Source organism: Lygodium microphyllum, chromosome 29 (assembly GCF_053477565.2).
Source record: "Lygodium microphyllum isolate KBCC chromosome 29, Lygodium_microphyllum_v1.1.10, whole genome shotgun sequence".
Lineage (NCBI taxonomy): Eukaryota > Viridiplantae > Streptophyta > Polypodiopsida > Schizaeales > Lygodiaceae > Lygodium > Lygodium microphyllum.
The window spans coordinates 57826678-57970856 of NC_141163.1; the positions used below are offsets into that span (position 1 = coordinate 57826678).

General features: G+C 40.2%; 2 protein-coding genes across 4 annotated transcripts in view; both read right to left on the reverse strand.

The window, feature by feature from the left end:
• The window catches only part of LOC148010673 (protein neprosin-like), a 19485-nt gene extending 9505 nt beyond the window's left edge, over positions 1-9980 (reverse strand). The window contains exon 1 of the mRNA XM_087671565.1: positions 9657-9980. Within this exon, the coding sequence (XP_087527691.1) occupies positions 9657-9980 (324 nt within the window). The remainder of the gene's footprint in view (positions 1-9656) is intronic.
• Positions 9981-39870: 29890 nt separating this feature from the next.
• Positions 39871-111783, reverse strand: LOC148010674 (GATA transcription factor 28-like). 3 transcript variants are annotated; one of them, XM_087671320.1, is made up of 9 exons: positions 111577-111783; positions 111164-111324; positions 86312-86850; positions 51047-51133; positions 50817-50950; positions 50077-50208; positions 41434-41539; positions 41170-41259; positions 39871-40356 (listed from the first exon to the last, which is right to left on the reverse strand). In XM_087671320.1, exons 3-9 carry the CDS (start codon positions 86750-86752, stop codon positions 40273-40275), a joined length of 1074 nt encoding a protein of 357 aa, XP_087527446.1. In that variant the 5' UTR covers positions 86753-86850; positions 111164-111324; positions 111577-111783; the 3' UTR covers positions 39871-40272. The 3 variants fall into 3 exon arrangements, with proteins under 3 accessions (XP_087527446.1, XP_087527445.1, XP_087527444.1); XM_087671319.1 differs by having other exon boundaries at positions 39876-40365; positions 86312-86871; positions 111577-111781; XM_087671318.1 differs by having other exon boundaries at positions 39877-40365; positions 111577-111780.
• Between the last annotated feature and the right edge of the window lie 32396 nt (positions 111784-144179).

Below are 144179 nucleotides of genomic sequence, written 5' to 3' on the forward strand. Positions count from 1 at the left end.
TTAGATGGTACAAACTACACCTTGTGGAAGTTCAAAATTACAACTATCCTTGATTCTTATGAGCTTCTGGAGACTGTGCTGGGGACTGACGCATAACCACAGCCTACCCCCGACCCATCAAATTCTAGTGTGGTGATTCCTCTGAATGCAGATCTTCTACGAGCTTGGAAACGAAGGAATGCAGATGCATTATGTGCCTTAGTTACAAGCTATTCTGACACTGTTTTGACTTTGATTCAACATACAACCAAAGCGTCAGAGGCTTGGAATATACTAAGGAGTCAGTATGAAACACAAAACCAAACAAGGATTCAAAACTTGGAGAATCAACTAGCAACAGAGAAGTTTGCTGAAGGAGAGACGGTTGAAGCATTCATCACTCAGATTAAGAATCTGCGCGACCAGATGGCTAGAGCTGGGATACAAAAGACTAGCAAAGAGCTAGCTCGGAGGTGTCTTGGATTTTTCCACAAAAGTTTGATGGACTAGTAACTGCCCTTAATACTCATGTGAGACCTCAAGCTTTGAATTTTGAGGAGTTTTCTGTATTATTGGAGGGGAAGTTGAGGCTAAAAGCCCGAGAAGGAAGCAACAATGGAGATGTTGCATTATCTGCCAATGCAAAAGGCGAACAAAAATGATGGTGACAAAAAGAAGAAGGGCGGCAAGAAGAAGTTTCAAGGAGAGTGCTTCTACTGTAAGAAGAAAGGACATGCAATTGTAGATTGTCGTGTCAAGAAGGCAAATGAAAAGAATGGTACCCTTAAAAGTAAAGGGAAAGAGACAGCCAATACGGTTGAAGCCGAGTTGGAATTATTCATGGCGATCATTGAGGAAGTGTGCTCCTCGGCGCAAGAAGAATCTACCACTGACTCATGGGTGTTGGATAGTGGGGCCTCCCGTCACATGACCAACAAGAAAGGTCTATACAGTTCTATGCAGCCTCTACAAGAATCCATCACTGTGATGGTTGGAAATGATGCTAAATGCCTTGCTGCGGGCACAAGTACTATTTCTTTTGTTGCTGCAAATGGTGAAGTCAAAAAGCTTTCAAATGTGTTATATGTTTCCGAAATTAGGAGAAATCTGTTATCAGTTGTTGCTGCCATAACTGATCTTGGTCATGAAGTGAGGTTCAAGAAGACATGTGCAGAAATTCTTGATAGTGCTGGCACAATTGTTGGCAAAGAAGAAAGAAGGAATAACTTGTATGAGCTAAGTGCTCTTACAGCCACCACTGGAGTGGGCACAAGTAAGCTTTGGCATGAAAGTTTTGGACACATCGGATTTGTAGTGTTGAAGGAGATGCAAAAGCAAGGTATGGTTGCTCACCTACCTACAATAGAAGGAACCATGTGAAGCTTATATGATGGGCAAGCAACGGAGAAAGGCATTTCCACAAGAAAGCAAGAATAGAGCACATGCTCCTCTAGAGTTGGTGCATGCTGACTTGTGTGGTAAGATGCCTACACAGGCCTTGGGGGGATCTTCTTATTTTATATTGATTGTCGATGACTACAATAGGAAGATGTGGGTGTACTTCCTTCGTGATAAGGCTCAAGCTTTTGGTAAGTTTAAAGAATGGCTAAAGCTTGTTGAGAATGAAACAGGGAAAAGTGTGAAGAAATTCAGAACAGATGGTGGTGGCGAGTTCAACTCAAAGGAGTTTGAAGACTTTTGCAAGAGCAAAGGGATTAAGTGTCAATTGACGACGCCTCCCACACCTCAGCAAAACGGTGTTGTGGAATGCAGGAATCGCACCATTGTGGAGATGGCAAGATGCATGCTAAAGGGCAAGGGATTGCCTAACCATTTTTGGGGGCTGAAGCTGTTAATACTACAGTCTACATTCTAAATCGGAGCTACACAAAGGCTCTCAAGGGAAAAACACCTCATGAGGCTTACACTGGTAAGAAACCATCTGTCTCACATTTCAAAATTTTTAGATGTGAATGTTATGCACATGTTCTAGATGAGAAGAGAAACAAGTTAAAACCAAAAAGCAGAAAATGTATCTTCTTGGGTTATAGTGATGAGCAAAAGGCTTACAAATTATATGACCAAGAGGCAAAGAAGATCATCGTGAGCCGTGATGTGGTGTTCAAGGAGGAGCCGCATACAGTGGAGGAGGAGAATGCAAGTTCTTCCACTTTATCATCAAGCGAAGAAGTAATCCACTATGAACCTGTCCCAAGAGCTGTCCCTATCCTTAAGGAGGAGGAAGCATCATCTTCAAATGATGAGAAAAAAGTTCACCAACCTGACATCACCCCACCAGAAAAGCCATTGCCGCGCTGGGTGAAGCAGCTCTATGACCACAATAATCCTATGCCTGCATCTGTTGAGGAGAAGGCAGACGGATCAAGGAGGTCTCAGAGAATAGAGGAGCAAAGGAGGGCTTCTGCTCACATAGTCAATATGGCCTTGATGGTTGAGATTATGAGAGAAGTAAAGGAGCCAACTGACTTAGAAGAAGCACTTGCAGATCCATCATGGAAGGCTGCTATGCAAGCGGAGTATGACATCATAATGAAGAATGACACTTGGGAGCTAGTGGATCGACTAGCAAAGCGGAAGGTTATTGGCACCAAGTGGATCTGGAAGGTAAAGTAGAAGGCTGATGGTACCTTAGAAAAGTACAAAGCTAGACTGGTTGCCCAAGGATTTTCACAAGTTGAAGGGTTTGATTTTCAAGATTCATTTGCCCCAACTGCCAGAATGACCACTATTCGCACGGTACTTGTAGTGGCTACCCACAAGAAGTGGCCAGTGTACCAAATGGATGTTAAGTCAATGTTCTTAAATGGTGACCTCAAGGAGGAGGTGTACGTGGCTCAGCCACCAAGGCTTGAGGCCCCCCATTCTGAGAACAAAGTGTGTAAGCTGAAGAAGGCATTATATGGGCTGAAACAAGCCCCCAGAGCATGGTATCAACGGATATATAAGTTCTTTTTAATCCCAAACTTCAAAAGATGTGCCTCAACTGCTAACTTGTATGTTTACAGGGATGGTAAAAAGTCTGTAGTGATTGTCCTATATGTGGACGACCTTCTTATTACAGGTGACTATGAAGATATGATCAACCAAACTTGAAAGGCTTTGAGTTTTGAGTTTGAAATGACAGACTTGGGCTTGCTGCACTATTGTTTGGGGATTGAAGTCTGGCAAGAGCTAGGAAAAATCTTCATCTCTCAGAAGAAGTATGCATGGGAGATCTTGAAGGCATTTGGCATGATTGAGTGCAAAGAGATAGCTACACCTATGGAGGTGAATGCAAAGTTATCCGTCGAGGATACATTAGCACTAGCAGACATTGGGAGGTATAGGAGGTCGGATCTACTTGTGTAACACCAAACCAGATATCAGTTTTGTTGTTGGTGTTTTGAGCAGGTTCTCAAACAAGCCTCATGAGAGTCATTGGAAGGCTGGGATGTGGGTGCTCAGATACTTGAAGGAAACTCTTAACTATGGTATCACATACAGTTTCGAAACTTCTCTTGTGGGGAATTGTGACTCAGATTGGGCAGGAGACAATGATTCCAAGAAGTCAGTTTCTAGTTATTGTTTCTCTTTGGGTTTAGGAATTTTCTCTTGGATTAGTAAGAAGCAGCCAATAGTGGCATTGTCTTCTACCGAAGTAGAGTACAAGGCAGTTTGTTTTGCTACACGTGAAGCAATATGGTTGAGAAGGATTCTATGGCATATAGGAGTGCGGGATGAAGAACCAACTGTGCTGAGATGTGACAATCAGAGTTGCATCGCCATTGCCAAAAATCCAGTGTTTCATGCACGCACCAAACATATAGAGATCCAGTATCACTATGTGCATGATTTGATGGAGGATGGGATAGTGGAACTGGTCTACTGTCCAACAGAGGAGAATGGAGCTGATATCTTCACCAGAGCACTTACGAAGGATCAGCTTCAAGTTCATCTTTAGAGACTCGGCATTGGGCCTAGGAGATAGTTCACCTATGGGTGGACATTTAGGGGGGGTGTTAGATATGATCAATGCCCCACCCTCATTAGGTGTCACCAATGATCCATGGTGCTCAAAGTTGTAAGGCCCTCATTATGAGGAGAAGCCAAATGTGAGCCCGGACATTGGTTGAGTCCCGACTTGTATATCAGATGAGGTCTATGTGACCAGATGGCAAAAAGGTGACCATTGTGGGTCTAATCTTTGGGTTAGATGGAGTGGTTAAGCTGGTAGCAACTTGAGGCACTCGATGGTAAATGGAATATTCCTTGGCCGACTAGTGGAGGCTTATATGGTAGGTCGGTCAGGCCGACCTAACGGCCTTCACGAGCTATAAAAGCTAAACCCCTTCACAGCCATCCATCATTCATCTTTCACCCAGTCAAAGTTGTTGTTCCAACTAGCCTTAATCTCTTCACCTATCTTCTGTCTAGATCGCCATCTAAGCTTCACACAGTGGAAGTGCACGGGTGGATAGAGCCATCTTTGTATCAGTTGTTTGGAGCTAAAGAATTTACCGATTCTCCTCTTGTCTGTTGTGTACTCTCTATCTCTTTCTCAAATTTTGTTCGCTGCACCATGTAATTTTTTACACCCTAGTCACATCACAATCCACCTTGGTACCAAGAGGAGCCATTGGCCGATGGGGGAACAACCATTATAGACCAACTCTAAGTGCATCATATGGGTATGCGAGATTAAATACATCATGGTGGAGACCCCAAGGCTCAACCACATGGATTAGATGTTTCAAGTGTGGGGGACCCCCACTATCAAAATCAATGCCCCGTGGATGACACAACCTCATCAAGAGCGTCTAGAGTAGTAGCCACGATTCGGTTGTTGAGCAAGAGGTCACCAAGAACCCCAAACTCCAAATTGGCAATATAGAAGTGAAAGCAATACCTGAGGAGTTTAAGGATGTGATGCTAGTAGTACTACCCAAGGGCCTACCATCCAAAAGGGATATGGACTACAAGATTGAGCTCATATGAATCACATTGAACTCATGGAGCTAAATAAAAAATTACATGAATTGGAAGAGCAAGGTTTCATCTGACCCAACAAATCCATGTTCGATGTCCCAGTGCTATTTGTGGGGAGTGTCAATGCAAGATGGCCATTCCATAGCTTGTGAATCCAAGAAGTTCATAGATGCCGAAACCAGATGGAGCACACGTGAGAAGGAGATGCTAGCAGTGATTCACTGCCTTAGAAAATGGAAGCATTATATCCAAGACAAACACATAATGGTCTTCACAGACAACATATCCCTTAAATTCTTCTAGTCCCAACCAAAGTTGTTTGCCAAACAAGCCCGATGGCTCGACTTTTTAATAGAATTTGACCAAAGTTGTCCACCAATAAGATAGCAGATGCTCTAAGTCGCAAAGCCGATTTGAAAGTCATTAGTGTGGTCAGAAGTCACTTCCTCGAGTTAGTGAAGGAGACTTTGGAACATGACCAAGACATACACAAGATTATAGAAGAGATGAAAGTTGACAAGACACCATATGACATGTATATCCTAGAGGAGGGAATTCTATTTATAGTAGGAAAGAGATTGTACATCCCCAATAGCATGGAACTGAAGAAGGTCATTTTACATTAAGTGCATGATGGAAAATTAGGTGGGTAGAAGGAACAAAGCTAGACACTTGAAGCACTCAGAAAGTGATTCTTTTGACCAAACATGAAGGAAGAAGTCATAGATTACATCAAGACGTGCCCTACTTGCCAACTTGTGAAGGCACCATGATCCAAGCTAGCAGCATGATTACTTCAACCAATGCTAGTACCTAATTGGTCATTAGCATGGATTTTATTGTGGAGCTCCCAGAATCCCATGGATACACCATCATCTTTGTAGTGGTGGACTGTTTCTCAAAGCAAGCTCACTTCATACCTACTAAGCCGCTGTTGAATGCCAAAGAAATAGCATGCCTCTTCTTCACACATGTTTTCAAGCTATATGACTTACCCTTAGCCATTGTTTCAAATAGAGATGGTAGATTCATGAGCAACATGTGGAAGGAACTCTTTAAGACTTTGGAAACACAATTGAGATTCTCATCCTCCTTCCACCCTGAGACAGATAGGCAAACAAAGAGAGTCAACCAAGGGTATCAAAGACTATCTCAAGAGCTATGCCCGGGTGGACAAAAAGATTGGGCCTTGTACTTGATATGCTTGAATTTGACTACAACATCTCAATCCACTCCGCCACAAGCTACACGCACTTTAAGTTAGCTACGAGAAAAGAAGTCACCACACCCCTTGCCTTAGCCTCAGGAGAGCTGCTAAAGCTAAAGATCAGGGATGCAGAAGAATTCTTGAAGAAATGGAGAGACTGCAATGTAGCAGCTAAGTAGAGTTTGGAACAGACCAAAATCACCATGAAAAGATGGGCCAACAAGAAGCAAAAGGCAGTACTCTTTATCAAGAGAGACATGGTCCTCATCAACTTCAAGCATATGTCCCTTGAGCCCCAAATTCAATCTCTACTTGTTGGGGTAAAAGGCCTTCCGTATGGTTATGGGATGATTTTATGGTTGAAATCCATATGCTCTTATGATAGATGTCTTTTGCTTTATGCTACTATGGTTGGCTATGTCATGTAATTACCTACGAGGTTTGTTCATGTGGGAGCTTATGCATCTTTACTTGATACCTCTATGTTCCCTTTACTTGCAGACGGTTGTCTTGATGAGCAGGTTCCCTCTGTTGGGATAGCCCTACACTCCTTGAGATCTTCAGATGTCTTGGATAGCCCTATTGATGAGGCTTCAGATACTTCGTCTTCTTCTTCTTCTACAGATGTATGCTTCCATTTGGGAAGCTTGGGCATGTTAAAAGAAAATGTTTCATATGGATTAGAGAGCAACAGAGACAGAGACAAACTTGACATGAGCAGAGAGTCAGAGCGGGTGTTACCACTGTTACTAGTGGTGAGGTACATGTTGTTACCCATGATGGTGCAGTTGAGCATGTACTCCTGTCATCTAGTTTCCCTATAACTTTATTGCTTAGTGATATGGTCTATGCCTCAGATTGGCTATTGGATTATATGGCATCTTGTCATGTTACTCCACATAGAGCATGGTTCTCTACTTACAGGGAGTTTGATGGATGCATTTCTTTGGGCCTTGAGTAGACTTATGTTATTCTTGGTATAGGAGACATACACCTAGCTTTGCCTAATGGGACTTCTCTTATGCTTAGGGATATTTTACATGCTCCCATGCTTAGTAAGAGCTTGATGTCTATTCGTCAGTTACATGATGCAGGTTTTAGTATCTCTCTTGCAGATCGATCTTGGAAGATCAGTCGTGGTTGCTTGGTTTTGACTAGAGGTTCTAGAGTTGGTTCTCATTACCCAGTGCTGCATGTCTCTCATGTGGGAGATTCTATGGTTGTAGTTATCTAGATACCACATGCATTGATATGGCATTATCACCTAGGCCATATGCACCACAGAGAGATGGAGATCCTGGTGCTTGCCTCCTATGTCACATGTAGATCTTGATGCTTGCCCCAATTATTCTTATGGTCCTTGTAGAGCCCCTTTGGCTCATGGTGATCATGAGAGGCATGATTCTCTAGATCTTGTCCATTGTGTAGTTTATGGACCTATGCCTACCCAGTCACTTGGTGGAGCTTTGCATTTTGTGACCTTCGTGGACCTATTTTGTAATTATGCTTGACATGTTTATGGATTCTGCTGGTTGCAGGTCTAGGTGCTTGCAAATGGATTATGAGAGTTATGCTATCTCTCCCAGCTTTTAGTCCTATTGTCAGTAGCCTGGCATTGATTTTCTATGCCCACGGTATTATGGGATTGCTCATGGCTACATGTGCTTGACTTTGGGGTAAAAGGCCCTTGGGCTTGCCCATGTACAATGACCGCCCATATTCTTTATTCATATATATGAGATAGTGCAAAATAAGGCTGTCATATCATTTTCGATAGCACCTACATTGTGTGTGCTCTTCTCTCCTGCATCTTCCTCTTCTCCTTTTCCACTGCCATTGCATCCCCTTCACTACTACTATGGACCTTACCGCATCGCTCAAGTGTTGAACGAAGTAACATTCAAGCTCGACTTGCTAGAAAGCATTTGTGTCCATATTGCATTTCATGCCCGGATTTTGTGCAGGTTCTATCCCGCCAATTAATGGGGATGGCATGTTCCAATACTTCACTCCAATGGTCCCTTCGAAGTAGAAGCATTCCTTCAATGTTGGGAATACAAAGGGTACCCTGAGTACCTCACCAAGTGGAAAGGATACCCTCTTAAAGAATCCACTTGGATTTCAAAAGTAGAGGCTCGCAAATGTGGCAATGATACCTTCACCATCTGGATCAAGGAGAATCCCAACAATTCTTCCAATGTCCCTTGAGTCCTCACATGACTTATCGTAGGTCTAGTAATTGTAATTGAGTCGAGGATGGATTCGCATGGTAGCTAGAATAAACCAAAGCACCAAAAACAATTTAGATGGGCAGACACTAACTACCTTAATAGGAAAGTTGTGTTAAGACCCCCAATTTCTAGTGCGATAGATACTAACCAATCTGATAGTAAAGGTCGCTTTAAGACCCCACTAATGTGTCAAGTCCTAGACTAGCAGACAATGACTAGCTTGTTAGAAAAAGCTATGTTAAGACTTCTGATTAGTCAAATAATCTCTATCGAGTACCTCACCAAGTGGAAAGGATACCCTCTTAAAGAATCCACTTGGATTTCAGAAGCAGAGGCTCGGGAATGTGGCAATGACGGCTTCACCATTTGGCTCAAGGAGAATCCCAACAATTCTTCCAATGCCCCTTGAGTCCTCACAGGACTTATCGTAGGTCTAGTAATGCCTCTACTCCTCAAATATAATTGAGTCGAGGATGGATTCACATGGTAGCACCCAAAACAATTTAGATGGGTAGACATTGACTAGCTTGATAGGAAAAGTTGTGTTAAGATCCCCAAGTCCTAGTGCGATAGACACTGACTAGTTTGATAGTAAAGGTTGCTTTAAGACCCCACTAATGTGTCAAGTCATAGACTAGCAGACATTACCCAGCTTGTTAGAAGAAGCTATGTTAAGACTTCGGATCAGTCAAATAACCTCTACCTTTAGATTGCTGAGGACAACAATCTAGTAAGCGGGGGTGAGCGTAAGGGCTTTGTAGCTATACCATGGCGTTGCTACCGAAAACACCTATGTAAGGAGTAGTAGTGATTTTGAGCCTTGCTTGGTTTCCACTCTCTATGTATGATTTCTTATCCTAGTGGTGAACCCTTATATGTATGGCGTCATGAGGGTGTAGACTTGGGATGTGCCTATGTTGTACCACTTCTTTCATTGAATAATACAAGAGTATAGCTTGCTCTCATATATCGTATTACCTTTTTATAAAAGAACCAAAAACACAAGAGAGAACTTTGATAAAGTTTAACACAAGAGAAACGGATGAACTAACATAGTTTTTTTAATAAAAAAATTGTTGTTACATTTTACTGCCTCTTCAATGAGAAAAGGAGAAAACAAAAGGGAGAAAAGGGGATTAAAAATTTAACACAATAGAAAACGAATCATTTTAATTTTTGGAAAAAGAAACGAAAGAGAAGATTATTCATGTTAATTTTTTAAGGAGGAAGGCTCGCGATTTGCAGGAAATCACCTGGATGCTGTGGAGGGCCGGCTTGTTGAGCTTCGTGAGGAGAAGACGGGCGGCTGCGATTTCATCCGCGGAGAATCGACGGAGGAGATCCATCTCGCTCATACCATCGGCGGATTCCACATAACGATAGCTATTATAATTACTGTAATATTCACCGCCACCCGACGAATTATACTGCGCTGCAGCGTCGGCCCTCGCCCCGATCGGATTATCGTTAATCACGCCCGCTAAACATGAGTTAATGCAGACACTGATAATAATCATCATCGCAGTCGGCGCAGCTGATAATCGCGCAGGTGCCCGTGATGACCTCATCGTCGCCATCGTTCGCCGATGGCCTCTTCATCGATTATTGCACCGCATCTTGTTAAGCCTTATTATACTTGCCAACCTCCATAATTTCCTTTTCTTTTTGTTTTTTGCCCCTGTAAAATCGCAGCCGACTATTACTTTTCCTAACAATTAATTATCTGTATTTTCTTTTAATGCCAGCTCCAATTTTTAATGCAAATCTCCTTTTAATGCCAACCCCAATTTATTTATGTCAGCCCCAAAATTTGAAGTGGCTCAAGGATTCTTGTGTGTTGTACCATCCCAGTGTTGATGCAACACATTTTTGGTAGATTAAATACAGAAAAAAAAAAAACCCTCAACTCAAAATTTCGAAGGGATTTCTGAATTCAATTACATGTGTTTGGCATTTTTATAGCTAAATGTTTTGTGAAGCTCAAGGTTTTTCACCACCTCCTTCAAATTTTAAAGGTCTTTTTGAAACATTTGCTATCCATTTTGCATTAAACCTAAGTTTTCTATTGACACTGCCATGTCCTGGTCTCTAGGCAAGCTCTTGATATGAATGTCTACCAATATTGTCACTAATGATCTCCCACAATATCCCCCCCGCCCCGGCCCCCAAGTGAGTCACCAAAAAATTTTCAAATAGTTAAAATGTATACATTACATGATGGCACTCAAATTTGAAAAGTTGGAATGTTTTGATATAATTTATATCAAATAGACTTAGTTATAAATAAAGGGTTTACACAAAAGACTAACAATGAGAGGCCAATAGCGTGGCACTCAAAGAAGCATGTATCAAGGTTTTATAAAATACAAAGTATTTAAAAACTTGCATGGCTCAATTATTGATTCACATCAAGCTTATAAGTAATACATAAGAATTTGTATTATTGATTTAAAAGATTTTGAAATATGCATTTTTTGTGTCATGTAATCACTAAATTGGGGTGGATTGTTTTTTCTTTTGGGAGGTGTCACCTTATTGGGCCTTTTACCCTATTGGGGCAAAATATTGTCCAAAAGTAAATAAGATGATGAAATCCCAAGGGCCTAGTAGAAGATCTAGATATAGAGGGGGGTTAAACATGCTATTCACCATGGTGGAACGAGCTTAGGAACAAGTAGGTCATATTCCCCTATCTTGCATGAAGGAAGTCCTTTCAACTCCTTTCCCTTTCATCATTCAATTGTCATAATCACTTCCATCCTCCACATGGTTGTGCATGGTTCTCTACCTAGGGCTCCTTTCATAAGTATTCAAAGGCTTCTGGCCTTAGGAACTGTCAATGTGAGCATTTTAAAAACCCATAACGTGCAATCCCATGTATCAAGATCAATCCACTCTACCCCTCCCTAGATCAAGTGAGCACTCATTTGTGGTGGTTTAATGACCCTACCTAGTTAAAAGGTGTAGGTAGAAGTTATCTTCTTGAGAATAAATAATAGCTTGGAGATTTGGATGGTAGCAAGCTAAGGGTCTCCATGTTATACAATTCTACATTTTAAGGACTTCTTTGTAGCCCAAAGAGGAATCATAACTATACATAGACCATCCCTCAATCATGGTATGATCAATACCATGATCCTAGTCCAATGTTGCCATATTGGAGAATGATGTGGCCAAAATATCATGATTATGCTAGTGTGGCCATTTTATCTCAACTAACTCAATTAAGGTACATGTGTTGACAAAACTCACATGGTGCGAGAACTTCCTTGAATCTCCTACATCAAATACACATTAATATCCAAGGAGAAGCCAATTTAAGAACACAAACATATATATGGATACCAAAATTTTCTCCTTTTTTTTTAACTTTCTTCTTTCTCATACAATACATTGTACACTAAGTGTAGATATGGTACAACATAAAGAAAAGTGGGGCCTACAAAGTTAAATAATGTATACTTGACTATAGTAATTGGCTGCCTATTGTTGCCAAAGCAATCATAATCTAATAGTTGTCATCCTAGCAATTGAAATGAAGACCTTCTCATAATATATGCCATATATTTGAGTATAACATTTAGTAACAAATCTTGTCTTATATATGACACTAACTTCAACGATCTACATTATGCTTAATCTTGTTGACCCCCTTGCATCAATATATTTCTTGCCCTTAGAAAATACTACTAAATCCTGAGTTTTGTTGGCCTCTAATGTAGCTATCATCTCATCCATCTTTGCATCCCAATATGTATGCCCAACAACTTTCTCAAAATAAGTGGACTTTATATCCTTAACCACCTTCACCATGTAAGTATAGTTGTGAGTTGCAAAACACTCAAAACCAAATCTTTTGACAATATATCTAACTCTTCTAGACCTATGTATCACTAGATCATTCAATGGAGCCTTTACATTGTCATGTGATTTATGTGCACCTCGTGTTCTAACAATAGGAATGCCAAGCTCAACATCCAAACTCTATGATCTATCGGAGTGTGCGTAAAAAAAGGAATGGTTTCCATTACTCAAAAAGATCCTTGTAAGGAGTTGATTGAAAACTCTTAAACTTGGATTAATCCATTTTCCATAATTGCATACCTTTTGTTCTATGGCTCCCCTATATTCTTAAGTTCTACCCCACTTTTTGTGGTGGACCCCACCTATAATGAAGGGGATCTCCCTTTCCTTTCACTTTGCCAACAACCCTTTTCATCCTCCTCTGATGTAGTATCCACCACTCTTCTAAAAGTGCCACATCAATAAGTCATATTTATTTTTGTCCCAAAAATTGACTTATTTTAAATTTTTATAGAAAAAATATTTCTTTATCTTAAAAGGTAACCAATTATAGTTCAAATTGGAATCCCCATTTTTTATTCTCTATTTTGCACTAGAATATCTCTAAAGCAACTTATCCTTTTTCAAACACCTATACGTGGTTCTTGGCAACCTCTAGAAGCAATTATATAACCACTTTACACTCCTTGGGACCCTCCCAAAAGTACCATGTCAATAGGATATGTTTATTTTTACCTCAAGAAATGGCTTTTTTCTATTTTTCACCAAAAAATATTTTCTTTATTTCAAAAGCTACATAGTGATATTCTATGTCAAGATAACTATTTTTCATACTCAATTTCACACTACAAAGTCTCTAAACCAATTTATATTTTTCACAATCTCCATACATATGGTACTTGGGGGTCCACTGGAGAGAGTTCCATGATTGCTTAATGCTCCACTACTTCTCTAAAAAGTGGCATATTAGCAAAAGGGGGGGCTAGTTTTGTCCCCAATTTTGAATTTTTTTCTCTCCCTTTCAAAAATTGATATAAGAAAACCAATCAATAACAGACACACTCTCTTGCATCGTCTATTAATGGAACTACTTGTAAACTGATTGTAAGAGGAAAGTGGATTACATTTATGTCAGTGAGAAGTATGCTTGAAACTATCCTCTCAATAATTATGGGTTAGATACTATAACAACTCCCAAGTATTATTCATTGGAGAGAAGATATATTCATATTTGTATTGATCTTATACGTCCCAAATGATCTATAAGAGTTATCTTGGGAGCATTGATTACTTAAATCAGTATAATACACATAATTCTAGATTTCGACTAGATTTTAAGTACTAAATGGACCAAACCTTGTTATAAGATATGCACAATATAAATTTACACCATTAGTTGGGGCAATTATACTTTGTCCTTCATGAAACAACCAAGTTTTCATTTGAATCTTAGCATTTCAAGGACTATTTGCATGAGAAGTTTCTCAACATTAGTTTCGAACACATGTTGTAACCAAATATATTTTCTTACAATTCAATATGTAAAATATTTATCCTAATATATCTAGAAATAAGTAAACTTTATTTCATGACATCTCAAAGGAGAAAATAGGTACATTTGTGAGGATATCTTACTTGTAGATTGAAGGTCTTGAGTGTATGCGCACGGTTATGTTATTTGAGTGCCTAGAAGAAGTGAGCTGAGAATGAAAAAGGAAGGTTTACAAAGGGACTTAAAATATGAAAAAAAGTGAGTCGTTTTGGCCTCGAAAAGTATGCACCTTTTTGAGAAAGGGATTTTTAAAAAAAATCTAGGGCTATTGACCACTTTTTGAGAGTCCTCTATAAAAGACCTCTCTATTTCAAACAAGCCTTTTAGAGACTTAGTTTATTACATTTCAAAGTTTCAAGAGAAGAAGTTGGTTTTGGCAAGTGCATACCTGTTGGAACATATCAACCACTGGGACAAGCAAATATCTCAAGTTAGTCTAATCTCCATCTCCCAAGCTTTTATGGAACTTTGATATTGGATATTGCTAAATTAATTGCTACCTAAAGTTTCAATCCTTGTAAACCTTACTTTCTTAAAAAATGGGTGTCTTGCTTTTAACTAGTAAAAATAAGTTGTTGCTAGCTTTGATGGTGGAATAAATCTATAGAAGCATGATTTTGGTGAGTTTGACAATCAGAAATTTGTAGATTAGTGAGAGTGATAGTTATCAACTAGTTGTTTTGAGAAATACGATTTTTGGAGATCTGTTGTACTACTTTTCCTTCTTAGTATTACACTTTTCAGAAGACATGCTATAGGACTAAAGCACCTATTTTTGTATCTTTCTTCACTATTTTCTTATAAAATGTGAATATGATGGTTTGTACTACTTTTCCTTCTTTATATTTCACTTTTCACAAGACACACTTTAGGGCTAAAGCATCTAATTTTTTCTTTCACTATTACACAAATACAATGGATTATACTACTTTTCCTTCTCAGTATTTTGTTTTTCATAAGACACAATACAGGATTGAAGAGTCTAGTTTTTAGTTCTTCACCATTATCTTATGAAATATGATTATGATGGCTTATATCATATGAAAAGAACTATATTCATTTTTTCTATAAATGTAATCTTATTAACTAATGCTTATATAATATAATATCCTTTGCAACACACTTACTATGATTTGATCATTTTTGTATGCTCTCTTAAATAATTTCTTTATGTTCATTATTGTGGATGAATGCTAGTATCAATTTATTAAATGAGTTATTTAATACGAGGTTATTTGCCATTGTATTATTATTAATTATTGGCCAATGATTATTGAGCATAGTTATTCTTATGGTGGCTAGGGGCTATGGTGGGAGAAAGAGGGGGCAAAAGGAGCTAGGAGATAGAGGCTATGTGATAGAAATTAATAAGTTATAATTCTTTGTAAAAATTTATTGGTATGGGGCTTGAGATTAGCAAAGAAAGAGGAGGTGCATAGTTATAACGGTAGCAAAAAAGGGTAGAATAGCCCTTACATGGCTTACAACCTATTAATCTCGAAAAAACTTTCTATGTGTCCACTCAAGAATAATTCAATGTTATTTTTGGCCTTTTTCTATTGTAGCATCCCTCTTTCAATGATCAGAGCAAGGGCAATCAATTTAGAAAGGAATTGATAGTACTTTCAATACTTTGATTTGATACAACGGTGTGGAGAAGAACTAGGTACATAACCATGTAGTCTATAGATTTGGTGAAGAACTAGGCAAAATTGATGGTGCCACTCATCTAGAGGGACCCAAAACTCATAGATAAGCTAGAATAACATTAAAAACAAATATTTGAATGTCGTCCTATCCTCTAATCTGACATGATGAGAAAAATTCTTGCACTCCCCCCCAGGTCATAACTTAATATCGTCCTAATCTTTGAAGTGCCAGGGTAGGCAAAAAAATTTCACACCCCTCTAGGGCCATTATTTGACTCTAGATATGTGTTTTCAATGTTTCTTGATCTCCCAATGGGTTTTTAGGTGGCTAAGATGCAATAACACCATCCATTTTGCCTAATTCTTCATTAAAACTATAGATTTTGAAAAAATGTGTTATTATGGATACATGAAATAAGTAGTAATTTGTAATAGATCTTAACTATCATGAGACTAAGGCTGTACTATGTGCTCATTATGGTTCTAGAAGGATGCTTTATGCTCAGGGGACAAGGGGGAAAGTTTACCCCTCCATAGTGCATCAAACATGAAAATGGGGCTCTTATCTACTTGATTTGATGCAACATGGAGGGTTCAATAAATTTCCTCTTCACACAATCTCCCCTCCCCTTTCACCCATCCCCTAGGCCCATAGCCACCATATCCTTTAGAAATTAGTTCCTAGCCACCATAATCATATCATTTGCAACATCTTTTTCTTTATCAATTATTGAACTTAGCCTTTTGGTGGATAGCTTCACAATTTCCTTAAAGATTTAGTGGCTATATTACAGGCCTATCTTAGTCAAATGACCAATCGCCATGCATTATAGGCCATCAAAACAAATGAGTTTATGAACATGAACATGTAAGTCCATTGACATAACCAAATAAAGCATCTTAATACTTAAAATGTTAGGCACAATCAACTTAAAAACTCAAAATTTATATTATGAAAATTATATGCACAATATATATAAAAAGATACAGGTTGTTAATATAAGTGCAAGGCACCAACATAGGTTTATAAAGACCATATGGAATTGAGGAAAAAAATTACTAGTAATATCATTGATTATAGCTTATGATTGAAGTAATTAGCTTGCTTGTGACACAAATAGATATTGCCATTGGTGTACCAAAACATTATAGCTTGAAGTAACTAGCTTTCTTGTGACACATCTTAGATATTGCCATTGGTGCACCAAAACATTATCCATTGCCTTTGTCTCCATTTACTCAAAATCCTTACCCAGTGTGATCAAACCTATAATTCTACTACATAGACATGTTCCAAAAAATGCCTCACTAATTCATTGTCATTAAGGATAATCTTGTAGACATTTGACGTGATAATAGAGATAAACTTACATCCACACCACCTTCAATATAGCTAGCTATGCATGGTCATTGGGGGCAAACTCAAGCACTATTGCAAGATCTTTCCAATGTACTCAACCAAGACAACATCCTTACTCAGGAGGGGGGGAAGGGGGGTTCACTATATGTAAACTTGCCTATCACATGCATTCAAGACAACCCCTTATCTATGAATTTTTCGTGAATAAAACATACTCTTTTTCTATTCAATTAGTTGATACTCCTCTTAAATGACATCATTTTGTATGAAAAATATAAAAAATAAAATTTTAAAACCCCTTTACTTGAATGCACATCATAGACTCACATTTTTTAAGTGACACCCCCCCCCCCTCGACGGCCCCTCAAGCATCCATACCCTTTTTCTATTCAATCGTCGGTGGATATACCCCCCCCCCCCCCCCTTAAATGACACCATTTTTTATGTAAAAAATATGTTAAAAGAGATTTCAAAAACCCTTTTTCTCAAATGCACGTGATAGACTCACATTTTTTTAGTGAACCATCCCCCTAAGCATCCTTACCAGAGGGCCCTTAGATCCCTTGCCAACTAGCAAAATTATCAAACTAAAATGGCTTGCATAAACAATAATTAAGTTGAGTAGTCATTAAAAAATCAACTAAAGAAATATAAATAAACAATACGATTACCTCTTCAATCTCATCACTTTCTCTCTTTGCATGTTTTGTCGAGCCAATTAGACTTGGACTCGTTGAATGTGTGTGTATGGGGCTCTTTTTTTTTGGGGGGGGCGGGCTCCCTCATGGCATTTGGTGGCCTCAAACTCATCGATGGACAAATATATATATATATATATGCTATGAAGTTCTCCACATCATGGAGAAACACAAATTCTGTTGAGTCCATAGAAGCCTTAGCAAGGTTGGAGACTTAGATGGACACCCACATGCTCTCATCCACCACACCCTCTTTACTAGAAGGCTTGACCATTGACACACACTTGCTTCCTATCTATTTCCTTCTCTTCACCTACCTTGCCTCCCTTTTGCACCTTGGGATCATGTGCATCCCTTAAGAAGCAACCAACTAGCCCTTTAACTTTTCATGTAGGCATTCTGGTTGTCCACAAGCTTGTTAAGTAGAAGAATAACGTAGTCTTTAGCATCTTGTTTTCCACCAATTCCATAATCTATTAGTCAAAAATTGGTCATTCAAGAAAGCCAAGGATGTAGGTGAGGAACAAATTATCGAGTGACATATGGATGTATGCATGTATGTAATAGATGTTTGTACTTATAAAAATTTGGAGCTAAAAAGGATTTGTGACATCTTAGCCATCATGATCTCACATGCAACAATATGTAAAGCTTCTAGTATCCTTGTAAGACTTTTCAAGGGCTAATCTATAATTAAAAACACCTATCATTAAAAAACTTACAATAAGTGGTTGAAGTAACAAAACATAAGATAGAATTAGAGTATTACAACATAGACTTAAAATTTGAAGGGAAAACAAACAACATGTTTGTAGAAAAATATTTAAATGCTTTGCATATATAACATAGATGGAATTACATTATATTCAAGAAGAAGATTAGATGAGAAGGCTTGTGAAGGTAAGAGAATGACCAAACTAGAAGCATTTCTTGTTTAAGGACACCAAAAATGCTTCTCTTAACTATATATGATATAAAAAGAAGTTTTGAGGGGAGAATACCCCTTTTCGGAGAGGAAGAAAATTTTGACGAAGCATATATGTTGTGACCCTAAGGGGAAAAGAAAAGTGGAGCTCCTAGGAGAGTCATTAACCCCCTAAGTTAAAGGGCCCTTTTTGAGTCCATATTTCCCCCTAATGATTACCTCTAAAACTTTATTCTTTCCTTTGTTAGTAGTAATTGTCGTTTTTTCATTAACTACAACACTATTAAATGCACTTAAAAGATATGGGCTACTCATTAGTCTCCCAAACCAAGGAATGCATGTATATTTTATGTCTCCAGTGCACTATCGGTACACAATCCTTAATTTTTTATTTACAAATATGAATATCATAATCATCATCATTTTCTAATGCATGAATATCATGATGTTCATAATCGCCCAATGTAGAATCACTAAGGACAATTTATAATAGTGATATCCCTTCTACTCATTGGAGTATCTAATTAAGATGCATTTTTAGCCTTTAAATCAAGTTTCTTTCTTAGTGCACCAAGCACATGAACATAGGTAACGCAACCAAATACTTTTAAGTGCTATACTTCAAGCTTATTGCCTATGAAAAAATCCTCAAGTGTCATGCCATAAATTATATAGTTGTGTGAGGTCTATTCATAATGTGTGCAATAGGATGAATAGTCTCACGTCAAAAATACTTCGGTATATTATCTTCAACAATCCAGGCCCATGAAATTTCTATAATATGTCCATTTTTTCTTTCTATAGCCCCATATTTATGTGGAGTTTACCTACAAGTAAACTTTCATTTTTTACCATGAAATCTCAAAAAGTCATTGAACTCATTAGAAAGATGTTCTCTCCTTTTAGCCAACCTCTAAACATGTTTTTGTTTCAACAATAGTCTTAAATTTTTTAAAGTGCTCAAGAAACTTCACTCTTTTATCACAAAATGTAATAAATTTGACAAAATACTTACTACCATCACAAAACACATTTTGTGCAAAACCCCTGAACATATATATGAGTGATATCAAGTACACTACTCCTTACATTTTTTTTCATGTGGAAAGACTATATTACTTACTTATCAAACTAAGATGCTTCACACGTTTTATGCACTTCTACATTTTTACAATGTAGGCAAAATGAAACCCTTTAAACTACATTGATTTCACTCTTTATTAAATGCATGACCAATATGTTCATGCCAAATTTCAATATATGCAACTTCATCTTTACATTTAGTATAAATAGCACAGTAATGGTAACAAGAAGACCAGAATCTTAGCTAAACATATGACTACAACTCTACTTTTTTTTTTTTGCAATTAATATGTACTTATGATAAAAGTCCTCCATAAAATATCCATTTGCATTGAATTTGACTTGTAACCCTTGCTCTTTTATCTAACCAATGAACACTAAATTCTTTATAATTGATAGCTATGTAATACACTAGACAAATTTGTTTGATCATCATATAATGACAGTGGAACTTTCCCAATATGTGGAGTCACATGGTCTAAATTGTGACCCATATTTATGTAACCTAGACTTTCTAAATCCTATATCTCTCCAAAGCATTCAACATGACTAGTCATATGGTTTGATGCACTAAAGTCCACATACCAAGCAACATCACATGATATGTCCCTTTCCTACAACATTCATCATCTTGCATGATAAATATATACTCCCTTTTTTATCATTTTGCATTGATGATGATGCACAATTTCCTTATTGCAATTTATCACTTATGGTATCATCTTTTTGTCATAATAGTGGGCTATAATATGACATTTCCTTCAATAATAATGATAGACAATGCTAGATTATAAGAATATCTATCCTACCATCCATCTCTTCTTTTACCCTTGGTCTCTAGAGTTACCACAACCTTCCAAAATCAACATATTACTACACTGTTGACATGACTTGTTTTATTAGTTACCAATAATTGAGAAGGCACCCCTTGTATAAGTACACATTGTGTAGTCATTTATAACTACATATTATATAGTCATATATAAGTGTAGATAACAAAGAATAATGACACATTGTAATAATAGAGCGAGAATCCCTTGTATAAGTACACATTGTATATATAAGATAACAAAAAATAAGGATACCATTCATTTTAACCATAAGAACTCTCTTGTGTGCTTCTCTCTCTTAAGTCTTTTGCACTTCATAGCTTATACCTTGGATCCCACCATTGCTTCCCTCTCAATAAATTGAGAGAGACCAACTTATCAAAATTAGAAAATATCTTTCATACATAAATAGAAGTAACAAAAGATCTCTATGTCTTTTGTTAACCCCTTGTATGAAGGCACAACCAAGGAGCATGCATAAGAAGACAAAATAAAAATTGAAAAATTACAAAGGCATAAGAAAAACAAAAAAAAGAGCTTAATGTGCACAATTTTTAAAATTAAATAAATTAACTTGAATTATTTTTATACATGAGCACTAGCCTCGCTCCCATACAAATTGTAACGACTAATCTCGATCAAGCTAGTTGAAAAAGAAGTGAAAGAATGTAAATGGTGTGTGCAAGTGAGAAAAGGCCAATCTAGACAAATGCAAAAGGAGAATACCCAAAAATTAAGGCAATGTACATAAATTGGAAAGTGAATGGATAAGCTCATTCTTGTGGTGTGCAATCTTGAGAGCTCTCTTCTTGTTTCTTACTTGCTTCTTGTGTGTGTGTGTGTGTGGTGAAGTGAGAGACGGATTGGAGAAGCTCTTTCTACTACTACTACTACTAACTACCACCACCACCACTTCTCTTCTTCTTCTTCTTTAGTAGCAGTAGCAGCAGCAGCAACAGCAGTAGCAGTAGTAGTGGCAGTAGTAGTAGTAGTAGTTCTTCTTCTTCTTCTTCTTCTTCTTCTTCTTCTTCTTCTTCTTCTTCTTCTAGTAGTGGTAGTGGTAGTGCCACCACCACCACTTCTTCTTCTAGTAGTGGTAGTGGTAGTGCCACCACCACCACTTCTTCTTCTAGTAGTGGTAGTGGTAGTGCCACCACCACCACTGCAAGTGAGAAAAGGCCAATCTAGACAAATGCAAAAGGAGAATACCCAAAAATTAAGGCAATGTATATAAATTGGAAAGTGAATGGATAAGCTCATTCTTGTGGTGTGCAATCTTGAGAGCTCTCTTCTTATTTCTTACTTTCTTCTTGCATGTGTGTGTGTGGTGAAGTGAGAGACGGATTGGAGAAGCTCTTTCTACTACTACTAACTACCACCACCACCATTTCTCTTCTTCTTCTTCTTTAGTAGCAGCAACAGCAGTAGCAGTAGCAGTAGCAGTATCAGTAGCAGTAGCAGTAGCAGTAGCAGTAGCAGCAGCAGCAGCAGTAGCAGTAGCAGTAGCAGTAGCAGTAGTTCTTCTTCTTCTTCTTCTTCTTCTTCTTCTTCTTCTTCTTCTTCTTCTTCTTCTAGTAGTGGTAGTGGTGCTGCCACCACCACCACCACTTCTTATTCTTATTCTTCTTCTTCTTCTTCTAGTAGTAGTAGCAGTAGTAGTAGTAGCAGCAGCAGTAGCAGCAACAGTAGTAGTAGTAGTAGTAGTAGTTCTTCTTCTTCTTCTTCTTCTTCTTCTTCTTCTTCTTCTTCTTCTTCTTCTTCTTCTTCTAGTAGTGGTAGTGGTAGTGGTAGTGCCACCACCATCACCACTTCTTCTTCTTCTAGTAGTAGTAGTAGTAGTAGCAGCAACAGCAACAGTAGTAGCAGTAGTAGTAGTAGTTCTTCTTCTTCTTCTTCTTCTTCTAGTAGTGGTAGTGGTAGTGGTAGTGGTAGTGGTAGTGGTAGTGGTAGTGGTAGTGGTAGTGGTAGTGGTAGTGGTAGTGGTAGTGGTAGTGCCACCACCACCACCACCACTTCTTCTTCTTCTTGTTATTCACATAGCTTGCATGGTGGCAATGGAGGCAAAAGAGATGGAGCTTGCTTGAGGTGTGTTGCAAATATCATGGAGCCATCATCAAGCCTTTCACAAATACACTATAATGAGAAGGTAAATCAATGAGTTTGTGTTGCTTTACTCTATTAAAGACCATAAATAGAAGATGAAGTTTAGAGACCTTGAGGTGTGGTACAAGGATTGTAGAGCCATCGACAATCCTTTCGCGGATATACCACAATGAGAAGATAAATCAATGAGTTCATGTTGCTTTACTCTATTAAAGACCATAAATAGAATATGAAGTTTAGAGGCATGGGCCCTTTTTGCATACACTCAATTAGCACAACCAATAATTTTGAACTTGAAACACTTGAGGGTGAACACATCAATTTCCTTAATGATAATTGAATCAAAAAGTATTATCCCTTGGTACATCCACTACATATGCCAACAACAATGCCACCATTAATTGTCATATGTGCCATAAATTTCATTGAACTCAGCCTCAAAGATGAAGAACCAACACCCATTGCCACTACAAAAGTAAATCCATGCAAAGGTTCTCCTTACACATTGATAGGAAAGTACCAAGTGATGTTGGCTATCAAGACTAAACTACCATCTTCTACATATTACTAAATACAAAAAAAGGTTGGAAATGAAGCATTGTTGGGTTCACCATTTAAATCAAGAAACAAGTTTATGGTTGATTATGAAATGCAACACATTCATCTAGAACTATCGTCCAATGAGAAAATCATTACAACTTTCAGTAAGGGTACACTTGTTTCTTCAAAGCAAATAATGCCACACATTGACACCCACAAGTTCACCTAGCACAACCTCTAGGGGGTAATACATGCTACATAAGTTGCTCAAGCATAGGCAAATCAAAGTGGATTTGGACATTATAACATCAGGTAGTTGTGATTTTGTCATTATCATAAGTGACAGCTTTGGTAGCCCTATCCATGTGTTGCTAGCATAGTAGCAATGAGCCCTTAGCAAGACTCGAGGGACCCATCTAGATTGGTTATGGACTCGGAGAGATCAATCATAAATATATGCATGTATTACGTGGGTTCAACATAATAGTTTTTTAAAATACAATTTTTACACTTTTTTTACATACAAAAGGATCCCATATAAAGGGGTTACTTACAGATTAAATAGAGAAGGGTTATGTTTTATTAAGAGAAAATTTATAGATAAGGATATTTATAAATAGGTCTTGAATGCATGTGATATAAAGGGTACACATATAGTAAATTACCCAAGATTATAAATGTGTTGGTGTTGTCTTCTTGCTCATTAGGGAGGACACATTCACAGTGGATTATCATGAGGTTGGGCCTCTTTATTTTGGCACTCTACCTTTAAAAACCATTTTTTGCATAAAGAATCACACTTGAACAACAGCTTCACAAAGAATAAACACTTTGAACTGCCTTAAGAGACTACCATGAGAAGCAAGGTGCACTTAAGCTAAATTCAAATTACCTCATTACTACACCAAGTGCCATGGATTATGAGGTGAAGTCATTTATTGTATGCATTGTGTCTAATATCATTTACAAGCCAACCCACAAACAATTGTCACAAAAGATACATCTGAGTCAAGCAAGATCCTCACTAGAGCAACCCAATGACAAAATCCAACAAGCCACTCCTATCAATCAAATCAATCCAACAAAGCCAAATCCACCTATAAGCCTAAAATCCTCTTACAAGTTACTATCCCTCTTAGAATTAATTGCAAGAATGGCTGCAGATATCGATGATGATATTGTCACATGTATTTGAAGGCTCCATAGTAGCTTCATCCTATTTGCTTGCAACTATGAATTACTTGATCTAGGTCTCTTAGATGAGAATACGACAAAGGATCTGAAATCTCTACCCTAGTCATTGGGGGAATTTAAACTCATATTCACAAATGCCTCCTCCATTGTTGATGAACTAATTGCTACTCAAGTCTCATAGGAGAAAGCTTTAAAAGCATGCCTCATACCTACTTCAAATGTAGTTGCATATAGAGAAAACACTCAAGGATCTCGCTGATCTAGAGTGTCTATCAAAATCCGAGTTCATGTTTTTATAGGAATGGCTTACTCCATGTGCACAATGGAAATGAATGGGTTGTCAAGTCATGACCAATGTCATGCCATAAAGGCATTTGAATATGAATCCACTTATGCCATTCCTACATCATTTCAGTTGGAGTTGTGTTACTCCTACATCATTTTGAGTCCTTCCCTTGACTCATCCAGATCATTAGAGGATAACATCATGCTAGCTTCCTAGATGGAGTAGATCCTTAGTGAGAAAGAGCTCTATAATCCCAATAGAATAGGTTCATAGGACCTTCTAACTATTGTCATAGGACCATAAGATATGGATCATTATGTAGAATATGAATATAATCATCACTTTTATAACTATTGTTACAAAGGTAGCTATTAATACCTATGTATATAAATAAAATAAGTGCTCAAGCACAATGCAAAAAAATCAAAAATGCACACCGTGAATCTTCACACCACAACTCTCTCTCAACACAAACAATTGGGGGGGATACAGACTCTTCATTTAGACTCTAAGGGAAAGACAAAAATCAAAATCAAAACCAAAAAATTGAGCAATATGCCTCTAACAACCCATAAAGCAAGGAATTATCATTCAAATAGACATCAATAGCAAAAGTTTTATGCAATGGATTAAGTATTAGAATTGGTGAGAGATGCCTTTTTCTTAATATCTCACCACAATGTGTTATATTAGGAACTTGGACATGCCACGCCAAGGGAAAAAATTCATAAGGAGAAGATTAGTAAATCACTAATGTCATTTATAGCAAAAGAGTAGATTGATTATAAGTTGAAGATGGAGATCAAGAGGTATTTCCACCTATGGTATCGATAGCAAAAGAGTAGATTGATTATAAGTTGAAGATGGAGATCAAGATGTATTGCCACCCATGATATTGATAGATTCATAACTTGAGTGGTGGTGACCAATAATCTAAAGGTTAAATAACTAGGACCAATGTGGATTAAGCATCTATATGGAAACGTTTGAAGTAGAGGTAAATTATGAGGAATGTATTGAGTTTCTCACAACCTATGAGCATGATAGATACAATGTTATAACAATGAAAGAGGGCAATGACCAACAACAAGTGGAAAACCTACTCCTACTTGAGATGGTTAATAAAGACTTAGGCCTACCAAAAAAGAAGAAGTAAAAGTGACTAGTCTATGCAATGTTGGGCATGGATAAATAGGTCTTCACCCATGATGGTGTAAACTTGGTGGATATTCTAGATTTAGTTGTGAGAATCTAGGAAAAACTAATACACATACTATTTTCTCGCAATAAATACAATTCCATATAAGGTCTTATGTAGCTTACACACCTTTTTTTTTCTGCCTTCCACAAAAAACCTTCAAGTTTCCATACATGACCTCGTGCAAATCTCCATGCAAGTAAGTTGTATTTACATCCATCGAAAAGGGTGGTCATCTTGACTACTAGTGAAAAGATCTAGTCAAAGTCAATCCCCTTCTCTTGCACGAGTCCCTTTGCCACAAATCTTTCTTTGTAATTAGCTAGTGTATTAGGTGGATGTACCTTCAACTTGTAGACCCACTTGCATGGCAACATATGTTTTCCTTTTAACAAAGGAACTAACTCTCAAGTAGCACTTTCACCAAAGAATTTGTTTCTAATTGTATAACTTGGGAGAAGATGTTGATGTCTCAAAATTCATTAAAGTAGATTATTTTCCTCATAATCAACCTCCTAGAGCATCCAAATAGGTAGCACATTGCATAGACATCACTATCTCAACAAATCATCGTCTCTCTCTCTCTTTTCTACTCTTTATTATAGAGAATATAGCAAGCTTCCTACTTAAAGTCCCTGCTTAAAACCCATGCTTAAACATTGTTCTTTTCACAAACAAGTCCCCCTTCTTTCTAAATGACAAATTGCCCATCTATCTAAGTAGGCCATGTGCTTACATACATTAAAAGAATGTTAAAACCTCTTCACAAGCATCTGGAATCAACCTATTCTACTTCAATTCTAGCCACTAATGGAAAATGCAACTAAATTAGGCTATGAAAGCCCTCAAATCAAGCCTTGATTAGATGGACCACATGATGAAACACCCATTTGACTTGTAGAACTAGGTAAGGGCAATAGTAGTTTTAACAAGATGAAAACAACAAGCATGAAAGTCGCAAGAAATGCCTATTTGAATCTTGACTCCTCACGCTCGCCACTCCAAGAATGAGCTTCCATGAATGCTACTCTAATACCAAGTGAGAGGGAGAATTAATGATAGGATGCAAGCTCAAAGCTATGGATAAGAGGGTTGAGAGAGAGAGAGAGAGAGAGAGAGAGAGAGAGAGAGAGAGAGAGAGAGAGAGAGAGAGAGAGAGAGGAGAGTGTAGTGGGTACAATTTGACTTCACCATTTGTAGCAACAAAGAAAATAGTACATGTGCCCTCAATAGGGTGTTTTGCATTGATTTGAACCATCAAAATAATAGACTCTTATAGAGGTTGCATAAAATTATATAGATCTTTCTTATTGGTCACCTAATGGGAGTAGGAAAAGAAGCAAGAAAGTAAGAAAAATTAACTTCTTTCAAGCACTTTTTAAATTGGGGAAAAAAGAAGGGCAATGTTCTTGCACAATAGTGCACCATTGTAGAAGTATTGGCCTTTGCCTAATGAATGTTGGAGATCTTGGTCTCAAGCCCTCAATAAGCCATTCCACACATTGGGGAAACAATTTGTATAAATGCCCAACCTACTTATGATATGGTAAAATCTACAATTTTCCTACAACAAGCCTAAAACATCCATAAGCACTCTCCTACATTTGGCCCTATAAAGGCACCCCAAGTCATTCCCTTAACCATTTCATATATTCATATTGGCAATTTCTTTGGTTATGCCCGTTGTGTGTGTGTGTGTGTGTGTGTGTGTGTGTGTGTGTGTGTGTGTGTGTGTGTGTGTGTGTGTGTGTGTGTGTGTGTGTGTGTGTGTGTGTGTGTGTGTGTGTGTGTGTGTGTGTGTGTGTGTGTGTGTGTGTGTGTGTGTGTGTGTGTGTGTGTGTGTGTGTGTGTGTGTGTGTGTGTGTGTGTGTGTGTGTGTGTGTGTGTGTGTGTGTGTGTGTGTGTGTGTGTGTGTGTGTGTGTGTGTGTGTGATCTATATTAGTATCTACAAGAGGCCAAATTAGCCTATGAGTCTAAACCCTAATGACATTTTGAAGTTATTTCATGATTTCCACTTTATTGGCATGCATAAAGCTCCTTCCTACCCATCTACTTTTTGTAAGAAGTTGCCTCTACAACTAGCGATGGCATGCATTTGAAACTTTAGGAAAGCAAAACTAAAGGAGCACATAGCTAGGAATGGTTGACACTTTTTTTTAAAAAGAATTAGAGAATTAGAGATCTAGCATAACACCTAGATATAACAAAGCCAATGATGATAAATATGATAGGGTAGGAATCATAGGACTAATGTCATCTCATCATGTCCAAGATTGGGGTTGGAATGCTTGACGGTGTGCCAATATCTATTATATCCTCTAGTGTTACCTTTAGTAGGGATTGTACATGTGGGCTATGAGTGGCATGCTATGGATCTCTATGGCATTGTCAAGGTGAATATTTGTGGTGGGTTCACATGTCTAAAGTGGATCTTACAGTATTGGGGGTAGCCACAACTCTAAATAAATCTATAAGAGTATGCTAGCCTCCATCTCTAAGGTATCCACCCTCTCAAGGCTACAAAAGGTACTAGGTAGTAACTATTAAAACACTATTTCTATCATGTGCATTCAAGCCCTATAATAAAGAAACCCCTTCCTTGTTTAGTACTCCTTGATGTAGAAAATTGTATTTTAACTAAAGGGCCTCCTTTTTCTTCCTTGTGTTAAACTAGCCAATATAGAATATTGCACATAATACATCCCTTATGTATTTGTAGGTCACATATACTGAAAGTGTCTCACTTATTAATTGGAATTAACTTGCGTGAAGGGATGCCTCTACAAAAAGTAAACACTCCTAGCAAGAGGTGCTCACAATAACTTCAAGTAAATGAGCAATAGTTAAGAAATTCAAATACCTCTAGAAATAGGCAATGAAAATGTCATTTAGTTCATAGTAAAGAGGGCATGTGCATATGTGCTGCTTCTCCATCTTTAGCTAGTGTGTGTGAAAGAGTTTGTGAAGTCTCTTGGAATTCGAAGTGTGCATAGTAGCAGCTCTCAATTTCTCCTAATGAATATAGCATTGGATCAACTGGTCTTTTGTTACTCTTCTTGTTGGAATCCAAACCATAGGATGGAGGGGTTAAATATTATGGGGTTGGTCTTCCCAAGGTTTACAATAAGGTCTTTATCCTCGGAAAAGACATACAATGCATCTAGGTGTCATTGTAGTCCCTTTGTTTGAGATAAGCACAATGTCATTACCATATAGTGGTAAAGATCAATAATCTCCCAATACCAACTTCTTGTCCTCCCAATCCATCATCATTGTACAATATCTCATCAATTCATACAATGAACAAGTGGTTTGTTTTGATTATCTACTCCAACATCCCTCTTGTAGTTTGGGCCTCTTTGACTTATAAACCATGCTAACATTTTGCTTACAATGACTAACTATGATACTGATGTAATTACTAGGAACCATAGGATCTCTAGCTCTCAATATTACTAGACCCTTCATGCCTAGATTCTCCCGACACATCACATTAGTATTCTCTTAGAGCTCTGTATCGATGTTTGAAAGCATGTTTCATGAGGCAAAAGGGTTCACGAAAGGTTCATCTAACGAACATAATCGAAACTTCAAAAGCTTTGGCAACTTGGACTAATACAATGTTGAATGCAAAAAACGCAATATCTAGGGATGTGGCACTCATTGACATATAGGGGATAAAAGACCAACATTAACAAGATCAATGTGATTTCTATTCACATTGAGCCTATTGTTCCATGCATATTATCCTCACACATGGAGCCTATCATTTAATGGTGATTTCTATTCACATTGAGCTTATCATGGAATGCATATTATCCTCACACTGAGCCTACAACATGTTACATCAATTTACAACCCATAAACTATATTGAGATCTTCTCTCTCTCTCTCTCTCTCTCTCTCTCTCTCTCTCTCTCTCTCTCTCTCTCTCTCTCTCTCTCTCTCTCTCTCTCTCTCTCTCTCTCTCTCTCTCTCTCTCTCTCTCTCTCTCTCTCTCTCTCTCTCTCTCTCTCTCTCATTAATTAATAACATATATAAATAATTATATATGTGTACTAACTTAATTAGCATACAATTATACATATTTTGTTAGTAATTGACTGACATATTAACACTTAATAATTAGTACTTAATCAATTATATTATTGTATCATTATACATAGTCATTATTATACATGTAATCAAGTACATTAAAGTATTAATAATCATCATATGTATATTATAATTATCATTAATACAAATAATACATAAAGTTTAATTAAACATAATAATAATTAGTTAAAATAATAATACATTAACTAAGTTTTTAGATTATAGTTGTATATTTGTATATATACCTAATACATAATATCTATATAGATTAACTTATTTATTAATTATTATATAAATATTTAATTATTAATAATTAACTAATTATATAACACTTTAATAAGATTGAAATAATATACAATTGTATCATTCATATATATATATATATATATATATATATATATACACACACACACACACACATACATACATACATACATACTATTAATTGCTATACATATTTAATATAATAATTATATATATTAATCATTATATATAATTATTAATATATAATCAGTTAGGTTAATATATTATTTACTATGATTAATACTTTTATTATGAATTTATGACAATCATATCATATGTATCTTAATCATCATCATCATTATAAATATTATTTATAGATCAAGTATAATTCACATTATAATATTCAAGTAAAATAACAATACGGTATCTCAAAGAGAGTGTGTAAGACGGGGGTATGCACGTGTGTGCGTGCATGTGTGGCACACGCATGTATGTATATATATATCTAATACATGTGTGTCTATTTATGTGGTCTCATAAATCTCTCTCTCTCTCTCTCTCTCTCTCTCTCTCTCTCTCTCTCTCTCTCTCTCTCTCTCTCTCTCTCTCTCTCTCTCTCTCTCTCTCTCTCTCTCTCTCTCTCTCTCTCTCTCTCTCTCTATGTTTTTTTACTCATACTCTAAAAGCATCCACAAATGCACATGCACTATAGAAAAAGGGTTTAATTGCTTTCTTTTATTGACCATATGAGATGAAAATATTATTTTAATAGTTGAACATGTTCATGCAATGTATACATACTCTAAAACCACATACAAATGCACATAGACTATAATAACTCATGCCCAAGACATGCACACACACAAATGTACATATGCACACACATATTCAAATACATACGCATATGTCCAATTAAAATAGAAATATAACTCTTTTTTATTGTGTGTGTGTGTGTGTGTGTGTGTGTGTGTGTGTGTGTGTGTGTGTGTGTGTGTGTGTGTGTGTGTGTGTGTGTGTGTGTGTGTGTGTGTGTGTGTGTGTGTGTGTGTGTGTGTGTGTGTGTGTGTGTGTGTGTGTGTGTGTGTGTGTGTGTGTGTGTGTGTGTGTGTGTGTGTGTGTGTGTGTGTGTGTGTGTGTGTGTGTGTGTGTGTGTGTGTGTTGATACATGGACAAAGACTCACCATTCCTCTTTCCATGATCATATACTATGTTAAATCAAAAAAGAGAAAGAGAAAGAGAGTGTATGTATTCAATTAAGAGAGTCAATCAAAAAAGAGAAAGAGAAAGAGAGTGTATGGATTCAATTAAGAGAGAGAGAGAGAGTGTGTGTGTGTGTGTGTGTGTGTGTGTGTTTAATTGTCAAAGAGAGACAAAATAAAATAAATATACCCCCATTCGCCCTTAAAGAAAAAGCCTTCTTTATTTCTTGAATACTAAACTTTTCTCATTATGCCACAAAGATTTTAGAGCCTTCTGGATGATTTGGATCGCCAATGCAAAGCTAACTAATGCTAATTGATTGGCAACCACGAAGCCTTTGCAAATTGTAATGTTCATTTGTTGCCCAAAGGGATCACTGCTTGGACATCCTCTCTATGTTTCCACTTGTTTAATCCTTAGTTGAGTTCTTAAGGACTTGTCATGTGTGCTTGACAATAGAAGCATTAAATCCAAAAACGAAAAATAGGAACATTTAAGGAATGATTAATTTGCTAATTAGTTGAGGTTTTAGTAATGGACCCTTCAAATTTGGTTGCTCAGATGTGAATTATGAGAGAAATTTAAGAAGTCGGAGATTGATTCTTCAACTCATGTCATATGTTACTTATTGGCTGTTATTATTTCTTTTTAAAAGGTTAAATGTTCTATTATCATATTTTCTTATCAAAATCATGTTTGTTTCTTCCTCCACAACCATTTGAAACATCATTCCCTCTTCTCTTTGTTTCTTACTTCTTGTAGTAGATTATACTCTACTGTAAATTTTCCCACCAAAATCACATCCATTGGTTCCTCCCCACGATCGTTTGAAACATCACTCTCTCCTCTTCTTTTTTATTCCTCCATTCTCACACAATAGCTCCGCTATAATGCAACCAATACCTCTTTTCAAAGTACAAGAGAATTCATCCTAAAGAAACCTACATTATTAAACATTGTTGGACAAGGATGAAACCAACAAATTACAAATAGAAGGAAGAAATTAGATTGATTTATTAGTAGATATAACTATTTTTCCAAATGATCATGTCCTTGTCCAACATTTTTCATTTGTCAATGTTCATGACTCGATGAGATATGTCAGAGATGGTTTTGATAGTTTGATTGGGTCTTATATGCATGCAACTCAAATGGATCACGTAAAAGAAGCCTTGTTAATAGCATAGAGGACTATTTTGAGCTTCCTAACAAGGTTGAGGATTTAGAAACTTCTAAACAATCATTGAGAGAGAAATTAGTACAATTAAAAGAAACTTCAAGGGATTTAGATAGAGAGGAAGATATCATTAACAAATATATGAGAGCTATCTAGATAAGGGGGAAAAAAAGAGGCAATTCAATTTTGTAAAGAAATTTGTCTCTCAAATTTCAAGTATTATTATTTGGAAAAATGAGCAAACAATCGAGCTTCTCAAAGAAACCATGAAAAAAGAAGGCTTGTAAGGATTTTGAAATTACCAAAAAATTGAGGATGAGAGAGGTTCAACTCTCAAGAAACTGATGAAAAACATAAAATCTATGGTAAAGTCATATGAAGTAGTAGAGATGTGTGACACTAAAGGTATCAATATTGCAAATGTGATTATTCTCTCACTCTATTATGTTTCCATAAACTTAGATGCAAGAGAATAGAGGCATTTGGCTTACCTAAATCCCTTTCAATTTCAACTCCTAGGTTTGCATTGATTACATTGAATCATCAAATTCTAGGGGTTTTCGGGCAATATGTTCATATCGAAGGGTCCACGGGCGACGTCAAGAAAAGAAAAGAAAAGCTATATTTGAATTTAATAAAAAATTAGGAAAATCTCAAGAAAGTACAAATCACAATGGTTCATACATATATGCTAATTGTAAAATAATGTTGTTGTAGTTTGAAGTTCATCTTAAATTGGATGAAGAACAAATTCAAATAGGAAAAAAGATAAAAAGAATTAGTATTTCCATTTTAAATAAGGCATTGAAGTATAATAATTTAGAAACAATAACTAGACTATGAGATTCAATCTGAGATGGAGATTTGGCAAATTGGTGCATTTTGGATACCAATTGAGAATCATCAAACGACCCTAAAACAGTCTCAAAGTGGTGGAGAAATCTTAGTAGTTAATGGGTTTGGTAAATTCAATGTAGAATGGCATATGAGTGTTGATTTAAAGACTATCAAATGTATACTCGGTATATGATGCAAGGGGTGCAACACAAAATATACTTGTATTTACTACATGGAAAGTATGGGGTCCACAGAAAGAAGAGTCCCAAGCAGAGAATCTCTAGATTTGAGAAATTTAAAAAATATAAAAGACATATGGGATCAAATTCTTCCAATTATCTTTGTCAAATGTGTGCATCCATAAATGTGAAGCATTACTCATAAATATGGGTTTCCTTAGGGTCAAATTCACTTAAGAAAAGATCCAACAATTTCAAGGAAAACAAGAGATGCTTTAGTAGATATCTTTATGGGAGGTTCAAAAGCCAATATTTTTAGGAAATCAAAGAGAAAACAAGTGAATGTGATACATAAGTGTTGGGGAGAGTTATATGAGATGACACAAAATGTGGCCAACACATTGCAAGTTACATTTCTTAGAATGGAGGTTTGGAGATACATTGGCATCTTTCTAAATGTCCTTAGTCAATAGAAGGCATCACATACATATCCAAAGAGTACAAACATTCAATTATGAACCTTTCTCAGGAAACCAAGGAGGCATGGGGTGAAAGATTTACTTTTTATTTGGTATTCTTTGCATTTTTTGAAGCATAAATATAAATGATACACAATGATGGTTGCTTTTTTTAAATGCAGCAAATCCTTCATTTTCATGGTCTTATTTTGTAGAAGATCAAGGGCCTTTGGCAACATATATACTAGCCAAGGCATGGAAAAGTCATCACACTAGAAAGAAAATACATCATTCGTTCATAGTACAAGACATGGTGGAGTTACAAAAGCCAATGCTCTTGTGGAGGTATTCAATTGGTTTTCCAAAAAATGACTTCTAACTGTGAAGAAAACATAATAGGTCATGTGTAATCCCTCAAAAACCATTGTATGGATGATATAATGCTATACAAAGCCAGCTTTTGAGAGTCTTTGCATCATTTTCCTCCTTATGCAACTTCCCTCTATAATGTAAACATTTTCTCCATTTATAGCAGAAAATGCTTTTAAATCTATTTGATTTTCTACGAAAGCATAAGATGAGAATTCTAGGAAGTATCCAACTCTAGCTCTAGAGGCAAAATATCCATGACGATTACCTAAAACTTTCTTTCTCCAAATTTATCCTATTTTGAATACATTGTTTTTGTGTTTCTTGCTATCGATGGTTCTCTCCACAATGGATTTACGTTGCAAAGTTCTGTTAAGTTCGATGGTCCCTTGAGCCCTCTTCTATTTGCTATTACTTCACATTCTCTATTGAGTAATCTCCATAAGGCTACATGTCATGATAAAATTATTCAACTTTCCTTTCTGACCTATTAATATGATGCATTTCTTATGTGGAAGATACATTTATTATACTTCATGCATACAAAGATAGCCCTTTAACCTTTCTTTGTGGCCTTGAGCATCAATGTGAACTTGAATTATTCCTCTCTCAGCTAATGTTTAAAGCTTTTATGGAAGAATAAAATTATGTGCATCCTCATTCATTCCTCCTCTAGGAAAAAGTCTTCTCCTTCAAAGATGTAGATGATCTTAGGCTACTCAACAAAAGATATTGTATGCATGAAAAAATGTAAATCTTTTATCATGATGTTCAATCAAAGGTACCTCTAGTCTCTAGTTTTATGAGCTAATATCAAAATGGATAACACGAAAATGCCCACCATCACCCAGTTGATTGTTGGAATATAATTGAATCTTACACATTGGGTTTTATCAAAACTGAGTCTCATCACTCATCTGATTGTTTGAATAAAATTGGATCTCATACTTTGAAATATAATTGGATCTCATACTTTGGGTTTGAAAAAAACTAAATCTATGTAGGCTTCTTACTTAATTCTTGGAAGTTGGTTTTACCAAAGCTATACTAGGCCCCTCAAAATTCAATGAGCAACTCTTTTAAGTATGAACCATTTTCATGTAGTAAACTCTTCAATCACCCCACCAATCTCGAATAGCACTTTGTCTATGCGTTGGTTCCATCTTCAAGTTGATAAAGTCTAGGTGCTCAAAAGATCGACATGATTGCAATTTAAATCTTTGAGTAGTTTCTTAAAAACCAAGTTGCTTCTTAAGACCAAGATCCTTTTTTGGAAGCTATTCACATGTGCTCTTCTTACAAGTAGCAAGATTCTAAAATTTAAGTTATCAAGTGGTACTTGTGGATTATGTAAGCTGGCTATTGAATCACATGCTCAAGATATTCCATATTGAACTTTTGGAAGAGGCTTTTGGGTCCACCTAGAGATTTTCATAAGTAGCAAGAAAATTTTTGTTTTATGTGAATTTAGTCATAGTTCTTAGGGTCTTTTATTCATTTTGAATCTATTCAAAATATTATTCTCCTAGTTGCTTTAGAAGCATAGGAATGATGTGATCTTTTATCAATCATCTTTTGTATTCTCATAGTGAGCTCTTGTAAGAAGGATGTGCTAACATCTTATACGGAAATACACTATACAAAACCAAGAGCTTGAAGAAAATCATACCTCAAACTTCTTGGTGATATGTGTTTTATACTAATTGTATCGAGCTTTATTTATATATCTCTTTTTCCAATTTTTTAAATGTGTAAATGTAAAATTTATTAACACGTATGTTATTTTTCATTTTTAACAACTATAATTATTTTTTCCAATTTTTCAAAGTGGTAGATGCATCTATGATCCTATGTGCTTTCTCATAAGTATCTTAAGTTTTACACACACACACATAGGGTAGTTATGCTAGTACCAAGTCAATCCTCTATACCAAATCAACCAACCCCTAGATTGTGGAGGAGGCAAAGCCAAACAATGATCAAAAGAGAAGTCTTAGCTAATCAAAATGATGGGTGTTTCAATATGATTGGCTAAAGCACTAATCTTCTTTTCCCCTATATGGTATTCTCCTTATGATACATGTGGTAGATGCGTATATAGACCATGAAATAGTTCACAATTTGTTGCAAGATTATCATTGAGATTTGGTGTAGTTTATTATCTGTAGCAAGAAAATTTTTATTTTATCGATGTCGAGAGGAAAAATTTACCAAATTTTTGGGTGCTTTATAACTAGCACAATCGCCCTATTTATAGATGTGTTAGTGTATGTGCTAGTAGATATGCATATCAAATCCCTTCCATTTTGGACAAGTTTGAATATTCGCGAAAGTGCAACTATCACATGGTTTATGTTCTAACCAAGATGTTGCTCAAGAGACAAGATGTAAAGACCATTACCATCATGACACTTTGAATGCTACATACTCATCATCCACGTTTCATACATGCAGTAAGAAATTATTACATGACCTCTCACCATCAATAGGACATTGATCTCACTAGCACCACCACTTCGCAAGGAGCATTACATATATTATATATTATGCCTCTTCCAAGAGGATACATTACATTGTGGCATTATCACACCATCTTGATCTTTAGTACCAAATCCCTTGGAGATCAAATCAATTTCCTCTAGTCAAGAAGTTATCATTCACCTTATATATTGGCAAGAATCCATATTGTCGATCTCTCACAGAATCCCCCTCTTACTTGACTTCTTCTTTTCACAAAGATGCTTCGTATTAATGCTCCCTCTCAACCTTAAGACCTCATTAAACTATAATCTTAATATATTTTTGCTTTAGCATGTGAATCATGTATATATAGATGAGTTTACAATTAATGTTCTATGACATTTTTAAATCATTTCTAGTATAAGCTTTTCAAATGTTTCTTAAGAGGGGATTCAAGTGTATTACTAGCAAATCATCTCTCACATTTTAAAATCGCACTTCATCAATCATATTTCATTATAAAGATAGTGTTAGGGCTTAGAAAACTTGGCTAGTTTCTCATACTATAGAGAGATATAACTTCCCTTCAGTCTTTTCATTTGGTCACTTTTCCTCTATCCAAACACTCTTAGAGTTTCCCATTCATTATTTTTTATTCTAAGTAGGGTAAAATTTAGGGATAAGGTTTGGCCCAAAGGTTACTTTTTTAAGTTCTTTTGGGTGATGGGATTAACTGTTGTGGATTCAAAACTCAAAAACTTGCCACTATCTATAAAAAAAGTGGGTATTCTTGTGAAGCACAAACCCATTTAATGAGCCATACTTGGAAATGGATCATAATTCAATATTTGGCACGTGATTTGATGCTAGTAGCATATTGATCATTTCCCCTCCCTTTGCACTCTTCTAATGATTTCTAGTATCTTAATTTCTTGAGAGGAGACATGATAGAGAGTGCATCTCACATCAATATTCATTCCTTTCAATGCATATACCACTCACATGAGCATGCCCATTTTCTCTCTTATTTCTACTTGCCCCCTATTGATAGATCTTCTTTGGCATGCAAGTTCATCTTTTGATATAATCCTAAAAGCTTTTGTTGGGTCATCTCTCTATCTTCACACAAGATTATTAACAGTTCATGATCTCCATCATAATCCCTTAGAGACGCTTTTCAATGTCTATGGGATTGTTCACATTCTTTAACATGGCTTTCAAAGTTTACATATTCCATTCATCAAAACTTGCCTGTTTATGAAATCTCAATGTAAAGTAGCTTGTATCATAATTATTGATCACATTTTAATTAGGTATCCTTGTCATAACCACTAGTCTTGCACTTGGTTTTGACAAGGCACACCTTGATTAACCCCATCATATAATGGCTTGGCTCAGAAGTACAAAGCTTGAATGAGGCACACCTTAGTTAACCCCATTATAAGTCCCCTTGTGAAGTCCATTAATCACGCCTCAACCTTATGCTACACGAGCCTTTCATTGAGGTGTAAACAAGAAGGGAACTTTGATCGATCGTACTACTTATGGAAAGGTGTCAACTTAGTGGTCTATCTTACTACTTGTGGTAGAGGCCAATGACACATTCAATGCCACCAATGGTTATTTTCTCTTCCCTTTGTTTAGACTCTCCTTGGATTGTTGAAAGTAGCTTAGTTACCCCATAGACTAGCTTGCCATAAGTGTGCTAATTATCAGCTCTTGTTCTTTATACAGTATTGTTCAAATATGAAATCTTTCTAAAACATAGAAATGTGAGCCATAAGTGTGTTAATTATCAGCTCTTGTTCTTTATATAGTATTGCTCAAAGATGAAATCTTTCTAAAACATAGAAATGTGAGCGCATAACCAAATTTACACACCACATTCTATCACAAGATTAACCACTTCCAAGAGGGGTACATAGCACCATGTAAAAGAAGCTTTTAGTTCCATGCATGGCATTTATTTATTGACTTTGCCTCCATGCCATTTGCAACCACACAAGTCAAACTCTGATTATTTGATTGTCAATAGAATGCTTCTTAGCATCTACAAAAATTCCATTTGTGGAGGGCTGTTGTGGTGGGTTTACAATACACATATATGCAACTCAAATTCAAACAATTGTTTGTTTGGCATTAAGCAAATATATTAATCATGTCCCATTCTACATGAAAGAACCGCATATCTGATTTTAAAAAATTATCTCTGACCCCATGTTTTGTCCAAATAATGTCGCAAAAGTTGTTCCAAGTAATGTTTCAATAGTGACTGTGTTGCACACACGAGCAACTCAAATTTGACAAGTAGTGTTGGCCACTTTATAAGTGGGAGAAGCAAAAATATACAAACAAATTGTCCTTAGCTAAAGACATTTGGTTTAAAAATTCTGAGATCCTATGCTTTGCCTGTTGGAGTTTTCGCTGATGTACATCCATTAATCCTTACAATTATCACGTCTTAAAGATGTCCTATGGGGTTCATTGTGGCCTTGGATTACAAGGTCATCACGACTTCCAAGCTTTTCATTACCTCAACCCTTTGTTTTCATAATGCGTGTCTTCTACACTTGTTGAAAACAAAAACCACAACCCATCTACAAGTTCCATTGCTAGAATATCTAAACAAAAGAAATATTTGCTTCTAATAGTTATGAAGTAGGTGGTCTCTGGGATTATATAGTGGTAAGAGTTTAACATGTTTTACTTGTTCATGGAGAATGTTGATAACTCTATGAGATCACGCAATAAGACAATGCTATGAGATGGTCAACTATAATAAGCCTGTGTGTGTGTGTGTGTGTGTGTGTGTGTGTGTGTGTGCACGCAATGAGCACTTCATACAAGAAGCCATGTTCCTTTTCTAACCAACTACAAAACCCTGAACATACAGATTCTTCTGTCCTCTCAACTTTAGAAGGTGCAACATAAGGATAAATAGCAATGCACTATGGTTCTTTTAACCTCCACCGAAAACAGTGATAACCCCCAGCAGCAAGAACTTTTCTGATGCCTACATATTGAACACCTTTGCACAGTCACAAAATTAGACCTGCCTTAAAAGATAGGATGTTCGTGTCAGTACAAAAAGATAGGAAGGTTAGATTGAGTACTTGCTAGCAAAGCTATCAAATTAACAGAACCCCATATCAAGCACCTTGAGACCTGCAAACAGCTGAAATGAGCAAAAAGTGAAGATTTGTAGTCTTATATTCAACCAAGACACTTAATCTTCAAACGCAGACACATAGAAGAGCCAAGATTCAGGCTGAACCCTCAAACTAAGGGCATGCCTCTTGCAAAAATTGAAGGAACTTCTGCATTAGTTTTTGAATACCAACACAGAATCTGAATACACATACAAGCATTTGCCACGTTCATGGCTCAGCATTGGAGAAATACCTTCCCTTTATTGGCAGTCACTTGAAATAACATCATAATCAAGCTTCTTGTTATAATTTCAAGCGTCTTACAATGCAAACAATTTGTTTTCCCCCCAGAAATTTTACATACTGCAAGACTATTTTGAACAAGCCCCACACTGATGCAGTATAATTGGGTCTGACCATTGCATCAGATTACTATACCTTCACTATTTTGTAGACACTCGTATGGTGGAAGACTTTCATCAGCCAGCAGCACTAACAGCCGCCAAACCATTTGTAGGATTGTCCCTTTGATGCTCCTCCATCCTCTGACTCCCTAATGAGGACTGAGGTACCTGAAACATAGAATCATCTCTCTCTCTCTCTCTCTCTCTCTCTCTCTCTCTCTCTCTCTCTCTCTCTCTCTCTCTCTCTCATCAACCCCATGAAGTAAATACATACAGAGCTAATGTGTTACTTTCAAGGTTCACAAATCCCTATGCAAGACTACCCATGATAAGGATTCAGCAGATTCAACACAATCCCCTGCATAGCTCACTTATGCTTTCCTAGCCAGAATATAAAGAGCTACTCATTTATGCCTTCCTAGCCTAAATCTAAAGGGCAACACCCATATCTAGAACCTACAAAGGTGAATCTTCCACCCTTGGTGCAAAATGCCTATTGTATGTTTCAATTACTACAACTTCACGCAATCCAGAAAAGCGCTAACTGCACAAACAGCGGACAAAATAGTGATTGATGATGAGAGAGCCACAGATCTATTGCTGGAATTTCTGAGAGCAGATTTTGACCAAATTAACACTACCAACATATCTTGAACACCTCAAAATTTTGAAAATGTCTTCAAGTTTAAATTTCAGGTTTGGCTGTGATTCATGAAAGACAGTCAGAGAGAAGAAATAGATTTTTTCTCAAACTAGAAACAATGCCAAATGGGATGTGCGCGCGCGCGTGTGTGTGTTGTTATTGTTGTTTGGGTTTTTTTTTTGGGGGGGAGTTGGTGGGTGTGCTGGTGGGTGTGCGTATGCCTGGCTGCATGTGTGTTCCAGAATTTTCCCCTTGTGCACAAGGGAGATGACACAAGAGCATGCATGTTCATGCACCACAATTAAGGTGAGTCTATCCTGACAACTTACTTGTGTTTGAAGGTTTGATTGCCCAGAGGTCCCAGGCTGCAGAGATGATGCAGCTGCGATTGGAGCTTTTGATAAATCCCTTAACACCCCCTAAAAAGCAGCAAAGTAAATACAATGTGTGAGATGGAAAACTAAACATCAGTGACAAAAATATGATCTTTGAGATGGACAAATAAACATATCTCTATGAAGCTGCCACAAAACTGAACAAATATATGTATGTATGCAAAGTATGTATTCACAAGAACTGAATGCACAATATACCTTGTTCGCCCACATTAACCCACAAGCATTGCAGAGTGTCCGAGGCCCATTCGGACCACGTCGCATCATTGGAGTGGCACGCTCCCCAATCCCACAATGCAAGCATCTGTTCAATTTCAGCAATGATTTCCCATTCTTTCACTAGATATCCAAGTGAAACTGGCTCAAGCATTAAGAAGAAATGTAAGAATTTTATCATTAACCAGCATGCACATGGTGCATTCATACACAGCTTGTAAAAGGCCTGATCTTAGGAGCAAGCTTCCTAAAATCCTACCATCCTAGACCATCAATAGCTAAAACTGTTTATTTGGGACCAGTTCACCTGAAAAACAAACGGAAGAAGAAAATAACAACCACAAATGCAAAGGAGAGAGAACAAGAGAGAATCACAATTTCTCATTAAGAGCTTGGTAATATAGACAGATGGGATGAAGGATACAGTGAGCTAGGAATAACCTGGCAACCAAAGACCAAGGCTGCAATCCCTCACACAATGGCTGAAACAGAGACCAACGAAGGGCATTTATGTGTTTCCACATCCAAAACAGCCCCACCCCCATTCATTTTAGAGTGCAAATGTGATTCCAAGAGAATCAGAGATCCAAAAAATGTGCAACCATGTAGAATCCTTCTTCTAGAGCAAAAACCAAATAGACTCGGTGATTTTCCACATACTAGACTCTGACCAAGGAAGCAATGGCAAATAATAAGAAACTGTTGGTATTATAATAGTCACAGTGACTTTCAAGCATACGTGAAAAGGCCAGGCTTGCAATTTCCAGTATACGAACTTATCAATAATGCATCTACAAATCCAGTCAAGCAACTTCTTTGCCGAGACATTTATGCCCAAAGTAGTAGCCCAAATATTTACAAATAGTGTCTCTAGGTAGCACCTCACCTTGCCAACCCAAGGCCTAAAAATATTGTTCCATATGAATATTATCAACCAAAGCTTGGCCAACCAATTGTTCCACAGAATGAAGAGAGAGACCAACCACCTCACCATTAGCTACTAGAGAAGACAACATTGTCAAAATGGGAGGAGTGGCCAGAGCAAAAAACAAAGGACTCAAAGGACAGCCCTACCTAATAGATCGATGAAGAATGAAAGGTTCGGTAACACTGGCATTAAGCAAAATTCTGGAAGGAGAATTCAAAGTCATAATGTAAATCAATACAAACATTCTAGGGCCAAATCCCATCAATTACATTAGCTGAGCCAAGAACAACCATTGCAGACGGTCAAAAGCTTTTTCCAAATCTGATTGAATCATCTCTAATTCCTGACTTGTGGAATGTCCATAGTCTATCCCCATTTGAACATTCAAGGTATTATGTCCTTCCTTTGATAAATCCATATTGTGCAAGATTCACAATATCAAGGAGGCACTCATGCAATCTATTAGCCAAGACTTTCGCAAACATCTTACACACACTGCCCATCAAGGAAATCGGTCTCCAATGCTTCAGAGCACAAGGGGACAGCACTTTGGCAATCAGCTTTATGAAACCCTCCTTCCAAAAGACTGATATTATTCATGTCATTCAAACTTGCTGAAATAGAGCAGTCAAAGGTGCAGTTGAGTTGCATAAAGAACTCATTACTGAGACTATTCCACCCAAGACTCTTATATTTAGGCAAGTGCAACAAAACGTCCATCACCTCATCTTCTGATATATCAACATCTAGCCGCTCTGCTATTTCAAGCAAAACTTGATCCTTAACCAACTCACAAAACAGAGAATGGACTGCCATGATTGTGTTTGAAATAGACTACAACCCAAGAAAATTCCTGAAGTAATCCTTGCACATATGTACAATAGCTTGGAGATCCATAACCATTTTCTTATCAAATTGCTCAAACTGACCACATTTTCCCATGCAAAAGTTGCATGTAGACCACAATAGAATTTATGGGACTAGAAATTATTATCTTGCAAGGCCTTTGATAACACAGCAACCTTAGCCTACTGGTAAGATTACATTTGAAAAGTATCGATGAGCTCTAGCAGTTTCATAGAGGCAGACAACAAGAGGTGGTCCTACAGTGAATCCATCAAGAAAGAATGCACCAAGGCTAGGAGTTGCTCCACAGCCTGCAATCTTAGTCTACGGAGCGCACCGCAATATATTCCATATTGCCTAGCAACTATTTGCAGATTACAGATCAACGGATCAAGAGAGATATCTCCTTTAGATGGAAGATCTAGAGAGAACTAATGCAATAACTATCTCACATAGACATCAAATATTTGATGTCAAAGGAGGAATTAAAGGGCAATGGTAGGTTACTCAAAAAACATCAAAATGGATGAAAAAGGTGCTTAAGCATCTCAAATACCAGAGGGAAGTGATCAAAGAGCACATAGCTTTGCAAAACCAGAATTTCCAAAACCTCTAGCAAAAAAGAATCATCATGCATAACATACATGTGATCCAAAGGGCTCTAAGTTCCCAAATTTTGCACTGAATCAAAACTATAACCATGGTCAAGCAAGAGGTAACCAAGACCATAGATCCTATTTCAACATCACGGGTGCAAAGGCATTCCAATCTTAACATTCAAGCCAATTCATCAATCCATGTCTAGAGATAAAGTGAGATGAATCCATACACATATTAATCTCTCTCTCTCTCTCTCTCTCTCTCTCTCTCTCTCTCTCTCTCTCTCTCTCTCTCTCTCTCTCTCTCTCTCTCTCTCTCAGACAAACTTTTACTCCTCTCTCCTCCCCACAAAATTATTCTCTCACTATATATAAAATTATTCTTCTCATCACAACTTGACTTTTAGACTTCAAAACAATATAAACATTTAAGACTTGCATCCCACTTTGTATGTCCACAACTTGTGGCCAAACCGCAATATTCAAGCTTTACATGGACAACCTCATTCTGACAAGGGGACCACATACAAATGGTACAGTTAACTAAGGATGCTCTAAATCAAAAGTATGAGATGACTGACATGGGATTAGTTCATTTATTTCTTGGCCATGAGATATGGGAGAGTGAGAGGGGAATCTTTCTCTCTCAACAAGGTTATATCTACAAGCTCTTACCCGCCTTGAAGATGGCAATCTCTTATCGTGTCTCTCCTCCTATCGATACAAACTAGAAGATTTCAGCCTATGGAGATTTCATGGCTGTTGATTATTCCAACTATCAACAACTAGTTGGATCATTGATTTGGTTGCTTAACATCCATATTAATCTTTACTTTTCAGTAGGTCTTCTTTACGAGTGAGCCCAAGAAAACTCATTGGTAGGTTGCTAAGAGGATTCTACAATCCCTCAGAAGCACGGCCAACCATGGCCTTTTCTATTCAACAGGTTTAGGCAACACCTCCTTGACGATTAACTCCAACTTGGCCAGAGATGATCATTGGCCATCAATCACTGACTATTGCATCTTATTTGGTATAGGTACTATCTCTTGGCGTAGCCTAGAAGCAACCAACAATGGCCCTATCTTCTACGGAGGCAAAATATAGAGCGGCACCAACAACCACGTGAGGCTATGTGGCTTCAAAGATGGTTAGGAGAGCTTGGCTATCCTTAGAACCATGTCACTCCTAAGTCCCATCCTATGCGACAACAAGAGTTGCATAGCCATTCCTCAAAATCCAAGGTTCCATGCATGGACCAAGCACATTGAGATCCAATATCCCTACATTTGGGCGAAGCTATTGGATGGCATACTCATAGTGACATATTGTAAGATAGAGAATAATCTAGTGAATCTCTTCACCAAAGCTCTTCATCGGGCCGCTTTATATCAACTCCATATCCCTAAGCCTTATGCCATGTCCAAGATCTACGAGAGGATGATAGAGATTAACACCTCTTGGACGAACAGCAACAGACAAGGCAGATAGTTAGACATAGGTGGCAAGTTGGTATGCACGATTTACGAGCAGCAAACAAGCAAGTGGACACTATACAAGTTACGGCATGAGACAAAGAGACAATCAGTTGACCATTGTCACATAGCAGCTTGCAATCAATCACTTTTATGTTGGTCAACCTACTCTTCTTTTTCAACCACTACAACCTATTTAGAGAGTCTAAAACCAACCTTCCTTTTTAAAGAAGGTGGTGAAACCCTAGAATGCACAGATTTTTAAACTTCACAATAAGCAATAAATTTCATAAAATAATTGATCAATTGAAAATTTAACACTTAGCCACACCAAGCTAGTTCCCTAAAGAAGGGGAGCTCAACCAACACCATATTGGCCCCAAAATGTTGGCGTTCTTTACCATATTTCTTTTCACATTAATTCCAAACTCTTGTTGCACAATTAAGAATTGGCCGGGCCAATTCTTCAACAATATTTGGAATAATAAGCTGTCCTCTGTAACCAACAACTACCAAGTTCCATTTGCCCCTTAATCCAACGTGCATCCAAGCACGAATTGGGTCAAGAACAATTGCATGCATGTCCCCAATGACCAACCACTCAAGCCCCAAATTACCCCTAGATAACAAGCACATGCGAGTAAATATTGAATCTTAAATAGTTGCATGCATATCCCAAATGACTAGTAGTATCAAGCCCAAATTGCCCCTTTGTTGTTGCATGCAAATCAGCCCACGAGTAGATCCATAATCTCATCTATTTTGTTGTCCACCAATGAAATTTACATTAGTAACCTCCTAAATCACAACCGCACACATGCATGCATTCCAATACCGTCATGCAAGCCCTAATCCTTGTTGGTTACAAACAAAGATCAGCAAATTAGCATCTCTAACACAATCAAATTCAAATCTAAGGCTCAAGCATTCAATTTTCAACGGCACGCCGCAAATTTCATATAGATTTGACCAAGATGAGGGAGAATGAACAAGAGGGACAAAATCCTGATTTCTTCCCCCTAAAATAATGACCAGCACCAATTATCCCCAAATTGCCCCTTGATTACAAGCACATTCAAGCACAAATTGGGTTTTCTCCTCTTCCATGCCAATTACTTCACCTATAGATGGATGATCCTTGATGGATATGTTGTAATTATTCAAATTTGAGCGAATCTCCTTCTCGTTTGGCTGAGGTTTAATGGCACACTTATCGAGAAGCCCTAATTACAGCAGTACCTATATCTGAAATTAGCAAAATAGTGCTGGATATCCTCAAATTTGCTGAGATGAGAGAGAAGAACAGCAGAGGAGAGAGAAAACCTCAATCTGATGCTATCAAAATGTTGTGAGGACAATTATCTGCTGTTTAAGAGAGAGAAAATCAGGTCACCTACTGGTTTTAGGGTTTGCTGTTGTCTGAAACCCTAACTTCTGCAGCAACAATTGTCAATGACCTTGTTTTTAGGGTTTTCTCCCGTTTACAGCCCTACCATCAACACCAAACCAGGTTGATCTGCTGTCTTGATCCTTCCACAGCTGTCTCCATACTCACAACCGAATTCTCTACTCTCAAATCTGCCCCAAACAGCCTAGAATGGGAGAGGAATAAATCTTAACCTCTTTGAACTTGGAAGTGTTGAGACTTTCCACAAACCTTGGTTAAGGACATTAAATCATTTATATATCTAATCCCAATGACACCACAATTCATTTCCAAGGGGAAATTCAATGTCTCCATTATCTAACCAAGTTCAGACACTAAGCACCCACACGTACCTATCCACAACTACTACTCCTAATGTCTCCTAATGTCACCATGACACACATTCGACTCAACCTTACATGTGGACCTCACATATGCACAACTTAAGTATCCAAAAAGCATTAAGTTCAAAATTCATATCCTCATGACATGGTTCCTAGCCTAAATGGTCATGCGCTTTTGATCTCTTAGCGAGAGTGAGGTTCCAACTAAGTGCATACTCCAATATCAACCCTTGTGCAGATTTTGTTCCAGATTTCAATCTCCAACATTCTTCACTTTTGAGTTCTCTATCGTGTTCATGTCTTTTATATGGTCCATGCATCTACTTTCTCAACGCTGGACTCTAACAATGTAAGCCCCTCTTGCTCCTAGCATCCCATACCTCCCGATTTGAGATGAAAGCAAACTTGTCAGGTGGTCACAGTCCCATGAGCAAATGGTGGTTTTGTGCACATCATTGAATCCTATGCCAGAAAGCAAGCTGACGGTCTCGACCAATGAAACATCCCCCAGGGATCCAACCTATAAACAAGATATAACACAAGTTGAGCCCACACCATAGAAACCACAAAGGGGATGGACATTAGACCCAACTCCTAGCCATAGAGACAAAGGGCTTGCCCCTAGCATAGGGACAGCCACGTACCAAACCACATTCGCACCCCATGAACTAGCACCCCATCCCACCAGCCCACACTATCCCAATGTACAAACAACGACCACTCGGCCTAAAATCCAAGAGTAGTGATCACTCAATAAATGTACAAAGTGGGCCTTGAGTCTTATAAATAGAATTTTGTTTCTTTAACATTGCTCTACCCTTAGTGCATTCGTACTTCACTCATGACCAAGATTGTGACCAACAGTGCATGCACCCATCCATAAGTCCAAGGACATGACACCTCTTCTCTGATACATGTGAATAAACAATAGGGTTTGCAAAGAGAGAACACATGCATGCACAACGGCGACTGAAAAATGGAAGTAAAACTAGAACTTTGAGAATGAATAAATAATGATGAATAAGATAAGTTACAGTGGGGAAGCTCAAAGAGCAGATGGTATCCAACAGCCACCCTCTCCCCCAAAAACAGGCTAAGGGAGAGTGCCAGACAACAGCCGTCCAATGTCAATGACATGGGCAATAGTGGATTGAGTAAATTAAGCCCTCTAGGCAATAGGATATCTTTTGAGTATTCTGGGCCAGCAAAATGCAGCTTTACACGCTCACCACAGCCCAATGTTGATCAGATGATACAAATTATAAGGATGTCAGCAGTCATCCTCCTAGATGCTGTAAACACAGACTGTTGTGCAGGAAACGCAGGCAGCAGGAGCTGCAGATGATGATGGCATGGCTGGAACAGCAGGCAACAGACTGATACAGCAGGAAATGGCTCCTCCAGGCGGGGCGGCAGCTCTAGCAGGCTTGAGGCAGCCTCTGGTGGTCAGGGTGGTACCAGGCAGGAAGTGCATTCAAAACCAGAAGTGCAAGCATCCTCACATAAAGAAGAGAGGGTGTCCTTGGAGACTCCTAGACTAAAACTATGTAACATACAATTTCCTATCACTAGTACAGGCATCTAATGAGACTTGAACTGGCATCATTTTTATCCAGTAACTTGATTTCAACCTGATGCTAAATCTTGGAACATGGGATTTTCAAGGACAAAGACTCTTTCATCTTGCAACATTATCCAATATCTTCTTTTTTTTCCAAGAAAGGAATTTTACTAATATCACCTTGAAAGAAATCCCTAAGGGAGAATATACCAAAAAACACCATGTAAGGGACTACTATGTATAGCATAAATATGATGGTTAGGTGAAAAACTAATCTGGTGGTTTGCAGTGCCAAACCATACATGTGTCTGAGTGGAAGAAGGCGCTACAATTCCATGTCTGCATGAAAGCATCTCTCCTCCTCATCCACCAAGAGCCCTTGTGTAGTCTCTCCCATATTCTAGTGAGGAACCTAGAATAATCTTGTTGTGACAAGACAAAGCAACATGTATCAAAGAGTTTTAAGGTCATATTCTAACTAAAATTTTGAGTTGTTTTTCAAGCCTAGATGCACTATGACTAGGATCCTTATTTGAACATCTTAAGTTAGGTTCCAAATTCCCTTATGTACCATCAATCATAGCCAAATAGTGTTATCAAGTATTGCAAACTACGAGACTCAAATTAACCCTAATTAATCATTTGAATTATGTTATCTTGTTCAATCTTAATAAGATATAGAGACTCGAGACTATTTGGGTGTCTTTTAGACTTCTCAAATTTCAATTATACTCTAGTAGGCATAATTAAGGGCTTAATCCAAAGTCTAAAGACACCAATACAGTCTCTCCACATGAGGGATATCTAATCCTAATAAAATAGCAGTATATAAGATATTGGTAGATTCTATTCCTTAAAACTAGATAGTTTTGACTACCTCATTCTTGCCATCAGTTAGAACCACCCTCTAGTGTTGTGGTAGACCTATGATCCCTCAAAACTCTTGACTATTATCAATAATTTATCATCACTTGATGTATATATTTCATCCTACTTTGTGCCATGGCTAGTGTTTACTTTTTTTTTTCAAAAATTAACACAGGGAGTTCCTTGTGAACAATTTTTTTCTTTGCAAAGCAAGCACATTTGTAAACTCCATTGCTGTCACTTTCCAAGAGCCTGTAAAGACATATAGTAGGCCCTACAATACTTTGGTCATGCAAATGCATGCTTGATAAAGATTTTGTGAGTGATTCAACTACTGCTATTGTTGGGTCATCGTTTTAAATTTCTTGAAGTATTCCTTACAGTTATTGTTATTTTGCATATAGAAGGAAATTGTGCTTTTGAAAGTTCTATCAACAAACTTTACCAATACACCTGTTATCAAATTATTTACTCTACTTTTACTTACTTCTTCAACAGACCCTCACATTGGAAATAAAACTCAGATGTGGACGTCAAACTTCTCAACCTCTTAAACCAAACCTTGAATAACTATCTTACATGGCTTCTTGTTGAGGATTGCTGGCCAGAGGCTGACTATTCCAGGTTTGCGGGTTCTCCCAATTTGTAAGTGGCAAATTCTCCTCTGATGCAGGTTTTGATGATGTAAATTGTCCCTTCTTACGCTGCATTCTGCACTAAAACATAGAAACTTAAGAATTAGAATCCAAAACCAATCACAATCAGTTCAAAAAGAATCTTTCTTTAGAAAGTGAAAAAATGGAAGGGGTACAAAATTTGAACAATGGACATTACAGATCCATATTTTTCAATCAAGTAGCTATTTTGGCATATTTTTGGCTCAAATGACTCATTAGAAAATAGTTAAGACAACTTTCAATTCAAAAAATAGTGAGAAGGACCACAGACACAGGCAATGACTGGTGTTAGAAGAAAAAATCATGTCTACAGATGGTCCATGGAGGATATAATGTAGTCTATCTCAAACCACTGAGGTTCAGTTTACTGTTCTCCTCTTAACTGCATTGCAAACCAGTGAGGTTTGGTTTACCCATTTTCCTCCAAACTGTATCACATATCAGTGTGACGAATTTTTCCTTGGGTATTACACTCAAAGCATTGTGTGATCAATTCTCCCATTGCTTCCATCCTTGGTAATTCTTGAAGGGACACTTCTATTAACTAGTGAAGGTGCAACAAACCTCATTTGGTGCTCATTAACTATGGTGACATGGAACACAAGGATTTGATTGCAATAATAGTAGAGTCACTAGACATACCTCAGTGCAACTTCCTTCCGCACAGTGTAACGAATCTTTTTCTCAAAGTTACGTTCTTTACGCTTTTCTCGAAACCTTGTCAAAGATGCCAATCTTTGAGGCATATTCATTCGTTGTGGAAGCTCCGGTAATGTCTGCATGACAATGATGGATAAGGAATGTTCCACAAGGAGCTTAAAATCTTCCCAAAGATATGAACTCAAAATCACTGAAGCAATCCAAGTATGAACCTTTTGTTGATGATGTGCTTGCATTGGAACACCTGGCATGCCAAGCGGGACTTCACGACCTCCTAGCAGCAGTAGTACAGCTTGCACCTGACCCAAGCTCCGGCAGATGAGAGATGTACATACATAGAACAAATTTAGAAGCCAGGGAGCTTGAGCAATTTGGAATGGACATACAAAATCTCACGTTAACCTTCCATCCATGAGGCATAGTAAGAAGTACCTCTTGACAACCCACATTTCTATGGCCATATAGCCAACCAACAAAATCTAATTTCAAACTATAACACAAAAAGAGAGGAAAAACTTTTATTTGAAAACAAAAAGAGACAAAGTAAATATGTATGCAGCTAAGCAAAAGACCTTCAACACATTGTTTCAGTTCATGAAAGTAGAAATACATTATTGAACTTCATGCATATGTTTGGAGATTAAAATGAACATAAAAGGCCCAAATTTGGGACAGCTTAGTATTACTAAGCTACCAAGTAAGCACCAAGAAAAAGAAATGCAATGTGAGTTCATCCGAAAGATCGACAATAATCACACACACCAATGCAATGCAGTTGATCATGACAAAAGCAGGAAACCAAATATTTGCACAAAAGCATAAATTTATGGCAAAAGCACTTGGTCTAACTTGCAAGAAGAACACATGTTTAAACCAAAGAAAAAGGCTGCCCAAGCTTCCTGTATAGCAGTCAATATAGACAAGCATTAAAATTACAAAGCAGCATCAGCTTGGATATTGTGTGCCTTGAGGTATCAAGTTGGACAGGGTCAAATATACCCTCTGCTAGTACTAAGTTGAACTAATTCGTTCTCAAAATGAGGACGGGATCCTTCCCTTGGACCCAAAGGGTCAAGAGGAGTGCACATATGCTCGAATAAATGTAGGGGTGGAGCACCAGGGTAAGCGAACTGGAAGAAGTAGTACATGATCTGCATAGGTGAATGTAGTGCCAAGACACCACAAACAGGAGGGTAGAGTGTTATCATTGATGCAAATCCTGGATGTGAACATCCAGCACTCTGTGCCTAACTGCAAGTACGGACACAAGATGAAAAAACATGTATTTTCCTAAAGGCAGCAGTTTGGACAGCAAAAGCTGCATTTGGTGCGCAAAGGCTACATTCTGAACACCTAGAGACTGTGCTTTCAGGCAAGACAGCAACGTGCCAGCAGAAGAGACCAAACATGGTAGGGAAGCAACAATCATGATGACATGGCAACCTGTGATTTGTGTTAGCAGATATGTCAGCTCATGTGTGAGTCTGTGCATGCAAAGGCTGGGCACATTATTTAGCATATTTTAGGCATTTTTTATGGTTTTTATTTTGGTCATATTGAGCATTTATCGCTGGGCAACCAGCATTAAATGCTAGCCAGCCTAATCATATTGAGGACATATTTTTGTCCTATATATTTAGGCTCCTCCTCACTCAATCACTCATTCGCCATCACACATGTGGAGACTGTGGAGAGAGGAGCCAGTGCCGGTGCGGGTGCCCACACAGCCAGTGACTCACTATTGTATGCGATTGTCTCGTGTTAGATTTATGGATTCCATTTCCCAACCATACATCTAAGTTCTCATCCGTATTGTGTTCTTCAGTGTTCTTTCTTTCCCTTTCTCTTTTGTCTTGTGTTTCAGCAGTTTATTACAGCATATGTTCACACTTCCATTGCTGCTCCACTTCTAACATGGTATCAGATTTCAGATTCTATGCTCTTGCTGTGTTTTCTTTGTTGATTTCAAGACTATTTTGGCCATTGCTAATCAGGCGACTACTGTTCCAACCAAGCAACCTGTTTTACCTGCGTTTTTGCTTACGTCAGCATTTGTTCAGCCCTGTGTCAGCCCCTCTATTGCATGTGTGTCAAATCCAGTCCTCCATTTTCGTATCTTTGCATCTCTTCCTGGTTGGGTGACCACATTCTCAAGCCGTTTTTGCTATTATAGGTAGTATTTGACTGATTTTTTTGACTTTTCACACCAGATTTCTTCTTGTTTTGGTCAGATTTTGGTGAATCCTGCATGTGAACTCTCATTTTGTGTAGTCTGTGCTTGTGGTTTGGCTATGTTCCCTCTCCAAATACTTTCTTTTCTCTACTCCTCTTCTAAATCCTCTCCAAATGGCTCCTTCGTGCACGCCCACTAATGATAAGTTGCATGGACCTGATTATCTTACCTAGAGTGATGTGAAGAAGGCTTTGTTTATACAGAAGCGGTTATAGGGGAGGCTTTCATCAAGTTCTAGTGAGGCTCTTGCAGCTTCAGAGACGAGTTTGAAGAAGAAGTCGAAGACCCAATGTTACCACTATGGGAAGAAAGGTCATTTGCAGAAGGATTGCAAAGAGTTAGCGGTTTCCATGCAGAAGAAGGAAAAGAAGACAAAGTGGAATGTGGACTCCCACAACGAGTCATCATCTACCTCCAACTCAAACTCCAATCCTCCGGTCAAGGAGAAGTCCAAGGCACGGAAAGGATAAGTTTCTTGGATCGCGGAAAGGGCTTGATGGCCCCTTCCTCGACTGCTTTCTAGTGGTCATACTGATAGCATCCCTCACAACTCTCCACTACTAGAGAAAAAGTGAGAGAGAGTGGTGAGATGGGACAATTGCGCCTCATCTACATATCTATACAAATGCACAAAGATCCAAAGAGGAACTTCCCTAATGCATTGATTGAAGTCTACCAGGTTCAAATATTGGAGCTAGGATTGACATCCAAGTTCACGATGGGTTGTTTATTTGACAGAAAGCAGGATTGGTTCCCAGTCATGAGCTCATATGAGGGGACACTTTGACGGTCTGGTCAAAGGCGGAGAATCCATGGTCACGTATGTTCCAGAGGCATTTTTGACAGGATGATCTTGTATGCTACTAAGAGACATTGGACAGACACAAAGATATGCTATGATCTTCTCTATTTTCAGGAGCTGGTACGCTTGACATCGACATCGAGTTCTCTCCGATGCACCTTGGTGGTGGCTTGATCACCCATTGCTTGGGTATCCATGGTACTACTTGGTGGTTCTTTGTTGTATTATTTATGATTCACTATCATTGTACCATTGTATTGTATCAGATCACCCATGATTTGAGAGAGGGTGTTAGCAGATATGTCAGTTCATGTGTGAGTCTGTGCATACAAAGGCTGGGCACATTATTTAAGATATTTTAGCCATTTTTTATAGTCTTTATTTTGGTCATATTGAGCATTTATTGCTGGCCAACCAACATTAAATGCTGACCGACCTGATCATATTGAGAAAATAATTTTGTCCTATATATTCAAGCTCCTCCTCCTCACTCAATCACTCATCTACCATCACACGTGTGGAAACTCTGTGGAGAGAGGAGCCAATGCCAATGCCCATGCAGCTAGTGACTCACTATTATATGCGATTGTCTCATGTTGGATATATGGATTCCATTTTCCGAGCATGCATCTCAATTCTCATCTGTATTGTGTTCTTCAGTATTCTTTCTTTTCCTTTCTCTTTTGTCTTGTGTTTCAACAGTTTATTACAGCAGATGTTCATGCTTCCATTGCTGCTCCACTTCTGACAATTTGGTGCTGCAACAGTGCAACTATGGCAGTGGACAGCAGCAAGACAGCTACATGCAAGCTGGACCATGACATGACAACTATGTTTGATGATAATGGCAGCTGTGATGGCAGCAAAGATGGCCAGCAAGGCAGCACGAGCAGTCCCCAAGGGACGCAGCTCAATTTAGAGCCTGCATTTTTTTTGCATTTCTTCTTCCAATCAGGCTTTAGTGTGCATTTCTTGGCTTTCCCAAGCACCTACTAGCTTGTGCAGCCCCTACGCACTGCGATCAGCCTTCTTAGGTGGTGATCTGCCCTGTTGTTGCCACGTTTGCATTTTTTGTGGCCTGTGCAGCAGTTGGCCAGCATTTATTAGCTGTCAACCAGCATTTTAGCCAATGGGCCAGACACATTTAGTAGCAATTTGTGCAATCAGCCAGACTTGGCCATTTTTGGCTATTTATAAACATGGGCTGGCTGGGGCAGATCATTCTCTCTCCTCTTTCCTCTTTGTGTTCATGTTTCTCTTCCGTTACACACACATGGTATCATCGTCTAAGTGAGGATGTGGAGGCTCCCACAAGAGGAGACCACATCTAGGTTGCTGTTTGGAGGAGATTTGTCGCAAAGAATGTGTTCTTGCTGCTATTTTCGGGCCTTCTACCAAGCGTGCGAGACATCTACAATCTTCCTTTGTAGGGTGTAGCTGATCTTCCCTCCGTTTAGGCATCCCAACACCAAAACCCAAATTTTCTGGTGTGTTTGCAGGTCTTGAAGAGTAATAGAGTACCACAAGTTCAATGCTTTTGATGATTCGGATGCGGAGACCATTCACTCTTCCACTGATAGCCAATCCTATCAATCACGGACCGTTGCAAAGACTGATGTGAAGATCGACATTCAAAGCCTCATTCTCGCTCTAATAGATTAAAAAGATTGAGCCCCCTTCTCTCTCCTCCTTCACTACATGTTTCTCATAGGACCCGTACCTCCGGCCCTCGCATGGCCATGATGGCCCCTTCCTGATATCTTATCAAACAGTGACCCTGATGAGCAACCTACTACTTTTGACAAGGCTCTCAAGCCTTAATGTACCTATTTGATCATTGTCTCTTGGCAATGATGAACCCTATCAATATACATTTTAAATTAAAGTCATAAATAAATAAATAAATGATGAATTTTGGAATTAGACACTGACCATGCCAATGCATTGTTAAGACCTTTTCAAACACATCTACTTACTATGTGGGGTACTCTATTCAGATTTTTATCCAAAAAAAATTGTACTTTCCTTTTGTGATCATATTAGGAGTTCTATTTCAAGGGGGTTTTGTAACCAATTTAAGCATCGTTTCCAAGTGTGATCCCCAAAGCCATACCCATGTATTTGATCTCTTTTCATGCGCCCAGTGCCTCTAAGCCATGCTAGCTTTTGATCAGCCTCTAAGCCATGCGCGCGCACCTTCGAACCATGTCATGCAAAGAATCCCTGAGCTTCTAGGTAGACCATGTCATCCTCACATTGCACACCTCTCACTTATGTATCTCCTTTCACAAAATCATTGTACAAGACTAGGCACTACCTCTTTGAGGTAAAGCCTTCCCATTTTCATTTCTTTTTGTGTTTCACGTCACGGGATCAACGGGGCTTCTTAGTTTTATATATGCCCCCGTGTATAAACACAACTTAGGTGTGTAAGTGTGAACACCTTCTACACCTCCTAGCATTTAATAAGGGTCAAAGGTTTGGGGGACATCGTGCCCCTATATAACGAGGCCCTAAACATTGTACTTTTATCAAAATCTATCACATCAATCTACTCAACTTGTTATGTACTTGCAAGAGCTCTCTCTCTCTCTCTCTCTCTCTCTCTCTCTCTCTCTCTCTCTCTCTCATATGTTGATGAGCCCAGCAAGGTACTAGGTGTACCTCATGACAAATTTTGGCTTAGATAATTTTAGTAGCCATTAATGTCATTGGTGACATTAGGAACTACAAATGTCACTTCAGCAACTAATAAATGCTCAAGAATACTTAGATGACAAATTGACCTAGCCAATTTGATTATCAATTGGTAAAGCTACTTTTTAAGCAAGAATTAATAATTAAAATTAGACTAAAGTTTGTGAAAAATGCAATTAGAAGGTTACCACTTGGTAAAACTTGCATACACAAGTGAGAAAAAGGCTATATGAGGCTTGTGGAGCCTCATTCCAGTATTGTAAAGGGTGGGAAAGAAAGAAAGAGAGCCACTACTGCAATTTTCCAGCCATTGGTGATCAGTCCAACCATTGGAGGTTGTCAAAGAGCTAACCCCTAGCTGATCAAGAGGCCATTGGAGGCAGGTGACAACACCTACAGGCTGTCTAGAAGCAAGTGACAACAAGTTTGGGACCCACAAGGGCAAATGATTGCGTGTGGGGATCCTATTGATGGTGGACTGCAATCGATCAACCATTCACACAAGGGCGGTACTGAATTTCAGTCGATTTTCGCATTGAGACTTCGAAATTTCTCTCTCCAACTTCCTCTTTATTCTCTTAGCCAATTCATAGCTTCCCCCAAGAGATCTCAACCAAATTCAATCCTTGGAGGGTGCAACTTCCGAAGAATTTAGGGTTTATCAATCATCTTGGGAAAAGTGCTTAGAATTCAAGACCTAGTACTTGAAATTCAGCAACTCAAAGTCAAGCATTTCAAAGAATTTCAAGAGGCCAACCAACACAACATTAAGTTTGACCAATCCCCAAGCAAACCAAGGGACAATTTGGTTTAAAAACTTGTTGGTTACTATGGATAGCAAGTCAAATTGCAAATTAAAGGAGATCAGGCTGGATCTCAATGTACTTCAACCTTTAGCAATAAAAGTTAAAGAAATACTGCAAGGGGCCCCAATTTTGGGGCCAATTGAGTGTCTAGTGTCCAAGATTAAGTGATAACATTTGCATTTTCAGTTTATGTGAATTTCAAACTTGCTGTAATTAATGCTTAATCAGGTTATTTAGCACCCTATCCAAGAAGAAAGGTTGATTTCAAGCTTCCATTGCCAAGACTCTTAGCCAATTCATAGCTTCCCTCAAGAGATCTCAACCAAATTCAATCCTTGGAGGGTGCAACTTCCGAAGAATTTAGGGTTTATCAATCATCCTAGGAAGAGTGCTTAGAATTCAAGACCTAGTACTTGAAATTCAGCAACTCAAAGTCGAGCATTTCAAAGAATTTCAAGAGGCCAACCAACACAACATTAAGTTTAGGGAAAAATTGGTCTTCCAAGGAGAAAATTCAAGACCATTCCCCAAGCAAACCAAGGGGCAAATTGGTTTAAAAGCTTGTTGGTTGTTATGAATAGCAAGGAGATCAAGCTGGATCTCAATGTACTTCAACCTTTAGCAATAACAGTTAAAGAAATACTGCAAGGGGCACCAATTTTGGGGCCAATCGAGTGTCCAATGTCCAAGATTAAGTAGTAACATTTGCATTTTCAATTTATGTGAATTTCATGCTTGCTGTAATTAATGCTTAATCAAGTTATTTAGCACCCTATCCAAGAAGAAAATTTGATTTCAAGCTTCCATTGTCAAGATACCATCAACTCCCTTGAATTGGTGGGCCCATGGTACCTAATTGGAAGTCAAAAGCATTGTTCTAATACTAAGATTGTAATTAGCTGAGCACTACAACAAGAATGTCTTCAGATAGCAAGATGGCATCAAGCAAAGATTATGCCTCTCAATCTGAAAATTAAGTGTTGGAGAAAATGCATTGTTAGCTCTTAGACAAGGTACTCAACATGGGCAGCAAGCAATTAAATGTTGGTTTAGACCCAAAGGGGAGTCCTCTTAGGCCTCCTAAAGTTGAAGACCACTAAGAACGAGAGGAATTTGATAACCAGTTTAAGGATCAGCTGAGGATAGCAATTGAAATGTTTGTACAATTGGCAAATGATCCTCAATTCTATTGGGATAAAGGCCCGGTTTAACATCTGTGTATAGTACATACACATTACTTACCTATACATGTGAATGCACCCTTATGTGCCCTAAGTATAAATACATTTTACTCTTTGTGCACCAACACATTGTTGGTACACTTATATCGCATCCTACATTCACTCTACTCTCTCTCTCACTCTCTCGTCAACCATCACACTCTCATGCTGACTCCTCGAACTTGTGCTGCATCCAGCTGAGCTCCAACAACTGGTATCAGAGCTTAAGGTTCTATACAGGCAATTCCAACGCTTCCTAGTCCACAGACATCAACACACAGCTGACCAGCGCCAGGCGACAAACAATCCACATATGTCAGCAGGCAACTAACGGGCACCAAGCGATAGGATCGAGAGCAAGCAAATGGAGTAGGCAAGCTACAACCGACCAACGAGACACTGACGCAGCCCACAGTTGATAACAAGGCGTGACGGCGCAACAGGCCCATGTGACGTTCAGCACGCGCACATGGCAACGAGCAATGACGGCCGGGTCGCCAGCAAATAGGTCACGCGACCCGCCTCCTGACGGATCAACGGACCCCTCACATCAATTTTTTTTTAATCAATATTTTTACTTTAGTCTTTTCAATTACCACGCCTATTTGCCTTGGGACATTGATATTTATCACATTTTCTAACCTTAGTATTGCAAATTATGTAGACCAAATTGATCTTGATCATAGATGAGGTGGGCAACATGTCTTTAAACTTTGACATGATTTGGAATAATCAATCCATTATCTACAATGGGTCAAATACATATTTATTGGAAAGGGATTTGTTGATGATTGGTTGCATCTAGAAGGAGCTAGTCCACTATCTTCCTTGGTTAGCAAGCTTCTCTCTTGTCCATGCCTAGCAGACATATTCAAGTCAGAAATTGCAGACATTGCATGTGGTGACCTCAATTGAATTGGGGATTTTGCCAAATTTGTCATAATTTTTCTCTTTTGAGTAAAATTTCTTAACATTGGATCTCAAAAATTTCCGGCTTTTCATGTATTGGCAAAATTTTGCTAAACTGGGTCAGATTGGCTAACATTTATGCAATTTTGGACCTGAAATTTTGGGGTACATGCAAAATTTGGTAAATTTCTGCATTTTTGCCCGTGTGGTGGTTGGTTCATGTACAAACAACAGAGATTTATTCCTGGTTCAGGAAGAACAGCAGTGTGTTTGCGGTTCAACTTGTGCTTTTACCTTTCAAGGGCATTTACTCGTGTTCATGATAAAATGGCTGCAACTTCTTCTAGTTCAGACATCAAGAGTTTTATGGAAATCAAACGGCTTGATGGTCATGGCTTTCACCTTTGGAAAAACCGTATGCAAGGCATTTTGTTCCTAAAGGATTGTGAGGATGCTTTGCAGGAAGATAAACCCACACTAATGTTTGATGCATATTGGGCCAGAGTAAATAAAAAGGCTGTGGCTTACATAAAGATGGGTGTCACTGATGACATCTAGATAGACATTAAGGGTTTAGATACAGGTTATGCAATATGGGAGAAGCTAAAAACTACCTATGAGATCACCACACCTATTAATCAGGTGCATTTAATGCGCAAGTTAGTGAATATGCAATTGGATGAGTCAAAGCTTGCAACTAAGCACTTGAGTGCATTTACAGGGATTTTAAATCGGCTCAAAGATGCAGATTTGGACTTTGATGATAAGTTGAGGGTGATCTTCTTGATCATGGCACTACTTATTGGGAGACCTTGGTGGTTTCACTCAACAATAACCCCAATCTCTCATATGATGGGATGAGAGGCTCTATCTTAAATGAAGAAATTAGACATATGTCTAGTAGGAAAGGCAGCAACTCACCTTATAATGTAAGAGGTAGAGCTTTTCATGTAAGAGGTAGGGCTGAAAAGAAAAATGCAAATGCAGGACAGAGAAACAGGAGCAAGAGCAAAGGAAGGGAAAAGAGTGACATTACTTGCTATCACTATGGTCAAAAGGGCCACAAGAAACCTGATTGCACGTATTACAAGAAGAAACAAGAGAGAAAGAAGAATGTAGGAGATAAGAAAAAGAAGGAGAATAAGATAGATGCATCTAAGGCAATCAAAGCAAAGAAAAGGCCAATGTGGCCTCTAGTGTGGTCACAGAGAAACTTTCAAATACAGAGACTGATGTATTATGTGCAGTTGATTATGATATCCTTATATGTCACATGCAAGATATGCAGATTACCAAGGCTGATGTGATTGATACACTTTTGTCAATTGATGATGGTGTCACTCAGACTTGGATTAATGTCAGATATGTGCCTAGCATTAAAAAGAGTTTACTATCTATTGGTCAGCTTTACTTGCATGGTTACACTACATTGTTTGGTGGTGGTTTGTGGAAAGTGAAAAAGAGTTCCGTGCTGATTGCAAAAGGAACCAAGAAGGGAACTTTGTATTGTTTACACTGTAAAGCCTTGAATGGCAAGTTTTTTGCAATTGCTGAAACTTGCAATCACTTGGCGTTATGGCATAAGAGATTAGGCCATATGAGCAAAAAAGGACTTGATGTCCTTACCTCTCTGAAGAGGGGTGATGAAAAAGGCTCTAAACTTGGCTTTTGTAATGAGTGTCGGTTTGGAAAGCAAATAAGAAATTCCTTTCACTCTGGTGTCTCGCGTAAGTCCAATGTCTTGGACTTAGTGCATTCTAATGTATGTAGTATGCTCGTGAAATCATTGGGTGGTGCTACATATTTTGTCTCCTTTATAGATGATTGTTCCAAAAAGATTTGGGTTTACCTGTTGAAAAAGAAAAGTGAAGTGTTTGCTGTTTTTAAAACTTTTCATGCATTTGTGACCACTCAAACAAGTAGAAAGCTGAAATGCTTGAGAACTGATAATGGGGGTGAGTTCACATCAATTGAATTCAAGTCCTTTTGTGACTTGCATGGAATTAGGAGGGAGCTTACAGCTCCTTACAATCCTTCTTCAAATGGGGTGGCTGAGAGATATAATAGGACTTTATGTGAAAGTGTGCGGTGCATGCTGTCCATTGCTAATCTCCGTCATGAATTTTGGGGAGATGAACTCAAAACCATGATTCACATTTGCAACCGCTCTCCAAACAAGTCCTTCAATAATGGCATCCTTGAGGAGGTTTGGTTTGGCAAATCGGCCTCATATGACCATTTATGCGTATTTGGTTGTGATGCTTTTGTGCATGTTAGAGATGAGCTGAGGAACAAACTAGACCCAAAATCCACCAAAGGCACCTTCATGGGATATGGTGATGAGGGTGAATTTGACTACAAAGTGTGGTTACCTCAATCCAAGAAAATTATTTGCAGTCGTAATGCTATGTTTAATGGGGCAAAATTACTGAAAGGTACTTTAGCCTCTAGTGAAGATATGAAAAATGTCAAATTTCAGAATTTGCAGCCACTTATTACTTCAGAAAATGAGCCTCATGTTGCTGTACCACAGGCTGAAAACGATGATTAGTCGGTTATTTTTTAGCCAGATGATGATGGACAGCAAATAGGAGCACAAGGAGGTCATGGACAACAAGATAGACTTGCTAATTATGAAAATGTAGGTGCTGGTAATGAAAATGAAGGTCCTGTACAGCACGAACAGCATGTTGAAAATGGCTTACAGCAACCAATAAATGCTCAAAATAATATACCTCCAAATGTAGACCCAATTTCTGAAAATGTTGGTCATTGCGCAAGTCTACACGCACAAGAAGGCAACCACATAGGTTTGACCCTTCCTTGCATTATGTGATGCTTATAGATGAGGGTGAGCCTCTTACAGACAAAGAGGCCAAGTCACATGAGTTCAGCAGTAAGTGGGAGCTAGCTATGTAGGAAGAGATTAAATCTCTGTATGCAAATGATACTTGGGATCTTGTGTCGTTGCCCAAAGAAAGGAAGCCTCTTCCAAACAAATGGGTGTACAAAGCAAGGACAGTTGATGGGGAACCCAAGTACAAGGCAAGACTTGTTGCCAAAGGGTATGCACAAATGGAGGGGATTGACTTCCAAAAGATCTTCTCAACTATTGTGAAGATGACCACTCTACGTGTGCTTTTTGCTCTCACTGCTGTATTGGACTTAGAGCTGTACCAAATGGATGTAAAAACAGCTTTCTTGCATGGTGATATTGATGAGGAAATCTACATGAAACAGCCCGAGGGCTTTGTAGTTCCTGGAAAAGAGCAGATGGTGTGTAAACTAAAATGCAACCTGTATGGGCTGAAGCAAGCACCACGGCAGTGGTACAAAAATTTTGACACCTTTATGCTATCTCATGAGTTTACATGCAGCCATGCAAAACATTGCTTGTACATGAAAAAGGATACAAACGTCAGCCCTATCATACTTGTTTTGTATGTGGACGATATGTAGCTAGCTGGGAAAGAAAGACTAGCTTGGATGCTCTCAGAAAACAGCTGAAATTAGCCTTCTCCATGAAAGATTTGGGAAGTGCAGAGCATATTTTGGGCATGAGGATTCGTAGAGATAGGATGCAGAAATTGTTATTTTTATCTCAAGAAAAGTACATTGAAAAGGTACTAGACAAATTTAACATGGCTAAAGCTAAGCCTTTTCAGGTACCCTTACCTCCTTATCTTAAGCTTAGTAAAGCCAACAGTCCAAAAGATGATGTGGAAGCAAATGCTATGAAGGGAGTCCCTTATGCATTAGCTTGTGGCTCTCTTATGTATGCTATGGTTGCTACTCGTCCAGACATTGCTCATGCAGTGGGAGTTGTTAGCAGGTTTATGTCAAATCCCAGCAAAATACATTCGGAGGCTGTCAAATGTATTATTCGATACCTCAAGGGTACACAAAGAAAGTGTACTTGCTATGGGCAAGGTGCACTTAGTTTGCAAGGTTATTGCGACACAGACATGGCAAGTGACTTGGACACTCGTAGGTCCGCCAGCGAGTATGTCTTTACAGTTGTTGGTGGGGCTGTTTCTTGGTGTTCCAGGTTCTTGAACATCGTTGCACTAAGTACCACTGAAGTTGAATACATATCAACTACTGAAGCTTCTAAGGAAGCTATATGGTTGAGCAAACTTGCAGAGGATTTCAGCATGTCTATGGATACTACAGTTTTGGGATGTGATAGCCAGAGTGCTATGTATCTGGCTAAGAATGCCATGTATCATTCACACACAAAGCATATAGATGTGTGATATCACTTCATCAAACAGATTCTGAAAGATGGTCAAATCACATTGACCAAGATCAAAACACAAGACAACCCTGCAGATATTCTCACTAAAAGTCTAAGCAAAGCTCAGCATGAGCACTGCATCCGACTAGTGGGAGTGGGTTAGAGATTCACTTCGGACCTTTAAGTGGAAGGTTGTTGGGATAATGGCCCGGTTTAACCTCCAGTTAGCTGTACATGTAAATGCACCCTTACGTGCCCTAAGTATAAATACATTTTATTCTTTGTGTACCAACACATTGTTGGTACACTCATATCACATCATACTTTCACTCTGCTCTCTCTCTCTCTCTCATGCTCTCACCAGCCGTCACACTCTCACGCCCACTCCTCGAACTTCTGCTACATCCAGTTGAACTTCAACAAATTCACGCACTTTTTGAACTCAATAAATAAATGATGCTAGTGGGATAATTGACACATATGCAAGGCAAACTTGGAAGTGCCAATCCATCCAGCCATGGACAGCAAGCATAGTCACAAGAGATGTATGGGCCACTAGACATCGCAACACCATCACGAAATGCAAGACCCAAGCTAAATGTGACCTAGGGTAAGGGCATTCATGTTGAGCTAACATTAAGCATTACATGTTGAATTAGCCACTTAAACAACCCCAAAAATGCTTTGATAAATAAAAACCACAAATTGTGCACGGATTGAGAGAAGTTCGAAACGGTCTGCAATACAAGGTCCTAAAACTTTCTCTAAATAGGTATACTGCCCTACATTTAGTCAAATCTCGTTTCTGCCAGTTTCACGCCCTCTAGCTTCGTTGCCCACACCCCCTTCATGGAGGACATCTCATCCGAAGCTGCCCATTGCTATCTACATCAATCTAGAACGTGTTTCTAGCCTCCACCCTGTTGTTCTCTCGCCTTCCAACCATCGCCTTGCTAATCCAGCCACACAGTTCCTGTGTTTGCTACCACCACTTCCCGCTACTACAGGCGACCATCCAAACATTATTACCTTCTTGTTTTTGCTATCGCCTGGCTTAGAGGACCACATCTTTGTGTTTTCAGATTTCCGTTGTCGCCCAATTTTTCTCTCCCCTCAGGTACCTGCGTTTTTAGTATTTCTCTCTCCCCACTACATGTCTGCATCAAATCTAGCTTCTATAGATGTGTTTGCTAGCATTGGACTCTCAAAAACTACCTTTACTATGTTTCACGATCCATCAAGAGTATAGCACTCTCTCCCACTCAGCACCTATGCCTTGATCCTCGAGACATGAGAGTTTGGGGTACAATTTTCATTCGTACATGGTTTGTTTACTACATGATCATGGCATATTTAGTGTTCAGTCATTCATTCAAATTCCACTGTCTTCATTGTCTCTAAGTTACCCTAATCCTAACTATGTTCTTTTGAGTTTATGCTTTGTCATACCCTTTCATTTATGTTCCTGTGTTAGGGTATTTCTTCACTTGGTATTAGAGTAAGATTCTCTTCCATGAAACCTCAGCCTTTGAGTTGAAAGCCCTTCACAAGAAGCAAAAACAATAGAAGGGCACAATGACTTTGAACACATCTTCACCACATCATCATGCTGCTCTCGAGCTTAGCACATCAAGACACACAACAAAGTGAGCTTCACAACTTACTCTTCCATCTGACATAGCCAAAGAGTCTCAAGACTACCATGGAGTCCACAGACCATACAAGATCTCACAAGCCGAATATGATCTCATCCTCATGTATTGAGCTCAACAACGGATTGAAGTTAAATTTGAGTTTTCCCATTTACATTCGGTGCATCGGTCTAATGATTTTGCTAGAAAGATGGAAGCTCTACAAAGGGATAATTTCCCTGACGTGGAAATTGACATGGAGTATAAACCGTTTTCCTCTCTACCACAATCATCTCCGTCTCTAACTCTATCATATTTTCCATACACTTCTCCACCTTCATTCACTCCTATGTCAAGTAAGCATACTGCTACTTCTCAATCTTCTGAGTCTACTTATTTTCCATAAGATATTGATGATGCTCAATATAAAGGAACACTACTTGGTCAAACTTGATTAGACATATCCTTGACTCCCAAAACCTATGGGATTTGTGAAAGGGTTGAAACCCCAATCCCGTACTTGTTCTATATGAGGTTGTTCCCTCATAGAAGACTAGAGATGCCTCTGCTATTGTCGAGCTGATGCAAGATCTATTACTTGAGTTTCATTCACAACTTCAGCATTTAGACTTAGCATGCGACTGTTGGGCACACTTGACTAACCACTATGTGGCTCGAGATAGGACATGTTGCATCAATTTGGATCATGAACTCCAAAACTTTAAAATCACTAACCAAAAGGACTTGAAAGTCAAGTTGGTTTGAGTATTCCATTTTGTGCAATAAGTGATCCCACAACCCACCATGCCCACATTCTATAAATTTCAGTGTTAGCTACTACGTTACACTGCTATTCAATCAATTTCATAATTTGATCTCTACAAAGGGGCTCTCATTGCTCCTTCTCAAAAGAGGCAGCAAGTCAATGGTAAACAAAATCAAAATTCTAACCAAAATCAAAAACAAACTCAAAATCAAAATCAAAACCAAACTACTGAGACTCAAGGAAACTCCTAGTCGTCTATAAAATCCACGTGGCATAATGTACAAAAGAAAAATCAGTATTGTCATCATTGTTAGAAGATTGGCCACTTTGATGTCAAGTGTCGATCAATGGCAAGATCAAAGGCAAGAGGCACACATCATCTTCATAGAGACATTTGAGGATGCGCGCCAGATAGTTAGCAAGAGGCTCTTTAGCACCCCCAATGGCGAGAGGCCATGGAAAAGGAGCTAAAGAGTATCAATCGAAATGAGACTAAAACTTGGTGGATCATCCAAGCCACAAGAAATTCATTGGGACAAAGTGGATTTTTAGGACTAAGCTAAGAGCTAATAGGACTTTAAACAAGTACAAGGCTGGCCTTATGGTGCAAGGGTTTTAATATAAACAAGGTATTACCTATGAAGAGACCTTTGCTCCTACTACACGATTAACATGTTGTAGAAAAAAGCCTGTGTAGAGTAGCCTCCCAGCTTTTCTTCTGCTAACCGAAACAATAAGATCTTTCACTTGCGAAAAAGCTCTTTACGGGTTGAAGTAAGAACCACGGTCTTGGTTCCGAAAGATGGATGAGTTTCCTAGGACTCACGAATACCATTCTATCCCTTATGACCCGAACTTACATATCCGTACTACTTCAAAAGCAGTTAATTATATCTTGTTGTACGTAGATGATTTACTTATCACAGACTCCGATTATGTTGCCATAGCAAAAATAAAGATCTGGCTTTGTTCTGCTTTTGAGATGATACACCTTAGTCTATTGTTTTATTTTTCACAATAGAAGTATGCACTTGAGTTAGTGGACTAGCATTGTATAGATTAGACATGGTTTTTAGCCACACCTCTTGATCCCACTGTCCATCTTTCTATGGATATTGTAGGTCAGCCCTTCGACAAGCACGCCTATAGATTTATGGTAGAAAAGCTTAGTCAGTATTTCACTCCACCTAGGATGTCATATTGGATTGCACGTTTGTATGTTTTGAGATATTTGTGGTGTACCTATTCTTATGGCCTAACTTATGAATCTTGTTTATATTTGCACGAGTACACTGACTCTGACTATGTAGGAGATCCTGACAAACAAGAATGCCACATGGTAGGGAGAGTAAGTGGGGCTCTTGCTTTCACACTACATACATCTCGGCAATCATACATGTCACTTGCATCACTTGCACCACTGCCCATCCCTGTCACCTGCACAACTACCTATCCCTATCACTTGTAAGTATCACATACATTGCTTGCAACGCCAAAGTCCACAGTCGTTACTTGCCTCCCTGGACCTTGCACAAAGTATAGACTATAATTGTACTTCTTGTGACTATTGTTCCTATCCCAACTGTTCTTGCCTTGACTATATTTGTCTTGCCACCACCAAACCTGTTGTAACGAATGAGCCTCGGGAAGCCCATGCATTGGAAAAGTCTATGAGGCTATGGACAAAATAATTTAGCAAGGACAAACTTTCTTTTCTTTCGATGATGATGATGAGGATTGTTTAATGACACAAAGATAAAAGGAGGTATACACATTATGTATGACACAATAGAACAGTTATTATTCTCCTATGCATACAGCTACATTTGTATTTAATCTTGATTTTCAAGAGAGTCATCAGAACACAAATAATGAGATTGTAGCTAGTTGGATGACAATCTTAAATAAGATAGCCATAACTCTGATGACAAACGCAAAGTCCAAGATAGTCTTGTAAGGTACAAAATTTGTCTTGGCATATATGATTGTGAGAATGCATAGGGTGACGAATGTAGAGTCGTAGCTGTTAGAGTGAAGCGGTGCGGAAGCATATGACCAAGACAAAGAGTGAACAAAGAGAGAAGAGAGAGAGAAAGAGACAATGGAACACAGAAAATTTGCGATGAAGAATGTTGTATAAGGAAGCACATATGTACACGGGCGTAGAGTGTATGTCTACGTATGTCTCCACCTCAAAGATCTCACAATCTGTGAACCCCGAGGCAATCTCCACGATCAGTCATCTGGAAACCTGAGATCAGAATCTGTGAAAGTGTGTGCTGAAAACAGGCAATAAATAGGCTGAGAAAAAATGGGAAAAATATGCTGTTGGCTTCATTAATGCAGCCGACTGTATTGTCTGACTGCCTACTACTGTCCAACTAGACCAGCTGATGTGGCGATCAGCCCAGAGCTGGCACATGGCACTCCTGCATGCTGACATGGCACACTTACCGACTAAACTCAACTGCCAGCACACACAAACGACTAGATATGCATGTCCAAGAGATGACAATCTCTAACACCCCTTCTCAAATCCTGGACAAGGTAAACGGCTAAGGGAGTTGGAGTGCTATCGAAGGAAAGTCTAAGAAAGCGCCTTCGTAAACAAGTCTACAAGATTCTCCTCTGTCTTGCAATAGACCAGATCAATAGTCTCATCCAGAAGCTTCTCTCAAATGACATGGTAATGGATCTCGATGTGCTTCATCCTAGCATGGAACACAAGGTTCCGAGCCAAGGCAAGCCAACTCTCATTATCACATTGAAGAACAGTAGGACCTATCTGCAGTCAGCCAAGCTCCTCCAATAGCCCAGGGAGCCACACAATCTCACATGTGGTAGAAGACGCCGCCCAATACTCCACCTCGATCAAAAATAGGGCAATCATGGGCTGCTTCTTGCTACTCCATGAAATAGCACGTGCACCCAAGGTAAAGCAACAACCTATCATGGACCTCCGATGATCCACATCACCAACCCAATCTAAATTGCACCATCCTACAACACTCGCACCAAAGGCAAAGTAACAACTTGTCATGGACCTCCAATGATCCACATCGCCAATCCAAACTGAATCACTCCAAGTATCAAGTGTTGAGCTAAAACATGCATTACATGCTGATTAGCCTCTTAAACAGCCCCAAAACACACTTAATTAATGAAAAACCCTAAAAATGGGAGTGGTCCGAGAGAGTTTCAATGGCCTCCCAAAAACCCTAATTTTTAGAGCACACATCTACATCAATAAATAGATAGGCTACCCCCATTCAGCTTGACCCTTGTTTGCAAGTTACACCAGCCCACACACCCTCTGCTGCTGTTAGCGCCCAGTTTCCAATCTACAGCTTGCCTCCATCTACTATCCAGCCATCATCAACTACAGCCACATTATCTTTAGCCTGTCCATTGTTGTAGGCGATAGCTCCTAGCTGCTAGCAACTACTCCAAACTGTCCCAAACTGTTGTTCCAGCTTGCTGCCCATCATCGCCAGGGTCAGCCAGCTTGCATTTTCAGCATTGCAGGCCTTGACACTCTCCAACACCTTCTCCAGCTGTCGTCCTGTTGTTTACAGCACCTGTGCACAGTTTCCAGCTTCCGATTGGTGGTACACTACTGCGTTTACCAATTTTCAGCCTCCAGACTGCTACGTTTTGGAGACCAGCCTGCTGCCATTCACTATTCAGCACTCCTACACTCCGACTAGTGGTCACAAACTTGGGATCCGTTTCCAATGGACGTCACTCTCTGATATTGCTATGCCCTTGAGCACACTATACACTCTTACATTCATTTACAGCATTCATGCACTTTAGAGTTGTGTTCTCTGTCTCCCTTCTTCTTTTGTTTGTGTTTGAGTTTCTGTGTTTGAGTTTTGAGTTTTGCATTTAGGGTTTGAGTTTTGCTCTCCGTGTCTACGTCTATCTCTTTGTGTTTCTGTCATGGTTGTACACTCTGTGTGTCCTCAGTGCAAACCCTAGCAGTTTTCTTCACATGGTATCAAAGCCAATGCTCTTCTAAAGAGTATCTTGTGGATATTGTGGAGAGCTAGTTTTTGTGCGAGGCACACAATACGACTCGTAACCGAATCAATATGTCCCAGACACCTTCTTCTCCAATTACTATGATGTCTTATCAGGCTTCTCCATCATTGGAGGCCTTGAGACGGCATTATGGACTCGGTGAGGAGGACGACACTCCACTTCCACCTTCACCTTCTTTTTCTACTCCTATTCCAAATTTCACTAACATGACAGAGGACTTTGAGGAGTACTATCGCAGCAAGTATCGTGATGTTTACACCTCTCCTACAAGCTTTGCTATCACATTCGGAGCGGTTGGTGAGATTGGCCACCTCTCCGATCATAGAGGACATATAAGTTGCATGAATCAAACCCTCGCCTATTTTTTATTTTGAGGCACAGGATCCGGATGGCTTTGCATATGCGAACTTTAATAGAGGGGGCTCACAAAGCAAAGGGAATTCAGGTATATCTACAACTTATGTTTCATTTGGGCATGTCACACACACTTCTCACTTCCCTCCCATCCCACTCTTTTCTATATCACACCTCTCATCATCTCTCCAAAAGCTTGAATTACACTCCACATCTACAACACACACCCCAGGGGTTGGATCTTCCATCTCCACTCCTAGCACCTTCTCCTTCTCTACCCCATTCTCTACCTCTTTGCACCATGGTACTTTGTTAGGGGAAATGCCACCCTTTTACACAGTGCCTCTCACCTTTCAACAAATAAGCACACCCATAACTCCTGGGTCGACTGTGATGGGCATCCCCCTCACTATCCCCAGCTTCATATCTCACATGACCACTTAAACGCAGGGGTTTCCATCCTCAGCTTATGGTGCGTCTTCACACTCTCCTTGGGTTACACCTACGCAGGGATTCCCATCTTCTGCTCCCCATGTTCCCATCCCATCTCCTTGGGTTTCTCATGTGGCTACCATGCCAATGCCTAGTCAGCCCATCCCTACCTATGGATCCACCTTACACACTACCCGCATGCCTAGTGGGCATTCCAGGGCCCATTCCCAAGTGTATTCCACTCCCCCATCCTATCCTCGGTACACTTTTTCACACTATCCATCTTGGGGCACTACCACTCCTGTTGCAACGGCCAAGAATGCCTTCACGGATAAGACACGTTTTAATGGGTAAAGTTTCACTACTTGGTCTAATTTCATGCAACAAGTGCTTGAGTCTCAAGGTCTTTGGGACCTCGTCATTGGTCTAGAGCCTATGCCCGGACCCTCAACTAGCTCACCCTGACTACACCCGTCAATGAAGAGCCCACAATTCCACAACCAATGTTGAGCTGATGCAGGGATTGCTTCCTGAGCTTCACTCTCAGTTGTAGCACTTCCCGCTCGTGTCAGAGTGTTGGAGTCACCTTCTCGACCGCTATGCGACTTGTGATCGTACTCAGTGCTTCAAGAGTTCTCTATTAAGGAAGGGGATGATCTGAAAGTCAAGCTAGCTAAATATAGGCAATTACTTGCCGACTTCACCACTAGTGGCTCTCCAAAGTCAGATGACAATCAGGTTACATTCTTCTTGAATAAGTTGTCCAAAAGGTACTTCAATTTCATTCAACACATCATCTCCCAACCTCAATTGCCAACCTTCTACAAGTTTGAGTACTAGTTCTTGTGTTACGCGAAGCTACATGATCAAGTCCACAAGAAATCCTCATCCCAGTCTTATTCAAAGCAGAGGGGATTGGTTGCTTCTTCTTCAAGAGGAAAAACCACCAATGGCAAGAACTCGCAAGATGCGAAGGCAAGCCAATCAAAGGGTGACTCCTCTTCCTCAGATGGAACCAAAGAATCTAGACCTATCCAGCAACTCCCTGAGAAAAACCAGTTTTACACACATTGCCAGAGAGAGACCATGTGGACAAGGAGTGTTGCTCCAAGGCCCAAGGTCTTCCACCTAAAAAGCCTCAACAGAACGCTGCAACTGCACAGTCCAGTGGGGCTACACCTTCTGCTCCTGCTTTATCTGTTCCTTTAGCACCCGTTATTGCTACTGGGCATGTGGCTTGAGTACAGCCTCAGCAGCCCATCTCTTTCACTACCCCTGAGGGACTAGCTGATTGGTCTACAGGTTCCGATCCCATTGCACTTCATGCATCCATCTCACCTTCCTTTCCACCTCGTCAAGCATTTCCTTGGTAGAGCCCTACTACTAGACGTACGCGATGGTGGCCACCTTCTTAGCCTAGCATGTCTCTAGGTCCTTTCAAATAGCCTAGATCAATCTAGCATTCATTTCTCGCACTCTTAGAGTCAGGCCCATAGGATTCATTGTCCTTAGCTTTTCCATTCTTTTGTTTTCTGTTGCATTTACTCACACACATACACATTCATTGCATTTATTTTGCGTTAGATTTTCTTTATGTTATGTTTTGCTTTGGAGCATCTCACCACTAATCTCTGTGTTTGCAGATTCTCATCTCTTTTGCAAGGTTTTGTCTTTCAATGTAGGGTGTGGGAATGCGCACCATTCCTTTCATGATTTCATCATCCTAGGAGTGCTTCCTCTTCTTCCAGCATGGCGGTTTCCCCTCCCGAGGCGAATCGTGCCGCATCTCTCTCGATGCTATCACAGCGATGACTTCTACCTTGCTCTTCTAGCGGGGTGTTTCATCCACTTCATCTTCTTCATTTCTTATGATTCTCGGCACCATACGAAAACCAACATCAGGCTCCTCTTCCTTCTTCGTCGGCATATACACCAGGTTGAGAGAGGGTTCCTATCCTTCGTGGTATTCTACACGCTTCAGCACTTTGTCTTCAACATCAGCTTCTTCCCCTTGTTGTATCTTACCCTTTGCATTGCATGATTTCATCATCCTTGTACTAGGGAACTTGGACAAGTGAACAATTTCCCCATGAGGAACACTGTCCAAGTGGCACCTATTGCATGAGCATTCTTCAGCAGATAGTATACTTTGCATCTCATTGTGCAAAGCACCACCTGAGCGGATCCTAAGTTATTTCCACCGGCGGCTGTTATTACCTCATCACCTATTTTCCCTCATCATCGACACCTTGAGTGGATGGGTTAGCTTGTTCTATTTTGTGATGTGTTGGGTGTACCCTCCCTACTCCTATCTTCCGGGTCACTATTACTCAATCGGCTACATCCCATAAAATTTAACTCATTCAAAAAAAAAAAAAAGTTCAATGTGATTCCATCCGTCTTTGTAGGGCTTGATAGGCCACTGGGCAGCCGACGTGCACCCTTTGTCCAATGCCCTATCCTCTCTGGGGTGACTACTTGGACAACCTTGGTAAGATAGCCATCACCTTTGTAGTCTTAATAGGCTACTGGGCAGCCACCATGCACCCTTTGTCCGATGCCCTCGCTACTTTGGGGTGGGACGCCTTGGGGTACAAATGGTTGGCCTAACCTTTCAGCTCAGTTTTGGGCCTAAGAGGGGATGTTGAGCTAAAACACGCATCACTTGCTGATTAGCCTCTTAAACAGCCCCAAAACACACTTAATTAATGAAAAATCCTAAAAAGGGAAGCGGTCCGAGAGAGTTTCAATGGCCTCCCAAAAACCCTAATTTTTGGGGCACCCTTCTACATCTATAAATAGACATGCTGCCCCCATTCAGCCTGATCCTTGTTTGCACATTACACCAGCCCACACCCTCTGCTGCTGTTGGCGCCCAGTTTCCAGCCTGTAGCCCGCCTCCATCTGCTGTCCAACCATCATCGACTACAGCCACCTTATCTTCAGCCTGTCCATTGTTGTAGGCGACAATTCCCAGCTGCTGGCGATTGCTCTAGACTGTCCCAGACTGTTGTTCCAGCCTGCAGCCCATCATCGCCAGGGTCAGCCAGCTTGGGTTTTCAGCATTGCAGGTCCTGAAACTCTCCGACACACCTTCTCCAGCTATCACCCTATTGTTTACAGCACATGTGCCTAGTTTCCAGCTTCCGATCAATGGTACACTGCTGCGTTTACCAATTTCCAACCTCCAGACTATTGCATTTTGGTGACCAAATTGCTGCCATTCACTATTCAACACTCCTACACTCCGACTGGTGGTCACCGACTTGGGATCTGTCTCTGGTAGATGTCACTCTTCAACCTTGCTCTGCCCTTGAGCACACTATACACTCTTACATTCATTTACGGCATTCATTCACTTCAAAGTTGTGTTCTCTCTCTCCCTTCTTCTATTTATGTTTGAGTTACTGTGTTTGAGTTTTGAGTTTTGATTTTTGTGTTTAGGGTTTGAGTTTTGCTCTATATGTGTACATCTATCGCCTACAGCATAACATAAGTCAACATAAATATTGAGAAGCCAAATCAAGGAGCCAACCAACTGCTTGTAACGCATAGCATCCGCCAAAGGAGAATCAAAATGAGTTGTAGTCTTCCAGTTCGGATCCATGGGAGTTGTAATAGACTTGTAGCCCTCCATCTCACACGTAATCAAGAGCTCCTGCACATACCATTGCTGGGAAATCAAGATCCCCCTTAGAGTCTGATAGATCTCATGACCTAGAAAGAAGTGAAAAAGTCCCATATCCATCATCTCAAACTTTTTATGAAGTGCTGCCTTCGTCTGCCCGACCATCTTGGCATGGTCACTGAAACTAGCCTTCCTTCTCGGATAGGGTGGTTTAATCTGATTAAGCACTTAATTACAGCAATTAACAAATGAACATAAACTGAAATGCTCACTTTACCTTCACAAACTTGGACAGTGGACACCTTGTTGGCCCCAAAGCTGGCGCCTCTTTCGGTATTTCTTTAATTTCAATTGTTGATGGATAAATTACAAGCCGAGATTTCACAATCTCCTTGGCCAATTCAAAAGCCCCTTGTTGTTCCAATAATCAGCAAAGCATTCAAGCAAATTGCCCCTTGATTTTCACCGAGGACTTGCTCTAATGGAACCCCAACTGGTCAAATGCTGCCCCAAATTCACAATAGATGGGCTCGCATTTGAAATCCTCACAATTCCACGAATTTCCGGTGCTGATTTCAGTGTACAATGCCTTTGACTAATGGCACAGGTCCCAAGGTGGCTGCTATACCCTAATTACTGCTGTAATTTAGGGTTTACAGCAGTAAACTCTCTGATGTCCACCAAATTTGGCTGTACTCTACTACCAATGGCTGAGAATTGCTAAGAATGCTTGAGCATAGACTAGAGGAGATCAGAGAATGCTATAGAAAAAGAGAGAATCAGCTGAAATGCATATTTTGATTCATAGCTTTGATGACAAATCTAATGGCACCAACAGCTTCAAAAGGGGAGTAAAACACTAGCTCAGCTTGCGAGCCCTCCTCTTCTGTCGCCGCCTCTCTTGAGGCGGAAGAGAAATCCTATTGCTCCCTGTCCTATCGCGGCGCGCGATCAATGGTTGTCGCCTCTCTCAAAGCCAAATTTAATCACCTCCTCTCTCTCTACCAAGCTCCGAACGGCTGCAATTCAACTTCCATCACCCTCCAACAGCCTTCTCCCTAGTTGCATGGGAAAGTTTTGCCAAGTGGCAGCCTTCCTAATGCGTTTTCAGTCACCTCAGAATTAATTTCAGCCCTTTTGACCCTGCCCAAAACTAAGCATGCCCATCTGTAATGAAATTGGCTAGGCCATTTGCAACTTGGAGTGGTTCCCAACCTCTGTTGACTCTTAGACTAGTATTAATTAATTAATTAATGCTAGTCCCTAGTGTCACCACTGACACTTAATGGCCAAACAATTGTCCTAGGGTCCAACCTAGCATCAACTGACCACCAAAACCCAGTTGGCATAACTTAATACAACTTTTGCCTTTAACACCCACTACATCCTCGGGGTCCTTGGCCCGTTCCCATGAAATAACTGCCATGTGCATCACATGTGCTAAACAACCTTGCACATTTGATTAATAACTTAATCAAATGTTACTAGCAAGATTAAAGCATCTCAAAATTTCACATCCCCGTGATAATCACCTGTCACAATCAAGTCGTCCACATAAAGGAACAACAACACATGACCTCCATCTAAGGTGTGAACATAAAGCTAGGGGTCGGCCTTTGAATGCCAATACCCAAATCTCTCTTGGAGGAACGAGTCAATCTTCACATTCCAAGCACGGGGAGCCTACTTAAGGCCATAGAGGGCCTTCCTCAACCTGTATACCTTACCATCAGAAGAACTGAAGCCTGGAGGCTACTCAACCTAGATCTCCTCCTTCAACTCTCCATTCAAGAAGGCAGACTTCACATCCACCTAATAGACTGGCCATCTCCTATAGCTAGCCAAGGCAAGAACTACACGAATAGTAACCATTCGAGCTATAGGGGCAAAACTATCATGGAAATCAATGCTGCCAGTGTGCAAAATCTTTAGTAACAAGGCAGGCCTTGTGCTTGTCCAACGTGCCATCACTACGATACTTGGTCTTGAAGACCCATTTGACTCCAATGACCTTATGAGAAGGCTTAGGCACAAGGTACCAAGTGCCATTCCTCTCAATTGACTCCAGCTCTTGCTCTATCGCTCTCCGCCAATGATCATGTCGTAAAGCCTCCTTCACGGAGGTGGGCTCCCGATCCTGCATGGCACGAGTCATCAAATAGTAATTAGTATACACAAGCTCAATGTGGTGTGCCTAGTTCCTCCGAGAACACCACAGGCCATCCTACAACTGTCACTCCCCAAGGACCCCCTCAATCCATGCATCATGAAGAGTGTCATGAGCCAAACAAGGAGGAGGCCGGATCTCTCCTCATCGCTCTCCATCGGTGAAAGTCTCTGGAAGGTCCACTGACTCTGCAAAGTCAAAGCGGAAGCAGATTGAGAGAGAGAAAGCTGTGAGTTGAGAGCAAACACAGTGATAGAGGAGTTCAATGACACAGAGCTGAAGAGTGTTTGATAGTGATAGAGTGAGATTGAGTGGTTGAATAGGTGTGGTACACACAAAGAATAAAAGAATGTATTTATACTTAGGGTACGATACACTTACATCGGTTAGGATGGGTTCACATGTGTGAAGTAATATATACACGAGAGAGCACGTAAAGGGCTTTCACACCCAACAACCTCCCACTTAAAGGTTCTAAGTAAACCTTTAACCAACTCCCACAAGTCTAATGCAATTGCAAGACTTTTAGTGAGAGCATCTGCAAAGTTATCTTGTGATTTGATCTTAGTCAAAGTAACTAGACCATCATCCAGAACCTGTCTGATAAAATGATACCGAACATCAATATGTTTGGTACGTGCATGAAACAAGGCATTCTTAGCTAGGCATACAGCGCTCTGGCTATCACATCTAAGTACATGTGTTTTAGTGGGCAAGCCCAAAATCCTTGACCAAACAACCAAGCTAAACTGCTACTTTTGAAGCTTTAGTGGCTGAAATATATTCAGTCTCAATAGTAGAGAGTGCTACTATTTTTTGCAATCTAGAGTACTAAGAAACCACGCCATCCGTCAAGGTAAAGATATACCTGCTAGTAGACTTGTGAGTATGCAAGTCACCTGCCATGTCTGCATCACAATACCCCTGCAGATCCAACGTACCCTTGCCATAGCAAATACATTTTCTTTGTGTGCCCTTAAGGTACCGTAAGATACATTTCACTACTTCCCAATGTGCTTTGCCAAGATTTGACACGAACCTACTTACAACTCCCACTGCATAAGTAATGTCAGGTCTAGTAGCAACCATAGCATACATGAGTGAACCACAAGCTAAAGCATAAGAAACACCCTTCATAGTACTAGCTGCCTTATTATCTTTTGGGCAATCTGCTTTGCTAAGCTTAAGATAGGGTGAAAAAGGTACACCAAGAGGCTTAGCATTAGCCATAGAAAAACAATCAAGTACTTTGCTGATGTACTTTTCTTGTGAGAGAAATAAGAGTTGCTGATCTCTATCTCGTGTTACACGCATGCCCAAAATATGATCAGTTGCATCCAAATCCTTCATAGAAAAGGCTGAATTCAGCTGCTTTTTCAATGTATTAATCTAGCTTTTATACTTACCAACAATAAGCATATCATCCACATAAAGCACAAGTATAATAAGGCTTCCATCATCAGCCTTCTTAATATATAAGCAGTGATCTGCACTACTCATTTTAAAACCATGTGAGAGCATGAAGGCATCAAACTTTTTATACCATTGTCTAGGAGCCTATTTCAAACCATACAAGCTTCTCTTAAGCTTACATACCAAATGCTCCTTTCCATGTATAACAAAAACTTCGGGTTGTTTCATGTACAGCTCTTCTTCCAAATCACCATGCAGAAATGCAGTTCTAACATCCATCTGATCAAGTTTAAGATCCAGATGCTACAATGGCAAATAACACTCGAAGAGTAATCATTTTGACAACAGGAGAAAACACTTCCTGAAAATCAATGCCCTCCTTTCGTATATAGCCCTTAGCCACAAGTCTGGCTTTGTATTTGGGTTTGCCATTCACACATTGGATTTTATAGACCCATTTGTTAGGAATGGCTTTTCAATCGTTGGGCAATGCAACCAAATCCCAAGTATCATTCTAATACAATGACTTCATTTCTTCTTGCATAGCTAGCTGCCACTTTTTCATTAACTCACATGATAAGGTTTCTTTATACGTAAGAGGCTCACCTTCATCTGTGAGTAAAATGCAGTCCAAAGAAGGATCAAATCTTTCTATAAGTCTTCTAACATGTGTAGACCGTCTTACCCAATGATCTCTGTTATCATGTAATGGATTGACATCCAAGGGAATGTCAATGACCTCATTGTTTGGCTGTTGAACTGCATGTTCAGGTTGCTGTAATACAATTTCACGTTGCTGTAATTCAATTTCAGCATGCTTATTTTGGTGCTCAAGCTGATGTTTAGCCTCCCCTTGCAGCCCATTTTCATCTGGCTCAATGATGATACGCTGATTGTCATAATCAGCATCAAAAGGAGCTAAATCTTCAGTGGCTGATGGCTGCTCAAGTAACTGATCATGCTGAAATTTAACTTTCTTTTTATCTGAGTCATTAGATGTAACATTTTGCAACAGCTTTTACTCATTGAATATCACATCCCGGCTGCATAGCACCCTTTTTATGTTTGGAACCCAAACTCGATATCCCATTTCACCTTCATCTCCATAACCCATGAAGATGCCTCTATGAGATTTCACGTCAAGTTTGGTTCTGCTATCAACAAGTACATGTACATAGCATTCACAGCCAAAGACTCTTAAGTGGTCATATGAAGCAGGTTTGCCAAACCAAACCTCTTCAAGGATGCCACTTTCCAGTACACAATGTGAAGATCAATTGCAAATATGCACCGCAGTTTTAAGTGCCTCTCCCCAAAACGATTGTGAGAGATTAGCTGTGGACAGGATGCACCAAATCTTCTCACATAACGTATAACGTGCGATTCATTCGCTCAGCCACACCATTAGAAGATGGATTGTAAGGAGTTGTAAGCTCTCGTTTAATCCCATTGTCATCACAAAACTTATTGAATTCTTTAGATACATACTCTCCCCCATTATCTAACTGATGAGGGAGCAATCACAGCTCCGGAATCCTTTCAAATTTCTCCTTCTTCTCCTTTTCCTTCTTCTCCTTGTTGGGGCAATCCTTCTTCCAATGGCCTATCTTGCCACAGATATGACAAGTGGACTCCTTTTCCTTGTCCTTCTTTGATTTGTTCTCCTTCTCCTTTTGGTCCTTCCTCGTTTTCTAAGAGGACTGACCCACCAATGCCTCCAATGTAGAAGCATTGATCTCTTTCAACTGCTCCTCTTGGTCCAAGACCATGGGAACCAACTCCTCCCAACGAAGAGTCTTCGATCGTCCTAAAGCAATCAAGGCGAAATAAAAACCATTGAGACGTGGTGGTAACTATCAAATAAGAGTTATTGCCATGTCTTCAAAGGTGATTACCTTATTTCTCCTTATTCTACAAATCCCCAAAAGTGATTCCACGTCTTTGCCTCGCCTTTCTTTGTGCACCCATCTCTACAAAGAACATTTCTCGTCCTACCTTTAGTATTATGACAATTTCTTGAAATTCTATTTCTTTGGAGAATGTTGGAGCTCAATTGGGAATGTGCAGCAACAATTCGAGTGTATGAGAGTGACGGCAAGAGTCAAAGAGGGAGAGTCAAAATACGATAGATTTGAGTGTACCAGCAATGTGTTGGTACACAAAATAAAATGTATTTAAACTTAGGGCATATTAAGGGTGCATTCACATGTATAACTAAATAGTGTATGTATACTATACACGGAGGTCAAACGAGCCTTTATCCCAACAACCTCCCACTTAAAGATCTGAAGTGAATCTCTAACCAAATTCCACTAGTTGTATGCAATGCTCATGCTGAGCTTTGCTTAGACTTTTAGTGAGAACATTTGCAAGGTTGCCCTTTGTTTTGATCTTGGTCAATGTGATTATACCATCTACTAAAATCTGTCTGATAAAATGATATCGCACATCTATATGCTTTGATCTTGGTCAATATAATTCTACCATCTTCTAGAACCTGTCTGATAAAATGATATCGCACATCTATATGCTTTGTGCATGAATGATACATGGCATTCTTAGCCAAATACACAGCACTCTGGCTATCACATCCCGAAACTGCAGTACCCATAGATATGTCGAGATCCTCTACAAGTCTACTCAACCATATAGCTTCCTTAGAAGCTTCAGTAGCTGATATGTATTCAACTTCAGTAGTACACAATGCAACGATGTTCTGCAACCTGGAACACCAAGAAACAACCCCAACAGCAACTGTAAAGACATACCCACTAGTAGACCTACGAGTATCCAAGTCACCTGCCATGTCTGCATCACAATAACCATGCAAACAAAGTGCATCCTGCCCATAGCAAATACACTTTCTTTATGTACCCTTGTACCTTTTCAATGTACTTTTCTTGAGATAAAAACAGCAATTTCTGCATTCTATCTCTACAATCCTTCTGCCCAAAATATGCTCTACATTCCCCAAATCTTTCATGGAGAAAGCTCATTTCAACAGATTTTTAAGAGTATCCAAGCTAGTTTTTCTTTTCCCAGCCAGCAACATATCATCCACATACAAAACAAGTATGATGGGGCTGGCGTCTGTATCATTTTTCATGTACAAGCCATGATCTGCATGGTTGCGTGTAAACTCATGAGATAGCATAAAAGTGTCAAACTTTTTGTACCACTGCCGTGGTGCTTGCTTCAACCCATACAGACTGCATCTTAGTTTACACATCATCTGCTTCTTTCCAACAACTATAAAGCCCTTAGGTTGTTTCATGTAGATTTTCTCATCAATGTCACCATGCAAGAAAGTTGTTTTTACATCCATTTGATATAGCTCTAAGTCCAATACAACAATGAGAGCAAAAAGCACACGTACAGTGGTCATCTTCACAACAGGTGAGAAGACCTCTTGGAAGTCAATCCCTTCCTTCTGTGTATACCCTTTAGCAACCACTCTTGCCTTGTACTTGGGTTTCGGTTTCCCATCAACTGTCTTTACTTAGTAAATCCATTTGTTTGAAAGCTTCCTTCCTTTGGGCAACAACACAAGATCCCAAGTATCATTTGCATATAGAGATTTAATCTCTTCCTACATAGCTAGCTCCCACTTGTTGATTTCGCATGACTTCACCTCTTTGTATGTAAGAGGCTCACCCTCATCTGTAAGAATCACATAATGCAAGGAGGGATAAAACCTATGTGGTTGCCTTCTTACTGGTATAGACCTTCGTATCCAATGATCAACATTTTTAGAAATTGGATCGACATCTGAAGGTATATTATTTTCAGCATTTATTGGCTGCTGTAAGGTATTTTCAGCATGCAGTTCATGCTGTATAGCACCTTCATTTTCATGACCTCCTTGTGCTCCTATTTGCTGTCCATCATCATCTTGCTCAAAAATAACCGGCTGATCATCGGTTTCAGCCTATGGTATAGCACCATGAGGCTCATTTTTTGAAGTAATATGTGGCTGCAAATTCTAAAATTTGACATTTTTCATATCTTCATTAGAGGCTGAAGTACCTTTCAGCAATTTTGCCTCATTAAACACAACATTACGGCTGCGAATAATTTTCTTGGATTGAGGTAACCACACTCTATAGCCAAATTCACTCTCATCACCATAGCCCATGAAAATGCCTATGGTGGATTTTGGGTCAAGTTTGTTCCTCAGCTCATCTCTAACATGCACAAAAGCATCACAACCAAATATGCGTAAATGGTCATATGAGGCCGATTTGCCAGACCAAACCTCCTCAAGGATGCCATTATTTAAGGACCTGTTTGGAGAGCGGTTGCAAATGTGAACCGCAGTTTTGAGTGTCTCTCCCCAAAATTCATGAGGGAGATTAACAGTGGACAGCATGCACCGCACTCTGTCACATGAAGTCCTATTATATCTTTCAGCCACTTCATTTGAAGAAGGGTTGTAAGGAGCTATAAGCTCCCTCATAATTCCATGCAAGTCACAAAAGGACTTGAATTCAATAGATGTGAACTCACCCCCATTATCAATTCTAACGCATTTCAACTTTCTACCTGTTTGAGTGGTCACAAATGCATGAAAAGTTTTAAAAACAACAAATGCTTCACTTTTTTTTTTCAATAGGTATATCCAAATCTTTTTTGGAACAATCATCAATAAAGGAGATAAATTAAGGAGATAAAATATGCAACACCACCCAACGATTTCATGGGCATACTACATACATCAAAATGCACTAAGTCCAAGACATTGGACCTAGGAGAGACACCAAAGTAAAAGGAATTTTTTATTTGCTTTCCAAACTGACACTCGTTACAAAAGTCAAGTTTAGAGCTTTTTTCATCAACCCTCTTCAGAGTGGTAAAGATATCAAGTCCTTTTTGCTCATATGGCCTAACCTCTTAAGCCATAACTCCAAGTGATTGCAAATTTCAGCAACTGCAAGAAACTTGCCATTCAAAGCTTTACGGTGCAAACAATACAAAGTGCCCTTCCTGATTCCTTTTGCAATCAACATAGAACCCTTTTTCACTTTTCACAATCCACCACCAAACAATGTAGTGTAACCATGCAAGTCAAGCTGACCAATAGATAGTAAACTCTTTTTAATGCCAGGCACATATCTGACATCTTTCAACACAAGCTCTTGCCCATTGTCTAAAGACAAGTGTATAGTGCCAATCCCATCAATGTTGCAAGCATGGTTATTTCCAAGATACATCTTTCCATAACTGCCTGCATTGAACATAACAAACCACCAAGGTCTACCAAGAGTCAAACAATATCATGATCAAAAAGATCGCCCTCAACTTATCATCAAAGTCCAAATTTGCATCTTTGAGCTGATTTAAAATCCCTGTAAATGCACTAAAGTGCTCAATTGCAAACTTTAACTCATCCAATCGCATATTCACCAACTTGCGCATTAAATGCACTTGATTAACAGGTGTGGTGATCTCATAGGTAGTTTTCAGCTTCTCCGATATTGCATAACTTGTGTCTAAACCCTTAATGCCTATCAAGATGTCATCAATGACACCCATCTTTATGTAAGCCACAGCCTTTTTATTTACTCTGGCCCAATCTGCATCAAATATTAGTGTGGGTTTATCTTCTTGCAAAGCATCCTCACAATCCTTTAGGAACAAAATACCTTGCATACGGTCTTTCCAAAGGTCAAAGCCATGACCATCAAACCGTTTGATTTCCATCAAACTCTTGATGTCTAAACTAGAAGAAGGTGCAACCATTTTATCATGAACACAAGAGTAAATTCCCCTGAAAGGCAAAAGCACAAGTTGAACCAGTAAACACACTGTTGTTCTTCCTCAACCAGGAATAAATCTCTGCTGTTTGTACATGAACCAACCACCACACGGGCAAAAATGCAGAAATTCACCAAATTCTGCACAAACCCCCAAAATTTCAGGTCCAAAGTGCATAAAGATCAGCCAATCTGACCCAACTGAGCAAAATTTTACCAATACATGAAAAGCCCCAATTTTATGGGATCCAATGTCAAAAAAATTTACTCAAAAGAGTGAAATTCTGACAAATTTGGCAAGGTCACAACATGCAATGTCTGAAATTTTTGACCTGAATGTCTTTGCCAAGCATAGACAAGATTAAATCTAGTAAAAGCCCCAAATTTCTGGCTCAAATTTGCACAGATCAGAAACTTGTGCTACCACGCATGAACCCCCGTTAGAGAGAGGAATAGAAGGAATTTGAAGCTTTCCCGTTGCATGCATCGTCTGCCTGACTGTTGCCCTATCGCCTACTCATGCACAACGGACCTGTCGCCTGTTGGTCGGGCTGGCACCTATTGACTGTCACATGCAGTCTATCTACAACCCACTCTAAGTTGAGAACCCGCAACTCCTGCTCAACTGACTTTCTTATGCCTCAAGGTGTTCGCAAGCTGCCCTTGATCTCAGGAAGTATGCACTCTGAATGGCATCTTGTAAGTTGACGCTCTTTGAGGTAATGGAATGGGACAGCCAATTTCCTCAGATAATCTCAGATGCAACACCTAGCGCTAGGGTTCTACTCAATAGGGCAAGTGGTGAATCCTCTATAGATGGTGGTGGGGGTTTAAAAGGCAGCCTGTGAGTATCTATTGTATGCTGCTATGTGTACTCATTGCTAGCAACTAAGGTCGGGTCAGTGCATTCTAGTGCCTATGAAGCTCCTAAAGATAAGAGTCCCATGCATCCTTGATCAAAGAAGGCCATGATCTAGCAAGGGGGAGCGAACCCCTCATGGAAAAGCCAATGGTAGCACCCTCATATCTCATAGTAGGCATGGCATCTACATATGTGATGCTCCTCTATCTCCATTTCCAATCAACGCCTTTGACACACCCTATCATCCTCTCTCTCTCAAGTCTCAACCTATCTCAGCTCGGAGCTACTGTAGGGAGACCTGCATCTTGCACATGGCACACCGCATCCCAAATGATGTGCACATGCATGTATCTTGGCCTGATGATAGAGCCATCCTCAAAAAGCTAAAGGAGATGGCCCTTGTAGAAGGCCATCTTCATGCAAAGTATTGGATGTGGGGAAATCCGTGTCCTCCCAATCCCTATCCACACGATGTCCATCCTAATTGTTGCATCTCCTCCAATATACGAAAAGAAACTATTGCTTAGATGACAAAGACATGCCAATCAAATAGGGGATTTCTGCTTTCCTCTACAATAGGAGAGAATTGATGCATCAAATATTAGTTCACATGGTTAACGCACCAAATGTTAGTTCGCATGGTCTTGTAGCACAAAAGCTGAACACAGAGTCATAGAAGCCACAGACAGCAGTGTAAGGTGTGTCATCATTTGTAAGGTTCCAACGTGATCGGCCAGCCAGCAGTCAATGTTGGATCAGCATTCCACCACATAAGAATCACGTGGCAGGCTGGAAAGCGCACGTATTGATGTGTAAACAACAACATTGGAACCCCAGGATAGCAGACAACAGCAGTCAGAGCAGTCAGAGAGGGAGCATAGGATGCATTTTGTAGCAAGCAGGTCCAGAATACTAGCATTTGGTGATGTGGCAACAGCATGGACAGCTGGAGCAGTCAAGACAGTCACCTGGAGCCTATGTTTTGCAGCAAAGCAACATGCAGCAGCAAAAAAGAATGCTAGGCAGCAAAGTAGTCATAGTCTGATAGGGCTAGCAAACAAAGGTTGGGCACTGATGGCCCAAGAAAGGCTGGAACAATGATGTCACAGGGATGAAAGTGAATGTTCCCCCTGGGCCACATTTATAAAGTGTTGTGGGACTTTTTTGCTGCCAACCTGAAGCAAAAGAGAAAATTCAATTTCCAAGTTTTGGGGCTATACAAGAGCTGAATGAAGGGCCAACAAATGTGTTATAGTTTTTCATTGCTTAACACCATTCCTGATATGATTATGACAACAAAAACCAGAAATCAGATGTTGAATGTCTGGATCTCAAAGGCATTAGCAACAGCATTGAAATAATTTCCCTGACAGCTACAAGAGAAGTCCACAGTAAATGCAAAATCCTTCTCACAACTTCAGAACTGAAAGTGCATGACGATGCAAGAGAGACACACTTAAAACAACTATATGCCAGCAAATCAGTCAGCTTCCAATCAAATAAAACATAGTTCAGCAGAAAACCTTTTCTGGTGGCACTGTATCGAAGACATAGACTTCCCCTTGGTATGAGAGGGTAAGCTGATTAGTGCCTGGAGCTCGAACTGCTAGAGCAGATTGTGGATCCCCATGGTGACCTCCATCTGAATGCATTTCTGCTTCTTCTAGCCCCTCATCCTCTCCAGCCTCATCCTCTGGCTCATCACCCAAACCATTCTCATCACGATGTGTCACGTGTCCATGAACATGAGGATGCATGTAACGAAGCTGCATGTGCCCATGATCTCCTAGATGCCCCTGTGCCTCCCTTGGGACATCATGCATGTCATGCATGTGAACATGATGATGGCTGCTTATATGTGCATGAGGCATAGCATGGGTATGCCCATGACTGTGAGCATACATTGATTGGTGGCCATGACCATGGAGGACTTGAGATTCAGGAGCATGATCTCCGTCTGACATCTTGGTTTAAGAACCCTGAAGAACATGTGTCATTGATTTCTAATCATAGATCCTCTTCACTGTGCAGCACCGTGGATGGGCAGATTACCAGATACGTCCTGAGTCACCACCACAATCAACTGTAAACACCAAGACAAACAGAAGTCCAAAACTGAAGCAGCAAGCAACAAAGTTCCACGCAATAAGGAAAAAGAACAGAAGCAAACAATACATTGATGAATATGGATGATTCCAAATTGACAAATTGAAAACAGAGAGGGTAGATTAGAAACAGTTTCACTGAGGTGTGCAAAAATAAACCAGAGATGTCAGGCTATGAAAATCAAGTAAAAATCAGTAACCATCTTACATAAGTGATTTGCATATGCCAAGGACCAAACAAGGGAAATTAAATTGTTTTTGCTATAATTGGTGAGTAAAAACATATGACGAGCTTGCTTGATGTGAATTGACTTGATCATTTGTGGAAAGTTTCTTCACCTTCAAGACTTTTACATCCTTGTATTGTCTTTCCATAAGCACATCAATACACATGATTTACACTCTCATCATCAATGTTTGTTACCTTATTTTGAATTACATCAGATCCTCAAGTTACCAAATTTCCAACAAATAAGTCCCACGGCAAGGATCAATTGGAAACCAACACAATTGCAGTAGAGACAAATCGAAAAGAGCTGAGGCCTAAATCTGTGTTTCTACTTAGGTAATAGAATCTATAAAGAGAAAAATCATCAGATAGGTGTACCACATGGCCACCTTGATGATTAGCAGAGAACCTGAAGGATTGAAGAATCTTTACCGATAAGCCTCAAATAACTACATAAATGCCCTTTACTTTCTACTTGGCGGTAGGCATTGATCAAGCTATATACACCCAATTAAAAAGGACATAGGAAAAAAAGTCTAAGAGAAAAACTTGTATTTTCATTGTACACAGCCTAAGATCAATTGTCCTCATCTCAAAGACGGAGGACCCAAAAAAAAAAAGGCAAGAAAAGCAGCTGCTAGTACACACCATTTAGATGCTAGCTCAGAACAACTCGCCCACGTATTAGAAGTCATGGTGTAAAATGTGGACAGAATAACAATTGTTCTATTTCCCCATTTACATGCTAGCTCAAGATTACTCCCCCAAGTACTAGAATTCATGGTGTGTTAGCCACTAAACTTAGGATCCACCCAAGACACAACGGTTTGATGCTCTTTGTATTCACACCAGCACAATCTGATTTTTCATTCATTATCTCATCATTTTGAGTTGTCTTCACCTTGAGTTCTATTGTACTCACTGCAATCTTGTCATACACTTTTGAGTTCTCATTCTCTACTCAAGCATTTATTTACAATAACATGTGCATAGAATGTCACAACTGTTCTATTCCACCAGTTTTATCTCAACCACGTTTGGATCCCAAGCTTTGACTGGAATGCATGATTCTAAAAAAGACAGTTATAATTGATGACAATGAAACACAGTGCTGTTTTCTGCTGTTGCAGGTCTGTCATCTGTTGTTGCTGACCATCCATGACTGGTGCCACCTGATTTCAGCCTGGTGACACCTGTCTGCTGCACACTGGCCTGATCATCACCTACTACAGCCAGTGTTTAATGCTCAGCTGCCTGGGTTTCCTGTTCTGCATTATTTTATTGCTGGTTTTCTGCATTTAATGCTTGACAAGTCTGTGTTTCTGTACTGCTGCGTTTACTGAATTTACTGTATCTACAGGCTGGGCAACAGCATTTTCAGGCTTCTAACACTATTTCCTGGCTGTAATCAACCTTCTTTCCCTGTTTTTGCAGTCATTTTGTGATCAGCTTATCTCTACACTGCACAGGAACTTGTGCAAGTCCAATCTGTGCTGTGTTTTGGCTGTGCTCTCTCTGATTTTTTTATTTGCTTATCTTCTCTTCCTATCCTCCCCCAAAGGCATCCCCATGTTGCTCTACCGATGATAAACTTCATGGCCCTAAATATCTCACATGGAGTGCTATCATGAAAGCATGGTTTGTGCAAAAGCAATTACAGTACGTTGTCTTAGGAGCTATTGAGCAGCCCCAACCTCCCCCTCCTCTTCCAAATGATTGGGACCCTATCAACCATGAGGAAGTTGTTCTTACATAAGATTACAATGATGCCCGTGCTTATTCTAATCTTCTCCACTACATTTCTAAAGAGGTTCTCCTAGCAATCACCACCTGTAGAGCAGCTTCGACGGTGGGGGAGAAGCTTCAAATATTATACAAGGCTCCCTTGACCATGTGTGCAATTACCCTCTATGGACAGCTCTAGCAAATGAAGTTTTGAGCCTAAAGATATTGTTCACTCTTTCTTGCTTCGAGTTACACAGTTACAAGATCAACTGCCACACGTGCAATTCGCACTTCCGAAGGCTCGTATTGTGGGAACTATGCTCTATAAGATGCATAGAGTAATGCTACATAATGAGAATGCACATGCAACAGGTGCCACTTGGACAATGTCCCTCGTGGAGAAATTGTTCACTTGCCCAAGCATCCTTTTACAATGATGATGATGATGATGATGATGATGATGATCATGCAATGCAAAGGGGAAGTGCAATAAGGAAGGGAGGCCATTGTCAAGAACAAATGCCAAAACCTATACAATACCAAGAAAGGGAAGGAATCCCCTCTCAACCATGGATTGTCGATATTGAAGGAGGAAGAGGAACCTAATGTTGGTCTTTGTGTGGTACCGAGAACCATGATAAATCTAATGATGAAGCTAGACTTGATACCCCTTAGCCGAAATAGTCAAAGGAGAATTAGCCATTTGGCATGTGAAACATACTCGAGAAAGGACTCATGTGTTGACCAAGTGGCATAGGCACGCTCGAAACTCAACCTTGGGAGAGGGCTTCATGCTAGACGAGAAGTGCTAGGATAGTAGTCCACCATGCAAATGGATCTAATGCGTGAAGAAGGAAGATCTAAACCTCCGCAACTAGAAGAGCGGGGAAAAGTCAACCACCAAGACTATCGGGATATGCTCATACTCGATCTTGAGAGATGGCTCCAATGCTAACCAAGTGTTGTAGGCATGCATGAAACTCAACCTCAAGAGATGGCTCCTGTAACCGGCCTTCCTTCTTGGAATGGGTGGTAATAACCTGATTTAAGAGTTAATTACAGCAATAAATAAGTGCACATAAAATGAAATACACACTTTACCATAACATTCTTGGACAGTAGACTCCCTGTTGGCCCAAAACTGGCGCCCCTTGTGGTATTTCTTTAGCTTTCATTCAATTGGAAGGAGTACAACTTGAGATTCTTTAATCTCCTCCTGCTAACCAATTGCTCTTGCTGTCATAAATGACCAGCAAGCCTTTTGGGTCATTTGCCCCTTGTATCACCTAGGACTTCTTCTCCAATTTGACCCTTGGCTGGCCAAATGCTGCCCCAAATCAATTTGGGATGGGCTGGCTCCTGAAATCCCTTGATAATCTTCAATTATCAGCTGCTGATTTCAGCCCCTTGAGCCTTCAATCTCTGGCACAAATCCCAAGGTGGATGCTAAACCCTAATTTTTGCTGTAAATTAGAGTTTACTGCAGAAATTACAGATCAGCCCACCAAAAATGGCTGAAATCTCCTCCAAATGGCTAAGAATTGCTGAGAATGATTGAGCACAGGCTGAAGGAGATGAGAGAATACTATAGAGAGAGAAAATTCTGAGATCTATCGCGAAGAACTGATCAAAATCAACTGCTGCCCTGCTGTACTAGCCCCAAACGGATGCACCAACAACAATAGGAGCATCAGAGACTGTGATCTTCAGGAGAAAGTACATCAACAGCAATTGCCAACTTCCCAAGGTCAAGCATATGCAATCTCCATCACCAAAATGGTCTCCAATGGCTGGGAAATGGCCCCAAAAGCTGGCAGCAACAATCCAACAGCTCCAAAATGAAAAAACGAGATTTCCCTCTTCCTTCAGCCCTATTTAGCATTTCCTCCACTTGCATGGAAAAGTTTTGCCAAGTGGCAGCTTTCTTAATCCATTTTCAGCAATTTCCAATCATTTAATTAATTTTCAAAATTAATTCTGAAAATTAATTAAGCCCTTAATCCATGCCCAGAAAATTGACCTTGCCCATTCGAAAATTAATTGGCTAGGCCATTTGCAACCCAAAGTGATCCCATACATTAATTGACCCTTGGACAAGCATTAATCCATTAATTAATGCCTAGTCCCTAGTATCACCAATGAAACTTAATGGCCAATTAATGGTCCTAGGGGCAAACTGACATCAAAATTCAACTAGAATCTAACAAGTGTAACTTGTTACAACTTTTGCCTTTGACACCCATCTTTTTCACAGGGTCCTTTGGCCTTCAACTGTGAAAAAGTAGCTTGCATCTCACATGTGCAACACATGTGTATCTTTTAATTGCACATTTGATTAATCCTTTAATCAAATGTCAATTAAACATAAGCAAAGCATCAAAGTTTCACGTCCTCATGACAGCTCCCATGCTAGTCAAGAATCCAAAGGCACATCCACCAAGGTAGTAGTCCACTTATCATGAAAAGAAAACAAACTAGTAGTCTAGGAAGGAACCGTTAATTGAGAAAAAAACACCTCAACCAATAGCAAAGAAAGACGAATGCCAAGATAAGGGAAAAGGATGCCGATCTCAAGAGAGAAGATACTATCTCCTTCTTCATGCTGATGGAAACAAGAATTTTAAAAAAAAACCTTTAGTCTGGATAAAACTAGTAATATAGTTGCAACGTTAGTCCTATAACTAAAATACAAAACCCAACATGAAACAAACCTACGTACCAACCGGTTCATGTTGAGATGTTTTGAATGTTGTAAGCGTGATATGCAACAGAAGTGAATGAAAGAAGGAAGTGTGCAACAAAAGACCTAAAAAAGTATGGCTCACCCTAAGGAAAACTAGCCTAAGATCACTAAGGATGACCTAGCCTAGGGGAAGGTAATGACTAATCCAATCGAGAATACTATGAGGCACTCACTAAGGGGGAGATCTAGGATACACCGCATCGATGGCCAGCCACTAATGAGCATGGATACCAGGGGTGGAGAAACTGCGCTACCTCCCCCCTCTCCACCTCTTTATACCGGCACTACCACTGTCGAAAGGGACTAAGGTTGATTTAGGAATAGGGATTGAATTCAACTTTGGTGTTGGCAGGAGACCCTTGGAGACCCTTACCTAAGGATGAGGTGATTTTTAGTGTGGGTCTAGGACCCTTGGCCTTTAAGCAAAAATTGTTATCTGTATGGTTGGATTTCTCGCAAAATGTATAGAACACATTCTTTTTAGGTAAGTGCAAGGAGAGTCTTTGCAAGGATGTGAGTATGCCAATCCCTTTTCCTTTCAAAGAAGCAAATTGAGCGTCAGCATCATCAAAACCTTGTTCATGTTAGGGTCTATTAGGAAAGACAGGACTAGGTCAAAAGGTGGAGATGATTCCTTTCCACTCCTTGTTTTCTTCAAAGAAGAAGGTGACTCATCAGCACAAGCTGAGGATCTATGTATTTGAACAACCAAGGAGGGTGGTACAATGGCAAGAGAGACATTTCCCACACACCACCACCAAAGGATACAAAATAATGCACTTGCGCATGTGTAAGGCATAATGTTAAAGAGTTGCATTCGCACTAACGATATACCAAGGTATTTAAGTGTCCCACGATGGCCTAAAACCTTGGTCTGCATCAAAGAAAACGTGCACTAAGAATGGACAACCTATTGTAGGTCTAAAGTAAGGGTCTAGAAAATAATAGGAATCTAAATGTGAAGTGAAACTGGAAGGGAAGGGCAGGAATGTGAAGGTGAATGGCAAGCACCAAAATCATACTCAAATAAAACAAAAGGACAAAGGATTACATTGTGGAATATCTGCAATCAACCTTTCTTCTCAGATGCAAATGTTTGTAGTGACCGGGAGGCACGAAAATCGAGATAGTAGGTGTTCGTTATGTGCGGAGAGACAGAGAGAGTGAGAGAGAGCAAAGGAGAGTGTGTGCACAATTCTTGGGTACAATGGCAAGTGTACCTCTTTAGGTTTTTAGATATATATATATATATATATATATATATATATATATATGTGTGTGTAAGTACAAACGCTATGGGTGTGTTCACACCCGAGCACATTAAAACGCACGAGGGCTTTTATTTCCAGCAACTCCCCACCTAAAGACAATTTGCCTTAAGAAAAAAAAAAGAATCAGCTAAGTCTAAGTATGTACAAAGCTGAAATACATATATCTATCCAACTCCCATCATCTGTCGGCAATGAGCAAACCGCTCTACCGGAAGACCCTTCGTGAGAAGGTCTATAGGATTATCATCTGTATACACTTTGACAAGCTCAATGCTCTTGTTGTCAAGTACATCTCTAATGAAGTGGTACTTCACCTATATGTGCTTTGTCTTTGCATGAAAGACAGGATTCCGTGCTAGCATGATAGCACTCTGACTATCACAATGGAGAACATGTAACTTTCTAATGCCAAGCTCTCCCACCAGACGTGAAAGCCATAAAGCCTCAGTGACAGCCACATACTCTACCTCTGTAGTAGACAATGCAACACACTTTTGTAGCTTGGAGATTCAAGAGACTGCTCCTCCTATAAAAGTAAACACATGCCCAAAAGTGGACTTTCTGCAGTCTGCATGACCAACATAGTCTGCATCCGAAAAGCCAACAACAGATGCCTTCTGCTTTCCAAAGCAAATGCACAACTCCTTTGTGCCTTTGAGGTATCTTATAATACCTTTCACTGCTCCCAATGCTTTTTTCCAAGGTTTGCCATGTATTTGCTAACCACTCCCACTGCAAAGGCAATGTCAGGACGTGTAGCAATCATAGTATATATCAAACTGTCAACAGTTGAAGCATATGGTATCTTGGCCATTTCAGCCTTCTCATCATCAGATGTAAGGCTATCCTCTGCACTGAGTTTCACATATGAAGACAATGAAACCCCAATTATTTTTCCCCCCCTCCATATTGAAAAGCTGCAAAACCTTGGAGATATAGGCTATCCTCTGCACTGAGTTTCACATATGGAGACAATGAAACCCCAATTATTTTTCCCCCCCTCCATATTGAAAAGCTGCAAAACCTTAGAGATATACTCCTGCTGAGATAGATAGAGCAATCCTTTTGACCTATCTCTGAGTATTTCCATACCAAGAATGTGATTTGCATCACCAAGATCCTTCATGTGAAAGCTGCCATAAAGACTTTGCTTTAGTGAATCCAAGGCATGAGTATCCCTGCCAGCAATCAACATGTCATCAACATACACAACCAAGATAATCACGCTGCCAACTGTTGCCTTCTTAATGTACAAGCAGTGATCTACTTGACTTCTATAGAAACCTTCATATGCATAAATGTATCAAAAGTATAATACCATTCACTTGGTACTTGTTTCAGTCCATACAAATTTCTTTTGAGTTTACATACCATCTTCTCTTTCCCTTTTTCCACAAATCCTTCAAGCTGCTGCATATATATGTCTTCATACAGATCACCACATAAGAATGCAATCTTTACATCCATCTGTATGAGCTCCATATCTTTAGCTGCAACCAAGCCCAAAATGGTTCTCAATGTAGTCATTTTGACTACAGGAGAAAATATCTCATCAAAGTGAATTCCATCTTCCTGCTTGTACCCTTTCGTAACCAATCTTGCTTTGTACTTTGGTGAGGAACCAAAAGTGACCATCTTGTAAACCCATTTGCATGGAAGAGTTTTCTACCCTTTAGATAACTACACCAAGTCCCAAGTGTCATTTTTCTCAAGAGATTCCATCTTTGACAACATGGCTTTATAACATTTCTTGTTGTCTTATATGTCCATTGCTTCCTTGAAGCACAACGGTTCACCACACTCTATCAACATGACATAATCAGCCACATTGTTTGCACCCGGAACAAATCTGTTAGATTGTCTAGCAGCCCTAGACGATCTCCTAACCCAATGGTCATTGTTTACTGGCTATTCTTGCAAATTTCCATTTTTCAAAATGCTATCCTGGCATTACAGCCTATAAATCAGCATTAACAGCTTGCTGTCCTGACTGTTCTTGCACATGTAGTGGCTCATTATCATAGGCAATAGTTAGCTGATCATTTCCAACATCATTTCTTGCATTTACAGGTTCATTTACAGCAAGTATTTGTTGCTGTATAGTGGGCACATTTTGCTATCCAAAAGGTATTTCTGCCCAGAATACAATCCTATGGACCTCCTTAGTCTTTTCGGGCTGTTTGTGCATGCCATCTTCCCAGAAGATAATGTTATTGCTACATACTATTTTCCTTTTCTCGAGATCCCACAATTTATAACCCATTTCACCCTCGTCACCATATCCTAGGAAAATACATTTTACAGGACTTTGGCTCAAGTTTGCTGCATTTTTCTTTACGAATGTGCACAAAAGCCTCACAACCAAACACTTTCAAATGAGCATATAAAGGTGGCTTGCCCGACCACACTTCTTGGGGAACTCCCCCCCTCAAAGACCTGTTTGGTGACCGATTAATTAAGTGAACGGCTGCCATAAGAATCTCTGCCCAAAAACCATGGGGTAATGCAACATGAGACAGAATCGTACAGACCTTATCCTATATAGTCCGATTCATACACTCTACAACTCCATTTTAGGACGGATTATGAGGGGCAATGAGATCCCTCTTTATCCCTTTGCTGTCACAAAATGCTTGAAAGGCCTTGGACACATATTCCCCACCATTATCAAAGCCAAGACATTTAAGTGTCTTATCTATCTGATTTTCAACCAATGCTAAGAATTTTTTAAACTTGTCAAACACTTCATCCTTGCTACGAATAGGATAAACCCATATCTTCCGTGCAACATCATCGACAAAGGTAACAAAATATTTATTTCCCCCTAAAGATAATCCTAACATTTGACATACATCCAAATGTACTAACTCTAGAGGAGAAGATTTCAAAGAAAGAGACTTTATGAGACGTCCGTGCATGTTTGCCATATATACAATGATTACAATGCTCAAAATCAGCATAACGAAGACAAGGCAAGTAACCCAAAAGAGAGAAAGCACTTTCATTCATGTTTAACTCATGTGTCCCAACCAACCATGCCACAAAGAAACACTTGGCTGCTCGGTCACAGCAACAATATGGTCACGCACACTAGATACATGAAGTGGATACAAAGTATCACTATTGCAACCTCTGGCAATCACTCTTAATCCCTTATAGATCTTCCATTTTCCATCGCCAAAGGTGGTATCAAAACCATCATCATCTAGCTGCCCTATACTAATCAAGCTCCTCTTGAGCTGAGGTACTTGCCGTACATGCTGAAGTGTAAAGACAGAGCCATGCTGAAACTGTAACTGCACGCTGCCAATACTTGCAATCTCACATGCATAGTTGTCCCCAAGATGGACAACACCATGTCGATCCCCTGCATAGGCAGAGAACCACTCACGATGAGGGGTAACATGAAAGGAAGCACATGAATTGAGAATCCAAGTATGCATGTCATCATCTGTATCTCCAAGTAAAGCATGTGCACCAAAGTGTGAAGAGACAAAGAGAACGTCACTCTCACTATCACTATCATGAGTGACTACATTCACCTCTTCAATTTTTACACTGCTCTTTTTAGGCTGACTGTCCTTCTTCTCTTCCTTGCTATCATCTGTCTTCTTGCCTTTTTCTTTCTCTTTCTTCCATTTATAGCAATCACGTTTAAAGTGACGCTTCTTATCACAATGATGACATTCAACATCTTTGCCATGTGATTTACTACGTCCCTTGCTATCATATTTGCCCTTTTGTTGTGATCTGCCCCTAGTATGCAAAGCACTGGAAGACTTACTGGAAACATTGTTCTGCCAATTCATTTTTCCCATAAGTAGAGCACTCTCTACATCAACATACAAAAGGATCACATTAGAATTGCTCATAGTAGTCCTGAATGTATCCCAACTCTCTGAGCAGAGTGCAAAGCAAGAAAGTAGCCTTAAATCCCTCATCAATCATGAACTTCAAGGCAACCTATTGGCTGAAAATGGAGTTAAACTCACTCAAGTGAGTAGACATTGTTGTACCCTCGTTCATAAGCAAATCCATAAGCTTTTTCAGCCAATATACTTTGCTTGCAGCACTCTTCAATGCATACAGTTCTTCCAGTCTAGTCCATATAGCATATGCAAAATCCAAACCTTCAATGTTGAACAGCAAGGCATCAAAAATCGATAGCTCTATGGTTGAGCGTGCAAGCTCATTTAACTCGTCCCAATCGTCCTATTCCATGTCTATGGGCTTTGCCCCTTTGGTTTTGATCGGCTTTGCCTGCTTCTTTTGCAACAAGATATTGTAGCACTGCTTTTGCCAAACTGCAAAGTTATGTGCACCTTCAAGCTTCTTTATGTGCTTCTTTATGAGAAATCCCAAATTTTAGTTGCAATTTCTGTTGATCATGTACCCACGGGCATAAAATTTGACACAAACGGTCAAAAGCCCCAAAATTTTAGTGCTCAAAGCATCAACCACACATCTGCATTTTCTCTGTCATGCATAGAACAGGCCAATTTTGTCAAAATAGAGCAATTTCAGCAAAACCCCCAAATTTTACCAAGTGTTGATGTCCAAATTGTGTGGAATTCAACCTGCATGTACATAAACTGACCAAATGCTGCATAGATTTTGCCCAAACTGCAAAAGCCCCAAATTGTACGGGGTCCAATATGCATCAATGTCGAGAAATTGGGTAAATTTCAGCCCAATTTGTACATGTACATGAAAAGCCCCAAATGTCAAGGACAAAATGCCACAAATCCCTGTAATTTCTGAGATAGATATCACTGTTGCATCTTACTCACACCAAATCTGGACAAATCCCCAAATTTTCCAAGTCCTGCATGCACTAATTTCAGTGAAATTGACAAAATTTCACTAAATGTGAAAAACCCCAAAATTCCCGGGTAAAGATGCACCGACTTTGCAATTTCTGAGTCAGATTGTCCAATTCTGCGTTAAGATCCCCAAATTCAGGAAAAGCCCCAAATTTTTGGACCTAAACCTGCATAGATTTGCACACTGTGCTTGCGCGCATGAACACCCGGAGGAGAGAAGGCAAATTCAAGGAGATTTTGAAGAAATAGAATATCTCCCCTTTTTTTTGTTTGAAAGATGTGACGGGTCCATTGACCCCGTTTGACTGTCCCGCCATGCGCGACCTGTCCCGACAACTACTGCCTGCCCACTGCTGCACGCGCTGTCCGTTGGACCTGTCCGTCGACTGCCTGCTGTGGCGTGGTCGTCGCCTAGTCGCCTGCAGCCCTGTGGTCGTCTCCTGGTCGCCTACAGTTGTGTGATCCTCTGCAGCCCGTCAAGCTTGCAAACCAGATTGTCCATCGAACGTTCCACCTGGGCTGCGACCTGTCGACAGCTGCCTGACCGCCGCATTAGTCCCGTCTAACTGATGTTGACCCCTCAATTCTGTTCGCACGCTAGCAAGCGCACTATTGTTTGCTTCGTCTCGAGAAGTGTGCACTCCTTGCTACTCTGATACTAGTTTGTAGTGACGGGTTAGGCACGGAGATCGAGACAGTTAGTAGTTACGCACAGTCAGATATATATATATATATATATATATATATATATAGAGAGAGAGAGAGAGAGAGAGAGAGAGCACAAGCAGAGAGTGAGCACGTTTGTAAGTACAGTGACAAATGTGTACCTTTAGGTTTTTAGATAGAGATATATGTGTAAGTACAAGTGCTAAGGGTGTGTTCACACCCGAGCACATTTAAAGGCACAAGGGCCTTTATTCCCAACATTTACAACCATTAACTCCTTGCATTGTGCAACAGTTTTCCAAGTTTTTCTTTGCTGTCTTTGCCTCTTCTCAGCCCTATTTTCAGATCTGTCCCTCTTTTTAGCCTTTGAAAACTTTGTGAACAGCTTCTCATCATCATCTTGGAAGCCTAAATCTTTTCCACGCAGCAAAGCATCAGCTGTACTTGCCATCACTATGCGTTGTGACATGTTGGTCATGGAGGTCTTTATTCAAAAATTCCTAATTCCTTTAGAACAGTACTTCTCTACTTACTCGTGAAAAAGGACACCTCAATAAGAAGTAACATGTTGCAATGCATCCAAAAACTTCTTGTATTGCTCCAAATTTTTGCATTGTGAATCATGATGCATCCAACTTATTCCAAACAGTATATCCACTTCAAAGGTACTCGCCAACCAATCAGAAGCAAACATTTGCTTAAATTGTATCCATGTTGACAATTCTCTACCTTGAATTAGAAGTGAGGACCACCACTACCATGCATTCCCCTTCTACAATGTATTTCCCTTCAAGAAAGTGGTTGCCTTTCAAATCTTAGAGTATTCGGTGAAATTACCTCCCAAAGAGGCTACATCAAATTGTGTTAGAATTTGCCAATTCAAGGAAGTGCCCAATGTAATTTGTGTGGCATGCACACTTATTAGAGTGTCAAAGTGTGGTGTGTCTTAGGACTTTAAATGCAGTGACACTTGGCTCTAAAGTTAAGTTAATCCAACTCTAGTTAGAGTGTGGGAGGTCGCTTAGGTCAACCTTAGACATTGGTTGTACTTTCTACTTTTATTCTACCATTCACACTTGTGGGCTAATACTCTTGAACTCACACCATCTATTGTTCACTATTCACTCATTTCTCTCCCCTCCATGGCCAATTGCTTCTTATATCACAACCACACACATGGGTTTCATCTCATCAACGCCAACCGGTACCAACTCGTGTGGAGGAGGAGTTGTCCACCCAATATCGCACTACTACTGCCCTAGCAGCCATCATCACCCACTGCTACCTTGTGCGCCACTAGCCTGAAGTCAACACCCAACTCCAATCGCTACCGCCTCTACCTTGTCAATCTGCTTCTTAAAAATGCAGAGCAGCATCATTGCTGCTCTACCTATTAACAGCTTGAACCGCCACCACTCAGTGTTCCCCAAAGCACCACTGCCCAGCCACTTGCTACATCTGCAACTCCACTTCCCAATTTGCTTTTTGCCTGCAGCTGATGCCTCGCTAACACTGCTCTTGCAGTGCCATCGCGACCTATTCTTGCAACGGTGGTGCCCCAAACTGCACACTACATGCACCACTCTGCCTAACTGCCTACTCCTTGGCCACCACACCACCACCCGCAATCTGCACTACCAGCTATGCCACCTTGTGCAGCCCTTTGTGCACCTCAACCGCCCAACACGCATCCCGAAGAGGTGAAAGCACACAAATCTTTGGGGCTTTTGCCTGATTTAAAGTCCCATGAGCAAATCTTCATTGAAATCGCCAATATTGAGCAATTTCTTCAACATTTCAGTGAGAGGGGCTTTTGCAATTTTTAGATCCAGCATGCATCCTAAGATGCAGGGAATTTACCAGTCACTATCAACATGCATCTTGAGGCAACATTTCAATGAATCCTGCAGCTGTAAGTATAAAATCTGTTTGATTTCTCAAAATTTCTTTTGAGGAAATTCGAAGTTTTTATGTTTCACGTGTTCCAAAATAGCAAATAGGACCTTTGCATTCTACTTGCCATATCCAAATACATTGGGCCTTATATTCCAAGCATTGGTTGCTGCATACCAAAAGGAGTTGTACCACACATCCCCTTATACAATCCTTAACCCACCATAGGGTGAAATAAAATACCACTACCAAAGTATCCTAGCTGCCCCATACTTGCACACATGCCTTGCTATCCAAAATCCATTGCATTGGCACTACCAAGATGACCTTGCATTTGCATGTCTTGTCCCACTAGCACTAGTTGCTTTTGCTCATAGACAACATTGGGAGCATCTTGAGATAGTTTTGGCATTTCCTTCAGTACATCCTGTTGTCTCAAAGCCCTAGAGGATGACTTTTCCTCTTTTTACCCTTGCTGATCATCGCATTTATTGGCCTAGAGAAACTCACTTCTTGCTCTAAACCCACATTTTTTCTCCCTGCTGCCCGGATTGCACATTTGTTCCAAGATTATGCATTGCATTTTCCTATTGCTTTGTGTTTCTTCCGATGGCGAAGCTCATTATGACTTGAACCCAAATCACTATATGATGACATGCTTGCTATAAATGCACTCAATTGATCACAATTGCAGTAATATGCAACTTCACCAACTTGCACACAGATGCCTGGGGCCCATGTACTCAAGGGAGTTGATGGTATCCTAGCAATAGAACCATGCAACAAACCTTGCTCATAGCCACATGGAACAAAAAAGGAGAAAAGTGGTTCGAACCAAGCCCGGGGGGGGGGGGGGGGGGGGGGGGTGTTGTTTTGCAATCGAAATGTGGAGGCTCCATTCCAGCCGGGAAGGGAGACAAAGGAAAATTAAAAAATAATTCTACATCAGACAACTTCACAAGTATTCAAAGACACTCTAGAGTCTAAAAGTGTACTTTAAACACTACATTGATCATTGTATGTGCCATGAATGGTGCTAGGAATTGCGTGCAAGATATATCGTATTATTAAGGTCAACTAATGTTGCAAAATTGAAAATTTCAAATAAGACTTGATTACATATTACAAAGTGCAAACAATCAAAAAAAGTTAAAACTCTAATGATTAAACTTTAGAATCAAAGAGTCAAGACTCAAGAGCCAAGAGCCATAATTTATAAATACTAAGGAAGGAGTACTCAATAAAATATCCAAAAGATACATCACGTGTCATGATTACACTGGGAACTAGGCTCTAGAGTCTAGCAACTAGTCTCTAGTACATCAAAAAGATACATCAATGATCATACATCATACATCATACATCATATACTCCAAGACTGAAGCTCATATTAGTCATGACATTGATGTCAAAGTGGCATGATAACATCGGACATCCTCAAGGCTGAAGTCCTAGCCTCTAGGACCTCAAGACTCATCAACCATGTCACCAGTGCTCTCCTCTGCTACTTCTTGTGCTACCTCCTCAATCTCTCCCGAGTTTGGGACCTGCCCTACTCTATGCTCCTCCTCCTGCTTCATCTCCCACTCAATAAAGGGATCAGCCCTTGCAATCACACTGTTGCAAAGCATACATAGGTTTCATTGATGAAGAGAAGATCATTGGCCTTCTGCACACCAAGGTTGCTCCTTTTCTTGGATGCAATGTGGCTGCAAGAGCTCCACAATCACTCCCAACAAGAGGAGCTAACAACCTGGCTCAAAATGTGAACTACTAGGTGCTAAAGCTCAGGGAAATCGTATCCATAAACCTCCCACCATAGAGAACCACTTCTAGTGAACCTCTCCACCTTTGCATCACAACCATATAAACCACGGAAATTCCAATAGAGTGCAAGTTGATTCTTCATTGTGCGCCTCATCTCAATATCAAAAACCATGCACTCCAAGATGCACCTCCAACTGTCACCCGCCTCCTTGTCACTCTCTTGCCCACAACCCTAAAACTTCGGGTCCAACATATGTGTTGTTGAATGCAAAGGAGACACATAGGCATCTTAATGTGTCACACATAAGGTATGGATCTCATCATATTGAACCTCATTTGGCACCAATTCCTCTAGGCCCTCGATCATCCTGTCCATAGTCTCGTAGACCTTGCCAATACATGGCTACATCACGTCTCTGAGGCGCAATAAGTGTATGACGGGCTGAACCATGGTATCAATCCTCTTCACCTCATCCCTAAATCCCATGTCCTCAATTGTGTCTATGCTTGACATCCTTGTAGAAGTAGAAGCCAAAGGAGAGCTCCTAAACTCATCACTGATAAATACATGTCTCAATGCACCATTGCACTCCCTTGAAAGACCCAACATCAAGAAGTTATAAGTGTCAGTAGGGGATGCAGCAATGGAAGCATATATGAATGCTGAAATAGACTATTGAACACAAGACAAAGAAAAGAAGAACATGCAAAAGAAAAGAACTTAGAAGAATGCTTAGAAATGGAATCCATATACCAAACACGAGACAATTGTCAGCAAAGTATTTGTTAGCTCATGTATAAGTCTGTGCATGCCAATTGGGCTGGACACACTAGTCATTATTTAGATATTATTTTAGAAATTTTTGTGTGGCATTTGAAGCATTTTATGCCAATCGACCAACATCAAATGTTGGCTGACCAGCTGCCATATTTGGCATGTCTTGGGCCTATTTATTCAAGGGCTCCTCCTCCTCCCCGTTTAGTCATCATCATTCTTCAAGTGGTCTTCCTGTTGGAAAGAGAAGCCAATGCCAATGCCCAAGCAGCCAATGACTCACTATTGTACGTATCATTCTCATGTTTGGTATATGGATTCCGTTTCCTAAGCACATCTCTGAGTTCTCTTCCTTTGCAGTATTCTTTTGTTTTCTTTCTCTTCTATCTTGTGTTCAACAGTTTATTTTAGCACTTATCTATGCTTGCATTGCTGCACCACTTCTAACAACAATTGCATGCAAGAGTGAGTCACTAGCTGCATGGACACTGGCATTGGCTCCTCTCTCCAACAAGAAATCCACCTGGTGAACAAATGATGATAACTGAGGAGGATGTTGAGCTAAAACATGCGTTACAACTAATGCATTTTTAAACAGCCCCAAAACACACTTAATTAATGAAAAACACAAATTTGGTGTGTAGTTCGAGAGAGTTTCAATGGTCCCCCAAAACCCTAAATTTTTGGGGCACCCTTCAACATCTATAAATAGATGGGCAATATTCTTTTGTGAAGGTTTCTCCCTCTATCGTGCAGATTTCAACCATCAGCCACCTACCATCTATTGTCCAGCCATCACCAACTACAACCCATCACTATCCAACCCTAGGCACATTGTTTTCAGCCATCGCCTTGCTATTTGGAGGTCTCCACCTACTACGACTTCATAGCACCTAATCAGCCTACATTTTCAGCATCTAGTGCCAGGTGACATGCTACTGCTATCTCTCCCATCAAGCAACTACTGCAGTACCTGCGTTTTTGCTATCCAGCAAGCCATCTACACCAACAAACATCTCTCCTATTATTGCCTCAACTCCCTAACACTTTGGTAATCAAATTTTGGTGGTTCCCACACTCCAATTGGTGGTCACAGCACTTGGGATCCGTCTTCAATGGACGTCACTCTCCAACATTGCATTGCGTTGCCCTTGGGCATTTTGTACACTCTTACGTTCATTTACAGCATTCATTCACTTCAAAGTTTCTTCTCTCTGTGCTTGTCTTTGTGTTTGAGTTTTGAGTTTTGCGTTTTGCATTTAGGATTTTAGTTTTGCTTGTGCCTATTTAAGTCTTTGTGTTTCAGTCTTGATCGTACATGCTGCGTTTCCTCAGTGCAAACCCTAGCATATCTTCACAAAGGAGCCCCACTACAATAATGATAATGTGCCTAGCCTTGACAAGCATGCACAAACTCACATGAGCTGACAATCCTGCTAATAATAAGCAAAGCGAGTGTTAGAGTATTTGAGGAGAATCTTTTTAGACTTCTTTGAAAATTCATGGCAAACATATTGATGGCTCAGCACAAATGTCACCATCTCAGCAGCTTTAGTAATGGTGAGTTTAACCCATGAAAGCTTACCAATATCCTTGAGAATATTATTTAAAGTGAGCCATGCAAAAACAAACTATAATGTGGAAATAGTAGCGCTCAACTATGGCACCAACTACTATATTTGTTGGCTCAATATTGGCCATGAATGCCACAAAAATATGTGGCCCAACAATCTTAATGCTATCTATCCACTGATGGGCAAGTACATCAGCACTCTTGCATGTGCCTAAAGCATCATGAGATGAAACAAACTGCATCTCACCACAAGAATATGCTACTAGTCCATGAGTGGATCCCATGGGGCTATCACTCCATCCATTTGCACGATCAATGTCACACCATGGCATGTCCAAAGCATCTTCGTATCCTCTACAGCCTGCTCAACCTTGCGTCTCTCCCTCGCCAAGAGAGTACGCAAGTTCTCTGATGATGGTGATATGTAAGTGGTGTCATATTCAACAACCTTCTTCAATGTTCCATTCAAGAACTCCGACCTAATTGATTATTAAACACAATACACATCATGATTTTAGATTTCATGCATGTAGTATTGGATACAAACTTCAAAGATCAAAATCGGGATTTATCATTAAATTTTATTCCATTAAAATTTAATACATAAACAACAAAAATTTATTATTATACAAAGTTTACCTTGCAGTATGAAAGGCAATGTGATCCGCATAGCAAAAGCGAACCACAGCAGCATTGGTCATTGCTCCTTCTATACATCCCATGAAGCCTCGAGGATACTCTATCATCGTATGCAAGGTATATCAAAAGTAGATGCCCCAACCTCCAATACACTCTGGACATGTGAGGATGAGGGTGTAGTCGTAATCGACATCGGAGAAAGTGTAACCAATGCTGCTCATCGAATGCATGTGGTGGGATCAACAACCACGCATCACCTTGACCGGGCCAAGGCATCTTGATGTGTTGCATGTGCCTCGAGCTCTTGGCTCTTCTTGGGAGTCATTTATGTACAGAGCGCACCTCTTTTCCTTCCTCCCCCAAGAAATGAGCATGCGCCTTATTAGTCCCACTTGTGCACCCATAAGGACATAATTTGCACGTCCATCAATATGCTCCACCATAAGCACAACGCTCAGCATTCACTTCATCCCACCATGACCAATCTCTAGGTGCATTGCACCAAGTTTGGCCTTGGGAGGAGCAAACAATAGCCATTATGATTTTTGTGATGAGTGGGCAATGAGTTGAAGCCACAGAGAGAGAAAAAGAGAGAGGGAGGGAGAGAGGGAGGGCGCTCCTGTAACTTGTCACCTATGAGTAGAGAGAGAGAAGAGAGGAGAGAGAGAGCTAGCTAATTATTACAAAGAGGGAGAAGGAGAGAGCCCAACCTACAAGCAAGGCATGACGAGGTGGATAGAGCAAACAGAGTAGGTAAGGAGCGAGCAAATGGAACATGTAGAGCAAACGATACAGGCAATGCTCAAAAACGAGCATCACAACCAATAAGTGGCCATGCAGGAACATTCTGTACCTGGCATGGAACAGCCTTGTTGAAACATTCCAAGCAAGGAACGTTGTGACGTGGAACAAGGAACATTTCACCTACAAGAAACATGATTTCTGTTCCTCTGCATTAGGGAACAACATTCCAACGTTCCAAGGCCCATTCCACCCATTTTATGTAGCCATGGCCTTCTTTCTCAAAGAGAATGGTAATGACCTCATTAATCAACAATTACTACAAGCATAAAATTCACATAGACTGAAAATGTAAATGTTACCACTTAATCTTACACACAAGTGTCTCGGGCCTACCTACTCAATGGAGTTGATGGTATCCCGACTATGGAACCATGCAATGAGCCTTCATTCTCCGAGAGGGTGGTAATGACCTCATAAATTAACAATTACAACAAGCATAAAATTCACATAGACTGAAAATGCAAATGTTGCTGCTTAATCTTGGACGATGGACAGCCTATTGGCCCCAAAACTGGCACCTCTTGTGGTATTTCTTTATCTTGAATTGCAATTTGGACGGAATACAATGAAATTCCTTGAATCTCCATCACTCTCCAATTGCCTCTTGCTGTCATAAATGACCAGCAAGTCTTCAAACCGATTTGCACCTCCATTTGTTCGGGGATTTACCTTCAATTGTGCTCCTTGGGTGACAAATGTTTGTTGACTAAATGGCCACTTGAATCTCCTTAAATAGCCCCAACTTTAGTGACTGAAATTCAAGTCTCTATGCCTTCAATTTTTTAGCATGTTTTCCAAGGTGGCTGTCAAAGCCTAATTTTTAAAGTAAATTAGGGTTTACAACATAGATTAGTCAAAACCTCTACCTCCAATGGCTAGAAATCGCAGAGAAAGGATAAGAATAGGCTATAGGATGAGAGAGAGTGATAGGGAGAGAGAAAATTCAGACTTCCATCACAAGAAAATAGAAGAAATCAACTATTGCCTTATCTAGATAGCCATGCAAGCCGTCTCCACTAATGGAACACCCCAAATATAATGTTGCTTGGCTGAAACAAAACCCTCAAACTGTTGTCACCTACTACCGTAGCCTCTTCTAGGTATGTAAAATTAATTTCATAAAGCCGGATAATGCTAAAATTTGTTTTGGAGGGCAGCCACCTAGCAAAACTTGCCTATGAATGTGAGAAAAAAGTTTTTGAGACACAGAGAGAGAGGAAGAGGGTCATTCCAACATTGTGCAAGTTGTGACAGAGAGAGAGAGAGAGAGAGAGAGAGAGAGAGGACTATCATTTCTACTGCAAGAGTTGACACACCATTTTCAAACCAATTTATCACCCAAGTTATCCTAAGCACTCTTAACTCAAAACTGGCATTAATTAATTGATTAATGCCAATTCCCTAGTGTTGCTACTAACATTAATGGCTAATTAAATGTTCTAGACTAAGTTTTGACATTGAATACCACCCAGTACTTGTCAAACGTAACTTATTACAACTATTGCCAAAATTCCCCACTCATCACCAAGGTTACTAAGGTCTCACTGTCACTTAACTGACATGAATTTCACATGTATACCTCTCGTGCACAACTTAATAAAGCCAAAGCTAAGCATTAAAAACACACAACATAGAGTTTTCTTCAAATCCATACTGGTACCAATTTGGATCTCCATAGTGACTTATAGTCGGTTCCTATATCATTGAAGAAGTAGTATAGACAAAATCAAACTCACACAAAAATGGATTGCACAAACCTACCACCAGGCTTAATTGCAAAGAGTTTGAACTCTCACCTATATCTCAAGTGGATAGTTTTTCCTCAATTAGAAGGTGATCAATCTCGTAAGCAGAGTACTCCAGCTGAGATGTACCTTATCAAGGAATATGAGACGAAAAAGAGCTAGGCCATTGTGAATCATCCATAAAAGAAAAGTTAGTAAACAAAGCATTATCCTCCAAATCAAGACCATAATGCCTCCTCAAGGCCTCCATTGAAGTTAACATGTCATTCATATATCTCACACAAAACCAAGCTCTCTATGATAGCCACAGGAATCAGGATACTCTTTAGAAGAGCACCAACTCTAATACCATATTAAGAGTGAAGAAAAGCTAGGGTTTGCACAAAGAAAACACCAAATGTACAAATAAGACTAAAACACTAACTTAGACAAAATGCAAAACACAAAAACACAAACACAAACAGAGGAGAAAGAGAACTTTGAAGTGAATAAATCAATGTCATAAATGAATGAAAGAATGTACAAAATGCTCAAGGGCAAAGCTATTCGGCAACTTGTGGCTCTCATGGGAGTGGGCTAAGGGAGTAGTCAAAGTGTAACGCCCACTAGAGATGGATCCCAAGTATTATAACCACCAAGCAAAGATAAGAGAGAGTTGAATATCAAAGGGCAGCAAGCTGGTCACAAAAATGCATTAATCTGAAGGCAGAAACTAATAAACACAAGTGTGTCACCGATCAGAGCCTTGAGTCTAGACACTAAGACTGTAGGCGGCAAGGCAACAAGTGAGAAAGGTTTGTTAGATGGCAAATGGACCTACACTAATGGAATCACCAATTGATTGATGCACGAGATGGTTGAACAACAGGGCAGCTTGCAAAACCTAAAAACAGAATTGTCTAGGGTTGTAGGAGCAATCGCCAATAGCTAGGAACAGTGAATGGCAACAATGGACAAGCACCAAGGACTAATGATGACATAGCAGTTGTTTGCAAAGGCTACACAACCACTCAAGGAGATACTGAAGGTGGAAACCTGTAAACAAGGATGGGCAACATGGTAAGCAACCTATCTATTTATAGATAGAGAAGAATCCTCCCAAATTAGGGTTTTGCTTATGGGACACAAACACTCTCTAGGACTACACGCTACTTAACAAAACTTTTGGTAATTAACATGTTTTGGGGTTGATTTAAATGGCTAATGAGTTTGTAATGTATTTTTTGCTCAACAAGGCGGTCACTCTCGCTGATGAAGAACCTCCTATAGTAGAAGCACCATCAATTGGATCATTGAAAGCCACAACCTCATCAAATACCCCATCCCTGCTCACCTCAATCTTTCTTTTCTTCAGAGTCATAGAGCAACCTAAAGCCCTTCGTGGTCGTACTATAATCAACAAAGATAAACTTGACATCGGGTTGAGCTTGCCCCATTTCTTCTTGTTTGCATGCACATAGGCATCGCACCCAAAGATGCAAAAATGAGGCATAGAAGGCTTCTTCCCAAAGAAATTCTCATATGGAATCATGTCCTATAATGCTGAAGTCGAAGACTTGTTGTGGATATAGACATATATTGTTGTAGCAACCGCCTCACCTCAAAGGGAATGAGGAAAACTACAATGCTCCAATATCCAACGGGCCACTCAAGTACGGTCCTATTGGTGCATTCCACCACACCACTCTCAAATGGTGTGTTCAAATGAGAATACTTTATCCAAAACCTGTGCTCTTTGCAAGACCTACCAAAAGCCTTCAAGCAAAACTCTCCACCATGATCTACTCTTACACCAGGAACCTTAAAAGAAGTTTGTGTTTTAGCAAACACCTTTCAATCACAAAAATTGGAGTATGCCTCACTTTGTACTCCGAAAAATATAGCCACACATGCCTACTAAAACCATCAACAAATAAGCGTTAGATATTTGGTATTTCAAACGGAGACTATCCCCATTGGTCCACACAAGTTGTTATGCACCAACTCAAGTGGAGTAGTAGCCCTATGAAAAGCAAAGAAGACTCAAAGAGGAAGAAAAGTTATTGCCAAGTGAGCCAATTGCATTGAATCTGATGTTGTTAGGGGTGCTACATGTCTGTCTACAAAAATGAAAAACTATGCTGCAAATTTTTAATAATATTACTTTTAAGAATACTCACAATTTCAAATGCTTTACGATTTTGAAAATGAGGATCGGTTTCATCAATCTTTCAAACACAAACAACATGCCAATGTAGTTTTCTACAAATACTTATGTCTTAGATGAAAAGAGAATAAAGAATATTCACCCCTTGCTTACACAAAGATGCATACTTAGAAAGCTATGGGAGAACGCAAGAACTGACTCAATAGACCTCAAGCATATGATGGGGAGACCTTGGACAAGAGAAACAACTTGTTTCTCAAGTTCCTAAATATTGCATTAGCTCATGGTACCTAAAGGAGAAATTTCTCAAACTTGTTATGTCACGTGACAATTTGCTAGAACAATCTTGCCACTTGTGGCACACTCTCCCTATAGTTTAAATTTACAAAATTGTGATTTGAAAATCTAGCCAAGATCAAAGAACCAAAAGCTACCTATGTGGGCTATCTCTCAAGTAGAGCACACAAAGACAACTACAAATCGAGTGAGCTACTACCTCAAGCGATGGATACATCTCATGTATCCAAATGTGCACCATCACAACTAACCAAAAAGATGGGTAACTTCTGAATTTTAAGAAGTTGATAATGTCCCACATACTAGGAAGAGGGAAAATTTAAAATTAATAATAATAATAATAAATCCAAGGCATTGGGAATCCAATCTTGCTCCTAAAGTACCAAGATATTCACCATAGCAATTTGTCATTCACCCATTCTCTTTGTCAAGAAAATATTAACTTTCCATGTCTCTGTGTCAATTACAAGCTAGTTATAAAGAATTAGTATATCCTAGAAAGACAAAAACTTTCCAATGTATATCTTGAGACCCAAGTATATGAGAGGGAGTCTTACAGGCACGTACACCAAAACAGCCGTAAATATTCACTGTGTTCCTGATGAAGTTGTGGGAGCGCCTTCTAACTAGCATGTGAAACTACCCTCCATCCTGGCTAAGTGTGCCACCACACATTAGAAAGATTTTGCACGTGGTCAACATTTGGATGCAAAGGTTGCAGCACCTATGCAGCTGCAGTCCAGGCGGAACTAAAAGAGGTCAGGCGCAGATGTGGACACCAATAGCCAGATGACGAAAGTGTGGAAAGCAATTTAAAAGATTTGGAGCAAGGCATGGGCACAGCAGCTGAGTCATCCAGAGAAGGAAAGGAGTAGAGCAGCTGAAGTCCTCAGCAAGCTCCAGATGTCCATTCATAGTAGATCTTGTGCATGACTTTCTTCTCAGAGTCTGCCATTTGGAAGACCCATTGCATGCGTACAAAAGCGCAAGTTGCAACGGCTGACAATGAGTTTCAGTGCCTACTGAACATGACCTTAAGACAGCACGTTGATTGTTACGTTAGAGCATCAAAGTCGCTCGTTTAACAAACTCAAAATTTGTGACCACACGCAAGTCATGGCAGACACGGCTACAAATGCATGTAATGAGCAAAAGGAGGCAAAAAGAGAAGTACCTGGTATTTGAAAGACCATTTGAAGCAGGGGATTGGCATCACAAACACAAGACAGCCTGGGCCATGCGTTCCGAAATTTGCAAGCTTTTTTGGATGTGCTAATGTTGATTGCGCTTCAAGTGCAAAAAAAGGTAATATTGAGACACTGTACGCATATCGCCCTGCATTAATCAGCGCACAAAAACACAATCTTGTGAATGTATTGATCAAAAAAACCTGCGTTCCCCGGAAAGATTACCCTAAAACTACTGTATTTCGCCAATTTTGCAGGTGAGCTTCCTGTTCTACTGTTGTTAGAAGCCTGCTTGTTTCGGCGAGAAAAGAACGGACAGTCGTTCGCAGCTTTGAAGCACAGGAGGCGCAAAAAGCAGTGTTTGGTCGTACTCGTGAGAAGCTTTGTGGTGGGATCTTACCTTCAGAGGTTGTCTGCAAGGTGCTTCACAATTTTGTGTGCAAGACGCGACAACGGGCCTGATATGTTCTGCTGCATGTAACCACCATTCTAGCTCCTCGACGATTGGAAGAGGAGCGGGCTATGGCGAACTTCAGGCACAGAAGCAAAATATTCGACTAAAACCAACGACAGAAAATTTAAGCAAAAAGTTGTCACAGGTAATGTTTTATTAGGTATCTATCATCCGCCCTCTCGTCTAGCCATGGCCCATCGTTCGTTCCCTCTCTTTTACAAATAAATGAAATCAACCATTACCAATTTACTACTTATTCATAATGTATAAACCAACATAAAAGACCAAATATCCTCTTTCATTTATTGACCCTAGGATATACTCATACAACAAATAGTGACAATCCACCAACTCTCTCAAAATTTCTAGTTCGCCTAGCTCGCTCGATTATCTTTGTCCTTCACACGTCGCAAGCATACCCTTGTCCATTACTAGCATTTCCTTTTGGGCCTTGGCAAAGTTTACTAGCATTTTCCATGTTCATGGAAAACTTTTTTTCGAAGTCAATATAAAAACCTTCAACATTGATAGTTTACAAGTTTTCTCTTAGATTTTCACATGTCTCTAGTCTCATTAGAAGTATGATGACCCAATTTTTGGAATTGGAAAATCTTCTCTCCAAACATTTCAAGGTCCTTCTCTGAGTTCAACAATTTGCTTGACATTAAACCTCCACTTTTCATAAACATTACGATGGTGACCAACATCATTATTCCTCAATTAGCCCCTTGTTTTTGAATTGCTTAAGGAGCCAAATTGAGTCTTCAACAATTGCATGCAACTATCATCACCAAATATAAGGTTTATACCACCTCTTTTAGGTTGCCCTTGTGCTCAACTTCTAATTAATGATACACATTAACAATTTTCAGATGACCAAAATGTGCATTGCAAATTTTTTTGTCTTTGGAAATTACTGTAATTTAAGTGGTTGCTTTACCACATTAGGGTATTGTCTATTACATGCTTTGAAAACATTTGCGTTTTATCTCTTGAATGTTACAATAAGTGAGGATCTTTTCAATGAAATATGTTTCAAGTTACAAAAATTTGATCTTGCACTCATAAAGTGCTTTTGGAATTCTTTGCACAAGCATTCATAGTGAACTCACTTGCCTTTTATATCACAACTATCTCGAGGCACATACATTTGTAGGCTATAAAGTACTGGAGGATTTAAAAGTTTGTAGTAGCAAATACCAAGACTTCTTGATATGGTGAAGCGAACAATATGACCTCCTTCATGAAGGAGCTTATTTAGAGACATGAAGACGCTTCCAAGTTCAATCAGTTAGAGAAGTAGGATACTAGAAGTGGGCACTAGTGTCATGCCCTCATTATAAATATCCAACACTTGTCACATGGAGTGTTTAATATTCTGCTTATTTTCTTTTCATCTCCTTATAGGAATCTAGTATTGGTTCTTAAGAGATGATTAATTAGTTTTGCATCCATTGTGTCTAGTGCCTTGAGGCATTGCTCCACTTATTTAGTGAAGTGTGGTTGCTCAAAGAGACCATACATGGTTGGAGACTAATGGCTAGTCTCTTTGGAGTTATTTTGCATTTCTTCTACTTCAAGTTGTTTCTCAATCCCACTCTTCAACTTTACAGAGCCTTCTTTGTCCAATGATCACCACAACCATGGCTTATACGCATTGATGATTTTCTTAAATCGTTATTTGTTAGAAATATTGAGCTTTGCCTACTAAATGTCCTTAGGTGATTAGGCTATTCCACACATTAGATGGAACAATTTTTATAACGCCCAACCTACTCATGATATGGCATAATCTACAACTTGCCTAAAGAGGGCCTAAAGCCCTCATAGGGACTCTCCCATATTTGACCTCTATAAACACCCCAAGTAATTTCCCATTAACCTGCTCTTCTATTTGTAGTCACTTGGCTAGGCAATTTTCTTATGTTGGAAATGTGATAGGTTTGAGAAAAGTTTGGGGGCGTTGGAGGGGGGAGATATATATATATATATATATATATATATATATATATATATATATATATATATCAGTGTCTACAAGAGGCTAGATCAACCTAAGTCAAAAGATGCATGCATTTGAAACTATAGAAACTATTACATGTTTTGAGTAGAAAAAAGAAAGATCAAGACTAAAGTGACATCTAGCCAAGAAAGATTGAAATCTTACTTTTTTTTAAATTGAGATCTAATGCAACATCTAAAAGATGAGGGTTAGATTCCTTGATTGTGTGTCAATAGTTGTGATATCCTCTATTGATGCCTCTAGCAGAGAGCAACTTGGTGGGATGTGAGTGCATGCTATGGATCTCTATGGCTCCATTGAACATGACTCTCTGTGGTGGATACACATGCCTACCTAAACTGTGCTTGGTAGTATCGAGGATAGCTATGACACCAAAGAAACATATAAGAGTATGCAAGCCTACATTTCTAATCTATCTACCCCCTCTAGGCTACAAGAGGTCCCATGGTAGTCACTATTAAAAACTTATCACTATCACATGCATTCAAGCCCCCATAAAGAAACACCTTGTATAGCACTCGCTAATGTTAAAAATGGCATCTTAGCTTGAACCACCACTATGTAGAAGATTATGTATAGGTACATCCCATGTGTATCTACAAGTCACATAAACGAAAAGTATCTTATTAATTGACTTAAACAATAACATTTAACTTACATGAAGGGATGCATTTACAAGAAATGATCACACTAATAAAGGGGTGCTTTCTATGATGATGCAAATTGAAGAGAATGAGCACTAGTCACATAAAGTAAAACCATCTCATCAATTGACTTATACAAAAACATTCAACTTACATGAATTGTTGCATTTTATGAAAAATGATTAACCTAAGAAAGGGGCGCTTTCTATAATGATGCAAATCCAAGAGAATGATGTGAGCACTAGTCAAGGAAGTTAAATCCCTCTCAAATTAGATAGTGATAATTCCATCTAATTGATTGTACATTAGGCACGTGCATATGCACTGGTTTTTAATCCAATTAGTGTCACCAATGTATGAAATAGTCAACCAAGGCTCTTGGAACTATAAATGTGCATAGTGACTCTTCGTTACTCCTGATGCAATGTAGCACTGGGTCAATTAGTTATTTTTTGTTATTTCAATAGACATATCTTTTGATGTGCTATGCCATCTTCCCACCATATGTAGACCAAGGCATTAATGATCTAAACCACGTGATAGAGGAGTTAAATCTTTATAACCTTTGTTTCCCCAAGGTCCACAATAAGGTCTCTATCCTTGCAAAATACAAACAATGCATTTAGATGTTGTTGTAGCCCCTTGGTTTGAGATGAGCAAAATGTGTTAGCATATAGTAGGAAAGTTTAATAATCCCCCAAGGGCAACTTTTTGTCCTCCTAGTGATCACAATTTTGTGGTATTTCATCGACATATATTGTGAAAATTTTTGGAAGAGTGGACAAACTTACTGTTAGCAGTTGGCTTGACACTACATTTACCCTTAGAATGGTGTATTACCTTAGTTATTATTATTTCTTATGTGAAGCAGCCTTTATATGTCTTATGAAGTTTACTGCCTCATGAAGTGCAGTTTTGGGGCAGTTGCAAAAACGTGACCTGATGAGGCATTTTGTGTGTTCTTCTTGTCTATCTAATCACTTATGATGATCACGCGTGATGTATGATGTTTCTACCTAATTATGAAGAGGATCTAGCAGTTGGCACCATCATGGCTGGAGTCTTGATCTCGTTTGTAGCATGTCTTGTGTGATTCATTCTCTACTTTCTGATTAGTAGTGCTGAATGTAGTGTATCTATGCTTTCATATGGTTAGTTCTGAGTTCCTATGATTTTTGGGTGTGAGATTATGTATTTGCTTCATGAAGTATTTCTCAGTTCTTTTATGTATTCTGCATAGAAAGGGCAGCAACACTTTGGTGATCCTGCCATTGCCTTCTTGGAACCTCTGTGTCAAAACATTCTTCAGAATGATGAAGGTTAAGCCCAGATGTTCGAAGTTGCTGCATGAAGCAACAGTTTTCTGCGTGAAGCAAAAGTTTTCTGCATGAAGAAGCAGAACCAAAATCAAGACAATTCAACTCTCTTTATGTGGTTTTTTATTTATGGATGCTGAACCATAGTCAAAATACTTTTCTTTGATGATATATATCTGAAAATCTAGTTGCTTCTTGGGGCAGTGGTATATTGCTTCAAGCAGCATGATGCAGATTACAGGTTTAACTTTGCATTTCTGCATATATGTCAGCGAATTACCCATACAGATCAAATGTTATTCTAACCCGAAGCAAATCCAGAGAATTATGGGAATTATTGGCAGGACAACAGAGGGAGTTATTGCAGAATGACAGCCGGGAAGCAGGAGGAATTGACACCCTAGATGAGGGGGAGTTTCCATCTTTTGGAGAGGAGTTCCAGGATGTTGGTACCTCTGCTGGTACCGCTACTGTCTATCATTCCCCTGCGTCATCTACTGAATCTCCCTTAAGTTCTCCTGATGAAGCAAAAGGAGTACTTAACTTACAAGATCTTTCAACTCCTCTGGATCGTGCAGCACAGCGATTACAGCATTTGGTGTTAGGAAGTGCAGTCCTGTTGAGGAGACTAGTGGGTACTGCTAGGAAGTCTTTAACTTTTGATCCCCTATCCTCATTGAAGAAGAAGAAGTTTCGAATTATGAATCTTAATCCACCACTCAACCCTAAGGTTAGGGCATCTAAATTCTCAGGGAAGAAGAAAGAAGACCCGGATTGTCATGTCGCTCAGTTTGAGACAAGGTGGGTGGCCAGTGGCTTCAACAATATGTTTGGGGATCAAGTTAAATTACAGCAATTTGTGGCAACTTTCAAGGGTAAGGCTATGGATTGGTATAGTACTTATGATGCTGGATACTTTACCACATATGGTGACCTTAAAACCGCTTTCTTAAGTAGGTTTAGAAAGCATAAGATAGGTATTGATGTGTTGAAAAGGTTGAAGTAGATCAAGCAGAAGACAATGTTAGTGCAGGATTATGCACAGAAATTTAAAAATCTATTAAACAGGTTGAATCAGGAAGATAGACCTTCTATGGAGTTACAATACTCTTATTTTGTTAAGGGTTTGGACAAAGCAATTGCAGCGGCAATTGCTAATGTAGAAATTGGAAACAATAATAGTATAGATCGGCTGGTTGAAGCAGCCCAGCGGGTGGAAAAGAGACTTGGTAAGAGTAGATCCAAGAAGAAGAGTAAACATGACTCTTCAGACTCTGACTCTGATGGTTCTGATTCAGAGGATAGTAGTGAGGAGGAAGATACTTCATTAGGCTTTGAGTCGGTGACTCAGATGATGATTGAAGTAAGAGTAGACAGAAGAGATACAAAAAGAAATCCAAGAAAGATAAAACCTCTTCTAGGGATAGCAAGAAGGGGAAAGAGAAAGAGGAAAAAATGGCCTTGGAAAAAAGGTTGGAAGCAATTGTTGGAGATGGGAGTATTGTCAACTTCTAGAAGTGTAAAGTCATGTACCATTTGTTAGAAAGTGGGTCATGAGGCTAGAGAATGCTGGTATAATCCAATTGTACAGAATGCAAGGCAGCAAACAGCATCTCCGGTGGCACCAGTTAACCAAATTGCACCTGAATTGGCATAGCAAAGAGGATTTAGAGGCTTTGGTAGGAAGGGTCAGCCACCTAAGCAATGGGGTACTGACCAGCCAAGGCAGTGGAATAATGTTCAACAGAGGCAGCGAGGACCTTGCTATTACTGTGGCAGGCAGGGACACATGTCTGGACCTAACTGTGAGTTATGGGTACGCCATAGGGCTGAAAGGGAAATGCAGACCAGGGAGCAACAAGAAATGCAACCGGTAGGACTACCCCGTGGACAGCAACCATCGGCACCCACAGCAGTAGTCCTAGTAGAGTTACCTACATAAATCATGGAAAGTGAGACAGTAAGTCATTAAAAGAACCAGCAAGTTTGTGAAGCTATACAGAAAGAAGTGCTATGTAAGGGTGTGTTAAATGTTACTAAGCATGGTTTGGAGCCGCAGGTGAGTTGTGACTGTTCAAATTGCATAGTTGTGGAAGATTGTCCGGATGAGACAGTAGTTTTGGCCATTACCAGAGCAAAAGCTAAGCAAAAGATTAATTGGGAAGATCAAGAAAAGGGTAGGGAAGTGGCTTCCAATGAAGTTATGAAGTTGCAGAAAAAACAGACTTCAAAATAGCTTAAAGTTGCAGAATTGCCTTATGAAGTTCAAGACAGTCAGCTGCTTCATGAGGAAAATCAGAAGGATATGCTTATGTCAGGAATGCAGTTCAGTAAACAATCACAAAGTTTGAAGCCTTATGAGGCATTGCATGGTTCTCATGAGTTGTTTGTTGCACTAGCCAAATCTTCATTATAGTTGACTTTGGAACAAATTCCAGGGTTTAAAGAAAAGCTTTTAGCTAAGATTATGTCAAATCAGGATGAAGTGTTTAAGCATTATGCTATGGATCGAGAGCAGACTTCAGATTGTCAAGTGGTGATTCCCACACAGATGGAGGTGGTAGACTATAAAGTTTCGACTATTCAAGTTGACTATTTGGGTAGCAAGTTTGATGATGTTCTTCTAGATGGAGGTTCTGGAGTTAATATTTTGCCTGAAGAGATGTATTTGGCACATAAGTTGCAAGGACTTGTGGCAGCACCATTTCAGGTTAAAATGGTAGATTTGCACCTGAGATTGAGGATGATGAAGAGAAACTTTTTATGCAAGCTAACCCCACAGTTGTGCCAGTTTTTGAAGTGGATGTTCATAAAATTTTGGCTCAGTATAGGGTATTTCCAGAGGTATTATCATCAGAAGTGGTTTTATCTTTAGAACAAAACAGTTACCCCATGCATCAGCAAGTAATTTAATGCAGCAAACTGTTTGCCCCATGAAGCAGGATAGTGACCTCATGGAGTAGAGTAGTGATTTCATGCAGCAGAATAGTAATTTGGTGGTGGAAAGTAATGTTACTTCTGAGGGAAGTAAAAACACTGATTTGGGAACACTTAAAGACCAAAAGAAGCCTTCTTTGGATGTAGAGGAGAATTTAGACAAAGCAAGTCAGCAAGCTATTATAGATGCAGAGCTGAAATATGAGCATACCATGCATAAGTCAGCTAGAGTCTTTGAGGATGATGTCCAAGAAGTATATTTGGAAGCTGAAATAGTCTCTAAGGCGATAAAGGTGAGTATTTTCGTTGAGGAAGATTTCAAACAGCAATTAATTAAGTTGTGTAAGGATTTTCAGGATATTTTTGCTTGGGAATATACGGATATGAAGGGCTTTGATCCAAAGGTGTGTTAGCATAGAATTAATTTAAAGGCAGATGCAGAGCCGGTTATGTAGAAATGGTATCGTATGAATCCTAATTATGCTAAACAGGTAAAGGAAGAGATTGACAAACTTCTTCGAGTGGGTTTTATCCGCCCTGTTAATGAAGTGACTTGGTTGTCACCAATTGTGGTGGTGCCTAAAAAGAATGGCAAAATACGGGTTTGTGTAGACTATAGAAAGTTGAATGCGGCAACTATTACTGACCCATTCCCTCTTCCATTCACGGATTCTTTATTGGATGATGTGGCGGGCCATGAGATTTATAGTTTTTTGGATGGTTTCTCTGGCTATAATCAGATTCGTATGCATCCGGAAGATATGGATAAGACAGCTTTCATAACCGAATGGGGTGTCTTTGTGAGTACTGTCATGAATTTTGGTTTGAAGAATGGACCTCCAGAATTTCATGGTGCAGCTCCTAAAACCTTTGATCCTTATCTTACATCTTTTATGAGGGTCTTCATAGATGATTTTTGTGTATTTGGTAAGAAAGTGGATCATTTGCAGCATCTTAGACTTTGTTTTGAAAGATGCCGTCAATTTGGCATGTCCCTTAACCCTTTCAAATCTGTTTTTGCTGCTAAAAGAGGAGTTCTATTGGGGCATATCATTTCAGAAGAGGGTATGGCTATTGATTCAAGGAAGATTCAAGCAGTTCAGAAGGTTGTAGTACCTACAACAGTTCAAGAAGTGATGCGCTTTGTGGGGCAGGTCAAACGGCATAGCAGGTATTGAGGTATCTAGCTCATATTTGTGCTCCACTAACATTGTTAACCAAGAAAGGGGTTCAGTTTATGTGGAGGCATGACCAGGATAAAGCTTTTGCTATATTGAAAAAGATGCTGGTTGTAGCACCAATTTTGCAACCACTACAATGGGATATTCCGTTTCATGTATTTGTGGATGGATCTGATATTGCAGTAGGTGCATTCTTGATGTAGGAAAGGGTTGTTGGTTGGTTCAAACCTGTCTATTATGCAAGCAGACGGCTTACAACAGCTGAGAAGAATTATACTGTTACTGAACGGGAAGCTTTGGGGATGATCTTTGCATTGCAAAAATTTAGACATTACTTGTTGGGGAACCAAGTTATTTTTCATGTGGATCATCAGGCTTTATTGTATCTTATTAACAAGCCGCAACTTACAGGAAGATTGGCAAGGTGGATGTTATTATTGCAAGAGTTTGATTACAAAATAATACATACACCAGATTTGTCTAAAGACCACCGTAGAAGATTGGCATTACAAAGCAGGAGTTATCAAGTTATTTTGGGAGTTCTTTATAGGAGAGGCATTGATACTGTGCTAAGAAGGTGTGTAACTGTTCAAGAGCAGCCTGCAGTTCTCCATGAAGCACATGCAGGAATAACTGGAGGGCATTTCTCTGGTCAGATTACAACTAGAAAGGTTCTTCAAGCGGGATTGTGGTGGCCAACTGTACTCAAAGATGCTCATCAATATGCTAAAGAATGCATTACTTGTATGAAGGATGGTCAACCTTAATCTTGAGATCGAATGCAAGATCATCTAGTTTTACCTTTGGAACCATTTCAAAAGTGGGGTATTGATTTTGTGGGCCCCATCAAGCCAGTTGCTCGTCAGAGTAAGAATCAGTATATTCTGGTCTGTACCGATTATTGTACTAAGTGGGTTGAAGCCAAAGCATTACGGGATAATAAAGCGGCAAGTGTAGCTAAGTTTTTGTACTCTAATATCATGACCCGTTTTGGATGCCCCATAGAGTTGGTAAGTGATCAGGGTAAGCAATTTCTGAATGAAGTAATCAAAGAGCTTACTACTAAGCATATGATCCTTCATAAGAAGTCTACACCTTATCATCCTCAGGCAAATGGACAAGCTGAAAGCTCAAATAAGATTTTACTCCGAATTCTTAAGAAAATTGTGGCTGATAACCGTAAGGATTGGGATACAAAGTTAGATTCGGTATTATTGTCCTTTCGTATAGCATATAAGGTGTCAACAGGCTTGACACCTTTTAAGTTGGTTTATGGACTTGAGGCAGTTGTCCCCATGGAATTCTTGGTGCCTAGTTTGAGGATAGCGGTTGCTTATAGGTTGTGTCCGAAAGAATCACTTCATGATAGGCTCCTGAAGTTGTTCCAGCTATAGAGGAAGATCGGATTATAGCTCACTACCTTCAAGGGGTGGTGCAGTTAAGAAGACAGGCATGGGTTAATAAGCATATTAAAAAGAAGATAATCAAAGAAGGGGATTTGGTTATGGTGTATAATTCGCGGCTTGGGAAGCATCCAGGGAAGTTAAAGTTAAGGTACACCGGTCCCTATGAAGTTTTGAAAGATGTTGGTCAAGGCACTTTTGTGTTGACTACTTTACAGGGTGAAATTATTAAGCCTACAGTGAATGGATTTAGATTAAGAAGGTTAATTCAACCGGATTATGATAAGGTACTCTATGGCTATCGCCTGCGCCAATTCAGCAGCGTCTCTCTCCGACTTCACACCATCAATCTTCATCGTTTTCTTCATCTCTTTTCATTCCTAATCCGCAGCAGGTCGTCGCTGATGCAGCCATTGTGAAGACAAGGCAAAAGAAGAATTTGAAACTCCCTGTTAAAAGGGCACGACAGTAGCCGAGAGCAGTCCAAGAGCAGGATGATGACTCTAATGATAGTCCACCTCACACAACGCCATCGAAAGTCAAGAACTCCATGCCAAAAACGCCTTCTATTATGTCGAGTGAAGATGACGGTGAGTTGCCTACTCCTATGCTTGATTGCTCTATACTCATGGATACCAAAGAACCCAATACCAGGGGCTAGTTAAGGCAAATTGGGTTGCTTGATTACGCGGAGCTACCATGGGAGGCTTGGGGAAACAATACACATGCTCAACAACAGTTACTTATGATTAGAGAAAGTGGCAAAGTTGGCGGAAGATTGGAGCTTACTCCTGCTCTACTAGCACATGTTTTCTCTCTTGCGCTTAATGATCGGCCAAAGCATTGGCGGTGCACAGATGAAGCTATGCAACAAGAGTTTGGGCTTCCTACAAGTTTTAGAAATCAGTATGTGTTAAGGCATGCAGATGCAAAGAGGAGGTTTTTCATCAAATGGTTCATGAAGTGGTTTTTATTGTTCATAAAGGCTGATGTAATAACAAAGGACACCTTTGGTATTTTATGGTATGCAAAAAATGTTGGGATTCCAAATTGGTCAGGAACTTTATATGACAAATTGATGCAGGAAGTTCATGTGCCAACAATTCGTAAGCAGCAGCAAAAAAGTAGACTTGGACCTATGTTGGCTGGTTTATATGCTCATTTGCAGGTTGTATGTCCAACACTGCATCCGTCTCTTTGGGAATCTCCGAGTATGGACAAGGTTACTGCATTTAAAAGGCAGAAATTAGTGGATGGGATAATGGTTGATTGTTATGATAAAGATTTGTCTCATGATCATGCATTGAATGATCTTGAGAATGTCAAGTCAAAGGAGGTTGTGGATCCTTTGTTTATGACTTTTTCATCTCCTGAAGCTTCACATGCTAGTACTTTAGGATGCACTGTGCCTTTCGATATATCAACATGGTTAAATGATGATGTCAAGAATGACAATTCTTGTGAAGATGTGCTTATTACAGGGGTTAAGAAGAAGGTTAGATTCTCCCAAGTTGAAGATGGAGACTATGCGTATACCAAAGCACAGTGATGCTATGCAGCAGCATATGGGTTTGTCTTATGATAGGGAAGTGGTTCATGATGGATATGTTCCTCAAAGTCTTGGTGAAGCTTGCTCTTTGGTTGCAGGGTTACATTGGTTCATGAAGGATATGCATGCTAATGGTGCCGTTAAGTTAAGTATGGTGCAATCTTTGCAGGAGCAGTTAGAGTCCATGAAAACTAAAAGAGATTCTATGCAAGTTGAAATGGAAAAAAATGAAGGAATTACATGAGAATGAGGTTGCTGCTTTGAAAAGGCAAATTGATGAGTATGCCGATATGTTGCTTAAATGTAAATTGTCTTCTGTTGCATTTAAGGAATGGACAGCTAATATACAGGATAAGTTTGGTGGTGAATTGGATTTGTTGACTAAAGAAAATGCTAAGTTGAAGGCTGAAAGGGTATTATTGGATGCCCATTTACAACCTCTTCTTAAAGTGGAAAAGCAAATCTTGAGAGATATGGAGGTTGATCTTGATGGCTCTGTTTTTATGCAACAAGATTTGACATCAATGAGAGCTACATTGACTTCCTTTATGCATGATTAGTGGGTTGGCATAGCTGCTAGAATGTCTCAAGATATTTCTTGGCCATATGCAGTTTTGTAGCAGACATTTGTGTCTGAAAACATTGAGAAATTGATTCATGAGAAAGATATGTTAAAGGAAAAGTTGGATGGTATGCAGGTTGACTATCATAGGATGATGGATGTAGTGTCTGGGTTGCAGAATGTTAAGCAAATTCAAGGTTCTGAAAATCTGTCTGTGGATGCAGTAGATATGGTCAAAGCTGATATTAATAATGTTTTGCAGGATATAAATCAACAGATTAAGATTCAAGATCATATGGCTGATACAGTTCATGATATTGCATCTTTTGGATTTCAGGAGCATCATGTCTAGGAGCAATCTGTTACGGATTGCAATGATGCTCATGAGCCTCATAGTTCATAAGTTCTTTTGGTGTAGAATTGTCAGATCTGATTCTCTTTTTGTTCATCATACTTACATCATACTTGATATGTATGCCTCTAGGATTATGCCTTTATGTTTTCTTTTGACTGTCTTTTGAGGGGCTTATGCAATTGCAGTAGAGGGCTATAAGTATCCTACTAGAGAGGCTCTACTTATGGTTACTCTCTGTGGCTTACTTCACGGTGAAAGGCTGTGGGTAAGGCATAATCTTTTTCACTAGATATGTCGGGTTTTGGATAATTTTCATCGATCATTTAAGGGTTCGAGTCATGGCTGTGCCAGCCATCCACCGGGCTGTGCCAGGTGTTAGCCGTTGGATTGACACTACATTTACCCTTAGAATGGTGTATTACCTTAGTTATTACTATTTCCTATGTGAAGCAGCCTTTATATGTCTTATGAAGTTTACTGCCTCATGAAGTGCAGTTTTGGGGCAATTGCAAAAACGTGACCTGATGAGGCATTTTGTGTGTTCTTCTTGTCTATCTGATCACTTATGATGATCACGGCTGATGTATGATGTTTCTACCTAATTATGAAGAGGATCTGGCAGTTGGTGCCATCATGGTTGGAGTCTTGATCTCGTTTTTAGCATGTCTTATGTGATTCATTCTCTGCTTTCTGATTAGTAGTGCTGAATGTAGTGTATCTATGCTTTCATATGGTTAGTTCTGAGTTCCTATGATTTCTGGGTGTGAGATTAGGTATTTGCTTCATGAAGTATTTCTCTATTCTTTTATGTATTCTGCATAGAAAGGGTAGCAACACTTATATCACCCCCCAATGGTATTCATGATTTACTCCAACATTCCTCATGTAGTGTTGGGGGTTAAAGGCCACCTATGCCTAGCCATCTTTATTTATTGTATGCATACTTGCAAACCTATACACTCAAAGTGGTAGGCACCCATCACTATCACTTTATTCTTTATTCTTTTAGTGACAATTAGAATCAAGGAAGGTAGGTCACGCATTGTGACTATTGGAGTTCCCACTTCTAATGTCTCTCTCTCTTGCTCTCTTGCTCCATCCGTCATAGCTCTTGTTTCACTCCCGCTTCTACTTGTGTGCTTCCACTTGGGCTATACCTTTTAATTAGTATTAGAGCTTGGACTCAAGGAGCTTCACTGAGCATTGCTTCAGTTCTAGATTCAAAGCTACAACTTGAAGGTTTCATCGCAGCTAAACCCTCTTCTTCTCTAGGTAACCACCGATGCTCAACTCCCTTCCAGCTTCTATGTGCTTGTCCAGGACCTCAATGAAGATGCATTGAGAACTACAGTGTGCAATCCAACCTTCAGTCTAGCCAATAATGAGTTCAACTAGATCTGGTGTGATTTCACTTACTACTATCCTCCCCTTTTCTACTTATATTTCACCTCTAATCTAGCTTCTAGATCTCATCGGTCACTTGGTTGAACTCTCACGACTCATTCTAGCATTCTTTAGTTTCACTTAGTTCCTTCTTTTAGTGAAATACTTGAATGATTGATTGTGGAATAGTGTAGACCTGTTGTAAAACTCCATGATAACATGTATTGAGCTTCTCGTTGCTTATGTGATGCCTCTAAATCTTAGCTTTAATGCCTAGGTGTTATGGCAATGCCTTGAGGTGCTTATTGGATTTCTTTGAGCTCAAATAGCTTAGTTTGTGCGGGGTTTTACTACTGTACACTATTTGGGCAGCAATTAGTTACATGGGAAAGCTCTATGTATTGAAGTTTACATGCTTCTCAAGCATGTTAGATGCTTGTGTGAATACTTGGTACTAATGTATATGTTGGGACATGTCTACGATGACATTTGAGGCTTAGCTTTGAGCTACATTTGATGCACTTGGGCTTTGGTCAGTTGCTTTGAGCTTTCATACTTACTCACTTATTGGATATTGAAGCTTCATTGAACATTTATGCTTCCAGATGTATTTGTGATGCACTTGGGCTTCTCAATAAGAGATGCTTGTATTTACTTGGGCAAAGCTTGGTTCTTTGAGATAGTGTGACTCTTGATTCATGTATACCCATTCTCGTATGCTATTGGATGTAGTTACCTTCGCTTGTGAGCAAATTTGATTTCTTGTGCTTTGGATACTAGCAATTATCTCTATCCAACAATTTGTCAATGATGTATACATGCATATTGTAACCTACTAAGTGTCATTGCTCTTTGCACAGTTAATTATGCATTTGGCCAATCTTTATAGCTGCTCTTGAGATCTTCTACATGCACGATGTATATGCTTATGGGATGTATGGATTACTAACACATTGAGTTCATGGCAGACATTAGTATCGATTGTCTATGCTTATTCACTGCTAGTTGCATTTTTTATATCCCAGTTGATCCCTGGCAGCAATGGAAGCTTGTTTTCTTGTCTATTTACTCGTATAATACAATCAACATATATTGATGTATTTATTTCAATATTGGTGTAAGTACAATTTTTAGCATTCTTCTATGTTGAGATGGCAAGCTCAACATATACAGACATTGATGACCACTTGGTTAGATGGATTTGCATGTCTACACTTAGTACATCAGTGGTTATTATGATCCTTACATGGCCACCATTGACTTATCACTTGTTATATTTAGTTTGTTGCATCTGCCTATGACTAAGATAGTTATAGCAGTAGTCGATTAGTATAGTCATTTATGCACAGTTTGACTTAATATGCCACTTTTTTTTATATTGTACATTATCTATATGTAGTGTACATTGTATTGTGTGAAAAAGAAGAATAAGAAATCAGTAAGCAAATGTTTTGTCCTCCGTCTCTCTTATTGTATTCTTGAGTGAGTTTCCTCTTATGTGTATGGTGTGTGTTTGGTGCAGCAACTTAAGCAAGTCTTCCCCACCATGCAATTTGTGACATATTATCAAAGCAGCACCACTAAGAGAGGCTAGTTTTGAATATTGAAGTAAAGGAGATGAAGCAAGGATTCGAGCAAGCAAGCAATGAGTAAGAAGCTCTCATTCTTCCACTTTTTCTCTTGGATAGTGCATTTGGAGGCACTAAAAGCAAGGCATAGCAAGAATCTTAGATTGTTGTGAGATTTGGTGCATGAGCAAAGCACTGTATATTCTATAAATAAGCCCTTTAGGAACGGTCGCTATTTTTTTGGCTATCTAAGGCTGTTTTTCAAGCCATGTTTTAGACCCGCAAGGTTGCGGACATTAGTTTTAGGATATACTACGATTTTAGCTGTGTCGATCGAAAGTAGGTATACAAATATAGATTTCAATTCTATAATTTTTAAGGTGTTTTTCAAGAAGTAAACATAGTTTATCAGCTACTAATAGATTGCAAATTACATGTATTTTGAGCAGTCTCTGTAAAAAAATGCTACTTGGTGTATTGCTATGTTGAGTGACCATGCAATTACAAATGAATTAAAGGCATAGAAATAATGGAATGCAAAAGACAAAAATGTGATGTATTGTCTATTTATAGTTATTGACAACACTATGTTGAGACATAATAGAGATGCAAAAACTTCACATACAACTCGAATAATTTTTAAAAACATGTTTTCAGTAAATACAAAGGCATGAAAGATTCAACTCAAGCAAGAGTTGAATACCTTGAAGAAAGGGAAAATGTCTATAAATGAGTATGTTTTGAAAGTAAGAAACATTGCAGATGCCTTAGTCATGATTGATGTAATGCTTGATGATGATAGTTTAGTATCATCTACTTTGGGTGGTCTTAATAATGAAAAGACACTTAGAAATCCATTGTTATGTTTGTGTATGTGTGGAAGCCATTTCCAGACTTTGATGAGTTGGTCCCTCTCGTGATTACTAAAGAGATCAACATATATCATGAATAATCTAAAATAAGTTGTTAATAGGTCCAAGATTTTTACTCAAGTTTAAGAAGGGGACGTGGCAGATCCTCTTAAGAGGCCATGGTACAAGATGTGCTAGTGATTACCAACAAAATAGGTTAAATCAGCAGTTTGGTGAAATGCAGGTTTCAAGAGGTCGTAGAAACTTTAGAGACAAGGGGAGCTCTAAAGAAAGAGGTGGATGGAAAAATAGAGGTTCTAGCAAATTTGGTATTGTTTGTCATTATTGTAGCAAAACAAGTCATATTGTAGCCCACTATGATGCTAACAAGGATGATCTCCATAGTAGTAAATTGTAGTAAGGAAACTATGCACCATCTTCATGACAAAATGAATATAAAAATGATCATATGTTTGCTATGCAACATATGATGAATGCTATTATAGAAAAGAGGACACATAATGATGTATGGTATATTGATTCGGGTACATTTAATCATATGACCATTCATACTAAATGGTTTGGAGAGATGTAAGATTTACAAAATCCAAGTTATGTGTAGATGAGTGATGATTCATGCCACCCATTTTTACACATTGAAAAGGTTTCCTTATCCTTGCATGATGGTTATACAAAAGATCTTTCAGATGTATTACATGTGCCATCCCATCACACAAAGAATTTAGTGTATGTTTTGGGAGTAAGGGTTGTAGATTTGATTTAATGCAAAAGACTGCTTTGTGGAAGATTTTAATAATAAGTGTAGGTTGATCGTAAAAGGAAGTAGAGTTGGCCACATGTTCACTTTAGATGCTGGAATTATTGCTATGAATGTTGTTATGTATGCTAAAGAAAAAAGAGTGGTTGCAAACATTGAAATATGGCACAAACATCTTGGATATACAAATATACAAAGGCTAAAATTAATGTAGTCCAAAGGGTTGGTTAGAGGGTTACCTGCTTTTAGAGTTGCTGAATTTCATAAAGTGTATGAAGCTTGTTAGTTTGGTAAGTATGCAAGACAACCTTTTTCACATGATAGAGATGTGAGTAGAAATATACTTGATGTGTGCATGTTGATGTTTGGGAGCCTACACAAAACATATCCCTTGGTGGCAACATATATTTAGCCATGTTTATTGATGGTTGTTCAAGAAAGCTTTAGGTGTATTTCATGAAGGAAAAGAGTGATGTGTTTGAGCACTTCAAAACTTTCAAGGTTTCTATTAAAATAGAATAAGGCTTGAAAGTTAAGTGCTTGAGGTTAGGTGGAGGAGGAGAGTACCTCTCTAATGAGTTCAATGGCTTGTTAAGGTCTCATGGAATAAAGAAATAGTTTACTTCTAGGTATACTCCATAGCGAAATGGGGTTGCAAAAGAAAAAAATAGATATATTGTGGTTGCATGTGGCTGAAAAGAATATACCAATTTTTTTTTGTCTAAAGTTGTTCATACTACTATCTATACATGAACAAAACTCCCACAACTGTAGTTCATGGGATGACCCCCAAAGAATGGTTTATAGGTAAGAAGCCAAATGTGTCACACTTGAAAGTGTTTGATTGTATTGTATATATTCATGTGCAAGAGGAATTGTGAAAGAAGCGTGATCCAAACATATTAAAAAATGTATTTTTATTGGATAGAAAGGTGTGGGAGTTTTCACTCAACCGCCAAGACCCACGGACCGCTTATTGATTCAAGCGTTCCAAGCTGAGCACTAATGGCTACCTCTCACATAGCCGACGCGCAATGCATACCTTACGGGTGTAGTGAGCTTACCTTGATGCCGTTCGAGTTACCTCCTCTCCCGTGCACTCCGGTAGCTCCACGATCCAAGTGCAAGCTTCAAGCAAGCTCCATCCTCAAGCTCCACACTCCAAGCTCCATGTCCGCGAGCAAGACAAGAGAAGAGAAGAGAAGAGAAGAAGAGAGGAAAAGATGGAGAGCTTTTCCTCCTCGGTCCCTCACCCTCACACACTCACTCCCTCACACTCTCACACTCCCTCTCTCAAGCACAAGCTCAAGCAAGCAAGAGGAAGGAGAAGAAGAAGAAGAGGAGAGCCACTTTTGGCCACACACAAGAATGAGCTTCTCATTCACTTTTCAACTTTATATACAAAACCCTAAATCCCTTTTGGGCGGTCATCCCCTTTTCCCCTTTTTACATGGCCACCGGGTGCGCCTTTTACAAGATTTCAGGGTGCGCCTTTTTATTTTAAAATGCGCCTTTTCCCTTTTGCCTTTGCCTTGGACTTTTAAGGTTGCCCTTGCGCTTTTGGCCTTTTCTCCTTTTCTTTCTTCAGTCGGGCTACCTTTTTTTCACCTTTGCCCTGCGTCTTTTCCACTTCTTTTTCTTTCTTCGTGTTGGGGTTAACATTACCCCCCTCCTAGACGAGTGCCAGTCCCATGGCACTCACCGTCGTAGGTAGCAGGCTGTAGCATGCACCGAAGACGTGGGTGACAAGGATGCCTGTGGTGTTCGTGGAGGAGTGTTGGTGGTGGTGTGGCAGAAGGTCTTGGGGGCCTGTTGGTGGCCAAGGTGGCTGGTGGAAGGTTGGTGGAGTTGGTGGTAGGGCTATGCTGTGTTGGGGATTGCATTGATGGCCAGCACAAGTGTTGGTTTGTTGGGGATTCTGCACATGACGATTCTTTGCGGGCTTGTCGGATGGTAAGGGACAAGCATTCAAAGTTGAGTGTTGATGAAGAGCGAACAACACCTTATACTTGCAATTGGAAAACCTCACATATGGTCTCTCCTTAAGGGGTAGTGCTAGGCTTCTCATCGTGCACAAGACATATTTTGATTAATTTGGGAGACAGGTCGAACTCTAAGCAAGCCTAGAGTATTGTCCTGCACTTGAGGACCCAAACTGTGGATATACTTCGGTGCAGATATTATGTGAGTGCTCGTGTATACTTAGATATTACATAGTTAGAAGACTGTGGGCTAGTTTCTCATAACAATGCGTGGATGAAGCAAAGTTGTCCATGTGGGGAAGGAGTACACATGAGGGTATATGAGACATCCTTTGCATTGTGACTGCACGATGTAGCATAATTGAATGCAAGGACACCGCACTTTCGGTAGCTGGAAACTATTGGACTTTCTTGATGAGTACGAGGCAAAAGAAAATTGTGCAAGTGGGTCAGGGTGACAGGTCTAACCCTAGGCGAGATAAGCTCCCCAGGTATGTCCTGCCCTTGAGGTGCCCTGAACAATTGTGGGTGATTGTAAGGGGCTAGGGGAGTAGGGACGAAGCCGGTCGACCAAGGTCACCAGACGTACCTAATTTGAGGACCCCTAGGTGCTGTGCTGTGATCGTGAGTGCTTCTTGTCTTTCCATTCATTTCTTTTTCTTTCCTTTTCTGCTTTTCTTTTCTTTTGTTTCCTTTTTTTTTTTTTTTTGCTTGAGTACAACCATTACAATATGTTGAGGCTATCAGCCTTTCAATGGGTTGGAAAATGTCAAGCTTCGAAGGCTCAGAAAATGGATAGTACAATGATGATTGTGCCCTAGCCTCATTGTTAGAGAAGCAGTTGGCGAAAGGGGGAGATACACTTGAGATATTGCAACCCTCCTTGCGGCACATGCGATGTGGGTACAAGTGAGGTAATGACTGCCGTGAGCCAACTATAGAGCTTGACCCAGAAAGGGGGCGTGGCCCAGGAATGTGTTTTGGGCCATGCAATGTGGGCGGTTGGCAAGGGTGATTCGTGATTTCGGCAGGGTGGCTTTGCCGCGGCTCCTTGGGGGGTCAATGGTCTTGCGGTGATCGAGCATTGAACACTTTCGCCGAAAGATCTGTCCCATCCTGTATCCACTTGTCGCTTCATGAGAGTACAAGCATGGCAGATGCCGCAACTATAATAAGCCAGTGCAATGCAAGGAGACATCACTGATATGAATTCTATGGTGTTGACTTAGACATTTATCACCTGCACCTGATTAGCTTTTTCTTTTGCTAAAGGCGTAAAATATATTAAAGCAGACATGAAAAGTTCATACAAGTCGGAAACATGTCAACACTTAACAAGTCGGGAACACTTAACCAATTAATCATTTGATAAGCCCTTTATGCATGATGGGCTACTCGATTTGTACGAGGCGGGGCGAGTCTGGGTGGCCGGGTGACTAGGGCTCTGCTGGTGTGGGGCTCCCGTGGGGGTGAGCAGGGAACATGTCGGCCGGGACATGAATGGTGTAATCCCGGCCCGCTACCGTCTCCAGAATGTCTTTAACTAATTCATTAAATTCTTCTCTTTTCTCAGCTGCCCTTTCTGCCTTTGAGCATCTGGGGCCCGAGCGGGAGCTGGGAGTTCGTGCCACTAGTGCTGCCACCTGTTGCACGTTTCGAGTCTCGACTTTCTTGACTCGAGGATTCTTCGGCCTTCACCCTGGGCAGTGTCGCTTAGGGGCTCGCTTCTTGGCATACCTTTTGATGGTGGGCACATAGCGCTCCGGTGGAGGGGCGCGTGCCACATGCTCCCGCCTTCTGCAAAGAGCGTCCTTGCATGCTAGATCTCCATGATTCTCCATGTGTTCCACCGTAAAAGGAAACCTGCAAGACACACTCCAAGGGTTAAGCCTTGATACAGGGTACAACTATTTGCATGGAAGGGATTTTAGTGTGGTTTATGAAGCGCATATGACAAGAAGGGGAGGGGTGAGGCATGTGGTGTTTGTTGTAGGGGAATGGTCCCCATGCTGATGTTCGCGTGGCCTCCAGTCATTAGCGGATATTAGTTTATGCTAAGTCGCGTGGACTGGTTATCATGTAGTGGGACAGGGCACCTCCTCGAAAGAATAGACCAACAAGGGAAGCAGGTGTATTGGAAAGGACTACACCCTGCCTACACCATCAGAGTTGTTGGTCAAGGCTTCCTATGGCGGCAATGTGGGTTGCATGCTCTCACCTGGAGCTGGGGCTGGTTACACACTTTTAAATGCGTGATGAGAGGAGGACTTGAGGAGCTTAGTTTATCTGACCCCACTCTTCTCCCTGCGCCTGACTATCATTGCTTGTGTATGTTGACGTTGTTTATACACTGTGACACAAAAAGCAATGTTTGTTTATATACATATTTATGAATCCATGTCACTTCATGAGGATAAGAACCAAGTGTAGAACTCGGGGTTGTACCGGAGCGTGGCACATGCATCTAGCATTCGTGGCAGCTGACTTAATACTGATAGATATTTTGCCACGTCGAGTAGCATGGAACCTTGACCGAGTCTACTGGCAATATGTAACTCCTCCTCAGTGAGAACCTTATCAATCAAAGGGCCCTGTAGCCTAGTCCCAGCTAAGTTCGTACCCCGAATGTCAGTGAGCACTCGAAGGGAAGTTGGTGCCACGTAGGTTGGGTCTCTTTGAGACCGCCATTTGGCCAATCGCTCTTCTAAGACCGTCATGATCTGAGCCCCTAGTTTGGCCATTACAACGCGGCTTTCGCACCAACGCTGCTCAAATTGACTTCGGCCCTCTGTTAGTCGCTTTAGTTGCTCTATATCTATGAGATTCGGTCGGCAGAGCACTTCAGTGAACGTGACGGTTAAGCGCAGTTCGTCAGTCTCCTCGTCAGGGATGAGTCGCATATGTTCATGCAGGAGCCTGTCGTAGTGCCCGTTAAGATGTTCTTGTTCTTTCCATGATAGAGGAAAGGCCAAGTAATCCCCAAGCTGCTCCTTGGGGATCGTGCCCATGTCCGCAAGGATGTAGATATGCGCGACCACTTTGAGCTTAGCCTCCAACTCAGTTAAGCATTCTGCGACACTTCTATGTTCAACGAGGGCTTGCTCGGTTGCTATCTCATGCAAAGTTCTAAGAGTTTGCATGGGCTTTAGCATAGCTGGGGGCTTAGGCCTGGATGAGCAAGATTGGTCAACATTGGGATTGCTCATGCCCTTGGGGTTTCCATGTTTCTCTAGGAGCTTCGTTGTTGCGTTATGGTTCTTCCTGGATGTGACTAATGTGAGTTCGTCAACTTGGTGTGACCGTGTTGCATCCACTCTTGATTGGTCGATGTGGGTTCTATTGTCAGTGGATTGAGCGTTGAAAACAACTGTTGATGGCAACGACTGCTTTGATTTTTCAGAGCACACAGATGTGTCTGAGGTTTCACCGCTATTAGGGGAGACATCTATGGGTTCATTGGTGGATGGACTCGATGCTTTATTCATTAGCTCTCCAGCGCCCTTCGTCTCAATGTTCTTGGGGTCCACAACCACCTGCAACTGTTGTTGTTTTCTCTGCTTTCTCCTCTTTTTCTTGGTAAATGAAGGTGCATCTCTCAATGACTCAGGACCCTGGGCTAGGTTGACCTCTGATGCGATTGGTTGGGCCTTAGCATTCTCTTTCTCTAGTGTACCTTTATGGGACATGTCCTTGGCCTGCTGAATAGCCTCACTAGGTTGTGAGAGCACAACTACCTCCCTTTTCAGAGAGTCTAGCCCTTCAGCCAACTCCCTTGTGTTTAACTCCTCCAGCCTAGGCTTTAGGCACTTTGAAAGTACTGGAGTTGTCAACGAAGTTGGTCGTGACGCCTCCTTCACAGGTAAATGACTAAGGACACATTCCACAAGGGGCCTGGTCATGACCAAGGGCTGTGACTGTCGTGATTTCTGATTGGAAGTAGTGGTAGCTAGTTTAGTGGGCTAGCTACCCTTGGTGGATTGTGATGTCGAGTCCCTAAGGCGATCGGAAGTGGCTGTGTCTTTTGTTGCCCTTTGAGCACTCATCTGTGCAGATCGAGCATGAGTTGGTCTAGTCACATCAGGTTGCTTAGGCATATTCTCGGGCCGAGAGCTACAGATGGTGTCATGTCCCACCTCTTGGACATTTGGAAGCTTAGATGGAGATAGAGATTGGAGTTGAGCGGTTGCCATTGACGACCGCTCTTGTGCTTCCTGTGTCTGTTTGGAAAAAGAGGATGTAGGAGATCGGGGGCTCTTGGGTGGACTTGGCACTGGTTGAATGATTTGCTCGTGGCTGTTAGATGATTTTGCTATTTGCTCTGTTGAGCATTTACCCTTGCCATGAGCAATCTTGTGGCTATGATGCCTGCTATCCTCTTGGGGAATCAAAGGCTCCTTGGGCACTAGTGACTTTTGCATATCCTCAACGATTACACCTGATGTTTGCTTGTCAAGAAAGCTAGGCTGAGGATCTACCCTCCAATTGGTCCCATTGGGTTTATTGATTTCGACCATGAGGGGCTCGGTCACTCCACTATTTTTGACTTGAGCCTTGGTCTTTCGTTTAGATGTCCTCCTACGCTTCCTTGCTTTTGATGCACTCTGGCCTTCAGCTGATAGAGGCGGTTTATCAGGGGATTTTGGTACCCAAATCCATTGATTACTTGCATAATACCCTTGAGCACGTAGCAACGCTTTGGATATCCATCGCGGCATTGTGCTAACCCTCCATCGATGCCTACGTCTATAAGGCTTGGGCTTCTTTTGGGGTCTTCTACGATATTTGTAAGTCCAAAGCCCGTCCTTGGCATTGTCTCTTGACCTTCTTGGTTCAGGCATGGCCTCACTCACTAGCTCTCGTTGTTCGACCTGTGCTTGTATTAATTCTTCCAACAAGTCCGTGCTCTCGTTAATGGGCTTGACTGTTACGTCAGCACTTTCCTTGCCTTTCCCTCGAGGTTTGCTGAGGTCACCCTTACTAAAGGTCGTGATTATCTTCACACCCGGTAGTGTCAGGTGTATCCTCTGTGCTACATAGTCGGCCTCACACTTGGTCGCCTTTTTGAAGGGCCTTCCTAGGAGGGTTTCTTTCCCACAGCTAGCACTATTTGGAGGAACATGAAATAGGATAGGCAAGCTTTCCGTTTCAATTGTCGCAAGGATTTTGCACTTCCCTATTAGTGCTTGTGGTTGTCCCTCGTAAGGGCTAAGAGTTGCACTAGTCGGTGTGAGCTCTGGTTGGCCTAGTAGGGTCCATGATTCATAGGTCAAGATGTTAAAATCTGCTCCTTCATCAATCAGAGCATCGATAGTATGCTCTCTTTTCGCGGTGAGTTTGACCCTAAGATAAGCAGGTGGTACTATGTCTTCATCTTCCGGGTCTTGGCTTGTAAATTTAAGCCTTCTGACAAATGTCCTTGAGTTCTCGACTGCATGACCAGATGTGGATTCTCCACCAATGTCTTGGGTTGTCTGTGTAGTGTTGCTTAAGGTACATCTCTTGTCAAGAGTGTCATGTCTAGTCATCTTGGCATTTGTAGCTTGCTGATGTTGCATTTCGCTCTGACTAGACATGGTATGAACACAATGTACATGTGTTCTTGTGGTGTGGCCTTTTTGCCCAGGATGGCTAGATTGGCCCATTGAGGTTCTAGGGTCTCTGTTTCTCTCTCTCTGGGTATGGGCTTTTGGTTGCTCTTTTGCAAGTAGAATCCATGCTCGTGTAGAGCCATTACTACACTAGTGCCCAATTTGGAGGACCTGTTACGGCACGCGTTTTCTCTCCAACCTACTTGGGGGAGGTGCGGAGGGGGCAGAGCCCCCTCTACAGGGGTCCGGGGGGGCAGTCCCCCCCGGCCCGCAGGGCCGTTACGGTAAAAGCCATGCACAATTTGGAGGACCGTTTATAGCCAAATTTTGAACTAAGTGCTCTAAAATTTAGCCCAGTGATGGATCTGTGATGTGCCTTTAGCTCTACGTAGCCTTTGGGGTCAATTTCGGGGTTTAGATGCATTAAAATTTGTGTTCTAGGTACATGTCCGATTTTGACCAAAAAAAAGGTCAGATTTTCAAGAGTCCGATTATCAGAATTGGACGTCCGATTTTGGGCGGTCCGATCGGGGCCTAGTGGTCCGATTCTGGTTACGTCCGATTCTAGGACTCGGATCGAAAAAGTGGTTCGATTCTCAGAGTGGTCCGATTCTGGGAATCGGATCGGATAGGGTGGTCCGATTCTAGTAGTCGGACGGTCCGATTCTGGATTGGTCCTGGTCCGAGTGGTCCGATCAGACGAGATGGTCCGAGCGTCCGATTATGGACTAGTCCGAGTGGTCCGATCAGACGAGATGGTCCGAGCGTCCGATTATGGATTGGTCCGAGTGGTTCGAGTCCGAGTGGTCCGAGTCCGAGCGTCCGATTATGGACCGGTCCGAGTGGTCCGAGTTCGAGTGTCTGAGTATGGACTGGTTCGATTCTGGGACTCGGACAACCTCGTCCGACTACGCGACCGACGGCCCGTGAGTTGCACGCGATGCCTCTAGATTGACGTCTACTACACTGAATCATCCAGCGCCTTCCAAATAGGTGCGAGATACTACAAGGGAATGCCAGACATGCTTGGAACCACTGTGGTGCTCGAATCGAATGGCACTCCAAGGATCTGTGCCCCTATTTTCCTGTTTTAGCATGTTATACAGCAACAGAGAACCCTATTATTTGTTTCTTTTTCTTTGTTTTTTCCTATCCTAAATGCATCCAAAACACAAAGTAAATACCTACACTACTTCATTCCACAACATAAATCTCAAGAAAGCAAAACACCTACTTGCTAAGGAGATCGAATACCATCTTTAATCCCCTCCCTTCCTACCTATCTCAAGCACCGGTTCAGGGGAAACCCCTTACTTTGATGCTCGATTCGAAGCGCGCAAGCGCTCAAGGCTTGAATCCGTTGGTCCCGGCAATGGAACCAAAATGTGGGAGCTTTCACTCAACTGCCAAGACCCACAGACCGCTTATTGATTCAAGCGTTCCAAGCCAAGCACTAATGGCTACCTCTCATATAGCCGATGTGCAATGCATACCTTACGGGTGTAGTGAGCTTACCTTGATGCCGTTCGAGTTACCTCCTCTCCCGCGCACTCCGGTAGCTCCACGATCCAAGTGCAAGCTTCAAGCAAGCTCCATCCTCAAGCTCCACACTCCAAGCTCCATGTCCGCGAGCAAGACAAGAGAAGAGAAGAGAAGAGAAGAAGAGAGGAGAAGATGGAGAGCTTCTCCTCCTCGGTCCCTCACCCTCACACACTCACTCCCTCACACTCTCACACTTCCTCTCTCAAGCACAAGCTCAAGCAAGCAAGAGGAAGGAGAAGAAGAAGAAGAGGAGAGCCACTTTTGGCCACACACAAGAATGAGCTTCTCATTCACTTTTCAACTTTATATACAAAACCCTAAATCCCTTTTGGGCGGTCATCCCCTTTTCCCCTTTTTACATGGCCGGCCATAGCCTAGGCCCTTTTTCCCATTGTCCTTCTATCTTCCTAGCTTCTTGTCCACCGCCCGTCTACATTTACAAATTGCACGGGTGAGAGCCCGGTGCTCTTTTACAAGATTTCAGGGTGCGCCTTTTTATTTTAAAATGTGCCTTTCCCCTTTTGCCTTTGCCTTGGACTTTTAAGGTTGCCCTTGCGCTTTTGGCCTTTTCTCCTTTTCTTTCTTCAGTCGGGCTACCTTTTTTCCGCCTTTGCCCTGCGTCTTTTCCTCTTCCTTTTGCTTTCTTCGTGTTGGGGTTAACAAAAGGGTATCATTGTTATAACCCTATCATAAGTGAGTTCAGAGTGAGCAGGGATATTATTTTTAATGAGATGAACAGTTGGTATGCATCTAGCGGTGATGCATTGGAAGATGATGATCATCATCATGATAGTTATGTGTAGAAAGAAAAGTGAGAACCATAAAGACTTAGTGGACTAGATACATCATATGCTACTGCATATTTAGTTAGCCCTTGGTCTGTTGGGAGACTAAGGAGTATCCCCACATCTTCAGGTGCATCTAGAAGTGTTGCACGTAAAGATAAAGGGAAGAAAAAAGCATCGGATGCTAACGATACATCTACTAGTCATTTGGGATTTGATAGAGATTCCAATGGTTCAGAGAGTTTGGATAATGAGCTTGGTATTCCTTCAGCCAAGACACCAAGTGTACAGAGAGCACATGGTAATGTAAAGCCTTCACTAAGTGATCCAGTGGTATGCAAGTCTAGCAAGGTCAGGTACCCTAATAAAAGATTTGGTTTTGAAGATTATGTAGCTCACCATTATGCTTATATGGTAAAGATAATTGAGGATATTGAGCCCACTTGTTAACCCCAGTGCAAGATGACAAAGAAAAAGAATGCAAAAAAATCAAGAAATTTCAAAAATACAAAAAAAGGCGGCTTGATGAAAGGAATAAGAGAAGAAAAGGCCAAAAACACAAGGGAAGCCTTAAAAGTTTAAGGCAAATCCAAAAAGAGAAATGCACATTTTAAAATGCAAAAGCGCCCCGAAATTTTTGTAAGTATAAAAGTCAAAAAGTGAATAGAGAAGCTCATTCTTGGTGTGTGGCAAAAAGTGGCTCTCCTCTTCTTCTTCTCTTCTTCTCTTCTCCTTGTTCTTGCTTGTGCTTGAGAGAGTGAGTGAGAGAGTGAGGGTAAGGGACCGTGGTGGAGAAGCTCTCCATCTTCTCCTCTCCTCTTGATTTTCTTCCCTTTTTCTTCTCATCTCTTGTCTCGTGTGGCTATGGAGCATGGAGCTTGAAGGTGGGGGATTGAGGTTGCTTGAGCTCGCATCTCAAATCATGGAGTTGTCGAAAGGTTCGAGAGAGAAGGGTAGTCGATCAGACATGGAGGTAAGCTCACTACACTCATAGGGCAGAGGGCGCGCACGGCTATTTGAGAGGTAGCCCTTAGCATTTGACTCAAAATGCTTGAGAAATAAGCGGTTGATGGGTTTTGGCAGTTGAGCTAAAGCTCCTACATTTTGGTTTCGTTTGTTGGAACCAATGGATTCAAGTCTTGAGTGCTTGCACACTCGAATCTAGCATTGGAGTAGGGTTTTCCCCGAATTGATGCTTGAGGTAGATAAGTAGGAAGAAAGGGCATTTGATCTTCATTGCAAGTAAATGTTTTGGATTCATGAAGTTTAGATAGGTCGGTTTGATTAGCATTGGTATTTGCTTATGATTTGTAGGCATTTAGGTAGGAAAGATAAGGGAAGAAAAAAGAAAAACACAGTACAGTTTTGCTATAACATCAAGCGTAAATCAAGGTGTAAAAGAGGAAAACGGGGTTGAAATTGGAGAAGAAGAAAAAGGGGCATTGAAAGAGTGTTGGAAAGGGGGTTTAAGACCCTAAGGAAGGGAGAGAGAGAGCTCATTTTCACTTGCAAGGTTTGAGAGAGAGAGAGAGAGAGAGAGAGAGAGAGAGAGAGAGAGAGAGAGTAGAGAGAGAGAGAGAGAGAGAGAGAGAGAGAGAGAGAGAGAGAGAGAGATGACAAGTTGCTGCTGGAGACCAAGGGAGTGGAGATCGCATTGATTCGTACCATTCGAGTGCATATGACACCTATAAGTGAGCTACCTCAGTTGTTTACATGTCATAGATAGTATCTAGAGCTTGAAGGAATTTGGGGTTGAGAATCAAACCCAAATGTGTCAATTTGGTGCCGCGTTGTGCATTTGCACAGACGGGATCGGACGCTTCAATCCAATCAGGAACATATGATTTACAAAATCAGAATCAGACTATGTCCTTTGTCTAATCGAACATCCATCCAAAATCAAAAACTGGAATCAGAATCAAAATCGGACATCGGACACCAAAATTGGAAATCAGAAATCGACAGAGCTAGAATCAAATCGGATGCTCAAAAATTGGAAATCAGACACCCATCGGACAAAAACTATCAAAATCAAACAGATGACCTGAACACAAAATTTAACCTGCTCTGACCTGACCAAACCTAGGTAGGGGCCAAACCCTAGCCATAGGACACCCCAATGTGCTTCCACAAGCAAGTAGATAGAACAAAGAGTGGATTATACCAAAGACTTGGCACTTGACACAGTCCAAGAGTGACTACAACCGCTAACCACACCCAATAGAGACCGTAAGCAAACCAAGAGGGTGGCTTCGTGCTTGAGCCACATTGGACTGAAATCGAACAAAGGGGGGGAGCGAGACTGGCATCGAATCTGTTGCATTCACACATCACAACATTTAATCACTTGAAATGCACATGAAAAGTTGAAAGTCTGATTTCACACGTTGCACAGTCAAGAGCACTATTCAGTTGCTTTAATTAGAGGACTTGTTGGAATAGCAAGGAACTCATACAATACAACATAAATTGAACGAACCCACCATTAGGAGAAGATCCCAGACTTTCATGCAAGAGACTCGAGGAGCCAAACCACTTGGAGAAAAAGAGAAACAACATCATCAGTGACTCAACGTTGCTTGATCTTATTAACTTGATCGACACCTAAGTGGCTTGGGAAATAGTCGACATGTCTGGCCCTAGCACCAATCTCAAAAATGATGAGCTTGACATGGGAGAATTTCCAGTCAGTATCCACTAGATGATCAATTGATATGACTTGCAAACCAAGATGGAGCATTATGGTAGGCCAACTGAGGATATCATAGATAAGCTTGAGAAAGAGCAAAAATTGGCAAGGAAAGCATAGCAAGGCATGGCCGCTTACAATCAGGAATAGCAAGCTCAAAGGCTAAGGCATGAAATATAAATGCGAGGGGTCCAATGTGTCTTAGCGCTTGCTAGCTGAAATAGGACAGGACCTAATGCAGAGAGAGAGTGTGTGCTAGAAGCTGATCTTACACTGTTGAGTGAGCTTCTTACACGATGTGACTCTTAGATTACACAATTGCAGAGTAGAGTGGAGTAGCCCTAGCAACTTCGTTTCTAGTGGAACTAGGAATCACTCCGAATTTGAAGAGCCAAATGAAGATACCTGTAATTGCTAAGCAACTCAACAAGTATTGACAATGGCCCATATAGCTTCGTAGAGCAGTTCAATCAAGTATGCAAAGGCGAATGGCTTGACGGACCTGCTAAACATGTGCAAAATTTTGGTCTCTACCTTGGGGATAAAGGATGAATGTGGTACACTAGTCTAGACAATGTTGAATGCAACAACTTTAACAATCTCAAGAGTCACTTCATTAAGAGATTCTGTGAGGCAGGGTATTGAGATAACCTTATTGTCCAACTAATGAATGTCAGTCAAAAAGACAATGAGAATTTTCGAGATTATGCCACCCATGTGTGGAGTCTCTCTAAGAGAATCCTAATCGTAGAGCAACCTAATGAGCGAGCGGTCTCTACCGTATTCATAAGTGAAATTAGGAGTGAAGAGGTTTACAAGGCCTTGGTGAGCAACTTGTACCTCTGCAAAGGGACGTGCTAGGTAGGGTCTTCAAAGAAGCCATACGTGTGGATGACCTGCTCAAAGAGAGATGCTCAAGGGCCACAAGCAAAGATAGTGCAGTCTCTAGAACCTCAGAGAGAGCTACAATTTTTAGCGAGAGATCTAGCTAGAGTAACCAAGAGAAATGAAAGAGTATTGACTCGAGCTAGAAATTAGCAGATGTGAAGCTAGAGTTGGCCAAGATCCAAGAGATAAGAAGAAGACCTACTTGACCTCACATGCAATGCGTACATTGTGAAGGGAACTACCTCTCGATTGAGTGCATGGATCTTAGATCCAGACCTTGTGCCACAACTGTGGTAGGTTTGGCCATGATGCTATGCATTGATGTTTATCAAGGAGATTACCATACCCACAGCCATACTACTTAGGAAATAGACTACCACACGTTGGAAGGGGAGCTCCATTAGCTCTCCCAGTGCCTAATGATGGCAATCTAGATGTCCCTAGGATGGACATTAATCTCATAAGCATACGTAGACTACATGTACCCTTTGTGACTCACCCACCAAGCAACGCTTTGATACACTATGTAGAGGAGCTGAACGAGAATGACACATACGTAAACCCTTATGTCTCTTATGACGAAGAGGGCAACCCCATTTTGATGGATTTTAGACCAACATCGGTGATGGTGTTAGGTCGGGGAAGAGGTAGAGGCCTAGGAGGACAAAACCAGAAACTAATCGCATGCTGGACTTGTGGCCACCCAGGGCTCATCTCATCTCATTGCCCTAAATGAGAGCAAGCCAATTGAGAAAAGGCTGACCTGAGATGCCCTGAGTATGGAACCACTCATTTGTATGCCAAATGCTCAAGGCGAAAACTCATTGAACATCATGACTATAGCACAAACAAAGCAGACTGTCGACATTTCATTGCCAGGACCTAGCAATCTAGATGCAGTCTCAATGGGAAAGAAGACTCACCGAAGGAAGAAAAAGAGGGCTAATGCCAAAATAACACTAAAAATGGAAAGTGCAACCACACTAACAAGAGTGAAGCAAGTCACGGATGGAGAGGCTAAGACTTCAACACCCAAGATAGTAGAGAAGGGGAGTGTCAAGATTGGAGAATATCCCAATCCAAGGCACCAATTAGATGTGGTTGACAAGGTTAAGGAGTGGGTGAGAGAAGCCCAAGAGCATCTAAAGGTAGGATGTTGAGCCCATCTTAGAAGACGAGATTGACGAATTCTCCAGTGTGAGTATATATGTCTCGTCGACATGCATGGAATTAAGAGATGCATTTGCACCTCATGCAGCACCACCACGAAGACAAGGCCTAGATGCCATAAGTAGGAAACTGCCCAAAATTAGTGGCAAAAGAGTGTAGGGCATGACGAAAGGCAAGCGACTAACAACTTGCTTACAACTTGATATCGGCCCTTGTAGCTTTGCCAATGGGGGATATTCTTAGGCAAAGTCCTTCATTATGGCAAGAGTTAAAGCAGTGGGTAGAGGGATCTAATGAGTCAAGAGCAACCAACTTGCATGAACATGACGCAACTACTCAAATACCTAGCTTAACACTAAACTCAGTGCCTAAGTCCTTGCATGTAAATGCTTTCTAGGAGGGCACAAAGATGCATGCAATCCTACCAGCGGTAGCATTAGGAGACGTCACAATAAAGGGGATCATAGACATAGGAGTGGAAATCAATGTACTTAGCCATGCAATCCTGCAGGCTTGGGGTAACTCATTGCAGTGGAGATAATAAGGTCTAACGTCACACTGGCTAATTGAAGGACTAGCCCTTAAAAACAACAGGTGTCCAGTTCTCAATGAACTTTATAGTTATGAAGGGAGTAGACTATGATGTTTTACTAGGCTGATCCTAGATGTGGAACACACGAGTAATCGAAGACTAGGGTAATGGTCTAATATTCCTAGGTAACAGATCGGAGGCAGTTAGAGTTAAGATGGATACCTACAAGACCACATCGATTGACTTAGATGCCATCTCCTTCATCTTGAAGGGAGACTCTAAAGCCTAGATCCCTTGTCCTAAGGATGAGCGGGATTGGATGCATGTGCTAGCCACTATCTGAAAGGGAAGTGGAGCCTAGGAGGAAGAAGCTTGGTGGTGAGAGCTATGGTGGATGGAGAGCAAGAGCCAAGAGAGAGAGAGACTCAAAAGTGGGAATTCCAACAACCACAATGTGTGGCTAGGCCTTCCTTTATTCAAACTGTCACTAACAGAATAAAGAATAAGTGACTGTGATGGGCGCCCGCCACCTGTAGTGTGCAGTGGTGACTACTGTTAGTGTAGTAATACATGGGCGGCTAGGCGGAGGTGCCTTTACCCCCAACAACCTCCCACTTAAAGGCGAATCTACCCCAGTGAGAGAAAAAAGAAAATACAGTACAACATGTACACATGTACAACAGGATGAGGAAAAAGACGTCATCTCATCCAATGCCCATCAATCTCTTGAGGAAGGAAAAGCGCTCAGTAGTGAGGCTTTTCGTGAGCAAGTCTGCAGGATTTTGCTCAATCAGAATCTTAACAAGGTCAACAAACCTGTCCT

What these genes read in the sequence shown, in the direction of transcription:
- LOC148010674 (XM_087671319.1), bottom strand. Translation starts at nt 86,752, where the DNA reads ATGTCAGACGGAGATCATGCTCCTGAATCTCAAGTCCTCCATGGTCAT. An exon ending in AAGCACATCATCAACAAAAG is followed by an intron (nt 50,951 to 51,046) that starts GTTCATACTTGG and finishes ATTGTCATGCAG; the next exon opens with ACATTACCGGAGCTTCCACA. An exon ending in AATCCTCAACAAGAAGCCAT is followed by an intron (nt 41,540 to 50,076) that starts GTAAGATAGTTA and finishes GAAATTGAACAG; the next exon opens with ATGCTTGCATTGTGGGATTG.